Source organism: Aquarana catesbeiana, linkage group LG02 (genome assembly GCF_042186555.1).
Source record: "Aquarana catesbeiana isolate 2022-GZ linkage group LG02, ASM4218655v1, whole genome shotgun sequence".
Classification (NCBI taxonomy): domain Eukaryota; kingdom Metazoa; phylum Chordata; class Amphibia; order Anura; family Ranidae; genus Aquarana; species Aquarana catesbeiana.
The window spans coordinates 96662821-96806999 of NC_133325.1; the positions used below are offsets into that span (position 1 = coordinate 96662821).

Consider the following 144179-nt stretch of genomic DNA (forward strand, 5'->3'; position numbering starts at 1 on the left):
GGTAGGTGGTATTGATAGGCAACACTGGTGATGAGGCACTGTGGGCACTGATAGGTGACACTGTGGGCACTGATAGGTAAAACTGTGGGCACTGATGGTTGGTACTCTGGGCACAGATGGGTTGTACTGTGGGCACTAGTAGGTGGCGCTGGTGGGCACTGGTAGGTGGCACAGAAGTCTCTGCAGAGGTTCTCCAGGATCGGAACTGATGTCCCTCTCACAGTCGCCAGTGATCTGCTTTTAGCTGGTAGCGGGAGGAGAAAAAATAGCCGATTACCGGCTCTGTTTACATCACATGATCAGCTGTCATTGGCTGACAGCTGATCACGTGGTAAGGGGTCGGGATCAACCCCTTACTCCGATCATCTATGGACGCCGTCCCGGCAAATTATGTCCTCGCTGCAGCCATCTTTCGGCTATAGCGTGGACGGGAGGTGGTTAAGGAGATTCACCCTCTCTATTGGTCCTGTTTACCATTATCATTGAAAGTTAAAGAAATTACCCACATTTTGGGTTGTTCGCAGAAAAATAATAGAGATAAAATCTTCCAATGGGGACACTCCAAGAAATTCCTTTGATTTACAGAGATTTTCTCTCACTTCCTATTTGGCTATGAGACATGAAGTGAAGGGAAATCTCTGCAATGGAATACAGATGGCAAAAAAAAAAAAAAAAGATTTGACAGCGGTTATAACCCTCCCTTACTCTATCCAAAATGAAAAAAAAGTTTTGCCAATAGTTCTACTTTAAGCATTTACATGCTATGTTATCTCAGCGATCTATCATAGTAGATCAAGGAGAGTTTTCCAGCCTCAGGGGGCTATTGCCCCTGAGGCAGCCTGTAGACTGTGTGGCAGTTCTGTGAGGTCTCAACAGTGGCAGAGATGGGATTTCTAAGTGATCTGGGACTGACTACAGGATTTACACAAAAGATATCCGGTCTAATAAAGGACTGTTTCCCTCACTGGACCGTGTCTGGAGGAAGCTGGAAGGTTGTAATGAGGACTTGTAAGTAATGACCCTGAAATGGTTCCTGATGACTGTGTGCTTTGAGCATGTAAGTGCCAGAGGTTGCTTGGTCTGGGACTGCTCTCATAGGGTCTCAGATACTGGCCATTCCCTGTCCTCAGCAGTGTCCTGGACAATAGTTGTGCAGTGGTGCAGGGTAACCATATGCCAAAGAGACTTGCCTCGTGGTCACCGGCTGTGAGACCTTAGACAGTGCGATATTTGCAGGTACCTAAGGAGAACATTGTCCTCTCACAGCCAATTACTAACCATTTTGGAGTATCCCATGTCCTAATCCCCCCCCTGTTACAAGTTCTGCAGGCAATAAACGTTTAAAAGACATCCCCTAGACTGTTTATTGGAGCCGACTTGAGTTAATTGTTGCTTGTGTGGACAAGTGGCCTCTGTACTTATTGGGAAAAAATCAGCAGCCCTCTAGGGATTAGCAATACATACAGTATACAATCTTTATTTTACAAAATATATATTATAAATTGCACTAATGACATAGCTGTTCCAGACCTTAATGAGAGAGCACAGCAGAAACGGTTCTCTTTCAGACATTCTCTAATCTAATATTCAATCCTTTTGCTCACTGGAGTTGATTTACGTTATTATTGTGTTTCATATTTGAAAAAAATGTAAAAAAAAGCATTTTTGCCAGAACATAATAGGGTTGATTTACTAAAACTAGAGAGTGCAAAATATGGTGCAGCTGTGCCAATCAGCTTCTAACTTCAGCTTGTTCATTTAAGCCATGGGTGCTCCATCTGTGGCCCTCCAGCTGTTGCAGAACTACAACTCCCAGCATGTCTCTGCCTTTGGGAGTCATGCTTGTAACTGTCAGCAGCTTGCAATGCCTCGTGGAACTTGTAGTTGGAAGGCCATGATTTAAAGCGTAACTACACTTTTGTTGAGAAAAAACATTCCCCTCTGGGTGATCTATGTACATTGCAAGGATTTTTAACAAACTTTGTTGCAGATTCCTACCTTTTGTTATTCTGAAGAAATCACCACGCCTCTGTGCCCCTGTGCTGTGTGAGTCTAATGGGAGTGGTTGCATAATTATCAGCTAGCTGCTGCAGAATCAGGGCTCTAATGAGGAAAGTTGGAGGGTCTGCATCCCTTTAGACGTTATTTCCTATTGGGAGTATCTCACCAAAAAGGACATTTTTGTTGCAGGGGATGCCAAAATCTGACTTGTATCTTAGTGTAGACTTCTGGGAAAATAGAGTCGGTAACCGGGCTTCTGTTACAGGGACATCGGTCCCAATCTGTGCTGCTAATCAGTGCCCACAGTGCCATATATCAGTGCCCACCAGTGCCACATTTCAGTGCCATCAGTGCCACCTATCAGTGCTGCCAATCAGTGCCCATAAGTGCCTCATCATCAGTGACAACTACCATTGCTGTCTATTAATGCCATCTATCAGTGCCCATCAGTGCCGCCTATCAGTTCTAATCAGTGCCACCTATCAGTTTCACCTGTCAGTGCCCTTCAGTGCCGCCTATTAGTGACCATCAGTGCCACCTATCAGTGCCTCCTCATCAGTGTTACCTGTTTGCAAAATTTTATAAAAAAACTATGACATTTTTCATTTTTTATTTAAAATTTTCAGTCTTTTTTTGTTTCTTTAGCAAAAAATAAAAAACCCAGTGGTCATTAAATACCACCAAAAGAAAGCTCTATTTATGTAAAGAAAATTTAAAAAAAAAATTTGTTTGGGTACAGTGTTGCATGACTGCGTAATTGTCATTCAAAGTGCAACAGCACTGAAAGCTGAAAATTGGCCTGGGCAGGAAGGGGGTTTAAGTGCCCAGTAGGCAAATGGTTAAGTAAATCAACCCCAATATGTTGAATGACCTGAACAAAGCTTACTCTTTTTTGCTATGCTCATGGACTTTGCTAAGAAAACAATGCATACATTAACTTTGTAACAACATTATTTCAGCTCAAGCTATTAATCTCTGAATGCAATAAGCGTTTTTTTTTTTTTAAGCAAAGCAGCTAAGGTCAGCCTGGTAAACAGATGCATAGAGCCTCCCCTTTTGCCCAAAAATGTAAATATGACAAAAGCAGTCGCAGCCTCATAATGTACTGATATTTCCTAGCTGATGGGACAATAATCTAAGTGCCAGCAGACTCAGAGTGATTGTCACTGGGGACAGTTAACCCTTTACAAACAGTAGCTGCCACCACTTGTTTTACAGGAAACATGCACTGTTCACTGTATCTGCTATAGCAATTCTGACATTTAGAAAATATCTGCACCCACTGCCACACCCGAGAGGAACAGAGCTTTAAAATATGGTAGCTTTCTTCAAGAGACGAGGATTCTTTAGAAATGTAGAGCATTTAGAGATAAAACTTACTAATTTTTAAATATTGTTTTTAATTAAAGAAAAAAAAAAAAGGTAGCAAGAAAAATATTTACATAAAAGATATTACAAAACAGACAATAGCAACAGCAAAATAAACAGGATTAAATGTAAAAAAAGTATTTAACAAAGTTCGCCTGGTCTTGTTTCTGGCAGGGTCCAATCTGATGCATTAAAGTCATTGGCTCTCATGAAATACCCTTAGCAATATGGCATGGTTTTGATGTAAAATTGAGAGCTGTCGGCTGCCAATTTTGTGTCACTAAACCAATCCTCGCCCAATCAGGAGAGCTGAGGGTAGGCATGCTGAAGCATTTATGATATTTCAGTGGGTCCTCCCTCAGTTTCAGTTGTACAATTCAACAATGTATTATCAAATAGAATGAAATAACAACTTGATAGATATCAAACATGATATTAATTTTATGCCCATTCTGCTTAGGATATGTAATGTGCCCAATCAAACGACTGCAAATTATGGTATACACGTTTTGTATACATTTAGGTGGTTAATTGTTATGACTGTAATTTTATCATATCAGAATTTGTAGAACATAAATACATTTTAAATGCTGGGAGCCTTTGTATGATAAGGAAAATGTCAGGTCAGATAGAGCAAACTTATCAAAGTGTATACTGCTAGACTTATTTAGCAACTGCTGGTGTAAAAGATATCCTGCTAATGGATTTTACAACATCCTATTAGCCATTTACAAAGAACACCAAACCAAGGAATGTTTTAAGGACTAGTTTATGGTAGGACTTCATTATGTCTCTGCTTCTATGGTCAAGATACCTTAGAACCTGTGCAGTGCTCCACTAGAAGTCTTATGAGATGCCAGTTTAACAGACATAATGGGGTTGATTTACTAAAGGCAAAAAGACTGTGCGCTTTGCAAAGTGCAGTTGCACTCTGCAAGAGCAGTTGCTCCAAAGCTTAGTAAATAAGCAGAAGTTCTGCTGACTTTTATCAACCAATCATGTGCAAGCAAAATTGAATTTTTTAAAAATTTTCCTTGGACGTGATTGGATAGTTTTTGCAAAGTGAAGCTTTACCTAATTTACTAAGCTCTGGAGCAACTGCCCTTGCAGAGTGCAATTGCACTTTGCAAGGTGCACAGTCTATTGGCCTTTAGTAAATCAACTCCTATAAGTCTTTGAGGCTTACAAATCCTGTAAGTACTAAAGAAAAAGAAGATATCCCCCGTGGGGTTTTAAAGCAGCAAAAAATTATGAAAATAATAAGTTGTTACTTGAAAGGGTTTTTTAATTAGTTAGCTGTGCTACAGGAGATAACACAAATGAAGCTGGCACAAGTTTATACAATGATCAAGCGCTATAATAGGATGATAATCCTGACGCGTTTCGACCCCGTTGAGTCATCTTCAGAGGATTGCCAGCTTCATTTGTGTTATCTCCTGTAGCACAGCTCTTATTTTAACCATCACGGTTAAGTCCCACTAATTAAAAAACCCTTTCAAGTAACAACTTATTATTTTCATAATTTTTTGCTGCTTTAAAACCCCACGGGGGATATCTTCTTTTTCTTTTTGACATTAATCGGGGTGTGCAGCACTCTATATCTTCTCAGTATGTGTCTCTCCCCTTTTCTCTAATCCTGTAAGTACTATTTATTCAAGTTGACCTGTTTGAGCTGGTTAATTTAGTGCTGGGGCTTTTATGGAATGTGTCAGACTTTGGAAAATTTGGAAAAATTAGGGTGGAATTGAGTTCAGCATGACTCCCTCTTTATTTGTCTACCCTCTTTTAGAGCTGCACTCAAATTTCTTCCTGAGCAAAGAATTACTATACACAAAAGCTTTGTATTGCTTTGCATAGAGTGTGACAGTAAAGCCTAGTACACACAGGTCTGAATATCGGGCGACATCGGCTGGTTCAGAAAAACTGGCTGACATTCGGCCCCTGTGTATGGCAGCTGGTCCACCAGAAGCCTGCCCTTTGGCAATGGCTGAGTGCGCTGACCGGTGTGTTCTGGCAGGGGGGCTGTCCCACTGTCAGAACACAATAGCTCACTGGGGGGAGATCGCTGTACTAACATTGCATAGTTAGTACAGCGGCTCCTCCCACACTATTTTAGTTATTTTTTCGTTTAGCCCACTGGGCTGAAAGAAAAAAAAAACAAATAGTGTGCACCAGGCTCAAGAAAGTTGGGTTATGTGTAATACAAGAAAGTCAGAATATTATAGGGAGTTACTGCTACAAGGGAAACCAGAACATTGGTTAGCTGTAAAAGTTGGTATTGGTCAATTAGAATACTTTTTTTTTCGGGGCTGTTTCAGTTTTGCCTTGGAATAGGGCTTAGTCATTAGTATTCCAATAAGGTCTATTCCACCTCTCTGCAGGAATTTCTGTAGATTTGTGGGTTCCACATTTGTGGGGTCCACAGAGCACACAATATAAAAAACAAAAATATATACAGGTTTAGACACTGAGAGTTTTTAATGGTGTATACACCACTGTAACAATACCCATTCACTCCATGCTCCTCCCAGTGTTGTCATTCCAAATCATCAGTGCGATTACCATGTTACCATGTTACCATAACATGTTTCCAAACACAGCAGTGATAGAAGTAAATCAATTGGGGCACTTCACAGAGGTTGATTTTCACAGGTAAATGACCCTCAATATTAACCCTCTACCAAAATATAGTATGTTGTACATGAGTTATAAAAAATAGACATGTATAAAAATGCTACATAGTCAAAGAATAGCTTTGTATTGAACCAATTACTGCTGAAAAGAGGACAAGTAGGCTACATCTTTACAGCAGTGATACTATATACATATAAACACTAGTATAAAAGTAATATTGCAGTATAAAATATGGCACATTGTGTGTTTTCAGGCTTTTCAGTTCATGTCACAGTGAAGATCAGATATATGAAATGTGCCTGAGGATCAGACATCGCATCATGACTCAAAGTTCAATTCCACTGCAAAGTTTTCACTGTAGATTTTTCCAGACTTCTCTTTGTGAGGATTATCCAGCTCATTTTTTGATAAATAAAGTCTAAAACAAATGTTAATACATAAATCGTATTAGTATTATGGTTTACATTGGACAACAAAGTAGAAAACTGAATCTTAAAACGTTAAGGGTACACATATTTGTGCACACCCAAGGATCATATGCACCCCACTTCCTGCGCAAAGTCATTCCCTAACATAGGTGATAGCTGGTTTGTGCTGCCATGACTATAAACAGTTTTGAATTTCTGGGTGGTCATGGACTCTACTTAACTATGCTCAGTGTTCTAGTCATGAAGAGTAATGGAACACTTGTCTCTGTTCTTAGTGCAGCGCTGACTGCAAGTACAGGTGCAGTCATGCACAAATCACCAGAGAATCAAAACTACTCCTGGCCACTGAAGAACAAAACACTTATATCCTTTACCAGAAGTATAATCATGTGGGAGGGGTGATATTTGCTCAAATGGGTGATGGGGGGGGGGGGATATGGTCTTCTGTAGTGCAAAATTGCAGTTGTCTTTAAATGGTGGTGGCCAACATTTAAGCAGACCATAGATGGTGCGTATTTCTTTCCTGCAACCACGGGTTACAGGAAAGAAAATTGCTTAATTCTTACTGTGTTGATGGGGGAATTTCTTCCACATATCTATTGTGTTCCGGTGGGGGGCTCGGGGATCCGCCCTGGCTTAGAGAACACACAGTGATCATTGCTAGTGGCTATAGCCGCCTGCAATAATCACATGTAAAAACCGTCATGCTGGCTGTACCCAAGTTGATCGATCAATCAACTTGGGTACAATAAGCCTGCCCATACATGGTTCGAATCTCAGCCGGTCCCTGCTGAATTGGCCGAGGTTTGAACCATCTATGGTCGGCTTTAGTCACTTGTAGATATTTGTCTACTACATTTGCTATCTCATCCTGTGGCATTTCCACCTAGTTGCGGCTCTCAGTCTCTAGCAAAATATACATTGAAACAATACTAGAGGAAGGGCAATAGCTCTGAACTGTTCAGTGCAAGAGGGGTGTCTACAGCAAGGAAGCTGAAAATGTTCATAGGGACAGGAGGTCCTCCAGTCTCTTTTAGGCCTTTTGGCAGTTACAAGCCCAATTGCTTTACCACTGGATTCAACCTGAGACATTATATGAACAAAATTATGTATGTAAGTGGTGAGTATGGGTGTAGCAGAGGATAGAAAACTAGTTGGAAATGAAATTTTCTTTATTGCAACACTTGAGAAGTGAATTCAACAGTGTCTGCTCATAAATTTGACCTATCTAGCTAATTTATTTGTAGATCTCCAGACTATTCCATTTCTAAATCCCTTTCTTAGGTATTGGTAATCAAAACCATAAAACAATTTTAAAGAGACCATATCATGGGCAAACCCCCAAAACTGCTGCAGTTATAGAGTATCTAGGGGTGCATACATAAAGCCGTGGCAAGCTATTTAACCTTGCTGTTTTTGCCTAGTTCATGGGTTCTCCTGACAGGCAATGCTCCGATAGTATTGGGTAGTTTCAGACTTTGCTCCTACCTACTACGTTCCTTACATTCCTATTGGTCCATCACAGTGGCCATTCGGAATGTTCAGGAAGGGGTGGAACGAGTGAGGTTAAGCTTCAGCTCTACTGGAAAGTTGCTAAAGTTGAGTCACTGATCCAGAATCAGTATGTTAATCAGGAAAGTCAGAGAAAACAATCTTCAGAAAACTTGTTCTGGGTCAGTGAGTTACGGGGTATTGAACCAAAAGGATCAGCAGTGGCAGGCTCCTTTTTACTCACTTGACTCGCTTCTGTTACGCTCTTGTAAAATTACTGAAACGGGTATTAGTGGGAGCCAAGAGTATTTGCTCTTGGGGTCTTGTGTTCCCCAAATTATCAGATGATCTAAACACAGACCAAGTACAACAAACTTCACAATACCAACTTAAAGACTTACATATTATTTTCTACGAATGAAGTATTAAACCAGAAATAGAATGGACAGTCATCATAGCCCTTGGGTAGACCCTAAGTAAAAAAAGATGACAATGAATCTGTAGTATATTGTATTAAAGTATGTCTACCGAAATACAGAACTAAAAGAATTAAAGTTGCAGGCTAAGTGTATTCAGGTTATTATAGCATAAACATGTTCTAACAGAGTGACTTTAAATTGCTCAATCATTTGTTGTATAGCTAATTAAAGCAGTATGTGAGACAATAGCATTTATATATTTCCTTTAGTCCAAGTCATCAGTCTTCAAAATATTAAAATCAAGATGAAGCTAAAAACAAATATAATTCACTTACAGCGCTAGATTCAAATCTTATCTTTACATCTCCAGAGATAACCGGACAACCATCCAAGCTGATAACTGCAGAATTATTCCCAGGATCATAAAACAGCTGTAAGAAAATATCATTATAAAGAAATAGAATATAAGAATATAACATAACATAATATATATACTGTATAACATAATATCAGAATATAATATAAGAATATAACAGAATATAAGACAGCAAGGGTCTACCACAGACTTAAGATACTTCCATCCCATTTTTTTCTTTTTGGCACTAGATTATCCTATGGATTGGAGGGTCTACTAAGGCACTCCTTGATATGAATGGGTGAATGAATGTATTGTGTTTGTGCCTCAGCCTTGCATGTCCAGTGCTCCTCATCCTTTGGTTTCATCAGCGAGACTGCTCCCCTGTCTCCACAGCCCCCGGGCTAGATGCCTTCCTTGTGTGTTCCATCCGATATTGGGAAAAGCAGATCCCTTCTTTTTTGGATTTTGGATTATTATGACTAGTTACACCCTGTCAGCAACATTATCTCCTGATGAAGTGAACTATGTTTCATAAAACACATTGAGACTATTCACGTGGAGAAACTCTGTGACTATGTATTGAAATGTAAACAATTGTAATATCTTACGTTCTGGTCCACTTGCAATAAAGTGGATGGTTTTTATTATTTATGTATATTTTTTGTGTGACCTCCATTAAAAGGGGCAATTGTTTTTTTACGTTTTCTAGTAGAGTTTAGTTTGTTGTCACCCAGACAGCAAGGATAACAAATTTTTGCCACACAAATTTGTGACAGTATTGAATTGTAAGGGCTCCTTCACACGGATGTGTCCGTTGACGGAGCCCGCTCTGCTCAGTGGGGGATCGCTCTGTCGATCCCCGCTGAGCAGGAAGATGACAGGTCCGTCTCTGCACACTGTGCAGGGACGGACCTGTCAGAGTGCCACTCTCCCCTATGGGGGATCGGATGAGGACGGACCGTAGAGTCCGTTGTCACCCGATTCGATCCACAGACGTATGGAATAGTAGGTTTTTCCTCCGTCACACTTTTTTGGATCGGAGCGGGTCGGATTTCAGCAGACATGCCACCACTGACATCTGACGCTCCATAGAGGTCTATGGAGCATCCGTTCAGGTCCGCCTAAAAAACTGACAGGCGGACCTGAACGGACAGTCCGTGTGAAAGAGGCCTAAGTCTTGTTAACATGCTTCACATTTTCACTGGCAAGTTGTACACATGCAGAGCACTTGAAGCACAAGTTCTAGCTGATGCTTTCCCAACTTGTAGCAAGTTTGCGTGGCAATTCTCTAGCAAGACCGAAGTTGCAGTGGTGTGTCTACAGCAAGAGCCCTGCAAGTCTACAGAATGACAATTCAGCCACAGTGAGCCCTGTGGTGGGATGACTATTGCACAACATAACTGAACCAAAACTTGCAGCAGACTTGCAGAATGTTTGCAAAGAGAGTTTATCTGGAGTCATACAATGCGGACTTGCTGCAATTGTGCAACAAACTTGTGAAGCCTGGCAAGTCTAGCAATAGCTTAGGAAGTCATTTTCAAACTTGCAGCACAATTGCTTGCTATCTGGGCACCTATTGCTGCCACAGATGATACCTCACCGTGTAAGCCAAACAGACCTATACCTATGGTCTGAGATTACTAGAGATAGTAGCATCTATTGTCTACATAGAAGAGCTGTGTGTATTCTTATTTGGATCTTTAAGTCTTTTGTATATTTCTTTCAGATCTGTGGCGTATTCCAGCAAGAAGCAACTCCTGCACTTTGCCTCTGTACTGGAGCTTCCTGTAATAAGGACCAGTATGTCAGGGAATTTCTGTAAGCCGGACATGTGCATGTACATGGTATTTCACATATGCCTTGATCCACTGTCAGTGCTGACTGTGCCATAAAGAATCATGTGCCCTAAAATACTTACTGTCCAGTAATACCCACATCCAATCAGAAATTGATTGGGAAAAAAAACAGTTAATTTGGGTAAACAGTAAGGGCAGAGGAGTCCCTAGTACCTGCAGTCTTCCTGACGGTATACAACATTTAGTTTAAACATAACTGCCATACTATACCTTACAGTTTTCTTGAGTCTCACAGACACACTGGAATACCACTTGTTTCTTGATTATTATCTGTACCTTCAGGTCACTTCCATTGTTTCTTCCTACTCCTGTGTATTAATATATATTCAACAACAAATTATTATACTGTTGCAAATTCCTGATGATGGAACATCTATGCTTCTCTATGCAAGAAATCACAACCACTGGAGAGGGGGTCAGTAAATGTAAACCTCAACTGAATGACATTTAGCTTGCTAAAGTATTGTGTATCATAAACAACTGACATTTTTAAAAAAAATTCTCAAGGTGGGTTTCCTGATGGTAAAAACAAATGATTATGCCCGAGAGTCGTTATGTTCACTTGTAGTCTCCATTGAAATCACAACGCAGGAGCACAATTGGGAGATGGGAATGGGAGAGTTGTTTTCCTATAACAGGACATGCCTGGCTGGATCACCAGATATTCATTTGATGAAACTAGCAGATTTTAAAATATATAAAAAACTACTTTTGAAATTGCATTAAAATGTTTCTGTATAAGAGATTATATTTATTGGGTTCACATACAGTATCTCACAAAAGTGAGTTCACCCCTCACATATATCTTTTCATGTGACAACACTGAAGAAATGACACTTTGCTACAATGTAAAGTAGTGAGTGTACAGCTTGTATAACAGTGTAAATTTGCTGTCCCCTCAAAATAACTCAACACACAGCCATTAATGTCTAAACCGCTGGCAACAAAAGTGAGTACACCGCTAAGTGAAAATGTTCAAATTGGGCCCAAAGTGTCAATATTTTGTGTGGCCACCATTATTTTCCAGCACTGTCTTAACCCTCTTCAGCATGGAGCTCAACTGAGCTTCACAGGTTACCACTGGAGTCCACTTCCACTCCTCCATGACGACATCACGGAGCTGGTGGATATTAGAGACCTTGATCTTCTCCAGCTTCCGTTTGAGGATGCCCCACAGATGCTCAATAGGGTTTAGGTCTGGAGACATGCTTGGCCAGTCCATCACCTTTATCATCAGCTTCTTTAGCAAGGCAGTGGTCGTCTTGGAGGTGTGTTTGGGGTCGTTATCATGTTGGAATGCTGCCTACTGCCCTGCGGCCCAGTCTCCAAAGGGAGGGGATCATGCTCTGCTTCAGTATGTCACAGTACATGTTGGCATTCATGATTCCCTTAATGAACTGTAGCTCCCCAATGCCGGTGTTCTGTCGAGAAGTGCCCCCTATGGAATAGTGCCCGCACATGTGCAGGACGGAGCCGCACTTTAGCTGATTTGCTGATCAGCTGTAGTGATGTGACCAGGGCACAAGCGCACATTGTAGGAGGCATCTCTCGATGGAAGATACCATTTCACAGCCACAATTGAAACCTATACAAACAGCGAGGGGAGACCGTAGTTCTCACATTGTGTCTCGCTGTTGAGGGGCGGCTTTACAGTGTGCTGATGGACCGGTTTTGTCAGTGTTGCAGGGTGAGTTTGCTGTGTTGAACGGCCAGTTTTGCGTGTGTGAAAGGGCGGGTTGCAACACAGACAAAACCAGCTTATCAACACAGCCACTAACTGCCACCCGCCTCCTATGATGTGCGCATGCACCCTGGTTACGTCTGCCCAGCTGATCGGCAAATCAGCTGTTGTGCTGTTCTGTAGGGCGCATGCGCAGTACATACCGGGCACTATTTGATGGGGGGCACTTCTCGAAAGAACATCGGCAGCACTCTTGCAGCCCCAGACCATGACACTCCTACCATCATGCTTGACTGTAGGCAAGACACTCTTGTCTTTGTATCCAATATCTATATTCAAACTGGAGAAAGCGGTATATAACGGAAGCACTCAAAGCGGAGTGTGGGACATTTCTGTTACACTCTTCACCTGGCTGCCGCCACACACGCTTGACACCATTGAACCAAATAAGTTTATCTTGGTCTCATCAGACCACAGGACGTGGTTCCAGTAATCCATGTCCTTAGTATGCTTGTTTTTAGCAAACTGTTAGGGGGCTTTCTCGTGCATCATCTTTAGAAGAGGCTTCCTTCTGGGATGACAGCCATGCAGACCAATTTCATGCAGTGTGTGACATATGGTCTGAGCACTGACAGACTGACCCCCCACCCCTTCAACCTCTGCAGTAATGCTGGCAGCACTTATACGTGCACTCAACTTCTTTGGTTGCCCATGGCGAGGCCTGTTCTTAGTGGAACCTGTCCTGTTAAACGGCTGTATGGTCTTGGCCACCATGCTGTAGCTCAGTTTTAGGGTCTTGGCAATCTTCTTATAGTCTAGGCCATCTTTATGTAGAGCAACAATTTTTTTTTTCTTTGCCATGAGGTGCCAAGTTGAACTTCCAGTAACCAGTATGTGAGAGTGAGAGCGATAACACCAAATTTAACACACCTGCTCCCCATTGACACCTGAGACCTTGTAACAATAACAAATCACATGACACCGGGGAGAGAAAATGGCTAATTGGGCTCAATTTGGATATTTTCACTTAGGGGTGTACTCATTTTTGTTCCCAGCGGTTTAGACATTAATGGCTGTGTGTTGAGTTATTTTGAGGGGACAGCAAATTTAGACTGTTATACAAGCTGTACACTCGCTACTTTACATTGTAGCAAAGTGTCATTTCTTCAGTGTTGTCACATAAAAAGATGTAATAAAATATTTACAAAAATGTGAAGGGTGTACTCACTTTTGTGAGATACTGTATATTGTAAAGTGGCTGTACATAGTGTAAGGGAGACTTAACTGGGAGTGCCAGTGGTAAACCATGCATGAGCCAGGGACACCCAGAAACAGTTCAAGTTGGTGCTGCACTTTATTTTAGCATGGCCATACAAAAAATAAAATTTAATGAAGGAGAGCTTTGTACAGCAATCCATTGCATAATAACATAATAAACATCTGCTCATCTAAACATATGTCAGTTCCTGACTAATAATGCCACCCAATGAGCTCCCCAATGCAAAAAGGCAGCACATGTCCCTTTTTAGCAAACTGTCATCAGTCAGCCCTTTCACCTAGCAGCAGGCTCTCACAGCAGAGAAAGCAAAGATAGAGCCCCTAGCATAAGTCAGCTCAGATATAAAGGCCTGTGGACAGCTGACTTATTAGTGAGGTCTAGCTAACAGGTAAAATGTAAACCTAGAACTGGAAGCTTTTTCCCACTCAAAGTTCTACAAAGCATCTGGGCTCCAGGAGGTAGACCAGAACCATCTACTAAAGAAGAATTCCAGGTATTTATATTTTTGCATAGTTACATTGGTCCAAGTTGGACAAATGGAGCTATGTACACACCATAGCTGTGAAATCCCTCAAGAAGCTGGAAATCATTGTAGTAGACACCTTTAGTCCAGTGATCTCCACTGGCTTCCAGGTCCTGTGCCGATAGGCTTTACTGCTGCATTCTATACAGAGAAGTTTGGCTCAGCATGGGCCCATTCAGAGATCACCTCCTGACTGGGCAAGGTGGAGAGGCAAGGTGATGATGTCACACTCTCCACCTCGCTCAGAGAATGCTTTGCATTCATTGAGAAGATACGAAGCATTCTCTGAATGGTGCTAGTGCCCAGTGGCTGACCTCCTGTGCTAAAAATGCAGCAGGATAGCCAAATGGCAAAGAACCCAGAAGCTAGTGGAGACCACTGTAGTAGGGGTGCTTACTACAATGATTTCCAGTTTCTAGAGGGATTCCACAGGTATGGTATATGCATAGCTACATTTGGTCCAAGTGGATTAATGTAACTATGTAAAAATATCCATCACTTTAATTCCTCTTTAAAGATCTGAGAAAACAAATTTGTTTCCTCATAACAGACACAAACCCTGGAGCCCCTCACTATGTATAGGTGAGAACCCTAGGTAGCATGTATACTCCATCTGCAATTTTGCCAGCCAGTGTCTCGCAATAGGCAGATGCCTCACCAAGAGAGACATCTGCCCTTGATTAAGCAACATGCAATCGAGATTTTCCGTAATTTTCTTCCCAAGTTGGCCAGGTGTTAGACACCCTATATAATGAAATTGTTGTACCTAATTATCAATAGTCAGCTATGAGTCCCAAAGATATCTCCCGTTTTGGAAAGTCTGTGTGATAATGAACAAAAACACTGACGCAGTCCTTCACTGACTTGTGCATTGGCTGGGTTGGCTGCCCAAGTTATGTTGCATAATTCTAAGTACTGTATAAAGAAAATACAACCTCTACTACTGCCAGAGCATGTAGTATAGGGCTCCTTAGTATAGTTTAGGGCTCCTTACAAATTGAATATTGCAGATCCCAGTGGTTTCTGCGCCATTCTTTTCTCCTATATTGGTGATTTTTAAACCCCAACTTTTTTAATAAAGTAGGAAAGGATTCAAACTTATCTCTAGATTATATTGTCGTCTGTGTCTCCACTGGGGCCATATCCCTCGCTTTTTTTTCTTGGGACTCCAGGACAGCAAATGAGGGGATAGGGTCACTAAGACAGGAAGGCATAAACAGCAATAAAAACCTCACAGAAGATCTAAACTTTACTCACTCTACTAAAAATATTTTTTATTGCTACCTCTGTTCCCATTGAAAAGATATTCCATTACTTACTCTCCCTTTGACTTTCTATCACTGTGAATAGAATGTCTTCCCAGTGGGGGCACAGGCAGTTATAACAACCAGACAGAGGTTCTATTCCTTCCTCTCTTTAAAAGTTGGGTTATAACAACTGCCTGGTAGCAAAGTTCAGATGCAGATTTAAACTTTACAGGATAAGTTCACCTAAAAAATAAAAAAAAAAAATAAAAATAAATGCACATCTTTTTTTCAGGTAAAAAAGATATGCATTTATTTTTATTTTTTTTACTATATGCCTGCAAAGCATTGTACCTGTGATCAGCGGATTGTGGGTGCAATGGTGGGTTCTGTGTAAGCTGTCTGCTCGTACCTCGTACAGGCAGGTAGTTACACTCTAAAAGGAAGACTCAATGAACTACCTAGAGTGCTCAACAGTGCTACAAACTACTTGTAGTTTTCACATTCACAGATCACTGTGAGTAAATGGCGCAGCCAGGCAGGCGGAGCCGTGTTTTTTAAAATTGTGACAGTAAGCGTGGGGAGAAGATCTCTCACACTCGCTGTCAAAACGGGGAATGGGGGGGATGCATCTGTAACATGTTACATTCTAAATATAAGTGTAACATGTTACATATTAGAAAAGGTTAATTCAAGGCCAGGACAAGGGGTGGGCAGGAGGAGCGGCTGCCCTGGGCACTGTGGTGTTATGTGAGTTGGGGGGGGGGCACTGACAAGAGATTGGGGGGGAGAAGATTTGTGTTGGGAGGGGGAATTTGGGGGGTGTCAGGGGGTAAGAGTTGATCTAGGAGGGGAAATTTGTGCTAGAAGAGGTGATATGGTAGAGGGGGGAATGGACTTGTACTAAGAGGGGAATGTTTTTTGGGGGGGGGGGGTTATTTGTGCTGGGGGGGAGATTTGGAGGGGGGGGGGGAGATTTGTCCTAGGAGGGGGGATGGGGGGAATTAATGCTTGGAGGCGGACTTTGGAGTGGGGGGGAGAGGATGTGTACACGGAGGGTCAATTTGAGGGGTAGAGGATTTGTGCCAGGAAGGGAGATTTTTTTGGGAGGCAATTGTGCTAGGGGCATTTGGGGGATGGGGGGCAAAGATTTATGCAGGGAGGGGGATTTTTGCTGACACATAAGGCTCATACATCTTTGTGGGGGCACAGTTTGGCATGTTTGCCCTGGTCTCTAGATGACCTTATCCCGGCACTGGGTGAACTTATCCTTTAATTCCAAAATGTATTTAATCTATATTTATATTAAATACTGGGCTCCATTCACAAAACTGTATTTGTTTCTTTAGAATCTGAGGTAAAATAGCTCATAGCGTTTTTCAAAACATTTTTGCAATTCACAAAAAATGCTGCTAAAATAAGGCATGCATTATTCCATCGAAATGTGCGGTATTTATCTCATGCAATGTGTTATACCGTTGGATAGATTCAGTGGAGAGGGATTAGAACATCTGTCAGTTTTTATTGCTGTCCGATTTACCCTCTCTATTGTTACTGTTTCTCTTTATCACTGAAAGTGAAAGGAAAAGAAATTCCCACATTTTGGGTTGATATTGAGCACTAATAGTGGGGAAATTTTCTCAATGGGACACAGATGGCAAAAAAACTTACAGGGGTTATAACCCTCCATTACTCTATCCAAAATGAAAAATAAAGTTTTGTCTTTAGTTGCACGTTAAAGTCATTTTTGCTGTGATATTTAGTGAAGGCACTACTCTATCTGTGGATTTGTCTGTTTTGTCAATATTCTCTGACATTCTTCAAATTGATGTCACCGTCTCACTGCTTAAAGCATAGTTCCACCCAAAAATGGAACTTCCGCTTTAAGGGAAGGTGACCCACATTTGGCATGTCATTTTTTTGGGGGGGGGGACCCTCTTTTTAGAGGGTCCCAGCTCCCACTTCCTCCTGGCGCACCCGTGGCGCCGGTAGCAGGGGTGTAACTACCACCATAGCGACCCATGCGGGCGCTATGGGGCCCGCAGCCGAGTGGGGCCCAGTGAGGATAAGAGTACCGCCGGCACAGTCACCCAGCCAGGGGAAGAGAGAGGAAAGGAAGAGGCGAGCTGTCCGTATCAGCAGAGAGCTGAATTGCCTGATGTAATAGCTTTCATTAGAACTTCCAGTGTTCCCGGGGCTCACATCACATAGCTCCACCTTTTGGCCCGGTGCCTTTGATAGACAGAACGCCGATCCAATGCGGGACATGTGACGTCATCAAATGCGTCGGGCCAAGAGGTGGGGCTATGTGACGATGAGCCCGGGAAGACAGGAAATTTAAATGAAAGCTATTACAGCAGGCTATCCCGCTCTCTGCTGATCCGGGTGGCTTGCCTCTTCCTCTGCATAGGTGGGGCTGTATGGGGCACAGGCAGACCAGGCTGTATTGGGTACAAGTCATGCTGTATGGGGCACAGGTCACGCTGTATTGGGCACAGGTCACGCTGCATTGGCCACAGGTCACGCTGTATGTGGCACAGGTCACGCTGCATTGACACTAGGGCAGCTGTGGGGGGGGGCTGTTTGCAGGCGGGCCCCATACAACATTTTGCTATGGGGCCCTGCTATTTCTAGTTACGCCCCTGGCCGGAAGGAAGATCACCTCTCCCCCCTCCCTCTCGGCAATCATCTGGGACACGTCACAGGTCCCATATGATTACCCGGCCAAACACAGCATGCAGCGCGGCTTGCGCATGCGCAGTGCGTGCCCACAGTGACAATGCCGGCGCCGCAGAGAGGAGGGGGAGACGAGTGGGGCTTCCTTCCCCCACATCGCTGGACCCTGGGACAGGTAAGTGTCCAATTATTAAAAGTCAGCAGCTGCAGTATTTGTAGCTGCTGACTTTTTGTTTTTTAAGCGGAACTCCGCTTTAAGTTTAAGGCTGGTTTCACACTGAAGCACGGAGCGACTCACACCAGGGGGTCCAATGCGTCTCCATTCACCGTTTCAGGTCGATTTCAGCCTGAATTTTTGGCTGAATTCGGACCTGAAACGGAGCAGAAGACGCACAGGACTCCTGTGCAATTCGCTCCAGGGCCGCTCCGGTCCGCTCTCCATAGAGAGCCCGTCACAATCTCCTGACATGCCAATTGGATGCGAGGAAATCCACATCCAATTCGTACTAGTGTGAACCCAGCCTTACACCTTGTCTATTCCTAATGCGAGTCTTGTGAAAAATTTCGCCAAAGATATCTCCAAATATATTTGTGAAAAAGTGAAGTATTCACACTACATATGATGTATGTTAACAATGAATTAGACCATTGTGATATGAATGTACATTGTGATTGGGAGGCTTATGCTGTAAATGATGTATATGCTTGTACTGTATATATACAAAAATAATCTCTGAAAATCTGGGGAAATGACAGGAGAAAATAGATATATTTCACTACATGTACTGGAGTTGATTTACTAAACGCAAATAGACCTTGCAGTTGCTCCAGAGCTTAGTAAATGAGGGGAAGCTCTGCTGACTTCCATCATCCAATCATGTGCATGCAAAAATTAATTTTTTAAAGAAAAATTGCATGTGATTAGGTATTGTTTGTAAAGTAAAGCTTTACCTCAATTACTAAGCTCTGGAGTGACTGCACTTGCAGAGTGCACAGTCTATTTGCCTTTAGTAAATCATTACCGTTGCTTCTGTGTTTTTATCCATATTTTGGCTTCTATGCATTACTGTTAAGGAACTGATCCAGAAAGGTAGATACTACTCCAAATTGGCTATTATATTTTTACATCCCTTAAATACCACATGCATGGACCACTACTTATTTACCGCATACATTTATTTATTTTCTTTTGTGAATTGACTTTAAGCCATTTTATGAGGTATTTACAAAGTGTTTTTGTTTTTTGAAGTAAATGCCACATAAAAGGGATAGTGCATTGACATTTTCAGCATCGCATGCGATATTTGGGAAAAAAGTATCAGATCCCCTAAATACCACATGTGATCTGCTTTAGTGAATGGAGCCCAGTGTGTTCTAAACAGGTATAGATTGTCTTAAACACTGGGGTTGATTTACTAAAACTAGAGAGTGGAAATTCTGGTGCAGCTGTGCATGGTAGCCAATCAGCTTGTTCAATTTGACAAAAAAAAAAAATGGAAGCTGATAGGTTTCTATGCAGAGCTGCACCAGATTTTGTACTCTCTGGTTTTAGTAAGTTAACCCCACTTTTCTTAGGCAGTTTTATAACAAGATTAGGTTATGAAAATAGTACCTGAGTGCATAGTGCCCAGAAAGCAATCAAAACGTATTGCTCATTCATTTTTTTACTCTATCCCGCTAAACATGAATTTTGAGTTGTTGCTATTAATGTGCATCTGGTCCACCACTTGTTTTTAAAGGATAAGTTCACTTTTCAAAAAAAAAAAAAGTAAATGCACATTGTTTTGCAGGTACAAAAAGGGGCATTTACAGTGCCTTTAGAGTGTGTCCCCTTCTTTCCCCGAAAGCTTGTCCTGAAAAATTGTATGTTAGTGCAAATAAAAAAAGTATCACGGACAGTACTCAATTTTCTCTGTCACAATTGCACTAATACGGCTACAATCAATTCAAGTACAGTGCCTTTAAAAAGTATTCATACCCCTTGAAATTTTCCACATTTTGTCATGTTACAACCAAAAATGTAAATGTATTTTATTGGGATGTTATGTGATAGACCAACACAAAGTGGCACATAATTGTGAAGTAGAAGGAAAATGATAAATGTTTTTCAAAATTTTTATCTGAAAATAAATATGTGAAAAGTGTGGCGTGAATTTGTATTCAGCCCCTCTGAGTCAATACTTTGTAGAACCACCTTTCACTGCAATTACAGTTTCAAGTCTTTTTGGGGATGTCTCTACACATCTAGAGAGTGACATTTTTGGCCATTCTTCTTTTCAAAATGTGGAAAATTTCAAGGGGTATGAATATTTTTTCGAGGCATTGTACTATTTTATTTCGTAGGAGCCTAAAAAGCATTGTACCCGCAATCAGCAGATCGCGGGTGCCATTCAGGACTCCTAAAGACTGTCAGTGTAAGCTGTCTGCCTGTAAATCCTACATCGTACAGGCAGGAAGACTCTATGAACTACTTGAGCGCTCAACAGTGCCCTGGTAGTTCATTGAGAACTACAAGCCGACAGCTGCAAAGGCTCTTGGTACTTGTAGTTCATTGATTCACAAGGATCTGTGAGTCAATGACACAGCTGTGTGGGCTGAGCTCTTTTCAGATAGTGACAGCAGGTATGGGGAGAAGATCCCTGGCCTGCTGTCACGGGGAAGGGGGGGGGGCTGTAGGATCAGGAGCATGTTACATGTTCCACCCTAAAAACAGATGGAACATGTAACATATACCCAAAGGTGAACTTATCCTTTAAGTAGTCATGTTGAAGCCAATATTTTCTAACCATTTTGAAGGCTTCAGCCATATTCCTCAGGCTGCTCACCTATAGTTCACTCTAGATTAGATAAAACCCAACTCCAGACAAAACCTTTTTAATACATCTATCAACCTTTTACTGCTGTATTTGGGGGGGGGGGGGGGGGGCAGCAGTGAGGGGCCCAAATTGCCCAACTGATACTAGGCAGCACTAAAAACACACTTTCTTTTTTTTTTTCTTCACCCGGTGCCAAAAAAATGTGCACACACATAAAGAGTGAAACACAAAAAAGTGTAACAGGTACACGAGCCCTCTAAAATCAGAGGGCCTTGCCCTGCATCCCCCGGGGCGTTAGGCTCCTGACGGGGACAAGGGTACTTACACTTGGTCCATCTGGCCGAAACCAGACGGACCCCTTTCTCTGGAGGGACTGCCGAAACAGGCCCCCCCAAGTACTCGATGGGGCTCCCCCAAAGAGAGACCCCATGAGAGAGGGTGAACCAAGCCAGAAGGCCGTGTCCACTCCCTCTCAAGACTTTCAGGGCAGGCCCGAGGACCTGCAACCCTACCAGTCACACAGTGCAAAACTGTGTACAAACAAAAAAAAAATACAAAAACGTGACACACAAAGGAAATAGATAAAAAGAAAGTGGGGGAGAAGGAAGTAGAGGAGAGTGAAAAGGTGGCCATTGTGCAATACAATGGCCAGGCCCTCCGGCCAGGAATAAAAAATTCCTCTGGGCCCAGCCAAAAGGCCCAGCCAAAAGGCCCAGCCCAGGAGGCAGGTGCAAAAAAAGCGTGTAATAGTGCAGTGACTGTGGTGCTTTAAATCAAGTGACCCTCACTCACAGTGATCTTTAGGCACCCCTGGACTGCCACTTCAGGGGCACATACACCATAGGCTTTCGTGACCAACCCTGACCAACAAACCAGACCACAGCAGCCCCCACCCCAGGCAGGAAGGCCTGAAGTTCTGGAAGCTTGGGGAGAGCCAACAAACCTCAATAAGCTCAACCCTCGCTCCCATCACTCCTACCTAATTACATTCGGGAAGTACTAACTGCTCCGCCCCAGTGCTATAGGCGAGCAAGCATTCTCTCCCGAAAAACTGTCCGGAGCTAGAACTAGGCCAGGAGGCCAGGGACACGACCCTGTGGATCAGACCCAGATGCAGCACCCATCCTCACCAGGAGCACCCTTCTGGATGGTTCGGACTCGGCCCCGCTGACGCCAGCAAAGGATGTCCAAACACCGGCACTGCCGAACTGCCCTTCCAGGTCCAATGACACCATTGGATTTGCATGTGCCCTCCCCACTCTCAGGAGTTGCACACCGCCTCCTCTGGAGACTGATAAGAACAGATACTACATTTGATCTTAGCCAAAAGGTAAAAACACACTTTCTAGCAGAGTTGACGAAGGTTTAGAACCTCTGTCATGATTTTATTGCTGTGTCCCCATCAAGACGTTTTACATTTACTTTCTGTCCAAGTCATGGTGTCAGATGGAACAAGAAGATAAAATCTCCTTTATGGTTCTAACCCTTCTCTGCTTTATTCAAAATGACAAATACTGTTCCGACCAAAGTTTGGCTTTGGGCTCTTGTCTTTAATGTAGTATTAGAAAGTGTCCTAATAATTATTTCATTCTTAGCATACAGTAAGTGCTAAAATTACCTTCGATTGAATGGATTCGAATACTTCGAATTCTGAACTTTTTCTCTGGAGGGAGCTGTAAAGAGTACTTGTTCTTCAGAATTTCATAGTAAGCCACATATCTACTCTGCAAGTAAACACATACACACATAACATTAGTATACTATTCCAGAGGTAAGAAGCACAACTTTTCAGTGCTGGGAATCTGGGTCCAATATCCACCAGAAACCTGAGGGTCATTTCTAGATGCTCAGATCTTGAGACAAAAATATGCCAGTAGGCCATCAAGTGGGTATTCAGAAAGTGCGTTTGGCAAACAAATATTCAACTTTCAGCTTTTTTTGTAGGCAAGGAATAGTGTGATTGTTTTAGTGCCCTTTGTAACATAAATATATTTTTGTGGTAAAGGAGCGCTGAACCTAAGGGTCGGTTCACACATGGGCAACACGACTTTAGCGCGACTTTGCACGGCGGCTTCGACGCGACCTCGACGCGACTTCGACGCAACTCCGACGCGACTTCGGCAAATTACGAGGCGACTTGAAGTCGCCTCCATGACAGGCGACTTCGCCTGTGGCCAATCAGCTCTCTGGGAGGGAGGGGGGGAGGGAGGGGTTTTCCCTGCAAAGTCGCTTGACTTTACAGAGAGATCCGACTTGGAGGCGACTTCCATTGATTTCTATGGTACAGGTCGCCTACCAAGTCGGATCAAAGTAATACAGGGAGTACGCTCTGAAGTCGGAGCGACTTCAGTAGTGTCTATTAAGACACTAGCGTTAACTCCCATCAAAACTATTTCTGGGGCGACTTGGGGCGACTTGAGGGCGTACAAGTCGGATCCCAAGTCGCCCCAGTGTGAACCGAGCCTAATGGTGATATATTATAACATAATGGGTGTTGTGTAGTCCTAGAGGCTGCTCACCAGCAACTGTAGTGTTGGAAAATTTTACTAAAGTGTTGAAAGGAAGGAAGCACCACACTGGTTTGTACAGGCCTTTGAGAGATTTGATTGAGTTATGAGTTATTCATACTCTATACATTTGTATATAGTGTTTACCACGTTATAAAGATTTTTTGTATTTTCTCTATTGACTAGTTTTTAACCCTGATAAAGGAGGAGTGCTGAGGACCTGAAACGCATTGTCTGTTGCAAAATTCCAAAGGACTGCACAAACTAGTGTGGTACTCCCATCTTGTCAATAGTCTGTAAAATAATGACATTATTTAAAATAAACAATTTAGATAAATTATCTTGGTGTTGGCTAGACAAAACAGCATCTGATTTTTTTGTTTGTCCCACCATTTTTAAAGTGGAACTTCACTCTAGGGTTGCCTCCTCATCCCTTTAAAACAAAAAAATATTCATTACACCGGTTCTGGGGCTAATTGAATGCAGAAAGGCTAAGTGAGTTGCAACCTTGATCAGTCACAGAACCTGTGTAAATAATATGTGTTCGGTTTTAAAGGGATGAGGAGGCAACCCTACTTCACTCTCAGTTAACATTGACTATTTTTAATCCTAATGCTGCTAGCATTAGTAAATAGAGTGCAAAGCATATCATATTTACTTGTTTTAATGAATTTATGTATTAATTTACATGCCTAGGCAAATAATCTCATACATCCCAGGAATCTTCAGGAGGGGAGGAGTGGTTTTCTCAGCTAGACAAACTCTCCTGTCTGCATGCCTGGGCTAAGCACAGATAGATTCTGGGAAGTAAATTCTACATGAACCATTTTCCCCGTGTTTCAATGTAATTTCCCAACAAAATAAAGCATGGAGACATGGATGGATGGGTGAGTTTGCTTGTAGCCTCCCTGGCGGTTTTCCCGAGTGTGGCTCGGGGTTAAAATTCAGTACCATTAGCGGTAACCCCGAGCCACACTCGGGATCGCATTGCAGGATCCTGGGGCGGCGTTACTTACCTTGTCCCCAGGATCCTGCGATGTCACCCGCAGTGTCTGAGGGCTCCGTCCTCCTCCGAAGCCTCTCCGTGCCAGGCTCCGTTCCGTGCGAGCGGCGCGACGCACGGGGGCGGAGCCTGGCGGCAAATTCAAAAAAATGTCAAAAGCATAACACATACAGTACTGTAATCTTACAGATTACAGTACTGTATGAAATGATTTCACATCCCTTTTGTCCCCAGTGCTTTGTCCCATGCCCTGCATGCAATTTTACATGATATACACTGTTCTTTCTGCCTGGAAACTGGAGATTGTCCATAGCAACCAAAAAGTGTCCCTTTACGTCAAAAGTGGCTTTAGACCAGCTAGAAAACAGCGATAATAAATTAGAACACTTGCAGAATTGAGCGATAGTGAATTGTGGGGAAATTTATTTTATTACTATTTTTTTTTTTTTTTTTAATTATTTATTTTTATTTATTATATTATAATTTATGTTTTTGTGTTTCAAACTTTATCATACCCGGGATATCTACTAGACTCTGGTTTGGACAGATTTAAGTGTGTTATTGTTAAGATTTACAGACCTACAATATAAAACGCCAAATTTCCATGCAAAATAATGGTACCGCTTTCAGCACCTAAAATCCGAAATAATCATACCGCCAGGGAGGTTAATGTCAAAAACAAATAAAATAGAGTTTTCAGTTTGTGGTGCTCAGATGCTGAATAAGTCCGCTTTAAGTTACTGGAGTATGAAATCATAGAGTTTTGGCATCCTCTATGCCAGTGGCCTCCAAACTGAGGCTCTGGGGCCGGATGTGGCCCTTTGCATGCTTTTATCCAGCCCTTGAGGCATTATTCCCCCCACTGTCAGCAACAGTGGGCATAGCTCGTGCCACTGGCATTAGGACACTAGTCTTCCAACTAAGAAATGATGGTTCTGCGCTTAGGAAAAAGAGGAAAAAAAGAACTGCAGCCCCCCTGACACAGAATATCACCTAGGTGAAATTCAAATCAACAAAAGTTCTAAAATGAGGGAATTTGCGCTGTTCGACAATAAGTGCATTGGATATTGCTCGTGTATAAATACGTTTAAAAAGTATATATTAAGTGCAACAAATATATGTGTAAAAAATTATAGTGAAAATAGGGAGCTAAATATAAGTGAAATGCCCCATCATTGGTGTCAGTTGGAAGACTAGTTCTAAAATGAGGGAATTTGCTCCTACAACCATATACTATACAATAAAGTGCAACGTGCTAGGACAGATATACTCAAATGGAGACAGGGCGTGGCAACCCTGATCTTTGATCTCTTCCATGTTGTCTAGGTAGATCTCCACCTCTCAAAGGTTGCCTACCTCTGGCATAAATGATGTATCTAATTTCCTGACTACCTATCACATTTTTGGAGGCCCTGGAGCGCCAGGAAAGTGGAAAACCCCATAAAATGACCACATTTTGGAAAGCAAACACCCTAAAGTATATTCTAAGAGGAATGATGGAGGTTTAATGCTGGGGAAACCGTAACATCAGAGAAGGGAAGGACAACCACTGGGCTGAGGACCGTTACCAAGGTTCATCATCGCTGGATTTTGTCTACATGCCTTTTACCCCTGCAGGGGTTGGGCACTCTGGTGAGTGAGGGCACGAGTGGGGGTGCAGTGGAAGACGGGGAACACTTGCCAACACTGAGAGTATCGCCTTTCTATTGGAGGGACACATCAAAAGAATTTTTTCTGAATACGAATTTTTGGGACATTGTTTTTATTATATAATTTTTCAGCACATTTTTATCACTTTTATATATTTTTATCACTTGGTTTATGAATTGGATTTTTCACATATCAACGCTGGGGACTTTACTGTAATGGTTTAGATTGTTTTTAATAATTTTGTACAACAATTTTTTTCATCACAAATTTGGAATGTTTGCAGATTTTCATTTTTATTGACACATTTGAGTATATCTGTCCTAGCACGTTGAACTTTATTGTATAGTATATGGTTGTTGGAGCAAATTCCCTCATTTTAGAACTAGTCTTCCAACTGACACCAATGATGGGGCACTATTCCTCCCACTGACACCATCGATGGGACACTATTCCTCCCACTGACACCATCGATGGGACACTATTCCTCCCACTGACACCATCGATGGGACACTATTCTTCCCACTGACACCAATGATTGGGCACTATTCCTCCCCCTAATACCAATGATGGGGTATTGTTTACTCCCACTGACACCAGGACATTTACTTCCCTCACTGGTGACAGTCCAGCCCCCCTAGGGTTAGGAGGTCAGTAAACTGGCCCTTTTGTTAATAAAGTTTGGAGACCCCTGCTCTATGCAATAATCTCAGTAATCTTGTCCCCATTCAGCTCCAACAAAAAGGAGGAGCCTGGAGATGGAGCAGAAGAACTGCTGTTATTATTCAAGATAAGAGATCATCTCACATAGATTGAAAAGCCATCAAATGGGTGGTGTTATCGCTTTTTTTCAGAATTTTCAGTCTTTTTTCATTTATTTAGCAAAAAATAAAAATCCCAGTGGTGATTAAATATCATCAAAAGAAAGCTCTAGTTGTGTGAACAAAATTAGAAAAACTTAGTTTGGGTACAGTGTTGCATGACCGCACAATTGTCATTCAAAGTGTGACAGCGCTGATAGCTGAAAATTGTCCTGGGCAGGAAAGGGGTAAAAGTACCCACTATTGAAGTAGTTAAAAGACAACAAATATTTTTTTTACATAGTTATTAACAGAAATCTATTTAGTGACACATTACCTTTCCAAAAAGTCATGTGACTGTTCTTAACTTGAAGATGAATCAGTTACAAGACAGGACTAACCTGTGAGGGTGTTTCTACCCCTTGAAACTTGGTGCTGACAGATGTATCTGTCCTGCGTTCACCAAAATAATCCAGACTTTCCTAAACAAAAAAATAAAAGACAAGACTCATTACTCATTCATTTAACAAACTGTTCAGGTCCTGGGAATTGCACTGTCAGGTGCACCCAAGCTAAGTAGTATTCAGCTCTAAATATGTGTGAAAATACAACACAGTCATTAGCTAAGTAAGGCTACATTCAATTTCGTTTTTCACCGCATCCAATTTGTATGACATGCGAGTGTGACCGGCTCTATATGGAGCCAGTTCACACATGTCCGGGGCGGCGGCGGTGCAAATTCCAAAAGGGTCCTGTGCGTTTTTGGCTCCGGGTCAGGTGCAAATTCAGGCAATAATTCGTACCTGAATCGCATCCGACCCGGTGAACAGGAACGCAGCGGACCCCAGGCTGGAAACCGCAGCCACACATATGTGAACCCGGCCTTAGAACGACCCTGGAAGCAGACCATGTGCATGATCATCAGCTCTATCTAGTGGCCATAATGTGGTATTTTCTCTAAATACCACAATCGAATAGACTCTTGGACCTGCATCTTAGCAAAAACATCATAGGGGGATATGGGATATGATTTTTCTACACACACACACCTACACAGGTTGAACTGGATGGACCTTTGTCTTTATTCGACCTAACTATGAATAACACATTATAACCACTAGATGGAACTGATGATCATAGAAAATAAATATATTAGGCAAATTATGGGGATTAATCGTGATGGCTGTGCAAATGCTTGAATCATTTGCACAGTAAATTTATTTCATAAAATGACAGCCTAGTTTTGCAAATGTGCATGCACTATTTATAAGGTGAAATTTTAGTGTGTTTGAGTAAAAAAAAGGAAGGTACACTGTATTTCTAAGAAACATATTTTGTCTTTACATTGTAGAAAACAGATATTCTACACACATGAAATATATGGCTGGCAGGGGATGGGTCCTGATCTCTCTCTCTGCTGCATTTTCATTTTTACAGGTCTTCTCCCCACTCTGTGACTGGACAGTGAATGGAGATGCAGTACACTAATAAACTCATCTCTGTCTCTCTGCCCTTTCCTCTTTTTTACATTCTCCATTTTCTGTTTGTAGGCAGGTGCAGTCTGTTTTCTCCACCACAAGTGGTGCTTTACCGCAGCAGCAGTTGGAAAAGGGAAAGGATCCTCGTCTGTCAGGGACAGTACTAGAGGTAGGCAGAGGTTCCAGAGTAGGGACACTGCAGGGACCACATCTACCTCCCAGCCAGGCCGCATTCCACTACTCAAGTCAGACGCTGTTGGCATCTTCCATTGTGCATCTTGTGGATCCACGACTATCTCAGTTGTAAGTGGCTCCGGTCAGGTGTGTTTCCCCGCTAGGCCTGTTTTACTTGCTGAACTTTTCTACAATATACTGTCACTGCTAAATTCAGACACTGTGTGTTTTCTATCCACCGCACAATGCTACACCTACCCCACATGCTTCTCTATCCCCCTCTCTGAGCTTGAAACACTTTGGGCGATCTCTGTACTGTGAGACTGATAAATTAGGCTACTGAAGCTGTTGAGTTTCAGGATCTATTCTACTATTGTGACTGAGGAGCATTCTCTGATTGGTCGAGGTGGAGTACAACCAGAGAGCGATTTGTATGCTTTGAAAATATACAAGGCTTTCTCCGAATGGCAGCAGTGTCTATAGTAGTGGTGACTTCTACAGTGATCTGCTGCTTACACAGGCTTCAGTCAGGTATGAGATGAGATATGTGTAGTTACATCGGTCCAAGCCTGACCAGTGTAACTGTGCTATAATATTGTACCTGAACTTCACTTTAAGGGCTATCATCTTAAGTGGCACAATAGCTATTGATCTTGCATAGCTAGCACCATAACAGCAGGATGGGTAGGAAAAGACCAACAGGTGGCTATTTGCCAGTACTCACAGGGCCGATGAATCAAAGAATCAATTTTATATAGAAAACTTTCCTTGACAGTGACACCCTTACTAACTAATCAGGTTTCAACTATCAATTACTAAAAGAGGGGGCAGGGTGGGACTTTAATGGTACCAATGACCATCAATAAATAAGTAACAACCAAATGCAACAATGGTCATTTGAATCATATGTGTTCCATCCATCAAGATGTCTTTCAGATGGCAACTTGAGAACTTCAACGCATTTCCACTCAAAAAGAGTCTTCATCAGGAAGAAAGTGGTATATTCCAACGATGCATTGATAAAAACAAATAGATGGATTCAAGTCCCAAAAAAGAGGCACCAGAGGTAAAACCAGATAAGAAGCAAGGGAGAATAGTCCAACCACCTCCTCAAAAACTATGAGGGGAGGGGAGGTGACCTGGTACACATAAATAACAGAATCCAGGGCTCATGTGATCATCTCGATGTTACCAAACAGACCCACAGCAGGGATAGCACAGTGCCATCTGAAAGACATCTTGATGGATGGAACACATATGATGCAGATAACCATTGATGCATTTGGTTGTTATTTATTTCTTGATGTGTGATAGCTTTTAAACTTTGTCAATAAAGTTAAACATTTTTTAGAACATTCTTTCATGGTCATTGGTACCGTTTAAGTCCCACCCTGCGCCCTCTTTTAGTAATCTACATTTCAATAGGGATGAGGTACCATGTGTGACCTTGGTTGGGATTTGGCATCAAGTTTATCGGGTTTCAACTATCGTTTATGCAGTCCCAGTTTGAAAATAAAAAAGGTTTGGATTGGCCAAGACACGTGTCAAAGGACGTGTTTACATTTCTGCCAAAGTATTAGCAATCACTTTGCAAATCATTACTAAATAAGGCTGCAAGAGTCTTTTAGGTAGATGTTAGCTGCATGTAAGCAATGGAGTATATCTGCAATTGTTATATTTTAGCTAAGGGTTATACTTTTATTTGTTTTTCATAAGTTCAATCATTTACACATAAGACCATTACCTTTGCACTCTCAAACTGGTCACAGTCAACAAGATAGGTGCAAACCATAGTTCCAGTTCTGCCTAAAGCATAAAACATAAAAAATGTTAATTGTACAATATAATAAAGGTGGTAGTCAAACATATTTGCTGTTGTTCCTTCTTCCTTTTCCACATGTCCCATTGCAGCTAATTACAGAATCAAATATTCATACCTTTACCCCCTTTACAGTGAATTGCAATCACATTTTTGGGATCTTCTGCCATCCAGGTACGTACACTCGCTGTAAACTTTATCATGTCCCTAGGGAGTAAAAATAACATATTTATATGACATCACAATTTCATGAAATGCTTTAACTGAACGCAGCACTAAATGAATCAATCTCTCGGCCATATTAGCTTACATGTTACTGTTAATACTACAGTCATACAGACCCTAGAGTCAATTTGATCCAAAACCACCAGTATGCTTCTGGATTATGGAAGAATCTTAGCACTGTAAGGCCATTTTGCAGGTATTTGGAATAATACAAGGACTTTTTGAGAGGCTGTTATGAGCAATGGCAAAAGGAGATAAGAGCTTGTAGCTTATGAGCCACTGGATGAGGAGCACTGCTAGAGAATGGAAGGTACTTACGCCAGAGCTGGGACATTGTGATCATCTATGAACACTCGCTCCACTCTGTAATGGAAGTATTTGGGATCATATCCCTTTTCACCTGTAAGGATTTACATTATTTTAGTAAATATCCTCTTAACTACTAGCAATTGTCACACCCATAACATGCAAACTAACAGGTCCCCTTTACAGGAGGGAATATAATTTTGCATTTAGATAGTGTTACCCTATACTTTATCAGTAACAAGAAATATGCAGTATCTCACAAAAGTGAGTACACCCCTCACATTTTTGTAAATATTTTATTATATCTTTTCATGTGACAACACTGAAGAAATGACACTTTGCTACAATGTAAAGTAGTGAGTGTACAGCTTGTATAACAGTGTAAATTTGCTGTCGCCTCAAAATAACTCAACACACAGCCAATAATGTCTAAACCGCTGGCAACAAAAGTGAGTACACCCCTAAGTGAAAATGTGCAAATTGGACCCAAAGTGTCAATATGTTGTGTGGCCATTTTCCAGCACTGCCTTAACCCTCTTGGGCATGGAGTTCACCAGAGCTTCACAGGTTGCCATTGGAGTCCTCTTCCACTCCTCCATGATGACATCACGGAGCTGGTGGATTTTAGAGACCTTGTGCTCCTCCACCTTCTGTTTGAGGATGCCCCACAGATTCTCAATAGGGTTTAGGTCTGGAGACATGCTTGGACAGTCCATCACCTTTACCTTCAGCTTCTTTAGCAAGGCAGTGGTCTCCTTGGAGGTGTGTTTGGGGTCGTTATCATGTTGGAATACTGCCCTGCGGCCCAGTCTCTGAAGAGAGGGGATCATTCTCTGCTTCAGTATGTCACAGTACATGTTGACATTCATGGTTCCTTCAATGAACTGTAGCTCCCCAGTGCCGGCAGCACTCATGCAGCCCCAGACCATGACACTCCCACCACCATGCTTGACTGTAGCCAAGACACTCTTGTCTTTGAACTCATCACCTGGTTGGCACCAGACGCTTGACACCATCTGAACCAAATAAGTTTATCTTGGTCTCATCAGACACAGGACATGGTTCCAGTAATCCTTAGTCCTTAGTCTGTTTGTCTTCAGCAAATTGTTTGCGGGCTTTCTTGTGCATCATCTTTAGAAGAGGCTTCCTTCTAGTGCGACAGCCATGCAGACCAATTTCATGCAGTGTGCGGCGTATGGTCTGAGCACTGACAGGCTGACCCCCCCCACCCCTTTAACCTCTGCAGCAGTTCTGGCAGCACTCATACGTCTATTTCCCAAAGACAACCTCTGGATATGATGCTGAGCATGTGCACTCAACTTCTTTGGTCGACCATGGAAAGGCCTGTTCTGAGTGTAACCTGTCCTGTTAAACCGCTGTATGGTCTTGGCCACTTTGCTGCAGCTCAGTTTCAGGGTCTTGGCAATCTTCTTATATCCTAGGCCATCTTTATGAAGAGCAACAATTCCTTTTTTCAGATCCTCAGAGAGTTCTTTGCCATGAGGTGCCATGTTGAACTTCCAGCGACCAGTATGAGAGAGTGAGAGCGATAACACCATATTTAACACACCTGCTCCTCATTCACACTTGAGACCTTGTAACACTAACGAGTCACATGACACCGGGGAGGGAAAATGTTAAACAGGCCAAATTTGGACATTTTCACTTAGGGGTGTACTCACTTTTGTTGCCAGCGGTTTAGACATTAATGGCTGTGCGTTGAGTTATTTTGAGGGGACAGCAAATTTACACTGTTATACAAGCTGTACACTCACTACTTTACATTGTAGCAAAGTGTCATTTCTTCAGTGTTGTCACATGAAAAGATATAATAAAATATTTACAATAATGTGAGGGGTGTACTCACTTTTGTGAGATACTGTATGTGTTACAGTCACAGCTACCTATACAGCATCTGCATGCAGTTTAACACATGTCCAATACGAGACACTATCAAGTTGCCCATGTGACACAAAGTGGCAGTGCCTCTACAAAACAGTGTATGTGTCCCCCGTCACATTAAGAGACAGTAGCTCTAATATAAAAAGTCACAAAGCTTTATTTAAAATCATCATTAAAACAAATTGAAAAAGACACAACAGGCTGGTATTGAGTACATGCTTGATGCAAACGTTAGGTACACCCACAAACAGCCCCATCCCAGGAGGACATGACAGTATTATATCATGCATTAAAATTCTCAGATGGAGCAAACATAGACACCCCAACGTGTTTCAAGGACAGTCTTCTTCCCTCTTCCTCAGGGATGTATATATAATCTTGGGTAACCACTGCACCAAAACAAGCTTGACCAGCCAGAATTATGAATAAAAACATACATGGACCACAAGTCACCACTGAAATATTCCACCATACAGCGAGTAGCAAATGGAACCAACAATGTACCAAACATGAATCCATGGAGGCCACAAAAGAGGTCCAGACTGCCAGTTACATATATGTGATCCCTCACTAAGTGTTCATGGTGTGTGAAAAAAAACATCTTTTTCACATAAAATGAGCACGTGGTGAGGGATCTTATCTATATAACTGGCCGCCTAGGCCTCTTTTGTGGCCATTGTGGATTCATGTTTCGCCCATGGTTGGTTCCATATGCTACTCGCTGTATGGTGAGATATTTCAGCCCACTGGAATTTTGCATGCTTGAAGGTTTCTTCCTTTACTGATATTTAAAGCTGCAATCACCCAAAACAGCAAGGATCTTAACAGAGATTGTTGTTGCTTCTCTGACATTGGATTGGCATTTTAGGCAGTTCAACTATAAATGCAGCTTCCTGAAGTTCCTTTCTAATAAGCAGACACCAGTGCGCATGTGCAAGGTTTTTCTTATGTTCATATTAAAGTGGTTCTAAACCTTTCAAATGAAAAAAGAACAAAGCATATCCTTCTATAGTGTGTACTAGCCTCAGTCGAAAGCACCCAGTGTGGTTCCTATCCTCCCTCTACTATCTGCATGAGTCACTTTTGACCTTCTAAGTGGACACCAAGCAATCTTGGTAAATGGCCCAGCCCCTCCCCCCAGCATACAGCAGGTGATAGACAGCTTTAGCTGAGCATGTTTCCCTATAAGACTATATAGAGGGGTGTGTGTCCATTCCCTCCACTCAGGTCTCAGATTACTCTGAGCTCACCTCTCTATGCTGTGTAGTGTGTGATGACAGATCCCGGCCTTCTACAGCTGAGAAAATGCCCTTGATTTGTGTGTTTTAGGAGGCTGTAGAGAAGAGTCGGCTGCAGGTAAATCGGTACAATATATGTAGAAGTATTTGTTTTATCTCGGTGTATCATCTGAGGCTAGTCACTTCAGTGGATATATGTGAGGGTTTACAACCACTTTAAGGAAAATATACCGCTGCCAAAAACAATTGTCTGGCAAACATGCTAATATGAGAGATGTTTCTATATACACCTTTTCATTTGTCTATTGAAAAATACTTACTGCACAGATTGTAGACCTTGTAGTGGTCTTTATGCTTAGAATCCAAAAATCTTGCAACCTCCTTCAAATAAAGTAAAAAAAATAAAAAATAACTACAATCATAATATAAGGATAAAACAAACATATTCATATGAGCGTCAGAAAGAAAGTAACATGGCATGGCAAAATGCATGTATTTATCTATAAAATACAAAGTGATTGATTGCTGTAATTCAGGCGCCCGGCGCTCGAAAAGGTGCCGGGGTCGCCTGAATAGGGGGTGGCAGCGGCGGTCATAGATAGATTCATGCAATGCCACCGCTGCCAGCCCCTATTCAGGTGACCCCAGCACCTTTTCGAGCGCCGAGCACCTGAATTACAGCGGGGGGGGGGGCTGGGAGTGGTAGTTTTGAAGCACCTGATTAGAGCCATAGGCTCTAATAGGTGTCAAAAAAGGTGACCTGCGAGCGCCATACTGGGCTCTGTAGTGCTGATTAAACCTCAGGACTGGATGGACAGAAATATAAATACAAATGTTTTGACAGCCAAAACAGCTGTATTTTATCTGAGTATTTATCCTGGAGATCGGCTTCAAGTATTACTGTATAGAATTTGCTCTAATGCTGTGTCAACAACAATGTACAGGTAATGTAATACAATTCTAAACAGATTTATTTAATTTTGTCAATAAAAGGTACTTTTGCCGTTTATGTCATTGGAGGGATTCCACTCCCTTCCTATTTCAGTGGCCATATAGGAAGAGTATCTCTTCAACTGAAGAACGAACCAATAAAAGCATACAACATTTTAACCAAAGTTTTGACTGAAAAAAAAAAATATGAGCCATATCAGTAACAACTATTATCAACAATGTTCCATAGCAGTCAATCCAAATCTTACAGTGAATTTTTGACAAATACTCGAAGAATCTAATTGGGTGCTACAAAGAAACAGTGGCAGTTATTTCAGAACTTGTGGAAAACGTGACATTGGACTTCCCAAAGCACCTACCTCTATAGGATTCCTATAAAATGATTGCTTTCCAGAAGATGGGAATGACATTGCAATAATACGATCTGTTAAAAATAAAATAAGCATGAATTTATTCATCATTATGGCAATGACTATGCCCATAATACAAAGGATTGCCACATTATATTAATTATAATAATTATAATATATACAGTATCTCACAAAAGTGAGTACACCCCTCACATTTTTGTAAATATTTTATTATATCTTTTCATGTGACAACACTGAAGAAATGACACGTTGGTACAATGTAAAGTAGTGAGTGTACAGCTTGTATAACAGTGTAAATTTGCTGTCCCCTCAAAATAACTCAACACACAGCCATTAATGTCTAAACTGCTGGCAATAAAAGTGAGTACACCCCTAAGTGAAAATGCTCAAATTGGGCCCAATTAGCCATTTTCCTTCCCCAGTGTCATGTGACTCGTTAGTGTTACAAGGTCTCAGGTCTGAATGGGGAGCAGGTGTGTTAAATTTGGTGTTATCGCTCTCACTCTCTCATACTGGTCATTGGAAGTTGAACATGGCACCTCATGACAAAGAACTCTCTGAGGACCTTGAAAAAAAGAATTGTTGCTCTACATAAAGATGGTCCAGGCTAGAAGAAGATTGTCAGGACCCTAAAACTGAGATGCAGCATGGTGGCCAAGACCATACAGCGGTTTAACAGGATAGTACACCCCTAAGTGAAAATGTCCAAATTAGGACCATAGTGTCAATTTTTTGTGTGGTCACCATTATTTTCCAGCACTGCCTTAACCCTGTTGGGCTTGGAGTTCACCAGAGCTTCACAGGTTGCCACTGGAGTCCTCTTCCACTCCTCCATGACGACATCACAGAGCTGGTGGATGTTAGAGACCTTGTGCTCCTTCACCTTCCTTTTGAGGATGCCCCACAGATGCTCAATAGGGTTTAGGTCTGGAGACATGCTTGACCAGTCCATCACCTTTACCCTCAGCTTCCTTAGCAAGGCAGTGGTCGTCCTGGAGGTGTGTTTGGGGTCGTTATCATGTTGGAATACTGCCCTGCGGCCCAATTTTCGAAGGGAGGGGATCATGCTCTGCTTCAGTATGTCACAGTACACATTGGCATTCATGGTTCCCTCAATGAACTGTAGCTCCCCAGTGCCGGCAGCACTCATGCAGCCCTAGACCATGACACTCCCACCACCATGCATGACTGTAGGCAAGACACACATGTCTTTGCACTCCTCTGATTTATGCACAAGTCACTTTGGATTGTTTCACTTATAATTAGCACTACAGACTGGACTTATATACAAGTATTTTGCACATGAGACTTTATCTCCTTGATGAACTCGCATGATATTTTTATTTTTTTACCTATATACGTTATCAATTCCTCATGCATTTTTAATCTATTATGCACTTTTGCATACACGTGTGGAGATTTAGGTACCCTACATAAGGGTACTGCAATATGTGTTTTTTGGCTAGGAAAAATTCTGTTGTACATGCAGTTTTCTCTTTTTAGGTTGGAATATATATATATATATATATATATATATATATATATATATATATATATATATATATATTTTACACAGCCACTTCTTTGATGCACATAAAAGGGCCCACTAAAAACTTAACACAGGCGTAGCCTCTGTGGTTTACACCTGGTGTGATAGTTCAGTAGGGTGCCCTGAATAATTTATTTAGTGCACAACACCATTGGGTTTAATTAGCAACCTCACGTGGTTAGTGGTCTGTCACCACTGGAGGTTACTCTCCAGGTGATAGGCAGCGCCATTCCACTTTTGCACATATATTAGCAATTAATCTCAGTACACTACACACTGTGGTTCAATTAGCACTTTCACGTCGTTATTTTTTTTTTTTACCAAATTTAACACACCTGCTCCCCATTCACACCTGAGACTTTGTAACACTAACGAGTTACATGACACCAGGGAGGGAAAATGGCTAATTGTGCCCAATTTGGATATTTTCACTTAGGGGTGTACTCACTTTTGTTGCCAGCAGTTTAGACATTAATGGCTGTGTGTTGAGTTATTTTGAGGGGACAGCAAATTTACACTGTTATACAAGCTGTACACTCACTACTTTACATTGTAGCAAAGTGTAATTTCTTCAGTGTTGTCACATGAAAAGATATAATAAAATATTTACAAAAATGTGAGGGGTGTACTCACTTTTGTGAGATACTATACTGTATATATATATATATATATATATATATATATATATATATATATATATATACTATATTGGCAAAAGTATTGGGACACCTGCCTTTATATGCACATAATTTTAGTCTTAGTCCGTAGGGTTCAATATTGAGTTGGTATACCCTTTGCAGCTGCAACTCTTCTGGGAAGGCTGTCCACAAGGTTTAGGAGTGTGTCTATGGGATGTTGGACCATTCTTCCAGAAGCACATTTGTGAGGTCAGGCACTGATGTTGGACAAGAAGGCCTGGCTCGCAGTCTCCGCTCTAATTCCTCCTGAAGGTTTTCTATCGGGTTGAGGTCAGGACTCTGTGCAGGCCATTCAAGTTCCTCCACCCCAAACTCGCTCATCCATGCCTTTATGGACCTTGCTTTGTGCACTGGTGCATGGTCATGTTGGGACAGGAAGGGTCCATCCCCAAACTGTTCCCACAAAGTTGGGAGCATGAAATTGTCCAAAATGTCTTGGTATGCTGACGCCTTAAGAGTTCCTTTCACTGGAACTAAGGGGCCAACCCCAACCCCTGAAAAACAACTCCACACCATAATAATCCCCCCTCCACCAAATGATTTGGACCAGTGAAAAAAGCAAGACAGACACACTCCTAAACCTTGTGGACAGCCTTCCCAGAAGAGTTGAAGCTGTTATAGCTGCAAAGGGTGGGCCAACGCAATATTGAACCATACGGACTAAGACTGGGATGCCATTACATTTCATGTACGTGTAAATACAGGTGTCCCAATACTTTTGGTAATATAGTGTATATGTACATAAATGAAATACATTTTTCATACAAAAGGTGGCAACTTTAACCACTTCACCTGGGCATTTTTTGTGATACTGCACTGCGTTGCTTTAACTGACAATTGTGCGGTGGTAGTACAGCGCTTCAAAATAATACTAATAAAGAAAGTCCATAGTCTGATAGGAAAGACTTTATTAGACTATGGACTTTCTTTATTAGTATTAATTTTGAAGCGCTGTACTGCCTTTTTATAATTCTGTTGTATGGGATTTGATATTTTGACCCTCAGTATTTCAGCTGCTTTTGCTCTAGTGATTACTGTTGCGCTGGTTGATTTTTCTCTTTTGAATTGTGCAGTGGAATTTGATCACCTCTGCGGTTTTTGGGGGGGGTTTTGCGCTATAAACAAAAGAGACAGACAATTTAAAAAAAAAAAACAGTATTTTTTACTTTCTGTTATAAAACACATCCAATAAATAAATGTAAACAATCTAATTTCTTCATCAATTTAGGCCAATATGTATTCTGCTACATGTTTTTGGTAAAATAAAAATCCCAATAAGCGTATATTGATTGGTTTGCACAAAATTTATAGTGTCTACAAACTATGGGATAGATTTCTGGACTTTTAATTTTTTTAATTTTTTACTAGTAATGGCAGCGATCAGCGTTTTTTAGCGGGACAGCGACATTGCGGCGGACAAACTGACACTTTTTGGGGACCAATGACACCAACATCAGTAGCGATCAAAGGGTTAAATGTGTTCCCTGGGAGTGCTTTCTCACTATGTGGGGGATGGTTTAGCTGAAGAAAGATAGAGATCCGTGTTCCTGCTTATCAGAAACACAAGATCTCTGTCTTTCTTATTAGCAGAAAGGCAATCTGCCTTGTTTACATAGGCGTGGTTACGTGGTACGCATACGTCTCTTCTGTGTGTTTTTTCTCTGGACTTCCGGTTTCTGGTAGGCAGGCTGTGGAACGCACGCCGCTGCCAGGCTGTGGCTGCGGCTATTGGCTTTGAGCCAGCCGGTGGAGCATTGTCAGCTCCCGTTTTAAAACTGTTTTTTACAATAAATATTGTTTTTTTTTGGAGTTACACTATGAGGCTCCTTTTTTTCTATAACATATGGATACATATTGTTGGGGATTATTAAGAGGACATCATTGGTACATTGGAAAAGGAGAAAACGGCAACCTTGGTGAGGATCATCGATCGCCAAGGAACACCATTGCTGGATCCTAACCTACATGCCTATTACCCCTGCAGGGGTTAGGCGCTCTGGTGAGTGAGGGCACGATTGGGGGTGCAACGGAAGACGGGGAGCACTTGCTACATTATTACATTAAGATTTTTCTTATTGGATTGATACATTACAGCTTTTTTCAGACTTTATTGATTTTTTAGGACACTGAATTTTTATTACTAATTTTTATGATCAATTTTTCATTATCACTTTTTACACTCAGTATTACTATTTTGGTATTTTTGTTACCTCTTCACAGTGGTTTACAGTGGTTTTAGACGATTTTTTTACATGTCATTAGATGTTTTATATCACTGTTAGTATATTTTTTGTGTATTATATTTCATTGATATATTCCAGAATACACATTTTCCAGCACTTTGCACTTTACAGTATAGTATAACATTTTGGTATATTTTCACCTATATATATTCTTCTTAATTTATTCATCTATTTTTATTCATTTTTTCCTTTCATTTTTATTTTTCATTCATTTATTTATATTCATTATTTAATATCCATTGTACACTTGTTTGAACAGCCCCAATTCCCCCATTAGAGGATCTCATAGGCAGACTGCCGTTCTACCTCTCTCAGAACGATCGCTGGACCCGCTGATTGGCTCCCGCTGTGTTGAGTTACAGCGGGAACGAGGCTCCGGCGGCGTACGTGTGTGCCCCAGAACCGAAGAAAGAAATCACGTACAGGTACGTGATTTTGCGCTTAAGGGCCGTCCTGCCGCAGTATATGTACGTGGGGTGGTCCTTGAGCAGTTAAAGCTAACTCTAACTTTTTATATTGTTTTGGATACAGTGGAGAAGGGTTAGAGCCTCTGTAAAGTTTTTATTGCCATCAGTGTCTCTTTGGGTAGACTTGTACTCACTTCATGTCAAGAAGACACATGGGCACAGAAAAAACATGCAAGATTGTAACAGTTGCTCACTCAACATATCTTGTAATAACAGATTAAAACACATTAGATTATTTCTTAGTTTAGATAAGTTTTCAATAAAATACATTCTGTAGGCACATTTTCAGATTTTACTCCATATAAGCAATACCCTTGTTTGAGGGTACAAGAGATCTACAGTATATGTGGTATAAAATCGGGCAAATATAACAAGACCATAGCAGCATCTATTATCATATATATATATATATATATATATATATATATACAATCCAATAAGCTTTTGGCCACTGATTTCAGATCAGGTTATATAAGTAAAAGTTGGGCTCTTTATCATTATTATATTATTATATATGGTTTGAACTATTCCAAGTATAGTCTACCCTGGAGGAAGATCAGAAATGTTCCTCTGTAACACAAACCTGTAACGTAGGTGAGATCCAAGTCAAATCCATCTTTCTGATACCGCCGCTTGTTTTCAGAAACCTAGAAAAAGAGATTGTTTTCTTAGTTTACATAGATTGAACCTTATAAAAGTCAACTCGATTCTGATTATTGAAAGGCAGAAGACAGAAAGTGCAGCGGTAAAAGAAGAGAAGTTAAGTTGGTGAAAGATCAGAGTTCCTTATCTCTTTACTTGTTTTGGGGTTAGTAACTCAAAGTAGACATGTGCCGAAAAATTTGTTCGTTTTGGTTTCATTCATTTTTTGTTTTTTGGGTCATTCGTTATAATCGCAATTCATAAATTCGTAAATTAGAAAATTCGTAAATTAGAAAATTAGAAAATCAAAAATGAATAACTAACTAACTAATAATAACTAACTATTAAATTATAGGTTTTTGAATTTCCTTTCAAATTTGGCTGTTAGTGAACGTAACGAATACCAATTTATCCGAAGTTATGAATTATCCGAAATAACGAATGCTGCATGTAAACAAATGGAACGGAACGATTTAATAATAAATAATATTAATAAAAAAGGTTTTTAGAATTATTGTTATTTATTATTATTAATTAGTCACACTCTATTCGTTTAGATACGGCATTCGTTATTTTGGATAATTCGTAACTTCGGATAAATTTGTATTCGTTACGTTCACTAACAGCCAAATTTGAAAGGAAATTCCAATACCTATAATTTAATAGTTAGTAATAGTTAAGTTATTATTAGCTAGTTATTATTTCTGATTTTTGCATTTTTGAGTTTTCAGATTTTCGAATGTCGAATATATAAATTTACAAATTTACAAATTTTTTAATATTCTAATTTATGAATATTCAGAAACATTCGTTAAACGGGTTTTCGTTAATTCGGATATTTCCGAATTAACAAATTTGTCTAAATTTGTTAAAAAACGAATTCGGAACGAAATGAATTGCACATGTCTAACTCAAAGTACTGAAATCAATGTATTAGCATGATAGCAAGGCAACTAGCGATTTCAGGAGACATATTTCTTTTATAAAATTATTTTTTAGTGTGCATAAAAGTATAACTTTCTTGGCTATGGGTACGTGTTGTCACCCTGTTGAAAAAATAATTGGATCTGGCAGGATCAACAGGTAATAAAACTATGTTACACTATGTTATGGACTTTTGACAGACCTCATCATTACCTGTCATTCATAAGGAAAGCAGCTATAAAGGTGGGCTGTATGGAAAATAATGCAAAAGTGGGCAAAACCTTTTTATTAACTATTAACTGGGTTGCTAAAAAAATTCACATGTTGGTAGAGTAACTTTTCCTCAGTCTATAGTAACTCTTCTTTTTCATTGCAGGTAAATAATGGATTCCAAGCAGAAACAATGTGCTGTCAAGCGACTCCCCTGGGCAGGATCACGTACCTGTACATGATCCTACACTTCAGGGTCTGGGGCGCCACCGGCAACCCTCTCCCGCTGTGATTGGACACAGAAGAGGCCAATCAGCGGGTCCTGCGGATGCAATGTCTGTCGGGACCCACCAATCGTTCGGGACACAAGCAGAACGGTGGTCTGATTATGTAAGCAAGGCAGATTGCCGTTCTGTGAGAATGGAAGGCTGTGATCCTGTGTTCCTGCGGATCTCTGCCTTCCCTCAGTAAAAACACCTCCCCCACACAGTAAGCAAGCACTCCCTAGGCACGCATTTAACCCTTTGATCGCCCCTGAAGGGTTAGAGCTTCTGTAACCCCTTCCCAGCCAGTGTCATTAATACAGTGACAGTGCATATTTTTAGCCACTGATCCCCAAAAAGTGTCACTTAGTGTTCGTCTTGTACGCCGCAATGTCGCAGTCCTGCTATAAGTCACTGATCGCCGCCATAACTAGTAAAAAAAAATTAAAAATTCCATAAATCTATCCCATAGTTTGTAGACGCTATAACTTTTGCGCAAACCAATCAATATACTGTACGCTTATTGGGATTTTGTTTACCAAAAACATGTAGCAAAATACATATTGGCCTAAACTGAGGAAGAAATGTGATTTTTTACATTTTTTGATTGGATGTGTTTTATAGCAGAAAGTAAGAAATATTGATTTTTTTTCAAAATTGTCGCTCTTTTTTTTGTTTATAGTACAAAAAATAAAAACCGCAGAGGTGATCAAATACCACCAAAAGAAAGCTCTATTTGTGGGAAGAAAAGGACATCAATTTTATTTGGGTACGTCATCGCACGACCGCGCAATTGTCAGTTAAAGCAACGCAGTGCCTTATTGCAAAAAATGGCCTGGTCATGAAGGGGGGGGTAAACCTTCCGGAGGGCCAGTGGTTAAGGAAGGGGCAAACCAGCATTAAAGGCAAAAGACACAGTGGGAGACCATCAATTGTGAACACTGACTTGAATCGTCAATGAAGGGAACTCGCCATGCTGTTTCTGCTTGGGATCTATTATTTCCCTACAGTGAAAAAGAAGAATAGTTACTATAGAGAAAGAGTTACTACTCCACCAACAGGTGAAAAGTGAACGACCTATGTAAGCTATGTCTGCTTTCGCACTATTTTCGGTACTGCCCTTGTACAAGGTACAGTATGCATTAACTCATCAGATTTCAGCCCTCTCTGATTGAACAGCATTTGCACATTATCATGTTTTGCACTGAATTATTTAACAAGGTCAACAGTGTCTGGGTGATGTCTGCTCAAAGGCACACTGCTTTTCTCAACAGTCAGTCAGCAGTAGAGAGCCGACTGCAGTGATAGCAAGTGTGTATTAGAGAATCATAATCAAGACATATCTGATCTGTTTGTTACCCCAACATTTCATATTCCTGATATGTGGATGCTGTACCATGTACTTGTATGAGAAAGCATCCTGTTCTCTTTGTATATCTTCCTTTATGTTAGGCATGCCCAAAGTCCGGCCCGTGCTGACTTGGAGGGAGCGGGACGAGCAAGTGCCACCAAAGTACATACAGTAGAATCTCCTGTTTACTCGGCAGCCTCTATAATAGGAAGAACCCCCGTCTCCTGAGCTGCCATTGGGACTTTGTATTAAATAGGCCGCCGAGTAAACAGGTGTATGTAATCTGTTGGCGCTCCTCCTGCCCCCTCCCTGCCCTCTCCGAGGCTGCAGATGGGCATCGATCAGGCTGCACTGATGGCAATGATAAGGCTGCATTGATTACAATGATAAGGCTGCATTCATGCCAATGGTGAGGCTGCAGATGGGCACTGATTAGGCTGCATTGATGGGCACTGATCTTTATTTTGCTTCACAGTTCTTTATCTAAAATTTAATTTTTTTCCTGAAACTTCCCTCTTAACGGGAAGGTGCGTGCTACACGCCGACAAATAACACGCCCAAGCTCATCCTTAGTCCTGAGTGGCGCTCAGGGACTTGTTGGGGGCCACAAAAGATATATATATATATATATATATATATATATATATATATATATATATATATATATATATAAATAACACGCCTGAGCTCATCTCTTCACCACACACAACCACAAAGGCAAGAGAATTCTTGTTGGGCAGTGTATTAGTGCTCGGACGAATACACTTAGACCGAATTTTAATAGTTCAAAGAATGTCAGGCAAAATGATCGGCCCTCACGCATGTTCACTTCATCAAATCTGGCCCTCTTTGAAAAAAGTTTGGACATCCCTGCTTTATGTGAAATCCCTGGCGCTCCTGCCAGTCCCTCTGCTTTCCTATTAAAAGCTGACCACACTAAGCAGGAGAACACATGGTGGTCAGTTCTCTCGCTGTGCTGGGAACTCAGCCTGCTCTCCTCCATTGATCAGACTTGTCCTGACACACCTCCCCTACACAGTCATTCACCAGGAAGCTCAGTGTACTGCTGTTTCTCTTCCCCCCAGCTCTTATGCAGCTGAAAACAGAGGGAATGTGATCACTTATAAAAAATGTTTTTTTTTATATCTATACACAAATGTTTTGCCTTTCAGTTCTGTTTTAAACTGAAAGGGTTGTTTTACAAGGTGATCGTTTACAATCACTTTAAGATGTGGTTATTGAGAGTTTTGTTTACATTATGGGTCTGTTCACACCATAGGGGTTTAGCTGTGCTGGATACTTACCCAATACAGTCTAAAGGCATAGATAGAAAAGGAAATTTACCTTGGTCCCATGAGTTTATTTCACAGCCCTGTGCTGCATTGGTGTGCACAAAATGAAGTAGGACATATTTTTGCAGCATGCAGCATAGTTGCCAACAGTCCCGATTTTCTGATTTCCCTGATTTTGGGACCCTCGTCCCGATCGGAGGCTGTCCCGAATCGGGATTTGCCCAGGGAAAATCGGGAATGTTTGCAATTTGCATTTTTGGGAAGCTGGTTTCAGTAAAATGGCGATCCCGCCGCTTGATCGCTCCCCCTTGTGTTCAGTAGAGAGGGGAAGGGGGCTCGATCCATGCAGCCAATGAATCGGCTTCTCCTCTCGCACGGATCTGCCCCTCTCCTCTCCACTGAACACACGGCGCCGGCAGCCGCTCTATGTGCTCACTGCTGGGGCCTGGGGGGGGCGTTATGGGAGGGGAGGGTCTGCTGAGGGCGTCTGCACTGATGGAGGGGGGTCTGCTGACGGGGTCTGCACTGATGGGGTTCTGCTCTGAGGGCGTCTGCACTGATGGAGGGGGGTCTGCTGAGGGTGTCTGCACTGATGGAGGGGGGTCTGCTGAGGGCGTCTGCACTGAGGGGGTCTGCACTGATGGAGGTGGGTCTGCTGAGGGCGTCTGCACTGAGGGGGTCTGCACTGATGGAGGGGGGTCTGCTGAGGGGGTCTGCACTGAGGGGGTTCTGCTCTGAGGGGGTCTTCACTGATGGAGGGGGTCTGCACTGAGGGGGCTCTGCTCTGAGGGGGTCTGCACTGATGGAGGGGGTCTGCTGAGGGGGTCTGCACTGAGGGGGTCTGCACTGATGGAGGGGGGTCTGCACTGAGGGGGTTCTGCTCTGAGGGGGTCTGCACTGAGGGGGTCTGCACTGATGGAGGGGGGTCTGCTCTGAGGGGGTTTGCACTGATGGAGGGGGTCTGCTCTGAGGGGGTCTGCACTGATGGAGGGGGGTCTGCTCTGAGGGGGTCTGCACTGATGGAGGGGGGTCTGCACTGATGGAGGGGGGTCTGCTCTGAGGGGGTCTGCACTGATAGAGGGGGTCTGCTCTGAGGGGGTCTGCACTGATGGAGGGGGTCTGCACTGATGGAGGGGGGTCTGCTGAGGGGGTCTGCACTGATGGAGGGGGGGGTCTGCTCTGAGGGGGTCTGCACTGATGGAGGGGGGTCTGCTCTGAGGTGCTCTGAGGGGGTTTGCACTGATGGAGGGGGGTCTGCACTGATGAGGGGGGTGTGCACTGATGGAGGGGGGTCTGCACTGAGGGGGGGTCTGCACTGAGGGGGTCTATACTGACTCTGCTGGGGGCACCTGATGCAAGGATGGACTCTGCTGGGGGCACCTGATGCAAGGAGGGACTCTGCCGGGGGCACCTGATACGTGGACAGACTCTGCTGGGGACACCTGATGCAAGGACAGACTCTGCTGGGGACACCTGATGCAAGGACAGACTCTGCTGGGGGCACCTGATGCAAGGACAGACTCTGCTGGGGGCACCTGATGCAAGGACGGACTCTGCTGGGGGCACCTGATGCAAGGATGGACTCTGCTGGTGGCAGGCGACGTGGCAGGTGACACGCACAGTGATCCCACTGATTCTGCATTATGATGATTTGAATGATTTATTTTTATATTACAATGTAATATTAAAAATAATGCGCTTCAATCATCCTGAGACCATAACAATCATGGTGCCGGGATGATTGAAGCACTAACACCAGGTGTTTGGAGTATCTTTATCTGCTGATTGTTAAACTTTCTAGAATACACATATTTCTATTGTTGTGTAGGATCTGGGGCTGCTGTCCCTTCATTCCTCTCTCCCCTTTTCCCTCTCCATCCCTTATTTATCTCAGACTCTAACCACACCCCCTTTGAGCCACGCCCATTTAAGCCACGCCCACTATTTTACGTGAACCACAACCATTTTTCGGCGCGCGAAGTTTTGTTTTTTATTGCTAAGCCATGCCTACAAACGCATGCCCCACCCCCTAATTATTATACGGCTCTGCCTACAGCCAAAAAAGTGTCCCACATTTTTTTTTTTGGGCAACTATGTATGCAGTACACCACACCACAAACCACTGGGGTGAAAAAATTTGAATCAGATGTTACTTTGTGTTATAATGCTGCCAGTGGTGTGAAGAGCCCTAAAACTGTAATGCAAACAGCATAAAAAAATAGCAAAGGCTTTAGGCACTGTCAAGAGAAAACTTTGTAATAAAATATTGTTGATGGGGAAGGTTACTCTTTTTTGAGATGTAATAACATTAGTGGTGCATATTAGTTACAGCTTTTGTACTGATAGTTTCAGTGTTTATCAGGAGTGGATGAGGCGGTGACATCATTTAATACTTAAATATGATGTCAGTGTATCTGAGTCAATTCAGGCTTTCATCCCACTGGTCATTCTTACCATTCGACGAGTAACCTTCTCCAGCTGTTTCTTCTGAGACGCCAGGCGAAATATTCTCACCAAAATGAGAATTCTCAAAGCTCGGAAAAAGTTGACCAGTCTAGGAAGAGAATTATTCATTTAGTTAGCATATGTGTATCATGCGCACATTTAAAGTCCCCAAAATGCTGATGATTTAAATGTGGTTGCTTTATTATGTATCTATTTCCATGCAGACAATAAGATTACAGAATAAGGTCAAATGTTGTTTCTTTCATTCACTGCAATGGTCTCATCCTATCTTTCATTGAACAGCAGATATTGCCAATGACCAATTGACTTCCTGTTTTATCTTGGGACATGAAGCAAAGGAAAATCTCAGCAGTGGGGCTAGAAGAACCGCCAATAAAAAACTGGCAGAACTTCATGACACTTCACCACTTTATCCAAAACTAAAAATACAAAAGTTAAAGTCTGCGTTAAACTTAAGTGGTCAGCTCTTTTTGAAGGCTTGGCCATCCAAGTGTGAAGTCTATTCGGAGCATTCCAAAGAATCAGTAACTTGGCTGAACTTGAAACTCTCAAAAGGCATAATAGAACACTTACCACACTTAGGGGTGTATTTGTAAAAAAAAATCATAGCTATTCAACCAGTGAAACTGCTGGTACATTTGCCTTACGTGAATGGGGCAAAATCCAATGCCCCCCTTTTATTTTTCTACACTAGGGATGAGCTGGAAACACAGCTGAGTTTGGTTCTCCAAGATTTCAGCCAAACATATCAAAATTTTGGATGCAAATTGTTTAATTCATACCCTTCCACAGTGATCTCTGCCAGGGATAAGCTTGTTCAAATGCGCTATTTACATATTATACCCCACAACATTTATTTTATATGCGTAAGAGGGACTCGCCTCTTTGCCATAAATTTGCTAAAGAGAATGGTGACTTTCTACATATAGTGTGGTACTGCGATAGAGTTAGACCTTTTTGGTCGAATAATTACAGCCCTTATAGCTAACACCAAATATCTGCAATCCTAAATGGTGTTTATTAGGTATTTATGAGGACCAAGACATCTCTGCCACGTCCAAAAAGTTCTTGAGGCTCATCTTATATTACCCTAGGAAATGAATAGCCCTCCACTGGCTTTCCTCTGAACCTCTACATATAAGCTTGTGGAAAAAATGAACTAACCAAACCTTGGCTCTGTACAAGCTGACATTTGAGGCTAGAGGCCCCCCGGGGAAATTTTATAAAATTTGGGGATCCTGGCTAGATACACAGGATACTGTGGACTCTCTCCTTTTCTTAATAGCGGATTCTACACCATAGCTACCTTATTTGTGTATTGCCATGATGGCCAAATCTAATATTTGGCCACCACATAGTTTAAAAAGTGCAGACAGGACCTGGTTGATGGTTTTTTTTCTTGTACAGGTCCTCCAGTTTAATATATTTAACATGGGTGAGCACAACAATGACATTTCTTTTCTAGAGGTATGTAAAGCACTGCGTAAAATTGACGGCGATATATAAGTACCTTAAATAAATAAAAAAATAGATAAATAGAGGTTGAGCTACTGTATTATTTACAGTTTGGTTATGTGTTAACTGGCATTATGCTATCCGCTCCTTGCCAAGTTTCTGAATGTATTCACTGTAGATGCATTTGATCCATTTGTTTTGTGTACTTTATTATACTTCTGTTTTTTGCCGATGTGACATTTCGAATGTGTACTCCTGTGTTCAGAATTTTCCTACGAGAATGTTCATTTATTTGCATATACTCAAAAAAAAAAAAAAAAAAAAAAGTTTGGATGCAGAATCTCTACAAATGCACCTAGGAAACTGTCTATTTTGAGCCTCCCCTGCTTCACATAAAGTGTAAAATTTACATTCTAAAGAAGTACATCAACATGAATGGCTGAACAGCACAGAATGTGCACAGCATGTATGGGCCCTAAAAACACTGCATGTAGTGCCTACATATACATATAAAGAACATTCTTATTTTCGTGATACAAGGATTTGAAGAACTGTTCCATAGAGACAATTATAACAAATATAGTATAAGCATTATGAACAAACACACAAAAGTACGCCCTAGACTGAAAAGGTAAAGGACCAGCCACCATATTAAAACATGATACCTTAAAAAAGTCCTGCCCACCAACCATTATTATTAACTATCTGGAATGACTATGTCATACCTTGGAATATTGGTGGCTCCACTGAAATCTGTGAATGCGTAGACCGCGGTAACAATCAACGTGATAACAACAATAGTAGCATCACATATATACAACTTCGAACTAAAGTATTTCTGAAATCTGAAAGAGAAACATTGGAAACAGCAAAATGTTATGTTCAATACATTTACAGGAATAAGATTCCCAAGTGAGATGAACAAAAGAGGAGTGGACAACAGACGTGCTGACATTCCACACAATACAAGACACGACCTGATATATGAGCATGAAGGAAATATGAGAAATGGAAAAGTCACTGTATCTGGGGTTCATCCTTTAAATAATTCAACAACCTTCTGTCCTCTTCCTGATAATAAAATTAGGTTATCTCTAATTTCTATCTTTAAATACGTGACTTATACTGGGAAAAAGTAGTATTATACGCAGAGTGAAACATAGTTTATATATGTGTTTGTACAAAAGTATATATATAGATCTATATATATATATATATATATATATATATATATATACATATATATATATATATATATAGATCTATATATATATAGATCTATATAGATAGATAGATAGATAGATAGATAGATAGATAGATAGATAGATAGATAGATAGATAGATAGATAGATAGATAGATAGATAGATAGATAGATAGATAGATTTTTTATGCACACATAGATATGTACATACTGTTCATTTATTAACATGCATGTGTTTTGGTATTATTGGCATCAGCTAGATGCTAGTACACTAGAGTTTTCACCTGCTCCCTATTAGCAGGACCATCTCCAGTGGTCATTAAAGTGAATCTATGCTAAAGAAAAATGTTATGAATGAAATGTAGAATAAAGTAGATAACACAACTGGTCAGCACATCGCTCTAGTTGTGTGATGTGAGAGCAGCATCCCCTCCTGATTTTGGCATTGTCACTATTTACAGAAACATACCCCCTCTCCAAATGCCCATCCGCAATTTTTGGCAGATTTCTGAGACATGACACTGCACTGTGGAAATGGGGTTGTTTCTATTTTCTATAACTCTAAGGCAGGGACAGGCAACCTCGACCCTCCTGCTGTGGTGAAACTACAAGTCCCATGAGAAGTTGCAAGACCCTGACAATCACAGGTATGACTCCTAGAGGCAGAGGCATAATGGGATTTGTAGTTTCACCACAGCTGGAGTGCCGAGGTTGCCTATCCCTGCTCTAATGCCGCGTACACACGGTCGGACTTTCCAGCAGGAAAAGTCCGGCGGAATCTTTTCATCAGACATTCTGATCGTGTGTGGGCTTCATCTGACTTTTTTTTTCCCGAAAATTCTGACGGACCTAGAAATAGAACATGTTTAAATCTTTCTGACAGAATCAATTCCTATCGGGAAAACCGCTCGTCTGTATGCTGTTCCGATGGACCAAAAACGACGCATGCTCTGAAGCAAGTACGAGAGGGCAGCTATTGGCTACTCGCTATTGAACTTCCTTTTTCTAGTCCCGTCGTACGTGTTGTATATCACCACGTTCTAGACGGTCGGACTTTGGTGTGATCGTGTGTAGGCAAGACAGTTTCAGCGGAACTCTGACGGAACTCCGTCGGAAAAACCTTCAGAATTTATTCCGATGTAGTGTACTCTGCCTTGCAATAGTGTTTGCTCTGCTTTAGTGAGATTAGACAAGCAATGCCTTAATGCCAGGTCTGTCACCTACCCTTCCACAAAGATGTGCAGCAGAACATCTATGAGAAAGAAGATGGAAATGCTTAAGGAAATTCCTGATATGATTTTTGACGTCTGATCACTTTTATCCATCACTGCCAGATCCACGATGACGAACACAAAATCCACCACGATGAGCAGAACTCCAAACACTCTGAAATACAAATATTAAAAATACAGTCATAATCCCTCTTTTATTTTCAAACCTACACAGGACAAATAACAGTTGGAATGTTTCTGGTTGAATGGTTTCTCAGTTTACCAGGGTTGCTTTTATAAAAGAGTAAAGACTGCTCACTACACAAAGTGAAAGCGCATGGAGCTTAGTAAATAGGGGACGTTTTGTTTTCCTCGACCATCCAATCAAGTGCAAGCAAAAATATATATATATTTTTTTTTTATAATTTCCTTACTTACTAAGTTAAGAAAACATTCACTCTACTACTTTAGTAAATCAACCCCAGAGAATAATCCTCTAATGCCGCATACACACGAGCGGACTTGCCAACGGGCTAAACTCCGTCGGCATTTCCGACGGAAAGATTTAGAACATGTTTTATATCTGAGTCCGTCGGAAATGCCGACAGAAAAAGTCCGATAGGGCATACACATGGTCGGAATGTCCAACAAAAAGCTCCCATCGGACTTTTTGTGTCGGGAAGTCCAGCCGTGTGTACGCGGCATAAGGCTTGCCTTAGACAAACAGATGTCTCCCAGGAATTTGGAAGACATCTTCTCAACACCAAAAAGTGCAGTGTGGTTCCCTTACCATGAATGGCAGTGGCAGCACCCGAGAGCTCATGGAAACATTGGCTGGGATGCTGACATCGCTGGATTCCAGGACAGGTAAGTGTCCTAATATTAAAAGTCAGCAGCTAAGGTATGTGTGGCTGCTGACTTTACGTTTTTTGCTGGGGGGGTGGGGGGGGGGGGGTGGAACTCCGCTTTTGGGTTATGAACTGTATGGCCTGTAATAATGGGGTTTACATACTTGGTCTGTTCCTAAATTGATATGTTCACCTTTTTTGTATATCAGTGCTTCTGATCTCCTCTAACTTCTTTCACTCACTTATGGTGTACATGCAGTCGTTCCAATTTTGTCTGCACATCATTGATTGACTTTTTATTACTGACAACAATTCACCATGCTTGCTCAATTTGGTTTTGCATGACTGCTTGTACTCTCCACCAGAGGCGCATATGAGAGAATGATAATGCAGGATTAAAGGATAGTTGTCACCTCATACCAATACATTCTTTAAAGCTGAGCTCCACCTAAAGGGTATTGCTTTATGGTGCTTTGTGATGCATTGAGATGCATATGTATCATTACTGCATTACCTAAATGCATTAGGGTGTCATTCAGAATGAACCACAAAGCAAAAGTGTGATTCACCCCTAAATCTGAGACTAGCAGAAGAGGGTATTGGCCCAGGAGAGTCTAGACAAGTGATGGGGAACCTTGGCACCCCAGATGTTGGGAACTACATGGGAACTACATTTCCCATGATGCTCAACTACACTGCAGAGTGCATGAGCATCATGGGAAATGTAGTTCAAAAAACATCTGGGGTGCCAAGGTTCACCATCACTGGTCTAGGCACTATCGCATACTAGGACATGCTATGCTATTTTTCAAGAGGAATTCCAGACAATGGGTGCATTTTCAGGGTACTGCGTAGATACTACATCTATAGGTTCTCTATAACATACCAAATTTTCACATTTTGATATTAGATCCACTTTAAGCAGGTTGAAAACAACTTTTGAAATTACATTACGTTAAAATAATTGTTCAAACTTATATGAGATTTTTTGTATAATCTGTTTTTATTGATTTTGTATAACAAAAAGAGAAATAAAATGACTTTTATACAGCAAAATGCTGCGTCAATCAATTCCAAGCTTATATAAAATGGTTGTACATCAGAAATGAACACAGTGAGTAATAAGAATCACATTCGCTTGGGTATGGGCAGGCATATTTTAAAGAAGATAGCAATGTCTGAGACCCCATACACATTATTAGATTTTCTGCAGATTTTTGTCTTCAGATTTAGCAAAACCATATAATATGAGGTCAAACCTTAAGAGTTTCAATTTGTATGCAATCAGGGCTGGACTGGGACAGAAATTTGTCCCATCATGACCGGCCCACTTTAATTTTGAGTGTCCCCAACATCATCCCCCTTACATCAGAGTCCCCATCAGAAGCTCCCTTCACATCAGAGAGTCCACATCAGAATCCCCCTTCACATCAGAGAGTCCCCATCAGAATCCCCCTTCACATCAGAGTCCCCATCAGAAGCCCCTTCACATCAGAGAGTCCCCATCAGAAGCCCCTTTACATCAGAGAGTCCCCATCAGAAGCCCCCTTCACATCAGAGAGTCCCCATCAGAAGCCCCCTTCACATCAGAGCGTCCCCATCAGAAGCCCCCTTCACATCAAAGAGTCCCCATCAGAAGCCCCCTTCACATCAAAGAGTCCCCATCAGAAGCCCCCTTCACATCAATGAGTCCCCATCAAAAGCCCCCTTCACATCAAATAGTCCCCATCAGAAGCCCCCTTCACATCAGAGAGTCCCCATCAGAAGCCCCCTTCACATCAGTGAGCCCATGAGCAGCCCCCTTCACATCAGAGAGTCCCCATCAGAAGCCCCCTTCACATCAAAGAGTCCCCATCAGAAGCCCCCTTCACATCAGCTTCTCGTTCCTCTCTCCAGTCATGTGATAACAAGTGATAAGGGGAGAGAGGAAGGAAAGTGTGCCGGCTGTCTATCTCCCTCTGCAGGCTGAAGGGAGCAGAAAGCCTAATGCTCTCTCCAGCAAGTGACAGAAGCTGCCCCCCATGACAGGAATGAAATCGCGATCACTCACTGTCAGAGAGGAGCCGCTCCAGGACTGCACATGACTGGCCCACTGAGCCATCGGCCCACCGGGAAACTCCCGGTAGTCCCGATGGCCAGTACATGCCTGTATGCAATCAGGCAGACCCCTGCACTATATGATTTTGGTAAATCTGAAGATAAAAATCTGTAGAAAATCTAATAGTGTGTATGGGGCTTTAATGCTCCCATCCAGGTTGTAGCTCCTTGAATGTACTTAGAAGCATCCTTGAGCCCAGGTTCACACTGAGCTGCAGGAATGAAACCGCGCTGAACTCGCACGATTTCACTCCCGCATGTCAGTCCTGATTTCAGCTGTGATTTCAGAAACATCTGTACAGGTTTCTGCACAGATGTCAATGTAAATCGCAGCCCAAAATCGCAGTAGTACAGAAACGACTTTTTGAAATCGGTGCAGAGCGATTAGGATTAGGATTAGGACGGTGCCATTGACGGCAATTGCCGCCGATTTGACATGTCAAATCGCATGTCAAAACGCTCCAGTGTGAACCAGGGCTAACACACGAAAAGGGAAAACGTAACTTGTATCAAAATTTAGTGATTTAGTATATATCTGCTATTATCATAGAGTACTTTTTAAAATATTTGTTATATTGTATGGTAGTACCATACTATGCACAAATGCTTTTCACTGGCTGGTCATCAGTATGTAGATTGATAGTGGCTGTGGTGCTGTTTTTATTCTCTTTTTACTTATAGAAGTTGATATATAAAAATTTGCATAGCCATTTGCCCAGTAAAAATGCATGTACATTCGTACTGTGCGAATGGGGCAAAAAAAAAAAAAAAACAAAACAAAAAAACAATGTACTGCGCTGGATGAATGTTTTTCATTGATTTTAAATAGAAAATATTGCATAGATGTTACTAAGTATTATAGCAAATTCTTGTAATACTTAGCTCCATCTAGTGGCCAATTCAACATTCAATGCTTTACGTTCAAACAGCACTAGATATAGCCTATGTACATTCACACCGAACAAATGTACAATACATGCACTTTCACTGGATGAATTGCTATGCAAATTCTTTTTATATCAACTCCCTTGTGTTTTATAAAACGTGCTGAAGCCATTTATGAGAAACAGATTTCACAGCCAGCTTCTGCGTACGCAAGCTGCCTGTAGAAGAACAAGTTTAGAATGCTTGTAAAACAATCTTGATGTAGCTAATGGACCAGGACAGTTCAGCAATACATTTTCTAGAACACATGGGGGTGCGGTATTCACTTGTCTTTTTTTCTCTTGGAGTTAAAGAATGTTTTTTTATGTTAGACGTGTTATATGTAAAATCAAGTGAAAGCTCTCTGGGCAACAACAATGAGAAATCACTTTCTTTGAAATGTTGTTCTCAAGTACTGCAGCTTCAAGTCTACATTTCGTCTGTTTTGTCAACAGAAATATTTCCCACACTGGGACAGTGTTGTCTGGTGCAGCTTAAACAGGACGGATGAGCAAAATGAACTTCTTGGAATCTGGCTGATCTGAACTCACTGTCCTCAAAGTCTGTTGTAATTATTTAACATGTAAGCAGTCATTTTTATTCATTTTCCATCAGCCAGACATAAATGTGTACATTTCTATTTTGGTGCAGTTATAGTGTTATCTTTAGCCATTTTTTTTCCTGTTCAATAAACTTGTAATATAATTTCATCAAGGTTACATTCTTATAATAAAGAAACGGTAAATGTAGGATTAAAACTGAAAATCTTTAGCTTTTTTTTTTAAATTTAATGTGAAATGGGCAAATAAACATACTGTATATGATGTATTTTTTGTTGTTGTTTTTTTTTTTTAGTCCTCCCTGTAGATTTGTTATTTTTCCACTTGCTTTAACTGGGTGACAATCACATTAGCTGTGTCGTGACACCACGCAGTTGTGTTGTGACCCAGTGGATAGTCCATTTTGATCCAATGGATTGTGTTGTGACCCATGAAGTCTTAAGTTGGCCTTTGAAAGATCAAAATGAATTTGGCTCAGCAGGGGCTGGAAGAATTTCGATCCGTGTATGGCCATCCCTGTTTGACAGTCAATTGTGAGATCGATGTTTGTTGATTAGCAGTGGTGGCTGGTGCTGCAGGATTTTGGGGGGGGTGCAGGCGGGCCCCTCCAGGTCCGCACTCATCCTATGGGCAAAGCCCTCCAGCAGTCACGGCTCCCCTGGTGCCTGGTGCCGTGGCTTCTGTGTTGACCCAGTCTTCAGCCTCCTGTCCTGATTGGTCAGGGTGGGAAGTCGATTCGCTGGTATCTCAGGGTGGGAGGACAACATAAAACAGGCCAATTGGGGCCTTAAGCTGTGGTCACGTGCTTGTGAGGGGGTGGCAGACCTGGTAGAGACCTGTTGGTCCGGTGCCTCGCACAGTGCACGGCCACATAGATAGTGCGGGCTGGGGGTGGCGGCGCCCCTTGTAGACCAGCCGCCATTGTTGAACTTGAACAGACAAGCTGGAAAACTTGTGTCAATCAGCGGCTTCAGTTCCGCTGTCAGAATACAATGTTCCAGTGGAGGGGGGGGGGGGATTTCTCCATGTGTGGATGGAGAAATCTGTTCATTTTATTTTTATTATTAAAAAATAAAGCAAATTTGTGCCACGCTTCACACTGTTACCACATTTTCTTTCTGTGCAATAAATGATATATCAGTACAAAGTATACATACTGTGGATCAACAAAATCATTACTGTGCAGTAATACAATCAAGTGAATAGTGCATATTAAATAATAAAGTCCTGATGTGCTTGTGACGTAAATGCTTAATCATTCAGGTGTGTCTTGTATTTAATCCATCAATACAAAGTCCTTTCAAAATTTGCAGTAGAATCAAATTCTTGTGACGGTGCTCCAAACTTTTCAACGTGACACCAAACTTGAGCTCCCCCCCTGTGAATCTGCTCACCTTAGGGCACAATTGGGTTTGGTCTAATCACGTAGTTGAACCACTCATGGGCTCTATGTTAAATGGACTCTGTGGGATCCTGGCTGTTCAATGGCAATATCCTCCAAATATATATATAAGGCTAGATGGTTTTGTATAGTTTAAAAACAATATTTATTAAAAAGATTTCTTCCAAGGCACTCACATGGTTTGGGTGCTCACAGCACACCACTCTATGCCAGAAAAAAACAATGAGATCGTATGCCTATATGTTCCTCTGCAGCAACTCGGGTTAGCTGCTTCCTACACAGTCCTGTCCCCCCCCCATATAGTCCCCCTGAGGAAGACACGTCATTCCCTGTGTCGACATGCGTTAGGAAGGGGACAGGACAGTGTAGGAAGCAGCTAACCCGAGTTGCTGCGGAGGAACTTTCAGACATACGATCTCATTGTTTTTGTTTTTGTCTGGCATAGAGTGGTGCCCTGTGAGCACCCAAACCATGTGAGTACCTCATCTTTTTAATAAATATTGTTTTTAACCGATAAAACACCATCTAGCCTTATCTTTTATATATTTATATGGAAGATATCGCCATTGAACAGCCCAGGATCCCATAGAGTCCATTTAACATAGAGCCCAGGGGTGGTTCAACTGCGTGATTAGACCAAACCCAATTGTGCGGTCACACGCCCTAAGGTGAGCAGATTCACATAGGGGGGGAGCACAAGTTTGGTGTCACATTGAAAAGTTTGGAGCACCGTCACAAGAATTTGATTCTACTGCAAATTTTGAAAAGACTTTTTATTGATGGATTATATACAAGATACACCTGAATGATTAAGCATTTACGTCACAAGCACATCCACACTTTGTTATTTAGTATGCACTATTCACTTGATTGTATTATTGCACAGTAATAATTTTGTTGATCCATAGTATGTATACTTTGTACTGATATATAATTTATTGCACAGAAAGAAAATGTGGTAACAGTGTGAAGCGTGGCACAGATTTGATTTTTAATTTTTTTTATGTTCAGCCAGTTTGCTAAACGAAATAAAAATAAAATTCCAAAGTGTTGAATTCTAAAGACACCGGTGGAGGCTGCGGCATTGGAGTGTAAGTAAAGCAGGAGTCACTGGAGATTAGAGGGGCAAACATGAGTTCCCTCACTGCAGGAGATTTTGGATGCAGGATTTTAAAAGATGACCACACTGACCCAGTGTATAATGCCTAAAATGGATCCATTTAAAATACCATGACATCTGATAATGTGCCACAAAATATCATCAACAAGAATGGCAGGCACCATATTCAAGCCATCATAATGAGCAATGAATTGGCATTCTCAAAAATTAAAAATAAATAAAAAAAACTTCCAAACACTACCAAGGACATATTAAGGACAGAATAAAATGTGATTTGTCATATTTTTCTGTGTTTTGGTAAAACGGTAAGCTGACTCAAAATAAACACATCATGTGACAGTGATTTTTCAAATGCTTATCACAAGTGCTTATCTCCAACAATATATTATTTTAAACATTTTTTTTTATTATGTGTTTTTATGTCTTGGATGTTGTTGTATAGCTGGAGCCATTGGCAGGAGCCAATTTATGTTATGGAGCCTGCAGGCATACAACATTTGGCTACCCAAGCCAATTTCTTCTAGCCTACTAGTCAGAATCAGGAAACATGTCTGTATAAGCACTACTGGTTCACCCTCCTGCTGCAAGTGACTCTGCAGCTACCAAGGAGGAGTCTTAAAGAGCTTAAGAGCACAATGTTATAAACTGATACTTCACAATATTATTTTACTGGATGGTAGGTATGGTTGGTGTCCAAAAAATGAGACACAGATACTTGGGGTCTATTTATAAAGACTTTGTTGAGCGAATATCACAGACATTCACACAGTTTACTTTCTATGATCATCAGCTCCATCTAGTGTCTACAATGCAATATTTTACCCTAATCAAGAACATATCACTAGGTGGAGCTGATGATCATAGGAAGTAAACAGGATACACAAATTATGGGTATTATTTGTGATGGCTGTGGGGATACTTGAGACATTAGCACAGTGATTTTTTTTTATTTGTATAAATAGACCCCTTGGTTTTCCCATGGTAACAAAAATCTGAACAGCTGCTGCAAACAGCTGCCGTTAGTGATTGAGGATAATTTCTCTGCTTTAAATGGAGTAGGAAAAGGGAGTCTCCACTACTGTCTAGGACCCTGGAATGGAGGTGTCACACACGCCTGGTAGGGCTATGACAGGTTGCGATCTATTGTTGTTACCAGCTGACCATTTGCACACGAACACATGGACCTCGGGTTTTCTCCATAGGAGTATATGGATAACAAACAGGCAGGGTCAATGGTAACCCCTGTCATAGCCTTGCCAGAAATATGCAGGAGACCTTTCCACCAAGTTCAATGAAAACTCTATGGTTGATCAAGCCCCACGCCAAAAAAAAAATCCAACAACAAATATGTATTGCCTGGAGTTACTCTTTATCTAGTTACAATCACATCTTTCTTACCTGAATCCAAATGACATTACAAATGGAGCAATCATTTTCCTCAGTTTGCTGGAAAAAAAAAGAAAGGTCATTATTAATATAATTCTTATTTTTTTTTGCTGTTTTTTTTTACACAATGATTTTTTTGTGGGTAGTGCAGCACTGATCAGAGGCACTTCAGTAAACCGAGACACAAAGGCAAAATGTATTTTCAGCTGTATAACATAATCACATCATGTTTTTTTACCTAATCTCAAGGGACGGGACACTGCCTGGGTAACATGTAGCAAAGCAAAAATAGATCTTTAAAAAATTCCGTTTGGCAGGGAGCAGCAATTTTTCATAATACTTAAAGAACAACATAAAAATTCAAATCCCTTATGTTAGCATGTCTGGGGGGTGACAATAATCTGTCTGTGAAGTGGTGCATCTCTGTGATGCATACAACCTACTACAGCAAAATTGCCATTTACAAAACATTGCCATTTAAATGGAAAGTAATTGACAGCTCCCAGCCGTTTACCTCTGGTGTAGATGTTAATGGGTGACCCCACAAGAAAAATGGCATGGGGTTCCCCTAAAAATGCATACCGACCCCTTATCCTTGATTAGGGTCTGGTATGGATTTTAAAGGCGAACCCTACAAAAAAAAAAATACAAAAATGTGAGGTCCAAATTAGGCTCGTTTATGAAAATGCAGGCTGGCAGGCCAGGAAAAGGGGGAGACTAGCATGCCCCCCCTTCCCACCTCCTAAACCATACAAGGCCACTGGCAAAGCACATTGTCCCCATGTTGATTATAAAGGTCTTTGGACCAGGGATTATCGGAATTTGTGCCACAAAGCCATATTTGGTCAGTGATTCCCTTCGCTATAACTGCTCCTTTGTTTACATGGCCAGGGATTTCTGTGCAGCAAATGTATGGGATCGGATGATGCCATTTGACGCTAAGGACATGGGCAGTGCCAGCATTTGCTGTTTCCTTAACAACCATTGACCGGAAGATGTATATAGCAGTGCTAGAAAATTGCTACTATACTGTATATGACTTTATATTTATGAAATGCTGACTATAAGTCTGATGAGTTCTTGGACCAGAAATGATTGTATCCATTGTGTTAGACACTGGAAGACTTATGTAAAAATATCCCACTGCCCATCAGTGGCCACCTTCCAAAGTCTTATAACTAGTTACTTGGTAGATGATTCCATGTAAACCAAAAGTCCCAGAATGGGTTCAGCTGAAATATTAAAAAGAGAATTCTCTAGCAGTTTTAATTATTAGTTCTAAGTTGTGCAGTAGGAAAGTTTTTGAATTCTTTTTGCAGTTTATGTCTTTTTACTGTTTCAGTGTCTGTTATGCATCTGTTCTCTGAATAAAGCTAGTGTCTCCCAAAGGTTGACATGTTTCTATTCCTTTCCGGTTGGGTATCCACCAGTTTATGCCCCCACTCAGTGCTGCCATCTGCTGAAAGGCCTCTTTCACAACACTTACTTGGTCCATGTTGCTGGCTCCTCTGCATCATTCTTCCCATCATCTATTTGAACCTTTACTTCAGACTGAGCAAACCTGTTTAATAAAGAACAAAAATAGTTATCAGCCCCTACTGGACTCAGAAACCTGTTCCATTCCAACCCACATTTGTTACTAATCTACCTAGTGAACAAACCTGTTCTCCCACCACGGACCTCACCACCATCATCGAGAGGACAAATTCAGGAAAACCCGGGACTACTGGATAGACTTCCAAACCAGTGCAGAATACAGTTCTTTCCTAGTATTTAATACTGCCTAAAATCTACAAAGTCTCCTATTCAGTGGCAATATGTCTTCTCTTCTTGTACCAAAAGCTGTTTTCTCCCTCCCTCCCCTCCTCTAATCTAATCTCCCTTCTTTCCATACATTCACCCCCCCCCATTCCTTCCACAACCCCAGTGCTTTTCCCTCTCCAACTTCCCTCTTTCTACTTCCCTTGCCTTCCCTTTCTCTTGTGGTTTAAAATGAACATTCTTTGAGGCTGTAGCTGCTAACGCTACTCTTTTAGGGGGCCTGAAATCCTGACTCCCATAATCTAAAGCTGGCTATACATAACTCCATTTTTTAGTTCAGCCAGCGGGCCGAATCCTCCCCGCTGTGTTATTGTATTCTGACAATGGGGGGGGGGCTCTTCTTCACTGTCAGAATGCATAGGTCAGTCTGCAGCCATGGATCAAGCGGCTTTTTTCCAACATGTCCGTTCAACAAAAGTCAATCGATTGATTTACTTCCGTTGGTTCTTGATGCTGTCTCAGCCAATGAGGAGGGAGAGTCCCTGGAGAGCCGAGTCTCTTGTTAACATCGCTCAATCGAGATGGGGCTCACGTAAGTATTGGGGGGGGGGGGGGGGCTACTGCACAGAGAAGCTTTTTTACCTTTATGTATGCTTGAGCCTTTAAAATCACTTTAACCTTCAATAAAAACGTTGAAACAGAAATTCAAGTGAGCATTCAGAGAAGCTTAAATAGGCTATGAGTTGATTTACTAAAGGCAAATAGACAGTGCACTTTGCAAGTGCAGTTGAACTCATTTTCTACAGAGCTTAGGGAATGTGGTGAAGCTTCACTTCCTAAAGAATACCCAATCAGGTGCAAGGACAATAGAAAAACAGCATTTTTCCTGCACATGATTGGCTGATGGAAATCGGCAGAGCTTCACCACATTCACTAAGCTCTGGAGAAAATGAGTGCAACTGCACTTGCAAAGTGCACAGTCTATTTACATTTAGTAAATCAACCCCCCGAGTGACACATTGCTAAGGAGCGTAAGAAAAATCCCAAATTATAATAACAAGGTGCGATCAGAATAAATTGGCACCATAAAAAGTGATCGGTGCAAATTGGTCACAAGTGACAAGGAGAAGGCAACTGTGTTAACCACTCAGGCCCTGGACCATTTGGCTGGCCAAAGACCAAAGCACTTTTTGCGATTCGGCACTACGTCGTTATAACTGACAATTGCGCGGTCGTGCGACATTGTTTTCCAAACAAAACTGACATAATTTTTTCCCCACAAATAGAGCTTTCTTTTGGTGGTATTTGATCACCTCTGCGGTTTTTATTTTTTGTGCTACAAACAAAAAAAGACAATTTATATTTTTTACTTTTTGCTATAAAAAAAATCCCCAAAAAATATATAAAAAACATTTTTTTCCCTCAGTTTAGGCTGATACGTAATCTTCTACATGTTTTTGGTAAAAAAAAATCGCAATAAGCGTTTATTGATTGGTTTGCACAAAAGTTATAGCGTCTACAAAATAGGGGATAGTTTTATGGCATTTTTATTAATATTTTTTTTTTTTTTTTACTAGTAATGGCGACGATCAGCGATTTTTATCGTGACTGCAACGTTATGGCGGACAGATCGGACATTTTTGGCGCTATTTTGGGACCATTCACATTTATACAGCGATCAGTGATATTAAAAATGCATTGATTACTGTGTAAATGTGACTGGCAGTGAAGGGGTTACTCAGGAGGGGGCTCTGCAGGGGTTAAATGGGTCCAAGGGATGTGTTCTAACTGTGGGGTGAGGGGCTATGTGTGACATGACACTGATCACCTCTCCCGGTTACAGGGAGCGGTGATCAGTGTCCTGTCACCAGGCAGAACGGGGAAATGCTTGTTTACATTTTACATTAGCATTTCCCCATTCTTCAGCTCCGTGAGACGATCGCGGACATCGAGTCCGCGGGACCCACGATCACATTCACGGAGCTCGCGGCAGGGTCACGGCGGCAAATTCAAAGGGACGTACAGGTACGCCTATTTGTGCAGCAGTGCCGTTCTGCCGACGTATATGTACATGCGGCGGTCAGCAAGCGGTTAAATACCTTCTTCTTAGTTTATGCGAATAAAAAAGATTGGTATAATAAACAAGGCAGTAATATTAATAACAATATATTGAATGTACGCCTGTGGCTGTCAAGTACCAGTATTCACAAAAAGACTAGAAAAACTTCATATGAATAAATCACCAGGGTTTGTTGGTCTACCCCTGAGAGTTCTCAAAGAACTTATCCATGTATTAAGCAGATCATTATTCCTAATTTTAAAAGGACAGCTTGCTGACTGGAAAGGTACCAGCTGATCGGTGAATAGCAAACGTGATATTCAAAAAGGGCTGAGAATACATGAAGGTAAAAAAACATCATCTTAGAACCACTTAAGGCCTGATATGCTGACATATATTATTTGAAACATTTGACAATGATAAGCAAAACACCTTCAAATAAAATGCAAAGTAAGTGGAAAAAAATGTGAACACAAACCAATATTTATAGTCAATATTGAACATTTCATCAGTATTGGTAAGGGATCAGCGTCTTATCTGTTTACATACTAAACTTAAGGACTTCCCTATATAAAGATTCAGACTGGTTAACTGCTGTGCCAGCTAAGCATTTTGTTTTGGAAATGCTTTATTTATCAGGTTAAAGTCCTATTCCCCACAAACTCTGCTTTAGGTTTGGAGAGAATGTGGAAATGTTAGATCCTCGGCTTTTATTGCTCTCTTAGGGCTCGTTCACACGTGTGTTAATTATGAAACCAACCTATGGCCATGATTAACCGCTTTCCGATCAGCCGCCATCATTATACTGCGGCAGGTTGGCACGGCTGCGCGAATCACCATAGGTGTACATCAGCCGCTGTAAGACCTCTAGGGGGCGCGACGCCGGAGCCGATGCGTGTGGCTGCCGGCTGCAATGTCCACCGGCGACCAGCGATCGCCCCTCAGGAAGCCAGAACGGGGATCTGTCAATGTAAACAGACAGCCCCCCGTTCTGTCAGGGAAGTAAAGAGAGATCTGCTGTTCCTAGTGATCAGGAACAGCGATCTCTCGCTACTCCACAGTTAGAAAACACCTCCCTAGGGATCACTTAACCCCTTGATCACCCCCTAGTGTTAACCCCTTCCCTTCCAGTGACATTTATACAGTAATCATTGGCTATTTTTAGCTCTGATCGCTGTATAAATGTCCATGGTCCCAAAAAAGTGTTAAAAGTGTCCACCACAATGTCGCAGTCCCGGTAAAAATTGCTGATCACTGACATTACTAGTAAAAAAAAAAATAATAATAAAAATGCCATAAATATATCCCCTATTTTGTAGACGCTATAATTTTTGCGAAAACCAATCAATATACGCTTATTGCGTATATGTATGTAGAAGAATAAATATTGGCCTAATACCTAAATTTTGGTATTTTTGTACCAAAAATGTGTAGAAGAATACATATTGGTGTAAAACTGATGAAGAAATTTTTTGTTTTTTTGGATATTTATTATAGCAAAAAGTAAAAAATATTGTTTTTTTTCAAAATTGTCACTCTTTTTTTGTTTATATCGCAAAAAATAAAAACTGCAGAGGTGATCAAATACCACCAAAAGAAAGCTCCATTTGTGGAAAAAAAAGACATACATTTTTTGTGTACAACGTGGCATGACCACGCAATTGTCAGTTAAAGCGACGCAGTGCCGTATTGCAAAAAATGGCCTGGTCATTAACCTCCCTGGCGGTTTTCCCGAGTGTGGGTCTGGGTTAAATTTCAGCACCATTAGTGGGTGAGCACACTCTGGATTGCATTGCAGGATCCTGGTGCAGTGTACTTACCTTGTCCCCAGGATCCTGCGATGTTCCCTCCCGCTGTTTCTGCGGGCTCTGTCCTCTGCCCGATGTCCTGTGTACCAGGCTCCGTTCCCTGCGAGCGTCGCGACGCACAGGGGCGGAGACCGGCGGCAAATTAAAAAAATTGAAAATTCATAACACATACAGTACACTGTAATCTTACAGATTACATTACTGTATGAAATCATTTCACATCCCTTTTGTCCCTAGTGGTTTGTCTAATGCCATGCATGCAGTTTTATATGATATATACTATTCTTTCTGCCTGGAAACTTGAGATTGTCTATAGCAACCAAAAAGTGTCCCTTTACATCAAAGGTGGTTTTAGACCAGCTAGAAAACAGCGATAGAAAATTAGAACACTTGCAGAATTGAGCGATAGTGAATCGTGGGGAAATTCATTTTATTATTATTATATTATTATTTTTTATAATTATTAGTTATTTATTATATTATAATTTATGATTTTGTGTTTCAAACTTTATCATACCCGGGATGTCTACTAGACTCTTGTTTGGACAGATATAAGTGTGTTATTGCTAAGAATTACAGGCCTACAATATAAAACGCCAAATTTCTATGCAAAACAATTGTACCGCTTTGAGACGCAAAAATCTGACATAATCATACCGCCAGGGTGGTTAAGGGGGTAAATCCTTCCGGTCCATAAGTGGTTCAAGTAAGCTACGTAATGTGGAGGAAATGATCTAATTTGATATGTTAATTTAGGATAATGTATATTACAATAGTTTTAAAAAATGAAAAACATCAGCCATGTAATCTTACTCACTATTGCTCTCCTGCTCCCTGGAGGATGGGTTTTCCCAGTCTAAGGATAATACCCGCTGGGTGACTTTTTGCCAGATCTGTTTTTTTTTTTGTATGCATCACAATAACTTGGGAGACTTGGGTCATTAATAGTCTATTAAAAAAAGCTTGTAATATAAATACTCACACTAATATAGCACTTTAAGAATGCACAGAGAGTATATTGATTGGTTTGCGCAAAAGTTATAGCATCTAGAAACTATGGGATATTTTTATGGAATTTTTATTTACTTATTTTTTTTACTAGTAATGGCGGCGATCAGCGACTTATAGCGGGACTGCGATATTGCGACTGACAAATTGGACACTAAGTGACACTTTTTTGGGGACCAGTGACACTAATACAGTGATCAGTGCTAAAAATATGCATTGTTACTGTACTAGTGACACTGGCTGGGAAGGGGGTAACATCAGGGGCAATTAAAGTGTTAAATGTGTGCCTAGCTGGTGTTTTACTGTAGTGTATGAGTTGCTTTGGCTAGAGAAAGGCAAACAACTGTGTCTCTGCTTTGCAGGAACACAGAATCCAGGCCTTCCTTACTGACAGAACGGCGATCTGCCTTGGTTACATAGCTGGCCTGCCTGCATAGTTCTGCCTGTGTACATAATGATCAACCCGTGCTAATGGACATCGGGTCCGCGGGACACCCTGATCAGCTCCCACTGTGTGAAATCACAGCGGGAGCAAGCCGGCGGTGGCAGCACACACTCACATCCCATACCCGAAAGTGCAGTATTGATCACTTTGAAGATATCTTGCTTATAATGTTTTTTTTTTTTTTTTTCCTGTGTTCATAAAATTCCTGTATATTTGTGTTAAAACTGATGTTGATTGTTTAAAATCTTTAACAAAATTAATATTGTATGTAGAGTATATACCATACCTGGCCGATGCCCCTGGAATCTGGAAATGGCTAAAGTAGACATCACTACTTCAGTGATCTCTACTTGCTTCTGAGTTTATGGCATCACTCCCCTACTTCTCCACCTTGTCCAATCAGAGAAAGCTTTGCATTCATTCAGAGAATGCAAAGCCTTCTCAGAATGGTGCCCATGTTGAGCGGCCAACCTCCTGTGATTACAATTCATCAGGCCAGCCTCCCATCATGGGACCCTGAGGTAATTGGAGACTACTGGAGTAGTGGTGTCTACTTCAGTGATTTCCAACATCCAGGGGTATCAGCCAGATATGGTATATATAGTTGTATTGATCCAAGCTGGAACAATGTAACTAGGTAAAACTATGCCATGTCTGGAATTATTTAAGCAGCTATGAAATGCAGAAAAATTATAAGTAAAAATACATTAAGAATTACAACAAAGTATTATCCAGATACTTGAATAAAGTACAATGCCTACCAAGAACAGAGTCCTCGGGATAAGAATACTTGACATAATTATCGAGTACATGGCTGTGCCCAAAAATCTGCACGTGTGGGTATAGTGCAACTCATGAACCAGTGCATATCAAGATTGTGCATTTGCAAATGTTTGCTAATGTGCATGCACATTAGTGAATTAGGGCATAAGTCCAGGACTAGCTTTTGGAGCCTTGAGGCCTAATTATAAAGCACAGCCGAATTAAGGAGATTTGCTTAGGGGACGTCAGCTTCTGTGGCTCGTGATCAGACCTGCATCCTGTTTCACTCGAATCACCTACTGACTCTGCCTTATCCTGATCTTTTGTTGCTGACTTTATCCTCTGCTAGCTGTTTTTGTACTTCTCCAGCCCATCTAATATTGACCCCGACCTGGCTTCTAACCCTGCCCCTGCCTTCCAAATTGTTACCAAATTGCTGCCCCGTTGTTGCTGACTCTGGCTTGTCTTGACTACAGCCCTGATTCCTGCATCTGTGGGTTCCTGTGCTTCATCCGGGTGCTAAAATTCTGCACAAGTTCCAGTATGAGCCTCTTTACTGTCATCTGACTGGCCACTGCATTAGGGCCTACCCGTGTATAACAACCCTGAATACCAGTATACTCAGACAAGCTGCAGGCACCTGAGATTGAAGGTTTTGATCCAAAACTTCAGAATCCAGAGAAAACCAAAAACACAGCTATCACCGCTCAGAAACGATAGTCCGGAACCTCGCACATATAGTATATATATGTGTCCCAGTTATAGTCATGTGGTAAACATTGGTTAACAAAATTGGTCTATGTGGGTGGAAATAATGCTCCAGTCAAGAATGATACAAGGTATATTGGAGGCAGGAAAATAAACACGTGTACTTATATATGTCCATGTGATTTTTTAAAATTTTTTTTCTTAATTTTTCCACCTTTCATCCTGCCTCTGTGCTGCCTGGGCCCCGCTTCCTGTGCCACCATTTTGAAAAGTTTACTGCATACTATGTATGCGTTTGATGAAACGCATGATGTCATGTGCCTTATCTCATGCATGTACTATATAACATTGCATGCATCTGCATTAAATAAAAACACTTCCCCCAAAATCTGGGGCAAATTAAATTAATTTTGTACGCATGAAATATGAGGATCACGACCTCATGAGCTTCATTTTGCTCATGCACAGTATTACAATACTGTGAGATCTCATAGTTAAGGTATGAGATTTCCCCGAGGGCAATGGTGATATTACTGTATATAGGGGGCTACATCACCACTGCTTTCAGGGAAACCAGGAAGTGGAAAATAAAAAATGTAATGCAAAAAAACAAAAAAATAATATTTTTTTTTGTTACAAAGCAGTGTTAGTGAATTTTAGGGAAATTTTAGGGAAAGGGGGGGAAAGGTCCACTTTAAGAGAAACATTTCTTCAATGTGTTAGTCACATTTAAAGTATTTTTTTCAGGATGAAAAGACATAGAATAAAGGTTAACAATGTTGTCATACATAAATTATAATTCAGAAATTAAAATATAATTGGAAAGATGACACATGTTTTGTATCAACATGATTATGCACAAATGCTGAAACTTCAAATTACAAGTAAGTATAACAATGCAACAGATAAAAATGTATATTCATTATCTTGACTCAACAAGCACACATCTGGTCAGAGTATAAACCATAAAGTATCCTCCCCTAATCTATCAGCGGACCAAAATTTGTGTACAGATTATAAAAGGAGATCAAGGTTGACAATTTGATAACGATCATGAAAGATACTTGCACCAGTCTTTTAATGTTCTTCTATAAAGTCTAAAAACAGAACTGAAACGCCATGATACGTCAACGTGAGAATCATAAGACTAGAAATGTCTACTTTTGGGTAGAAATTAAGAAATGTCTACTTTGTCTAAAAGTCTTCTTATTTAGTAAAGGAACTAGTAGACATCAAAATGTGATATCATGTGCCTTGAGGCACTAAACAAAGGAGAATGGTACATATACGCACATAGGCCTCTGTCTCGTATACATCTCTCCAACAAAAGAATTACTAATGGAGCAATAACAATGTGCACACAATTTGTGATGATGACCATTCATTATCCGGAGCAACCTTCAATCTCTGATGGGATTCTGAACTGTTGTAGGTTACAGCAGATGTACTTCAACTCTCCCAGATTTTCTGCTGTTTAAATGGACACTATTTTAAGAATTAATTTCTTTTTAATTAAGATACAATCAGTTGTAAGAGGGACATTTTGATTAAGATATTAATAAACGTGAAGACTTTTTAAGTGGAAGATCTGAGGCAAGAACCTGAGAGTGACCTTCTTGTTTCACTCACACCTTTCAGTATCTCCAGTTATCTCCACATGCTTGTTTTCTCTACAAATTACTTTATTCCCTTTTTGCTTATTTGATATCACTGCAGCTTCCTAAAGGATGCATTATCAGATTTCTTTTCATTCTACTCGAGAAGTAAAATACAGCTGGCAACAATGACAGCTCTCATTTATTGCGCTCCCTCCCAGAACAACATTTCCTCCGGGACTTAAAGTAATTGTAAACGATCACCCTGTAAAACAACTCATCCAGTTTAAAATAGAAATGAGGCGAGACATTTTTGTATAGCTATCAAAAAACATTATAAATAATATTTTCTGCGATCACATTCCCTCTGTTCTCAGCTGCATAAGGAGGAGGAGAAGCAGCAGCACACTGAGCTTCCAGTGAATGTGCTGCGGGTGGTGTCAGGACAAGTCTGATCATTGGACCAGAGCAGGCTGAGTTCCTAGCATATACTAACAGTAACAAAATAATGGCCACCGCCCACACCCATAACTGGCCTTCACAGTAAGGAGCACATGGAGGGCATATACATACAAGAAAAAGACAATTCCATAGCTCAACTCACCAACCAGTCTGCTGACCAACCAAATTTACCTGTCTAACCGTATGTTAAAAGCAGGGGTTTAGTTAGCACACATTTGCAAACGCATGTGAAAGCTGCAAGGCCTCGTCAAGGCACCCTGTTGGTGAGTTGAGCTATGGAATTGTCTTTTTCTTGTGAGTTCCTAGCATAGCTTAAGAACTGACCACGATGTGCTCTCCTGCTTAGTGTGGTCAGTTTTTAATAGGAAAGCAGAGGGACTGGCAGTAACACCAGGGATTCTACATAAATGAAGCAAAACAAAGAGAACGGGATACTTTCTCATACAAGTACATGGTACAGCAGGCACATATCTGGAATCTGAAGTGTTGGGGGTAACAAACGCTTTAATGCATTTTGAAAGGACATGTATGGCTGGAGGCCCCATACGGCGGGCGTTATCCCTCTCCCGCAATGAGCTGCTGAACCTTCATTCTCGAGGAGACCTGAGATTTCTTCAGCAATGGGAGACAAACTTAAGGACTATGTTTTCAGAGAAACAAAAAGATTACATCTTGTTTTTTGTCCACAAGGCATCATTTTGTAACAAATATCAAGACATTTCTTATAAGATCATTAGAAGATGGTACAGAACACCAGATAAACCGGTCAAGCTCTTTCCTTGCCAATCTTCGACCTGTGGTAAGAGTATAGGTATTTTCTTGCATGACTTCTGGGAATGCCCGGTTCTACTTACATTCTGGCAAAGGGTCTTGGAGATTATACACCACATCACGGGTTTCATCCATAGTGGATATCCGGTTTTCATCTTACTCCTCTGTTGAGCAAACGCTACAAGAAATCTTTGCTCTTGCAGCTGCTGATTGCGGCCAAGGCCTGCATTCCCAGTGCATGGAAGAGTAGCTCACTTCCAACTGCGGGTCACTGGTATGCCAGGGTTAATTAAATACAGGAAATGGAGGACCTCACAGCGGCCCTTAGAGACAGGACCTCTGAACTGAATAAGAAATGGTTTTACTGGAATTATTTGAAATACTCTACTGTACCACAATTAATCGTTAGGAAGAACTGCTTTTCTTGTGAATAGTCAGCAATACTCATATCTTTTTGTGTTGGAGATGAGGCGGAGGGGGGGGGGGGGGGGCAGTGGGATGGCACTTTATGCTGTTTCACCACTTACAGGTAGAGGGCACTAGACCAGGACCCTTTCACAACCCCCACCCAACCCCCCCTCCCTACTTTGTTTTTTTCTCTCCTCCTCCCTCCTCCTTCCCCGCGACCCCATCACTATGCTGAATGTCCCTGAACTGCAAACTGCACTAACATCACACCCTTCCCCTCTGTCCAATAAATTACTTCCCCTATCACCCTGGGGAATCCCCTCTGTTCTATTCCTTTCTGTTTCTTTACAAAAGAAAGATAGAAAACCTTGGTAGGCATCGCAGTACCTAGACCATAACTATAATTACTTGGTGGAAAGATGGCGCTTCCATAGAAGTTAACTGTACTTAAAGTGGTTGTAAACCGCTGGACAATTTTTTATTTTTTTTTGTACTTGCAAGGTAAAGGCATAATGTGCATTGCATACTAGCACATTATGTTAAACTTACCTTAAAACAAAGCTCTTCCAGCCCCGAGATGTCAGCGCTGCAGGCGGTCTCATCTTCACCTGTCTTGTGGATTCTGGTTCTGTGACTGGCCAGAGCTGCAATGACATCACTCCCGTGCATGTGTGCGGGAACGACCATTTACGGCACGGGGCTCTGAAGAAAAGGCACGGGTGGCCGTTCCTTCAGAGCGCATGCGCCACTGAAGTAACTGGTTGCATGTACACTCAATATCTCCTAAACGGTGCAAGGTTAGGAGATATTTACATTACCTATAGGTAAGCCTTAGTATAGGCTTATCTTTAGGTAAAAGCAAATAATGGAAGTTGTGATTGATTTTAGTACATATCAAACCTGTATTCTATAGAAGAAATGCAACTCATATTTAAAGATGTATTCTAAATATGTAGTAGCACAGTTTGTTCTTGGTGCAAGAACTGCAAAATATATACCTATGATTCAATCATCATAACCAAACCTATCATTATATACATCAGACCTATTCATTTTATCATTATAGATGCATACTGGAAGAATACTCAAATTCCGAGTCTTTACATGACTTAAACTGATGTCAATGCAAAAATAAAGTAGAGGATAAGGGTCAAATTTACAAAAAAGCAAATACCGGTATTTGAAAGTTTCAGGCATTCGTAGCCTCCCTGGCGGTTTTCCCGAGTGTGGCTCGGGGTTAAAATTCAGTACCATTAGCGGTAACCCCGAGCCACACTCGGGATCGCATTGCAGGATCCTGGGGCGGCGTTACTTACCTTGTCCCCGGGATCCTGCGATGTCCCCCGCAGTGTCCGAGGGCTCCGTCCTCCTCTGAAGCCTCTCCGTGCCAGGCTCCGTTCCCTGCGAGCTGCGCGACGCACGGGGGCGGAGCCTGGCGGGAAATTCAAAAAACTGTCAAAATCATAACACATACAGTACTGTAATCTTACAGATTACAGTACTGTATGAAATGATTTCACATCCCTTTTGTCCCCAGTGCTCTGGCCCATGCCCTGCATGCAGTTTTACATGATATACACTGTTCTTTCTGCCTGGAAACTGGAGATTGTCCATAGCAACCAAAAAGTGTCCCTTTACGTCAAAAGTGGCTTTAGACCAGCTAGAAAACAGCGATAGTAAATTAGAACACTTGCAGAATTGAGCGATAGTGAATTGTGGGGAAATTTATTTTATTACTATTTTTTAAAAATTTTTTTAATTATTTATTTTTAGTTAGTATATTATAATTTATGTTTTTGTGTTTCAAACTTTATCATACCCGGGATATCTACTAGACTCTGGTTTGGACAGATTTAAGTGTGTTATTGTTAAGATTTACAGACCTACAATATAAAACGCCAAATTTCCATGCAAAATAATGGTACCGCTTTCAGCACCTAAAATCCGAAATAATCATACCGCCAGGGAGGTTAACATTGACTATTTGGAGACAAAACAGCTTGAAAGGTTCAAATCAGGTTTTAAGGCCTGGGAAAAGATGTGCATTGGTGTAAACCTAGAAAAATTAACTATTCATGGCTCTACCTTCTGAGATGACATCACTGCATCTGTAATATGATGATGTCATCTTTCTGACCAACAATGCAGTCTTTGAGTATTCACACTGCAGTATTCATAAGTATTTCTATACATGGGAGGATTCTCTGATTCTGTATGCAGCGGGCCTTATAGCCATAGCTTCCAACTGTCCCGGATTTTGAGGGACTGTCCCTGACTTGGAGCAAAGGGGGTTATTTACGAAAGGCAAATCCACTTTGCACTACAAGTGCACTTGGAAGTAAAGTCGCTGTAGATCTGAGGGGGCATGCAAGGAAAATAAAAAAACAGCATTTTTGCTTGTACATGATTGGATGATAAAATCAGCAGAGCTTCCCCTGATTTCAGATCTTCCTTTCAGATCTAAAGCGACTGTACTTCCAGGTGCACTTGTAGTGCAAAGTGGATTTGCCTTTAGTAAATCAACCCCAAAGTCCCACTGTCCCTCTTTCCTCCACATTTGTCCCTCATTTTGGTCTGATCTATATAGTTGTATATCAAATGCCCTTTTTATATTTCAAAAAGTGTTTCCCAGTGCTAAACCTTTCATCCAATTTCTAAATGGCTGCATTTGTAATTTTCAAAAGTCAGTATAAAGGAATAGTAGTGGTTAAAAAGCACTTGTGGGTTTAACTAATATTTTTTTTGAATAATTCTCCTTTAAGGGGGTGTAGGAGAGGGTGTGTCCTATGCCTATATACTTTTGCTAATAGGTGTCCCTCGTTGGAAGGTATGCTTATAGTCGTTGCAAACCCCATGCAATGCATGGTTACACAATTGCATAAGTTAGAATCTATAAGTCTGGTACCAGTATATTTGGCTTTGCTTGATGTTATATTGATGTTACAGAATGCTATAAAAAACATATTTTGTAAAAGATCATTCACTGTTTTATAAGAGTCATAATACAAAAATATAAAGATAAGAGCCTTTTCATATTAGTATACTTATACTGGATAGAGGATGTTTTTTTAATGCTAAATATGTGCTCTAATTTGTGTGCCGCTATGTTTAAATAGTGCATATTAGCAAGTACTCAAAAAAAAAAAAAGGCAATTCTGTCTGTAGCATGGATGGATTTGCCATATGTGTTAATGTGTAGCTCACTCCTACCTAAAAATTGGCTAACTGTATATATTATAGTTACAGTCAGGGCTTTTTTTCAGGGGGAACTTGGTGGAACTCGGTTCCACCAACTTTGGCTCAGACCCTTTGGTGCCTGCTCACCACAATCACTTGTAAACACAGAAGTCTGGTTTCTGTGTTTACAAGTGACAGCTCTGCACTCTGTATGTAATGCAATTCTGGTATTTAATGCCCCTGTAAGACCCTCCTACTGTTTTTGTGAAATTTGACTGAACACACCCACTATTTGATGTGATTTGGAGGGTGTGTGTAGGGGGAGGGGTTTTGTGGGGCCTTGGTTAAGTTCCAGCACCTATTGTTCGAGAAAAAAACCCTGGTTACAGTTAAAGTGGTTGTATGCCCCCCAAAAAAACCTGTAAGACAAAGGCATAATGAGCTAGTATGCATGGCATACTAGCTCATTATGAAATACTTACCTTAGAATGAAGCCCCCCGCAGTGTCGCCCGGTCACCGCTGAGGAGGCTGACATGTTCGTGAGCTCCGGCACTGTGAGTGGGCGGAGCCGCGATGACATCACTCCCGCGCATGTGCGCGGGAGCCTACGGTTCCGGCAAGAGGCTCTGAAGTTCCAGCACGATACGCCAGACCTCCAGAGCGCATGAGCCGCTGACGTCAGGGGTTGCATGCAGGGTGAATATCTCCTAAACTGTGAAAGTTTAGGAGATATTTATTTTACTTTAGCTAAAAATCACAAAGCGAGGTATATAACCGCTTTAAGCCATTGTAATAGGCTAATTTTTGAAAAAAATCCTTGATTTTATTGTGTATATTTTGTACTTTTTTCATACATGTAATAAAGACTTTTTCATCTTATGTGATTGTAATGCTTTTGATGGTACCAGGAAAATCCTTCTCGCACCTCTCTCCCCCCTCTTTTTGGATTTATGGTTTAAAAATTACCCTAGATTATCACTCACCCGTTGACACCATTGCCCTCTGCCTTGGGATCAAATCTCACACTTGACATGTTGTCAATGATTTCAGGAGCTGAAACAAAATACAGACAAACTTTAACTAACTGAAACCACTTAAAAAATAAATTCAGTCTACAAAGTATACAGCACTTTACCAATCAATGATAAACTTTTAAAACACTCAAATTTTACACTAGCATTAACAAATGCATGCTTGGGATTGTTTTCATATAGGGGAAGGCCACCTGGGTCTTCCACAAAGTGGGCCCACATAAAGTGATTATGGTACAAATTTCAAGATGTTTTTCGCTTTTTCAAATAGATTTTGTAACTAATATGTACAGTTTTTTGCATATATTTCTCTGGTAAGGCATAATGCCTAGTTAACTATATTATTGACCACATATATTTAATTCCACCTATGTTATGTTTGTCTTGTGCCTTTTTTTTTGCCATTGTTCAAAACGGTGAATTCAATGGTAATCGAATTGACTTTTATTGATATAAGACACTTGCGCAAAGATTGGACAATTTAGGGATACGCTAGGTGTGGCAATGACTGTGCCCACTAGAACAGCTCATTAAGAGCCACAGAGATCTCTCAACTTGGTAGAAAACTTCAGTTTGATGGGGCTGTTCCTTGTTTTTTCTGATGGCGTTGAGTCCCTTCTGTCATTCTGGCAGAAACAATGGTGGGTTCCATGGCTAGATTGGAAGAACAAATATCTTTATGCCTACCGTTCTTATGGAGGCCTCTGATCATCTATGGCTAGTCTAACACATAAAGAGGGGAAATTTCACTAAACATTCTGTATGAGTGTTTGCTGAAGATGCTAGTATTCTTGGAAGGCTACCCGTGGTTTTGTTGTTATTTCAACTTCCTGACCATAACTATTCGGCCATTCCTCCATAACATATGCAAAAAAGGTCACCACAATGTTTGAGTTGCTTTGTTACAGTTATATGGCTAGTTTTAAAAATGACAAGCAAAAGTAAATCTAAGATAAAATCAATAAAATAAATCATACAAATACTACTATACTAGAATGCAGCCTATGACATTGTTTTTAAAAAGGAATTCTGCTCTGATAACAATTGAGTGATTTATAATATCTGATTACATTAACTGGAGTATTTTTGGAAACATTGAGAACTGAGAATTGGGAAAATTTGTGGCATTTGTATCCAATCGCATTGCTTACATCACTCTTAATAGAGTGAACCTGAGCTTTGTTAATGCAGGGCATTTGAAAACTACAGCTTCTAGACTATTACGCAGACTCAGTGGCTTAGTCACTGACCGTTTGCCAATGATATTGTTATCCCAAGGTTCCTCCATAGTTGGCCTAAACATCCTGACCTCCCTACTTCCTGACAATTCCTCAGTTTACACTTAGTAATATCATCTTCGTTCTTCGTTATTCCTTCAGCTTGGTTTGGGCTTCGAAATTGACTTTGACATACAAACCTATGAAACTATGTCTACTCATATTTATTACACAGAGACACATAATCACTATATCTAATGAACCCTGACACACAGAGAAAGTACGGTATGTTGAAGGATGTTCATTAAATAGTTTATTAAAACTTTTTGATGAATCCCCACCATTGATCACACCCATTAGCAGACTACATGATGATTAAGGAATTTACATAATCTTGTGTTTTGTTCCCAGTGCTAAAAGTACTGATGTCATAATTGACATGCACCACATACTGTACCTAAGGCAACCAAAACTGTCTGTGTACTAAATCAGAATGTTCTTGGATCAGCATCCAGTTGACAGGAAACTAGGTCATGTAAACACCCTGTATAAAGATGGTTCCTAATACAAGCTAAAAGCTCCCGCCTGGCAATAGAAAAGTGCAGTAGCCCAAACATGCTAAAAACAGAACAGGCCTGAGGCACTAATCATCACTGTGTTGATATTCAGGTTTGGTTCAAACTCAAATTGACCCAAATTATGTTAACTCCCTTCTCCTCAGGAAAAAACTGGCATACCGGAATAGGAATGCTACGTCAAAATTTGACCTCATCTGGCAGTCTTGGTTGGATAACCCTAGTCTCGCCCCACTGCAGTTAGTGATGGATAGGCTGTTACGACTGGATACTGAACAAAGTTATAGTTATGTTCATTGTTTGTCTAGCATAAATTGTACTTCATATGATGTGACTTGCTGAAGTTTAATCCATCTGTATGAATGATGTACCTCACCATTTTATATGTATTTACACTGTATGGCTGTATAGTCACTTTGTGCAATAACAATAAAAAAAGGTTTTGATTAAAAAAAAATTGACTTCAACTTTTATCAGAGTTTTTGAATTCAAGTCAAAAGAGGACTCTTTTTGAAGGTACTTTGGAGCTATTTTCTCGCACGTGGAATGGGAACCCCCTAAAGCCCCAAGTCTGTGTTTTTTTGTTTATTTTAAGTGAAGTGATTTGCGCCAAAAAAGTAAAAAGCAAAAAAAAAAAGTGTTAGTAAAATACATACAATGCAAAAGACAAACAGTAAAAAAACAACCCCAAAAACTGTCTCTTTATATTTTTCAATATCCCTTTTCAAACCTTTTACCTAAAACACCTCAAGTAATAACAAACTAGACCCCAAAAAAAAAAGGACTGTGGATGGCTTTAGGGCTTCCCATACTTTTTGGATTACAGTAGCTTGCCGGGTAACCCTCCAAAGGACCACAAGTGATCATAAAATGTTATCCGTATTTTTCTTGGATTCAAAATATTTGGGTCACACTGAATTCTGCTTATCACTACAACATCAAATATAACATGGAAGCAAAAGCTGTAAATCTAGTTGTGGAAGTTAAAGGGCAGTCAGCCATGCAGGTATGATCCAGCTACCCTGAGGCATTATGTGTCTTCTATGGTCCCTAAACAGAAACATTTTCAGTTCCAGATGATCAAGGAGCCAATTATAGCAATCAGAGTCTGTTCTCTAACTTGTCTGGTAACTATTCCTTCACAAGAAACATTAGCTGACTGTGCCTGTGGGCTGGCAACAGATTGCCTCTGGATAGGCAGACTATTATGTCACCTAGGGGTTGATTTACTAAAACTGGAGAGTGCAAAATCTAGTGCAGCTCTGCATAGAAACCAATCAGCTTCCAGGTTTTCTTGTCAACGCTTAATTGAACAAGCTGAAGTCAATTTTGGTCTCACCTGACCAGAGCACCTTCTTCCACATGTTTGCTGTGTCACCCGGATGGCTTCTTGCAAACTGCAAACAGAACTTCTTATGGCTTTCTTTCAACAATGTCTTTCTTCTTGCCACTCTTCCATAAAGGCCAGATTTGTGGAGTGCCTGACTAATAGTTGTCCTGTGGACAGATTCTCTCACCTGAGCTGTGGATCTCTTCCGCTCCTCCAGATTTACCATGGGCCTCTTGGCTGCATCTCTGATTAATGCTTTCCTTGCCCGGCCTGTCAGTTTAGGTGGACGGCCATGTCTTGGTAGGTTTGCAGTTGTGCCATACTCTTTCCATTTTCAGTTGATGGATTGAACTGTGCTCTGTGAGATGTTCAAAGCTTGGGATTTGTTTTATAACCTAACCCTGCTTTAAACTTCTCCACAACTGTATCCCTGGCCTGTCTGGTGTGTTCCTTGGCCTTCATGATGCTGTTTGTTTACTAAGGTTCTCTAACAAACCTCTGTGGGCTTCAAAGAACAGCTGTATTTATACTGAGATTTACACACACACACAGACTCTATTTACTAATTAGGTGACTTCTGAAGGCAATTGGTTCCACTAAATTTTAGTTACTGTATCAGAGTAAAGGGGGCTTAATACAAATGCACGCCACACTTTTCAGATATTTATTTGTAAACATTTTTGAAAACCATTTATCATTTTCCTTCCACATCATAATTATGGGCCACTTTGTGTTGGTCTATTACATAAAAATCCCAATAAAATACATTTACGTTTTTGGTTGTAATTGGACAATTTGTGGAACATTTCAAGGGGTAGGAATACTTTTTCAAGGCACTGTAAACATAATTTCTTGGTCCAGTTTTTCATTATCCATTGGACAACTGTGCTACAACTTCATAAACACTGACGTTAGTACTAAGGAAATTTATACTATTTTGTTTAGAAAGTGAACTTGCTATGTTGGTTTAAGTGTACCTTATCACACAATCTATGTTGCATTAAGCAACAAACATCTACCTTTTGTTCTAGGTCACAAGTTACATGTGCAGTCATTTCTAGTACTGATGTGTGTACAATGGACAGGGAGTTTTGATATAACAATGGCCCTTGTAACCATTTCTGTGCCAAGTATATGTTAATAATAAAATTAGAACTCTAGCTTTTCACAAGCCTAATGGAAAGATTTGCATTTCGCAGGAATGTTTAATCCTATTGTGTCAAGGTAAGTAAACACTTGTATGGCATGGTGAATACATAATATGAAGACAGAAGCATTGCATGGCCTACACACAATCATGTGTCCCTCAACAAAGGATGAACAAAGATCAGCTTGGACATGCCACTGGCGCCCCTATGATCAGAACTATATGTATATGTACATGTCATGTGCAGTCGCAATATAAAGAATACAGGTAGGATGTATTCACACTGTAAAACTATATCAACAAGATGTCATAAAGACCACAAAAATAGTCTACCATTCTGGAAAATGTTTTCTATTTGAGTTTCAAGTTACTGAGAGACACAATGTAGAGCATATAAAGTATTCATAGCATAGAGTACACTCCTCAGCACAAAGCATCAAGTGTAAACTGTGCTCAGGGTGCCTCAATTCCTCAATCGGGGATTTACCACATTATGGCCACTAGATGGAGCTGACAATCATAGGAAATAAACGTATTAGGTAAATTATGGGGTTTATTCGTGGCGGCCAAGCAGATGCTTGAGAAATTCACACAGCAAAATTCATACAAAGAATAGCATACACACAAAGTGCATAGGACAATGTTGCATATGGTGTACACAGCACAGAACTAACCCAAGTTCCATATCACAATAAGTACACAGAATACCCATCATTTAGTGTGCAAAACATACACAGCACAGAACACACGCAAAATAAAATTCATACAAGAAATACACAAAGTATACAAACTAGAGAGCATATAAAGCACAGAAATATGTATAGCGATACCCCGAAGGAGCTGCTTTTGTTTGTGCAGTCCGTTACTCTGTCTCTCAAACCCAAAGAACTGTCCCAGCCCCTCTGGCACACCTAGCAATGTGATTAATGGTATAACCCAGTAATAACACACAAACTCAGTTCTGCTCTCTCAAGTTTACTTGGACCAGAGAAAAGTTTAAAGTAATATTAGTCAGCCAAGTCCTGTATAAGTAGCCAGGACTTGGTTGAAACGGTTCTCAAAACAGTCAATAACACTATGCAACAATAAAAGAATAATAACAACATACACAGAATAAATGGACTCCCCAAACAAGCTATTGATTGATGTAGATTACTATGGCTAAAGGGGAACCCCAGGCTGGCCTATAGTACCTCCAATACACACACAATGAAGTAATACAAACACCAGTGGCCTGTCCCCTTTAACAGCAACAACAATAATGTTCTAGGATCAAAGCTTTGGTTTGTTCTCTTCACTGGCATGTAGGAGCTCTGTGAATAGAGGTCCCTCAATGTAACAGGGTAAAAAGAAGGAATGCAAAGTAGCTGGTGCTGTGATATAGCACTCCTCTTACAATGCAAATAACAGGTGTCTGTGCACAGTATTCAGGTGTGGCGTTTTTTTGGAAGGCAATAAGATTCCTGGGCAAAGCCCCCTCACCAATCCTGTACGCATTCAGCGGTCCTCCAAAGAGCGATCAATCGATTCTCCTGGCTGCAGATGTGTCGTGATGGCTTTCAGTCTCTGACTCGTTGAATCGGCCGATTCTGTGACATTCCACGCTGATGTGGAGCGTCCTTCTGGAAGCATGCGGGTTCTGTTCCTCTGGGCTGGAGCTGCAGACTGTGTGCCCCTTGGTAAGTTACAATCCCCATACACAGCAACAGAGGGATGCTCTCCCGATGGGATCCAGGAAACAAGGCCTCTTGGCCTGGTCCGCCCTATGCTTTTTATAGTCTCTCCCACAATCCTCTGGACTCTCTGCAGTGCAGCCTGGGATTTGCAGTCCTGCCCCCTCACACAGTCAGTCGGGCTGCCTTGTTCTGGGACTTCATATTCCATAGTTCTTTGCTGCTGTTCCCTGTTGATTGGCTCTCAGTCTCTTCCAATAGGGAGGCTACAAAATAAACAGTTCTGTGTGTCTGTGTGTGTGAGAGGAGAGGAAAGGGGGGGGGGGAGCCAACGCAGCTGCTAGCAGGCAGCTCTCTCCCTAGGGTTGCCACCTGTCCGGGATTCACCCGGACAGTTCGGGTTTTGAATCATATATCCGGGTTTCAGACCGCCTGAAACCCGGACACATTATTCAGACCGGACTCTGGCTTCCCAGCAGGGTTGCTGTCTTCAGTTGTCTAAGCCAAGAGTTTAATGTGTTCTCAGTGTTCCCCCATAAATCAGGGTTCCCAGAGCATCCCTTAGGTCAGAGTCCCCAGAGTTCTCCTTTACATCAGTCTGCAGAGTACCCCTTACAGTGTAAGGAAACTCTGCAAGTTCAGATGTAAAAGGGGAACACTGCGGATTCAGGTTTAAAAGTGGAACTCTGTGGACTCTGATGTAAGAAGAGACTCTTGTGATTAACTTCATATGATTATAAATGTTATTTAATCACAAAATATATGTACTGCATAGTATATGCTGTAAAAAAATAAAAAATAAATTGCTGTGCGCTGCTTAAGTATGCAGGTTTAACTTGAAGAAAAGGTGGCAACCCTATCTCTCCTTCATGGATTCAATCAGCCTGGAGAGGAACCTGCTAGATATGCATAACACAGAACACACACAGTATACATAGTACAGAGTGTACAAACTAGAGAACATATAAAACAGAAAATATGAATAGCACATAACATACAAAATATGCATAGCACAAGACACACTCATTTGTTGTGTGAATGTCTCAAGCATTCACACAGCCATCACAATTAATTCCTGCAAATTGCCTAATATTTTATTTCCTATGATCATTAGCTCCATCTAGTGGCCATAATGCTATATTTTCCTGAAATACCTCAAACAAGAAAACACAGCATTATGGACACTAGATGAAGCTGACAATCATAGTAAATTACTGTATTAAGCAAAATATGGTCAGAATTTGACAGCTGAGCAAATCCTTGTGACATTTGGCCTTTTTATAAATAGAACCAAAAAAGTGTACAAAGCACAGAGTGCACAAAAAAGTAGCAAACACACATTGTATATAGACCAGAACTAACCCAAGAACTAACCCAAGCTAACCACAGAACTAACCCAAGGTACACAGCACAGAAAGTATACAGAATGTACATCATATAGTGTGCACAGCATACACAGCAGAGAATGAACACAGAATACACAGCACAGAGCATATGCAAAATAACATTTTATACATGATACACTACACAGAGTGTACAAACTAGAAAACATAAAAAGCACAAAACATGTATAGCACAGAAAATGAACACTATACACGGTACAGGGCAGGATCCCGCACAGAACACACAAAAACACACTGCAGAGTGTACATAACATAGAAAACACACAACGAACACTGCACAGAGGTAAACACAGTGTGCTTTAATGACACATAACACAGAAAGTATGCGGAATAAAGGAAGTTTACAGAATACACATCATGCCCTGTCCACAGCATACACATACATAATGTACACAGCGCACAACACAGTAGGGGAGATATACTAAAACTGGTGCACACAGAATCTAGTGCAGCTCTGCATAGTAGCCAATCAGCTCACCGCTTTTAGTAAATCTCCTCCCAGTGTGTACATGGCAAAGAGCGCAAACTGTACAGAGAATGCATAGCACATGGGGCCAGGACAAGGTCCTTTGGCACCCAAGGCAATATGTACAGAGGATACATAGCACGAGGAGGAGCATGCGTGAGGCGGACCTGAATGGCTGCTGCTTGAGTCCGCTCAGCACACCTCGAGCGCATTAACAGGCCTCCCGCTAGTTGCTAATGGCAGATTCCCCTCTAATTGGGCACCGGAGAAAGCCGACACCCAGCTGACCATAAAGTCACTATGGGTCCGTCGGAAAAACACAAGCCTAAGACGGTACATGACCCGAAGCCGCAACACCACCAGCAGCTCAAGATGGTGCTGAGCCCACAGAAGGTAAACCCTGCACGCAGCTCTCCCGCAGCTTCAGAGGGATCCCCTGATAGTATCCGACAGTTCCCTAAAGCCTTCCAGTCTCAAAAGGAAGATAGAGAGGTATCTCGGCTGGACAAAATAAGAGAAATAGTGAGGGAGGAGCTCCCTACAGTGTCCAAACGGCTCACTTCAGATATCAAGAAGGAGCTGAAGGAACTAGAACAGCGCTCATCCCTCTCTGAAGCTAGGCTGGACACTGCTACTACTGTCCTAGATGCCCATGAGACAGACCTGGAGGAGATGCAGGGTGAGATTGCCTCTTTGCGCACTCAGCTTGAAGACGCAGAGAATAGGTCTCGCAGGAGTAATATCAGAGTTCGGGGGCTCCCAGAAGCTATCACTGATTTGCAAGGCTCCATTCTGGCCCTATTGCAGGAACTGGTTCACTCTATCCCTGCAGACAGATTAGAAATGGACAGAGTGCATAGAGCTTTGACTCGCACAAATCCGGATGGCCCACCACGGAATGTTATCCTGAAATTTCACTGTTACTGCACTAAGGAAGTGGTGATGCGGGCTTCCAGAGATTCCTATTCCCTTACTCTCCAAGGCCATCCCTACCAAGTTTTCTCTGATCTATCCCAATTGACTATTCTGAAACGTCGAATTCTAAAACCCCACCTACAGCTCCTGCAAGCTCAAGATATACAATATCGGTGGGGTTTCCTCTTTAAAGTCTCCTTTGACTATCGGGACTCCCATTATGAGGCCATGACATTCAGGGAACTCCACACTCATCTACAGTCGATTGGATTGGATGTACCTGCTGAGCTCCATTCTCAACCAGCTGTGCCCTCGCGGAAGCAAAATCTACTTCAGTGGGACCGGCACATCAAAATAACAGACCGGGCTCTCAAAAGTCACAAGCCTGGCAAGTCCTTCACTCCCAGGCGTTCCAAACAGTGGGCCACGGCTGTTCCTCCCTGATGTTCACTTTGGCTCTTATACTTTTCCCACCAACAGAGGTGGTTTGCGGTTGGGTAATGTACAATCTTGAATTCCAGAGCCCATTGGATTTTCGGAACAGGTTCCCCTTGAGACAGTTGCAATAGTGGTTTGCTCCTGTGTTTACTGTTTTTATTTTCTGTCTTTTTTTTCCCCTCTGTTTTATGACTGTCACAAGCTATTCTGGACTTCTCCGGATGGGGGGGGGAGTTATCTAGTTTAATTTGCATACAGGTACGTTACAAACAGAGTTGTTACTACAACCTACTGCAGGATTATTATCTTTGGGCTGTTGGCGTTTCCCCCATTGCAGTGAGGCCTAGGCCCAAATTTGAGAGTTCCCCTGGGGGGGCTTTGTGCCCCCTACTGTTCGCTTGCACATCTTGGAGGCCTATACACTGCACCACGGGGGACCCATTGATGCAGAGATTGTATTTTTAAGTTGTCTTACTACAAATTGTTCTGGTATAAAGTTACTTGATGTATGACCTTTATCAGTGTCATGTCCTGCTTTAGTAGATTTTATATGTCTCCCCTTCCTTCGTCCTCTCCCTTTTCTCTTCTCCTTCCTCTGTGTTCCTTTCCCTCCCCTCCTCCTCTCCCCCCCCCCATCTGCTACTGGGCATATTTATATATATACCAGATGCCTCAGGAGTGGCCATGGGTGGGGGCATGGCTTGGTTCCTGTTACAGACCTAGGAGAGGGAGTGGGTTTTGACTCGTGAGTGGAGGGTTTTCCCGTCTCCCCCCCCCCCTTTTTTTTTCCTTTTTTTTTATTATGCTACTCCACATTTTCAATTTTGGGTGTCTTGCCATTATCATGGATAATTTTTTTTTTTTTTTTTTGATTAGGAGGCTTCGCACCCGAGGTGATTCATGCTCCCTCATTCCATTGGTTGAGATGGCTCCCTTACGTTGTGGAGACTAAAACCTAAAACCTAAAACTGAGTCTAAAACCACTGACTGGCCCCACACTTCCGAGTGTGGATTTTTGCCCCCACTGGGCTGGTTCCTTGTCGAGGCCTTTCCTTTTTTGGTTTCTTAGGTTCTCATTTTTTTGTTTTTCACTACCTCTCTTTCTCTCCTCTTCTCTCCTTTCTTGCCCTGGGGATCCTATGGCTGCTTTGGTGGGTATGCTGCCTATAGTTTTTTTTTAGAAATGTCTCTTAATTGGCTTTCCTTGAATGTTCAAGAACTAAACTCGCCCCAAAAATGCAAGCAAGACTTTTTGTTACCTTCACTGGTATAGAATTGACATATGTGATCCGACTTCAAACCCCAATAGGTGTGAGAATGAATAGTGGCGCTAACATGAAGAATACCTGCTAAAAATATATATCTAAATGACATACGTGACTCAATAGAATGATAGTGAAACCTAAATGCATCAAAAAAATGAAAAAATAAAATAAAAATCCAAAAATGAGAATAACGTGACTAAACCAATATATATCACCCTGTGACAAGTGTATCAATGTATGTGTCATATCTCAAAAATAAAAACCATGTATGAAAGCATAAAAAATCCATATGATGACGTGAATAGACACACATGAGCTGAAACCTAGTGGGATGAATGTGTCACTTCTCAAAAAGAAATGATGAGTGACTAATGAGGATGCATAAACCAGTCCGTATGCAAAGTGAACAAAACAAAATGAATTAAAAATACAAAATTGATACACCTCGTGACAGATGTGAGATGAGAGTACCACTTATTCAAAAACTGTTGAACTGATGAATGAAACCAGTCCATGTGCAATGTGATCAGAAGTTCAAAAAGTGATGAAATCTCCGGTAGGAAGACTGTGATTCTTGTACTCATCCACCACACCTCCTTGACATGATTCCACTCCCTTCTAAAATTCAAACTCATCAGCTGCTATAGCCTCACACTGTCGTGTTTGGCCAGAATCGCCTTAACCCACTCACATGGGGGTTTACAGTACGATCTCCAGTATCCAATGATGTATATGTCAAGCACTCTCCCTGAAGTAGTGGCTCCACATGTGAATGAGAAAAACGCTCCGATAGTGTGATACCATCCAAAAATGTATTAAAACTCTCAATGAACCATCACCATTGTACTCACATGTAAATAAATCACATATAAATAAATCACAGCAGGCAAAAGGCAAATGCCATCAAAGACATCCATGCAGTGGTGAAAAATCAACTACGAACGGCCACGGCGGACCCAGGGTGTATGGATGCTAGCGAACGTCTCACCCACTCCTAGAATTGTTTCTCCACCTTCTGCCGCTCCGTAACCCGTCACTCCATCCTCCGTCACACCTGTTAGGTTGCCATATAGCCACACCCCAACATGTTTCGTCACTGGGACTTAATCATGGGATTGGCTATCCGGCACAGCAATCATCTCTTTATACGTTCAAGGCCACAGTATGACACTGTCGTTCTTGTTTCATAAACCTTATTAAATGGTTCTAAAGGCAGAAGGTTTTTTTTCTTACCTTAATGCATTCTATGTATTAAGGTAAAAAAACCTTCTGGGTGCAGCTGCCCCCTCCAGTTCTCTCTTTTACTTACCTGAGCCCTTTCTAGATTTAGGGATATGGATGAAAGCAGCGGCTTTCCCTGGTCATTCTCTCCTCGTTGGCTCACATAGCACTCGGAGCCATTGGCTCCTCCTGCTGTCAATCACAGCCAGTGAGCCAATTGAGGAGAGAACGGGGCAGAGCAGAGTCACATTCTGTGTGTGAATGGACAATGTCTATTCACATGAGCAAGGTTCAGGAGCGAGTCTGCAGGAGTGCCTCCATAGCAAGGGGCTTGCTGTTGGGGGCACTCGACAGAGGAGAGGAGCCAGGACCGCTGGCAGAGGACAGAAAAAGAAGAGAATTGGGGCTGCTCTGTGCAAAACCATTACACAGAGCAGGTAAGCATAACACGTTTGCTATTTTAAAAAATGAATCTCTTAAAATTGTTTACACTAGGTATAATAAAACTCTACATTAGCTGTATGACTAATGAATCTCTAGGCAAAACATCCTCTGATATTTTTTATTGCTGTCTGTGTCCCCATTGGTTGGATTTTGCCCTCTGTTTGTTCTGGTGACCATTGTCATGTAGTGAGGGGAAGATAGCTGGGCATAGAGGAGTTGTTAGAGTTGTCACCAGAAGAAGAGGTGAGGGAAAATCTTCCAAAGGGCACATTTGTTCTAGGGTCTCTGGGACAGGAGGCGAAGGAAAATTTCCCCAGTGGTACACAGATAGCGAAAAACAGATCGTTGCTCACAGGTGATGCAATCCGTAACACTCCAATGTTGCTTCTGTGAGGTGCACGCCCTGCCACTGCAGCAGAAAACATGGAACAGAGAATCTTCAGATCGGCAGAACACCCACACAGAAAGTAAAGTATAAAGTCTTTATTGAAGCATACATATTAAAAGCACTGGATGGGTACAGGCAGGGGAAATGCAGGTAGGTTGACGCGTTTCACACTATGGACGTGCTTTGTCAAAACCACAGAAGTTGCAAAAACTACAAGCACATTTATAACACATAAATTACATGACAGCACAAGTGCATCTCATTAAAATCAGACTCAGCTGTTGCAACTTTAGACCAATAAAATCTCCTGTTCAGGAAATTGTTTAAAAACAAAAAACACAAAAAAAGAAAGAGATTCTATTCCATATAGCAACCTTAAAGTGGTTGTAAACCCTTTACAACCACTTTTTGCTACAGGTAAGCCTATAATTAGGCTTACCTGTAGCTACACTGGTTATCTCCTAAACCTGCACGGTTTAGGAGATATTCCCTGGATTTGCATGTGCCGACGTCATCGGCACATGCGCACTGAAGTAATGGCAGTACGTGCCATTGCTTCAGTTAGACTGTGCCACTACCGGCGGCTCCCATGTGCATGCGCGGGAGTGACGTCATCGTGGCTCCGGGCAATCAGAGCACCGGAGCTGCGATACCCGGAAGTAACTCCGGGGAGAAATGTCACCAGCCGGTGCTGTGTTCGGGCACCGCAGCGGGGCCTTTGATCTCAGGTAAGTAATTCATAATGAGCTGGTATGGCTAGTATGCCAGATACACAGAAAAACTAGAAACATAGCCAGCAGAGAAAAAATGACCAGCAGAGAAAAAATGGCCAGCAAAGGAAAAAATAATGATAAATTACCAAAAGAATATATATACAATGACATACATCAATCATAAAAATGGGTTAAATCCAACTCAAAATTTAAACCCGGGGGAATTCTGGTACTAAGAGAAAATATCCAGAATACTTCCCGCTTACACATGATCCTGAACTTATCTCCTCCCCTACTTGGTGTGGTATTCTTCTCTATGCCTTGTATTTGTAGCAGGCTAGTGTCCCCACCATGGAAATTATTGAAGTGTGGGGCTACATTAGTAGCTTGTTTCCTATCAATATTTCCAATGTGGTCATTTAAACGATCTCTCAGTCTTCTTGTAGTGCAACCCACATATTGAACCCTGCAAGCCTAATGCCGTGTACACACGGGCGGACTTTTCGGCAGCAAAGGTCCGACGGTCTTTCCGACGGACTTTCGACTGACTTCCGACGGACTTTCTAACGAACGGACTTGCCCACACACGATCACACCACAGTCCAACAGATTTGTACGTGATGACGTACGACCGGACTAAAATAAGGAAGTTGATAGCCAGTAGCCAATAGCTGCCCTAGCGTTGGTTTTCGTCAGTCGGACTAGCATACAGACGAGTGGATTTTTCGATCAGACTCGAGTCCGTCGGAAAGATTTAAAACATGTTCCAAATCTAAAGTCAGTCAGATTTTCGACAGAAAAAGTCCGCTAAAGGTCTGATGAAGCCCACACACGGTCGGATTGACTGGCGGACTTGGTCCGTCGGACCAGTCCGGTCGAAAAGTCCGCTCGTGTGTACACGACATTACATGTGATCAAAACTTTTTATATCATAAATTCTATTTTTAGATGTGGATTGAAATGTTTCTCCTTTTACAACACGAGGACAGCACGGGCAATTATTAGAGCCACATTTGAAGACCCCTTTAAAATAGATAGTGAAAAAAAACTGGCATGGGTTTTGAACCTTCCCTACTATATCAAAAACTAAAAAAAATTTGGGCTATACATACACTCCTAATAAACAGTATTTTGAATAAACTGTTCAAGCGACAGGCATATTTTACTAGTTTAAATATGTTGCAAAACAGACTCAGTAGTAAAAGGAATGAGGAATATGTATTGTACTATTATACTGTATTAGCGTTATATACATACTTGTAAACTATAAGGATTGCTTTCAGTTTGCTTTATCAGTATCAGCAATAGAAGATTGTTCTCCTATGGTTTATTGCACTTAGCATGTTGCTGAAACAAGCCAACTAGTGGCTCCAGACTCGTTCAAACTCCCTACCACCAATAAACTAATGTAAATAAAGTCTGGTTTTAATAGTAGGCCATTAGTTATGTTTTCTTTCCTACAGGATGTAGGTGCTTTTATTCAGAAAGGCAAGTGTAATAAAAACACTTCTACAGCAAAATCAGTTTCCTCCACAAAAGGTAGAGCTGACACAGAGCAACTTCGGCTCCAACTACGAGGCCTCTTCCACATGGTCGTAAAAGGTATGTGTTTATACACATTTCCTCCACATAGGTAGAGCTAATTTCTTAGAAACAGGAGTTCCAACTGGAGGATTTACTTTCATTTCTGGCCCTGGGGACATCTTAATATTTTTTGATTTCCAATAACTTTTTATCTCAGAGACAATGGTCACCAGGACAAATAGAGGGGTCAATTTTCCCAATGGGGACAGCAGTAAAAACCCAAGAAAAGATCTAACCCTTACTTGCTCTATCCAAAAATTAAAAAAAAGCCTTAAAGAATAAGTTCACCTTTAGAAAAAAAAATGAATGCAAATTTTTTTTTCAGGTCAGCAGATCGCAGGGTCAATGTCTGGTTCCTGCAGACTCTCGGGATATCTGTCTGCCCATACCTCCCATACCTGCAGGCAGCTACTTGAGAGCAATTAGATCAATGAACTACGAGAGCGCTCACCGGTGCCCTCACCGTTCATTGAGAACTCCAAGTCGTCAGCCGCTATGGGTGACGGTACTTGTAGTGTATTTGATCACAGGAAACTGTAAATGAATGACACGCCCATGTGGGCGGAGCTCCGCACCGTCGTGCTCTACCTGAATTGTGACAGTGGGTGCGGGGAGAAGATTATTATTATTATTATTATACGAGATTTATATAGCGCCAACAGTTTACGCAGCGCTTTACAATGTATAAGGGGGACAACACAATTACAGTACAGTTCAATACAAAAGGTACAGGAGGGCCCTGCTCGTAGAGCTTACATTCTAAAGGGAGGGGGTGAAGATCCCCCGCTTACTGTCACAGGAAAGGGGGAGATCGGGGGGGGGGGGTGCAGATGCTGAAACATGTTACATATTCAACCCAAAAAACAGGAGTAACATGTTCCAAAGGTGTCCGGATCCTTCAATACAGTGGTTCTCAACCCTGTCCTCGGGAGCTGACACAGTCATGTGATCTTAAGCTCCGCCTCCCAGCACCCTAACCTTTTAAAGGGCCTGGAGGCGCCGGCGTGAAGGGGTCAAATAATGTAAAATAAAACCTGACCCTAAACTGTTATAATTTCCCTGTAAGTTAACTAGAAGATTGTATACTTTTATCAAATGTATCATAATATTTGGCATGGTTGCATGCATGTGTTTTAGGTGTGTAAAGTTTTTCACCAGAGAATATCATTACTGCCAATGCAATGATCTTGCGTACAAAGTATCATTCACTAATCAGGAGAACAGAGTCATATCTGTTGTCATAGAGGTTATAGACGTTCCATAATTACACATGATGCTCCCAGTTTCCCAGTCATTATGTACATTCCCAACATGCTTTTTCTATACATAGAAGAATGAAGGATTCAAGCTATTGCGTGTACACCGCTGTTTGAGTTGGGTGAGGATTGCAGGTAATATGGAAGTATAATAACAAAACACAAAGAGGGTGCTTCCTTGGATGCTCTTAAATAATATAAAATGCAGGAGTTGATAAAACCAGCTGCCCCCTTAAAGTGTACAAACACTAATTTTCCAGAATAGCAAAAAAGTAGGTGCTTAGTTATTCACTGCACATATATAATACAACAATCTATCACTATCTACAACCAGTAAATACAATTTAGATATGCTATATTGCAACAGGATCGGTATGATGAGTCCATATATAGGGAATCACTAAAATGAAATATAAAATATGGCAAATTGCTAGGAAAAAGTCCCAATTCACCACTTAACCCACCATGTGAGGCTGCTTGTGATAGCGATCTCTTCTAAGTAGAGTGAATAAGCGCTCTCCACACCCCAGGTGAAGTTTGCACTCACCAGAAGTAAGTGGCTGACAAAGCAGCCTATGCGCTGGATACTAATCCTCTGTATTAATCCACTGCTCTCTAGCAAGGTCCTATAGTATCCCAGACCGGAAATCCTTGTGATATAAGCTCTCATTCCATCATATGTAAAGTGAAAGAATCCAAGGAGTAGATCATTGTGTAGGGTGTCTGTAGGTGTCTGTGGATGTCTGTGGGTGTCTGTGGCTGGGTTTCTCTACAGACACCCACAGAATGTGAGTACTGATTTTACCATTACTTTGCACTTTATTTTAATAAACATGCTACACATGAAAATGAATAAGTGAACCTGTACTTTTCTAATGCGGTCTTAGACCTCTTGCATTGCATTGGGGCCATTTCAAATGAATGGGCCATCGAGACACACTCACAATAATGTTCCACATAACACGTGCTAACACACTGTACAAGTGTGAATGGCCCTTCAACTGGATTGACACCTTTCCATGCATGTTTTCACACGAGTTACTGACAATTATGCCTTTTTATGTGTTGCAATTGTCTTTTATAGGCATGTGGATGCACAAAACAAAAAAAAGATAACCCATGTCTATGCAACATACATATGTAATCTAAAACCATTTAGAACATTGGCTAACTAACCTGTGTACTTGCATTAACATGCATTATAAACCATAAGAGCCCCTACACACTGAGGCACTTGAAAACTGCCCATAAAACCCCAAGCGCTTTTGAGGTGCTAGCGGTGCGCTTTTTTGAAAGTCACGTGACTCAAAAACTGCTTAAAGAACCATTTTGAGGCACTTTTGAAGCACTTTTCAGGTGCTTCCCATTTATTTTAATGGAGAGGGGCGCTTTTGAGGAGCTTTTTTTACCGCTCCAAAGATGCTAATTGCATTCGTTTTTTCACCTCCCCGTCAGCGCACAGCCCCAGTGTGAAAGCATTCATTGATTTTAATGGAAATGGGTTTCCGTGAGCTTTTCAGGTGCTTTTTTTTAGCGCCAAAGTGCTTGAAAAGTGCCTCAGTGTGAAAGGACTCTAAGGGTGCTTTTTACACCGAGGCGTCGGCAGCGTTGGCGGTAGAGCGCCGCTATTTTTAGCAGCGCTTTACCCTCATTTTAGCGGCGCTATTCGGATGCTAGCGAGGCGCTTTTAACTCCGAAAAAGCAGTGGTGCTTTGCCAGCAGTTCGGCGGTGCTGCCCCATTGATTTCAATGGGCAGTGGCGCTTTAGGAGCGGTGTATACACCGCTCCTACAGCATTGCAAAGATGCTGCTTGCAAGACTTTTTTTACTGTCCTGCAAGCGCACCACTCCAGTGGGAAAGCACTCGAGCTTTCCCACTGGAGAGACTGGAGAGACAGGAGAGGCGCTTTACAGGCGCTATTTTTAGTGCTGTAGCGCATGTAAAGCACCTCAGTGTGAAAGCAGTCTAATGCCACGTACAGACGGTCGGACATTCCAACAACAAAACAATTTTTTCCGACAATTTTTTTCCGATGGATGTTGGCTCAAACTTGTCTTGCATACACACGGTCACACAAATGTTGTCGGAAATTCCGATCGGCAAGAACATGGTGACGTACAATACATACGACGAGCCGAGAAAAATGAAGTTCAATAGCCAGTGCGGCTCTTCTGCTTGATTCCGAGCATGCGTGGACTTTTGTGCGTCAGAATTGTGTACACACGATCGGAATTTCCGACAACAAATATTGTTGTTGGAAAATTTGAGAACCAGCTCTCAAACATTTGCTGTCGGACATTCCGACAGCAAAAGTCCGATGGAGCCTACACACGGTCCGAATTTCCAACAACAAGCTCCCATCAAACATTTGTTGTCGGAAACTCCGATCGTGTGTACGTGGCATAAGTGTGAATGGCCTGTGAATGTTTCGTTGTCTGTACTGGTTTACTGAATAAGCCTGGAAATATCTCAGACTAGGGTTGTGACAAAGTACATTACATAATAACTTCTATACGTAGTCATCTACGCATTTTGCTGGCGATTGGAGCATAGCAAACAAAGTTTTCGCTGAGTGCTGAAACAAACGAGCAACTGTTTACATAGCTCCCAACTGTCCCTGATTTTGAGGGACTGTCCCTGATTTGGAGCAATGTCCCTCTGTCCCTCTTCCCCCCTCATTTGTCCCTCATTTTGGTCTGATCCATAGAATTGTATATAAAATGCACTTTTTATCTTTCAAAAAGTGTTTCACAGTGCTAAACCTTTCATCCAATTCCTAAATTGCTGCATTTTATACATTTTAAAAACCTATATAAAGGAATAGTAGTGATAAAAAAAAGTCCTTGTGGATTTTATTAACCTTTTTTTTGGTTAATTCTCCTTTAAGGGGGTGTGACAGGGGGCGTGTCCTATGCCTACATACATTTGTTAGTAGGTGTCCCTCATTCCCATCTCAAAATATTGGGAGGTATGTGTTTATCACACTATGAGTCACACAGCCTATATCATTAGTGCAATAAACTGACTTAGGGGTCTCATGACTGTTGCTTGACTTATCCCACAATGACATCCTGAACATGTTGTCTGACACTTGCTGAGTAAGCAGAAAAGTAAGGCGTACGTGCAATATAAAACCTACAATTGTGGACGATACAAAGCAGATGAGACCCCGCAATGCCACATTGCCATCTTCAGCAAATAACAAATGTAATCATTCTTTACATTCATGCTGTTGTATATGCATATTCACTGTATACACTAAAAACAATACATGACAGATCCAGAGGTGGTATATAAATATGCATTTTGTGAGATATCAACTGGGACTTGCAGTTCCACAAAAGTATCATGAACAACTTCTACAGGCGTTTCATTTACCCATAGGTATGAATGGTAATAGCAAGCAAATTCTGGTCTCCTGGCTTTTGTTAATCTACAAGAACCAGTGTGTCCTTCTAGTATCCACTGCCTGCTGGGATTTGTAGCTCCACAAAAGTATCATGAACTACTTGTACATGGGTTTCATCTACCCATATGTATAAATGGTAATTAACTGCAAATTCTGGTCTTCTATCTATTGTTGACCTACAAGAACCAGTGTGTCCTTCTCATGAACTAGCTATATAGGGGTTTCATCTACCAATATGTAGGAATGGTAATAGCTGCCAAATTCTGGTCTCCTGTCTTATGTTAACCTACAAGAACCAGTGTGTCCTTCTAGTGTCCACTGCCCTCCGGGGTTTGTAGTTCCACAAAAGTATTATTATCTATCTATAAAGGTGTTTTATTTCCCCATATTTATGAAACGTAATAGCTGACAAATTCTGGTCTTCTACCTTTTGTTGACCTACAAGAACCAGTGTGTCCTTCTAATGTCCATTGCCTGCTGGGATTTGTATTTCCACAATTGCAGAAAAGCACATTAAAACGGAACACAACACTCCAAACGATACTTTACTCTCTCTTCATACTTCAAAAAGACCAAGTTTTTAAAAATTTGGTTTCAGTGCAAAGATACAAAGATTTCGGAAGATGCCTGTCACTGCACTCCATATAAAGTGAACCTACTCCTCTGCATGCAGGAGGTCATAGTTGTAGTTCTACAAAAGCATCATGAAATATCTATATATGGGTTTCAGCTTTATACAGTATATATGAATGGTAATAGCCAGCAAATTCTGGTCTTCTGCCTTTTGTTGACCTACAAGAACCAGTGTCCATTGCCTGCTGGGACTTGCAGTTCCACAATTGCGGAACAGCACATAAAAGCTCACAACACTCCAGAAGGCACTTTACTTCATAGCTCAAAAAGACCAACTGTTGTTTTTATTTTTATTTGGTTTCTGTACAAAGATACAAGGATCTTGGAGGATGTACGCCATCGCACTCCATATAAAGTATCACATAACACAGCACGTAACCAAAAAGATCTGTAAATTGAACCTGTGCCTCTGCATGTAGGCAGTCATAGTCATCTAGCACAGCACGTAACCGCTGGGATTTGTAGTTCCACAATTGCCGAACAGCACATTAAAACACAACACAACACTCCAGAAGATGCTTTACTTTCTCGTCATACCACAAAAAGACCACGTTTTAAAAAAAATTGGTTTCAGTGCAAAGATACGAAGATTTTGAAGGATGCCTGCCATCGAACTGCATATAAAGTATCACATAACACAGCATGTAACCAAAAAGATCTGATCTGGGCCATTGAATAAAATAATCCAGATATCATGCTGCCTGGCACTTCGCTTTACTATGTGTACAAGCCCTTAAAATGCATGTTTTTTAAACACATAGGGGGTTATTTACTAAAGGCAAATCCACTTTGCACTACAAGTGCAAACTACAAGTGCAAAGTGCACTTGAAATTGCACTGTAAATGCACTTGGAAGTGCAGTCGCTGTAGATCATGCAAGGAAAATAAAAAACAGCATTTTAGCTTGCACATGATTGGATAATAAAATCAGCAGGGCTTCCCCTCATTTCAGATCTACCCCTCAGATTTACAGCGACTGCACTTCCAAGTGCAATTTCAAGTGCAAAGTGGATTTGCCTTTTGTAAATAACCCCCAAAGTGTAAGGGCCAGTTCACACCACATGCAGTCCAGTGCATTTTTTTTTCTATATTAAAAATGCATGGATAGTAGGTTATATGGTTTTCAATGGCATAGTTCACACCAGTGTGGTCATTTCCAGTGCATTCCAGTTCCAGAAAAAAAGTAGAACATGCTGCATTTTTTCTGTACTGAAATGTACTGGAACGTGGTAAAACGCATCAAAAACGCACAGGAACGCACCTAAAGGCACCAAAAACGCACTGAAACACACATACCCTTATTTAAGGTGACAAAGAAAGAGGGGGGGAAATGCACCGGAATGCACCAAAAACGCATCAGAAAATGCACCGTACTGCATCAAAAACGCGCATGCAGAAAAACATCCAGAACCCATCATCCAGACTGCGTTTCTATGGTGTAATCGGCCCTAAAATCGTAAACCAAATCTAAAATACAAAGCGATCTTTTCTTGCTATTGATTTTGTACACATCTGATGGTATTTGATCCATAATTGATGTGTGTCACTTCCACAAACAGGTTTAAATGGCTCCCATGTAAATTGTCCAAGGTATGTGTGTGTACATGTATCTGAGATAAGGACTTTATCATGTGAGATTAGGACCTTAGATTGTAAGCTCCTTGAGCGCAGGGATTGATGTGAATGCATAATATGTAAAGCACTGCGTAAATTGTCGGAGCTATATAAATAGTTGTAATAAATAAAAATAAAAAAATGATTCCTACTAGTATTTATTTTCAACAAATCTAAGGTTTACCATTCAGAAAAATGTTAATTTGTGGCTATAAAAGTGTATATATGGAGGTTTTCTATTCATTGTTTTTTTTGTATTACTATTAGTTGAACTAGATGGACTTGTGTCTTTTTTCAACCTGACTAACTATGTGACTATGTCATTTTTGGACTTTAATGACCAGCTTTGCCCCCAGAACCCATTTGAAGTTTTTTTTTTTTTTTAGGGGTACAGCTCCCCCCCAGTTTCAATAAAACACAAAGGTTGCGGGTGAAGTGTAATCTTACCTGTGGGATCCTCCTTACCACTAGCCATGGGCTCCTGTGTGCTGGCTGTCTCCAGGTCATCTATGAAGTGTAGTACGGGAAAGCTGCACCCAGTCCTTTCCAGCTCTTTGTCACCTCCTTCGATTTCTTGAATGAACTCGATCAGGGAGGAAAGGCGAAGGACCAGAGAGGCGAGGAAGGGAGGGCGGCTGTGGGTATAAACAATACATTAGTACAACTTGTAGCTCACCTCTTTTTATGAAGCTTGTTTCTTCCCAGCCGTCTCCTTCATCTACTCTTTTCCATGGCAGGGGCTCTTCCTGTGTCCTCTTTTCCTTGTTTTACTGATAAATCAGTTTTTTTTTTCCTGAAATCTTCTCCACCGGCCTCCCCTTCCTCTAAGTTATCCCCCTCTGCTCAGCCAGCACTTTCCACTTCCTCTGCTCCTGACTTATGCTGTGTAATGTTTTTCTGCTCATACTTGTCCCCGGTTCTCCTCTCGTCATCATGGAACAGGGCTGTACTTACTATGTAGATGGAGATCACTATCATTGTCCAAGGACTTTAACCCCTTTAAAGTTGACACTAAACAATATCCTTATATCCAATATCCTAAAATATTCTTGTACAATTTTCCTTTAAATTTACCAAAACCATATCACCAAAAATGAGGTCAGACCTAAACACTTTCCATTTGTATGCAATCAGGCAGACCCTTGCACTACATAATTGAAGGTAAATCTAAAGGAGGTTCAAAAAGAAAATTGTATAATGTATGGCCGGCTTTATTTTCCAAAAAGAATCTATCCACTGCTTAATGACTGTAATCTATACAGTCCCTGATTTCGAGGGACTGTCCCTGATTTGAAGCAATGTCCCTCTGTCCCTCATTTTGGTCTGATCTATATAGATGTATATAAAATGCACGTTTTATCTATCAAAAAAGTATTTTCCAGCACTAAACCTTTCATCTGATTTATAAATTGCTGCATTTGTAAATTCTAAAAGCCGATATAAAGGAATAGTAGTGGTAGAAAAAAGCATTTGTGGGTTTTTGTGGTTTTTTTTGTACAATTCCCCTTTAAGGGGGTGTGGCAAGGGGTGTGTCCTATGCCTGCATACTTTTGCTGATAGGTGTCCCTCATTCCCATCTCAAAAAGTTGGGAGGTATGCCCTCCGACACTACCCTTGGCTTCTGTTCAATGTTTGGTGAGTTTCACTGTATTCAATAACATATTGTGTAAAAGAAAATAAGAAACATACCTAGAAGTGATGATTGGCTATGCTCCCACCTGGACACAGTCTGTTCCCATTGGGGTGTCCCGTTGTGTGGGAGGCATATCCATTATCAATATTCTGTTGCAGACCTATGGTTACACACGGTTCAACTGACCTGGTTATACCTCTGTTGACTTTATATGCATTAAATACGATAAGTTATGCTACTATGCTGTTATTTTAATTTTTTGCATTTATATTGTATATATTATTGACGGAAACTTGAAAATTTTTTATTCAATTCCTGGTTAAAAGAAAAATTTCCTTTTTTTTTCAAAGTCCTTCTGTCCCTCTTTCATCATTATTTGTCCCTCATTTCGGTCTGATCTATATAGTTATATAAAAAAACTCACTTTTTATCTTTAAAAATGCGTTTCCCAGTGCTAAACCTTTTATCCAGTTTCTAAATGGCTGCATTTTTACATTTCAAAAGCCAGTATAAAGGAATAGTAATGATTAAAAAAAAAAAAAAATCTAATCATTCTTTTTATATAATTCTCCTTTAAGGGGGTGTGGCAGGGGGTTTGTCCTATACCTGTATACGTTTGCTAATAGGTATCCCTTGTTCCCATCTCAAAATGTTGGGAGGTATGTCTATGTTTCATGAAATTGTTTCTTCCTTTGTTTTTCTGCCTCCTTGTAACATCCTCCATGAGCTCCCAGACCTTTATTTTGTCCCCTCACTTCTGTTTGTTTGGAAGAAGCAGTAGACATTAGTTGTGGTCATGTGCACTGCCCTATGCACACTACAAATCCCATAGTCCCTAGTCCATCTCAGGAGCGAGCAGGAGAGGGTGGCTACATTCCTACATAGAGTGGGACCATGGAGAACGAACATAGCCACCCTTTACCAGGAAGTTGGATGACATCAGAAAAAAAAAAACAAAGGAATTTGGGGGAGGCTGAAAGCAATAGACATTACTTTTTTGAGTTAAAGAGTAACTCCACTTTTGTTGAGAAAAAAACATTCCCCTCTGGGTGATCTACAGGTGCATCTCATAAAATTAGAATATCATCAAGAAGTTAGTTTATTTTAGTCATTTCATTTAAAAAGTAAAACTCATATATTATATAGATTCATTACACACAGTGATATATTTCAAGCATTTCTTTCTTTTAATTTTGATGATTATGGCTAAGAGCCCTTTCACACGGGGCCGCCCATAGCGTCGGCGGTAAAACGCCGCTATTTTTAGTGGCTTTTTACCGTCGGATTAGCGGCGCATTTCGGCTAGCTAGCGGCCGAGAAAGGGTTAAAACCGCCCGCAATGCGCCGCAATAGCTGCGTTTTGACGGCGGTATCCCAGCGCTGCCCCATTGATTTCAATGGGGAGCAGCGGTGGAGGAGCGGTAAACACACCGCTCCTTCACCGCTCCTTCACCACTCCAAAGAAGCTGCTGGCAGGACTTTTTTTTCCATCCTGCCAGCGCAGCGCTCCTGTGTGAAAGCCCTCGGGCTTTCACACTGGAGACAATGCTGCAGCTGTTTGAGGGCAGATTGCAGGTGCTATTTTTAACGCTATAGCGCCTGCAAAACGCCCTCGGTGTGAAAGGGGTCTTACAGCTAGTGAAAACCCAAAATTCAGTATCTCAGAAAATTAGAATATTACATAAGACCAATAAAAAAAAGGAATTTTTAATACAGAAATGTTGGCTTACTGAAAAGTCTGTCCATGTACAGTATAGTATGCACTCGATACTTGGTCGGGGCTCTTTTTGCATGAATTACTGCACCAATGCGGCGTGGCATGGAGGTGATCAGCCTGGGGCACTGCTGAGGTGTTATGGAAGCCCAGGTTTCTTTGATAGCGGCTTTCAGCTTGTCTGCATTGTTGGGTTTGGTGTCTCTCATCTTCCCCTTGACAATACCCCACAGATTCTCTATGGCACAGGTGTCAAACACAAGGCCCGCAGGCCGAATCCGGCCCTCCAGGCCATTTCATGTGGCCCTCGCACCTCTCCTGCAGCTGCAGGAGAGCTCCAGCCCTCTTCTGGTCCTCCTCCAGACCCCTACATTCTGCTTTCAAGCAATGCATCCAGCCTCTTCCAAGCAGCAGCATAAGGAAAGGGGGTGCACTGATGTTGGGGAGAGTGGGGGGACTCAACCTCTGATGGTGGGGTGGCTCTTGACATCTAATGTAAGGGGAGAGCATGCGCTGGACATCTAATCTTACAGATTCAACCGGCCCTTTTGAGGACAATCATAATGCTGATGCGGCCCATGATGAAATTGAGTTTGACACTCCTGCTCTATGGGGTTTAGGTCAGGCAAGTATGCTGGCCAATCAAGCACAGTGATACCATGATCATTATACCAGGTATTGGTACTTTTGGCAGTGAGGGTAGGTGCCAAGTCCTGCTGGAAAATGAAATCAGTATCTCCATAAAGCTGGTCAGCAGAGAGGAGCATGAAGTGCTCTAGAAGTTCCTGGTAGAGGGCTGAGCTGACTCTGGACTTGATAAACACCAGCAGATGACTTGGCTCCCCAAATCATCACGGACTGTGGAACATTTTGCATTTCATTTGAAAATCAAGGTCCCAGAGCAGTGGCAGCTGGTGCTCTATTTTTTTTTGGGGGGGGCGGCAAACAAACTTGGCTGCCCCCTCCTCTCGTGTAGGTTGTAGATGGTGGGGAAGTCAGCAAGTGTTTGCTGTGGCTCCAGAGGAAAGCCTGCCTCTGAGTCCCCAGCGTCAGACATTTGTTTTTGTTTTTTTACTCACCGGCCCCTCTGTGGAGAGGGAGCGTGCTCCATGTCCCGTTCGGCTGCCATGCTTCCAGCTCCTGGGAGCCGTTTGGGCTGTGCAGAGTTCACTGAGCGGTGGGAAGCGGAGTTTTCTATCACCTCGGGGCTTCTGGCACACAATGGGGGCTATCTCGTCTCTATGTTGCTGGTCGCTGATCCCCGCTGCAGCTCCCCGGTCAAGTGGCCATACTGACTCGTGGCCAAGATCCACCCCGACTCCTGGCCAATCGGATCCCAGGACTCGCTTCCTGATTGGCCGGGAGGAGAAGCAGGAAGAAAATTGTCAATATTAATTCGCTATTGTCACACAACTGGGTGGGCTCAGGGCGCTGCCCCTTTTTGGGAGCCTCAAGCTCTAATCACGTACATGGAGATTAGGGGCCGGGCGCATGGATTAGGGGGACGGCGCCCCTAATGAGCGGGCTGCCACTGTCCCAGAGTCTGGAGGAAGAGTGGAGAGGCACAGAATCCAAGTTGCACAAGGTCCAGTGTTTCCACAGTCAGTGATGATTTGAAAAAAAAATTTAAATATATGATTTTCACTTTTTGAATAGAAATAAATGAACTTTTTGATGATATTCTAATTTTATGAGATGCACCTGTATGTACAGTGCGAGGATTTTAACAAACTTTTCTGCAGACTCCTACCTTTTTGTTATTCTGAAGAAATCCCTGTGTCTATGTGGGAAAATGAGACTAGTGGGAGAGGTTTCATAATCATCAATCAGCTGCTGCACCCGCAGGGCTCTAATGAAGAAAACTGCAGGGCCTGTATCCCTATAGGCGTGATTTCCTATTGGGAGTATCTCACCAAAAATGAAATTTTTGTTGCAGGGGATGCCTGATATCTGACTTGTATCTTAATGCAGACTTCTGGGAAAATCAGTGAGCCAATCACATAAGCAGGAAATTATGTTTCTGGTGGGTGGTCAGTACACATTCTGTGTACAGAATACCTCCAGGTAGCCACAGTGCATTGCATTTTCAGAAAATTACAGAGCTGCAGATTGAAAAGGAAATATAAATATTAATAACATTCAATTACAATATGGCTTGTGTCGCAATTGTATATGCTATATTATTTTTTCTTTATTTGCTATTTTTTTCCCCACGAAAGTGGAATTACCCTTTAAAAAAAAGGCTGGCTAGACATTATACAATTTTCCTTTAGATTTATCAAAACATTATAATATGAGGTCAAACCTAAACACTTTCAATTTGTATGCAATCAGGCAGGCCCCTGCACTACATACACTATATTACCAAAAATATTGGGACGCCTGCCTTTACACACACATGAACTTTAATGGCATCCCAGTCTTAGTCCATAGGGTTCAATATTGAGTTGGCCCACCCTTTGCAGCTATAACAGCTTCGACTCTTCTGGGAAGGCTGTCCACAAGGTTTAGGAGTGTGTCTATGGGAATATTTGACTATTCTTTCAGAAGCGCATTTGTGAGGTCAGGCACTGATGTGGACAAGAAGGCCTTGCTCACAGTCTCCACTCTAATTCATCCCAAAGGTGTTCTCTCGGGTTGAGGTCAGGACTCTGTGCAGGCCAGTCAAGTTTCTCCCCCCAAAACTCTCTCATCCATGTCTTTATGGTAGGGCTGCGGAAATTAACAATTAATTCCTCGATTAATCGTTAATTTTTTTGATTGATCAAAATTCTTTTGATCGGTACTCACCTCTCCGCCAGCTTCCAGGTCTTCAGGGAGTTCCGTCGGAGATCCGGTGACATCACAGACATCGACGTCACCGGACTCCACCCCCTTCCCCAGTCATTGACGGGGCCCACGCTGGACAATGGTAAAGTAATGGACCGATCGCCTGACCGATCCAATCATGGCCTGAAAGGGTTCGACCGAGTGGGCGTGTCCGTGAATTACATAGGTGTGGCTGCGAGCCAGTTTTGTGATTGGCCGGACACACCCCATGCTGATGATTCGTGATCCTTGCTGGGAATAAACAAGCATTGGAAGGCATTATGAAGGTGAGTGTGTTGTCTGTACAGGACAGGTCAATTGTGGAGGAGAAATCGTGGTGATTTAAAGTATATATATATAGCTTGAATCTGTATTTTAGTTTTAGATTAGACCCTGGAGAGAGAAAACACCTCTCGGTTTAGGCTTTTCCTTGTGCATCCCAGTGTGGAGTTTTCATTTCACTTCCTGTCCCAGAGACACAACGGGAAGTGAAATGGCATCCCCATTTTAGATGGTTGTCAACAGGACTGGTATACCCATTGGACGCATTACCCAGATAGCAAGCAATTGAGCTGCAAGTTTGAAAATGTCTTGTTAGTCGCAACTTCCTTTATCCTGGATAGGGAAGATTAATGCAATCAAAATTACTATTCTACCCAAATTGCTTTATCTATTCAGAGTCCTCCCTATTCCAATTCCTTCCTATTTTTTGAGAATAGTACAAAAAAGAGCAACTTCGTTTATATGGGGCTCTTCTAAACCACGTATACCTATACACACACTACATCTTCCCAAAAATAAAGGAGGCCTGGGATACCCTAATTTTACTAACTACTACAGAGCAGCACATTTGGCCAGTCTGTCCAAATACCATGCAAAACAGGAAATCCCATTATGGGTATTTATAGAGGCTTCAGAAAATGACCCTCTATTAATATCAAATTTATTATGGCTTGATCCTAAAGACCGCTTTAAAATTCATAATCCCATAACTAAACACTTCTTATCTCTCTGGGATAAATTAAAAACCAAATATCAGTTACAATCTCCACACAATCCTCTCCTTTCTTTTATCAGAAATCCGGCCTTTTATCCGGCATGGATCTACCCAAATTCTTTTAAAGCTTGGACAACATCAGGCATTCAGACACTAAATGACTTCATAGCATCTAAATCATTCCTTTCATTCCCATCGCTTAGAGAAAAATATGATCTACCAAACTCTGAGATATTTAGATATCTCCAAATCAAAAATTTCTATACACCATTCCTAAAGGGGGATACACCATTATCCCAATTATCCATTTTTGAATCAATCTGTACAAAAGATCCATTTGCTAAAGGTACAATTTCATCACTTTATAATCAATTATATGGAGTAGCAAATCTTAATAGACCCTCTTACGTTCAGAGGTGGGAGGAGGACCTGGGACGAACTTTAGAAGACACGGACTGGTCTAATATATGGCTCACATCTAAGTCATCTTCACCCAACATCTTAGCACTGGAGACAAATTATAAAGTCCTAACTCGCTGGTACCTTGTACCCGCTAGAGTGGCAAAATATTCACCTAATACCTCAGCTCTTTGTTTTCGAGGATGCCCAGAAATAGGCACATATTTACACATATGGTGGACATGCCCAGTAATCCAAACCTTCTGGAAGGAAGTCTTCGTGATTGCATCTAAAATATTTAAAAAAATAATACAACCAGATCCATATTTAACTTTACTTAATCTAAAACCGGAATGGTTAACACTCTCTCAATTCAAACTTATGATCCAACTAATAACGGCTGCAAAACAAACAGTGGCCAAGGCATGGAAATCTCCTACATTGGTACTAGCAGAAACAATTCACAGAATGAATAATACAATGTCCCATGCTAAGATGGTAGCCATCGATCAAAATCAAATTCCAAAATTTGAAAAACTTTGGCATCCTTGGATAAAACAACAATTCCTGTCAAACTTCAATGACTCTGTCCTGTTGCCATGGTAACAGATTAAATGACTTACAGAGACACCCATTCTAAGGCTTCAAAGAGAACTAAAAAGAATAATAAACTGACGAGCGGGACAACCTTGTGGACCATACCTCTACCTTTCAACCCTTTTTCTTCTTTCTCTTTCCTTTTCTCCACCTTACGATTAAAGCTCATTATCAGAATTTATTTGACCTATATACACTCTACTTGTAAACAATATGTAGGTATAAATCATTTAAATACCTACAAAAGTAACTAAGGAAATGATATATATCTTTAATTTAGGTTTACGTGAACCCAATGTTTAATATTTGAAATTTCATGATATTTACCTATATAAACCCTACTGTAAAACAATGAGCTTACTTTATAGATCCTTGTAAACTTACTTTATGTATCTTTATAACATTGTATACTCAATAAACTTCTTTTGACAAGGAAAATGTCTCGTTAAAGTGGAGGTCCACCCTAAAAACAAATTTAACATTAAAAGACTCCTTAAAATTTTTTTTAAGTTTTTTTTTTTTTAAAGTGTTAAGTCATGGATTGTGGAAACTAACTAGTGTCGGGTGATTGTATATAGTGTATACCACATTTACCACTGACTAATGCAGAGTTGCAATGCAAGGAGATCAGCTAAAAGTAGTTGGATCTGTATGTGCGTTAAAATTAATCGAAATTAGTCGATTGATCGATTAAAAAAAAAATTGATTAATCGAACACAAAAATTTTAATCATTAACAGCCCTACTTTATGAACCTTGCTTTGTGCACTGGTCCAAATCATATTGTGGAGGGGCGTTTATGGTGTGGGGTTGTTTTTCAGGGGTTGGGCTTTGCTCCTTAATTCCAGTGAAGGGAACATTTATGCTGCGTACACAGGACCGGACTTTACGGCATACTTGGTTCGGCGGACCGGAGTCCGTTGGACAATTCGATCGTGTGTGGGCTCCAGCGGACTTTTTTTCCCCAAAAGTTCGACGGACCTAGAAATGAAACATGTTTCAAATCTTTCAGACGGACTCGAGTCCGGTTGAAAAGTCCGCTCGTCTGTATGCTAGTCCGACGGACAAAAAACGACGCTAGGGCAGCTATTGGCTACTGGCTATCAACTTCCTTATTTTAGTCCGGTGTACGTCATCACGTACGAATCCGTTGGACTTTGGTTGATCATGTGTAGGCAAGTCCGTTCATTCAGAAAGTCCGTCGTAAAGTCCGTAGAAAAGTCCGCAGGACAAAGTCTGCCGTAAAGTCCGCTCGTGTGTACGCGGCATTAGGGCGTCAGCATACCAAGACATTTTGGACACTTTCATGCTCCCAACTTTGTGGGAATAGTTTGGGGACGGCCCCTTCCTGTTCCAACATGACTGCACACCAGTGCACAAATCAAGGTTCATAAAGACATGGATGAGCGAGTTTGAGGTGGAGGAACTTGACTGGCCTGCACAGAGTCCTGACCTCAACCAGATAGAACACCTTTGGGATGAATTAGAGCGGAGACTGCGAGCCTGGCCTTTTCATCCACATCGGTGCCTGACCTCACATGTAATTCTAGAGGAATGGTGTGGACAGCCCAGAAGAGCTGAAGCTGTTATAGCTGTAAAGGGTGGGCCAACTCAATATTGAACCCTATGGACTAAGACTGGGATGACATTAAAGTTCACGTGAGTGTAAAGGCAGGCGTCCCAATACTTTTGGTAATTTAGTATAGTTGAATGTAAATCCAAAGGAAATTGAATAAGAAAATTGTATAATGTATGGCCACCTTTAGTCTAACTATTCTTTTATGTTTACAAATGTTTTATTTGGAAGGTCAGATTACAACAGAAGTACAAACAGATATAAGCCAGAGTATATCATATACATGAAACATATGCAAAGTATGTTAACCACTTCAGCCCTGGAAAGGATTTACCCACTTCCTGACCAGGCCATTTTTTGCGATTCGGCACTGCGTCGCTTTAACTGACAATTACGCGGTCGTGCGACGTTGTACACAATCAAAATTGACGTCCTTTTTTCCCTACAAATAGAGATTTGATCACCTCTGTGGTTTTTATTTTTTGTGCTATAAACAAAAAAAGCAACAACAAGCTAGATAAAAAAAGAAATTTCTTCCTCAGTTTAGACCAATATGTATTCTTATACATATTTTTGGTAAAAAAAAATGTTAAAAATTGCAAAAAGCATATATTGGTTTGCGCAAAAGTTATAGTGTCTACAAAATAGGGGATAGATTTATGGCATTTTTATTACAAATTTCTTTTTTACTAGTAATGGCTGCGATCTGCGATTTTTATCAGGACTGCGACATTGCGGTAGGCACATCTGACACTTTTGCCACTATTTTGAGACCATTGACATTTATACAGCTAAAAATAGCCACTGATTACTGTATAAATGTCAATGGCAGGGAAGGGGTTAACACTAGGGGGCAATCAAGGGGTTAAATGCGTTCCCTCAGTGTGTTACTAACTGTGGGGGGATGAGACTGCCTGGGGGAGGAGACCGATCACTGCTCCTAAGTACTAGGAGTAGACGACCTGTCTCTACTCCCCTGACAGAACGGAGATCTGTCTGTTTACATTGACAGATCTCCATTCTGTCCTTCTCAGGAGCAATTGTGGCTGCGATGCGTGCATTGGCTTCTACGTTACGCGACGGGCCTTACAGCTAAGGCTCTTCACGCAGGAGCGCCATACTGCACGTGGTCGGCAAGTGGTTAATACTTATGAAGCCTGGTTAAAATGAACGTATTTGCAGCTGGTATGAAAAAATAAAATAAAAACGAAGGAGAACCAGCCATGGTATAGAACCCAGAAGGCTATCATTAAAGTGTAGCAACACCAAGCAGAACAATAATCAATAAAGATATGCTAAAGAGAACCTTATATGCATTATAAGAAGGGAATATCCAAGTAATCACATTTCCATAGGCGTGCGCACAGGGTGTGCCGGGCGTGCCCAGGCACACCCTAATAACCCCATGCGCATTAGTGTTATCACTCTGTGTATCAGCAGGAACTTGGTAAAGATCTCCCTCTTACCTGTTCTGCCATAAGAAAAGTGTTTATGCTCTTCTCTTTCACTGAGAGATCAATGTGCCGGGGTCATATATATGTAGGCACATACACATGCATGTGTGTTTGAGCTTAAGGGTGCAAACCCTAATGCAATAGGCTGCGCACGCCTATGGACATTTCTTATTATAGATATGCATGGTATCATACAAAGTGTGGTGAATACGTTCAGAAAGTTTGATCATTTCCATTCTGGCTAATACCTGTGACAAGAAGGCAGAGGAAGAATGCCAGTTGTATGGTATTACCTATTGAATGGAGACAAAAAGAGTGTGTAACAGTCTTACACAAGGGGTGGGGATGTCAGGTATTGGGGTGAAAAAGAGGCACATTTGCTTAGTCAGAGAAACAGGGCATCCCGCTTTTTGAGTGGGTTTTGTGGTCGCCTGTTGCCATAGTGGTTAAAGGTGTTTGCAGCTCCAAAAGATATGAATAAAGCAACCAGGGTCAGGGCAGTCATGAAAGCAACCTGGAGACACCAAGGGATAAATAGAATGGCTCTTTACTGGCATCATTTACCATCTAGCTGTTTTTTGGATTGAGATTGAACAGGTACTCTTTAGCAGGTTACTGAGCATATCTTCTCATCCAGGAGGAGTAAAGGTGAGACCTGACTCTGCTTCCCATTGGGTCATCAGTTTAGTTTTAGTCTAACTATTCTTAAAGTGATTGCCAAACCCTCACCTTGTACAACAACAATTCAATTTAAAATAGAAATGAAAGGCAAAACATTTGTGTATACATATAAAAAAAAACATTATAAATACCTTATTTTTAATTTTTTTTATAAGTGATCACATGCCCTCTGTTCTCAGCTGCATAAGAACTGGGGGGAGGAGATGCAGTAGTACTGATCTTCCCAGTGAAGGGCTGTGTAAGGGGACGCATGCCAGGAAAAGTCTGATCATTGGAGGAGAGCACACTGAGTTCCCAGCACAGCTAGAGAACTGACCACGGTGTGTTCTCCTGCTTTGTGTGGTCAGCTTTTAATAGGAAAGCAGAGAGACTGGCAGGAACACCAGGGATTTCACACAAAGGAAGCAATACAAAGAGAACAGGATACTTTTTCTTACAAGTACACGGTACGGCAGGAACATATTAGGAATATCAAATGTTGGGTTTACATATTTATTCCCTCCCCCCTATCCTGCCTAACCTATATGAAAAAAAAAATCTGCTCTGGTCCGGTCATGTGATTCTGCAACAATGGTTTAGAGCATATTCAACAACAGCTGGAAATTCTGGGAGCCATGACGTCATCAATAGGTTTCCATAGCCCAGCTGTTGTCAGTACCCCATTCTTTCCCCCGCAGCAGCAGCTCGCTGACACAGGGAAGCCAGAGCTGGCTGATTACTTGACTGTGTAGGCAGATGGTAGGGACTTTTTTAGTGATACCACTCCATTGGTGATGTAATAGGTGGAGTTATGTCCCTTTTATATTCAGCTGTGGGTGTCAGAAGGGAGCATGGGAATAGATAATCCAGGGATCCTCAAACTACGGCCCTTCCGCTGTTACGGAACTACACATCCCATGAGGCATTGTAAAACACTGACATTCACAGACATGACTAGGCATGATGGGAATTGTAGTTCCTGAACAACTGGAGGACCGTAGTTTGAAGACCCTTGAGATAATCCCTGACTAACATTATATAGGTCTGTGATCTGTGTCAGAGAGGGAGATCCTATGGGGTAGACTGTCTGGAGACCTAAAGAGAAGGATCCATGTAGAGGAGAAGGAGCAGATAACAGCTACCCACGACCTTCGTCCTACAGTTGTGTACCTTGGAGTTGAGAGGCCTTCTGGGCCTGACCTGGAGGGACACCTTGTTTAAGAACCCACCATTGGGGGACTCATGAGAGTTTACTGGGGAAGATGGCTGGACTCTGTTCTGTGTTTATGGCACTGAAGTGTTCCATACTGTGACTATTGTGGAGGAGGATGTAAATTGTTGTGCCAAGAATGTTCTACATTAAAGCGTTGAGAAGCACTCTGTGTGTGGACATTCTTTATTCCAGAGGAGGGACTTAGGCTGAGAGAAGAGAGTACTATGGTAAAGGTGGGCCTCTGACCAGGAGTATTGGTGACACAATATGGTGGAGTCTCTCCAACAAGACAGATATTTAGTGTCCATCTGGAGAAGAAGCGAGGGGGGACATGGGCCAGCTTGGCAGGAACTGCTATCCAATCCAGGTCCCTTACACCCGGACCAGTGTGGATTCAAAATAGTTAAGCACACACATCTTTTTGAACCCCTTCCCACCACCACTGCCTCCTAGCCTTTAAGTATGCATTGGGAGCTTTCTGCGACACGTTAGTTAATGTGCTGGGAGTGTGCGGTGAGTGCTCTCTCAGCACAGTAAACAGTTTACTTTTAGACGCGTATATGCGGCTGCTTGGCATGAAGAGGTTAAATAGATTAGGCAGGATAGATTTAGTGTCACTTTCAATTCAAAAGTCTAAAAAAGGATAACTTGGGTTTTTTTCACCAAAGCAATTATTGCCGTGATGTTTCAGTTCAAGTCTGAACTCCAACCAAAAATAAATTCCCTATTTGTTAGCGTCCACCACACTCACCTCTTCCATTGCTCAGTCTGCGAGCTGAATGAAAATAATGCAATTAACCCCCTCATCCACACTATACAACGTAGATGGATTAATCTCTCGCTGCAGCTGTTTTATTCTGATGGCTGGCACAAGCAGCTGTCAGCTGTCAGAACACCCAAACAAGGGCCGCATCTCATTGGATACAGCTACTGCTTGGCTGACAATCTTCCACAAATTATTTTTCAATAGGATGTTGGGTGGGAGGGGGCTGACAGAACGGCTCACTAAGCAAATTTTGGCCCCTTCATCAGGAACTAGCCAAAATCTAAACAGCTTAAAGGATAAGTTCACCTTAAGTGCCTCTATCAACGCTGAGGACCGTAGACGCAATGGTCGGCCAAGGAAACTTTATGCAGCAGATGAAATACACATCATGCTGTACTTACCTTATATTACTTACCAATATTGGAAGATGTCTAGAAGTGCCATGAGCACAGAACTGGCAGAAACCAGTGGGATCCAGGTACACCCATCTACTGTCTGGAGACGTCTGGCTTAGTGGCCAGAAGTGGCCTTCATGGAAGAACTGTAGCCAAAAAACCATAGCTCCGACAAGAAAACAAGGCTAAGTGACTCAACTATGCGCAAGGAACTGGGATGCAGGAAAATGGCAGCAGGTGTTGTGGACTGACAAGTCAAAATGTGAAATATTTGGCTGTAGCAGAGGGCAGTTTCTTCTCCGAAGAGCTGGATAGCGGTACAATAATGAGTGTCTGCAGTCTGCTGGCAAAAGTGAAGCATGGTGGAGGTTCCTTGCAAGTTTGGGGCAATTGGAGTTGGAGATTTGGTCAGGATCAATGGTGTCCTTAATGCTAAGAAGTACAGGCAGATACTTATCCATCATGCCTTACTATCAGGGAGGCGTGTGATTAGCCCCAAATTTATTCAGCAGCAGGACAATGACCCCAAACATACAGTCAATGTCATTATGAACTATCTACAGTTTAAAGAACAAGGAGTCCTGGAAGTGGTGGTTTGAACCCCACATAGCCCTCATCTCACCATCATGGAGTCTGTCTGGGATGACATGAAAAGACAGAAGGATGTGAGGCAGCCTACATCCACAGAAGATCTGTGTTTAGTTCTCCAAGATGTTTGGAACAACCTACCAACTGCGTTCCTTCAAAAACTGTGTACAAGTGTACCTAGAAGAATTGATGTCGATTTGAAGGCAAAGGGTGGTCTCACCAAATATTGATTTCATTTGAATTTCTCTTCTGTTCATTTACGTTCCATATTGTTAATTGTTTTAAAAAAATAAACTATTAACACTTTTTTGTGAAACCATTCTTAATGTACAGCATTCTTTCATGCTTGCCTAAAACGTTTGCATAGTGTATATACATTGCCTTGAAAAAGTATTCATTCCCCTTGAAATTTTCCACATTTTGTTAAAGCCAAAAAATGTAAATGTATTTTATTGGGATTTTTTATGATAGAACAACACAAAATGGCACATAATTGTAAAGTGGAAGGAAAATGATAGGTGGTTTTTCAAATTTTTTACAAATAAATATCTGAAAAGTGTGGTGTGCATTTGTATTCAGTCCCCTTTACTTTGAAACCCCTAACGAAAATCTAGTGGAACCAATTGCCTTCAGAAGTCACCTGATCAGACATCCCAAGTCTTCCGCGAGGTGCGGGAGTCTCCCGCATTTCTGCTCTGGCCACCAGCAAGCGCCTCCTGCTATCCTGGCTGCAAGGCCTATCCTGGATGGTCCCCTGGTTTACAGCAGGGAATGATCGGTGTGGCAGGAGGGACAGCTGTGAACACCGATCTCCCTGTATAACTTTTATCTGACAAGCGCTTCTCCTTCTCTCCCTCCCGTGGCTGTCAGGTAAAGAGCTATACAGGGAGATTGGTGTTCACAGCTGTCCCTCCTGCCGTACTGATTATTCCCGGTTGTTCCCTGTGTCCTCCTCCTCCGGCCATTCCTCTGGCCCCCTGTCCTCCTCAAGCTCCCTGTCCTCCTCCTCCTCCACCCCCCTCGTCCCCTGCAGCTGGCTTCACTCCTCTCCTCTCCCGCCGGCTGCGGGGGATGTATCAGGAAGGAGGGCAGAGGAAGGGACCGGTAAATCTGTCATTTACCGGCCCCTTCCTTTTCTGAATTGGACACAGTGAGCAGCGCTCGCTCCTGTGTCCTGTGTCCTGTGAAAACTGAGCAGAGTAAACTATGTGTTTACTCTGCTTCAGTTTATGAATGGAGAGGAGCCCGTCTCCTGTTCATTCATCTTCAGTGCTGAGAAAAGGACTGGGGAATCTGTGTCCTCAGTCCCTTTCTCTGTCTCAAAGGGGAGATGTCAGGGGTTTAGACCCCTGATATCTCATCAAAGCCCACCAACAAGGCTGAAAAAAAATATTAAAAAATTAAACTGTAAAAAAAAATAAAATAAAATAAAAAACTACTGACACCACCCATCAATCAGAGAAGCAACCAAGAGGCCCATGGAAACTCTGGAGGAGCTACAGAGATCCACAGCTCAGGTGGGAGAATCTGTCCACAGGACAACTATTAGTTGTGCACTCCACAAATCTGGCCTTTATGGAAGAGTGGCAAGAAGAAAGTCATTGTTGAAAGAAAGCCATAAGAAGTCTTGTTTGCAGATTACGGATAAAACTTTTACGGATAAATAACATGGATATATTAAATATACAAAGAAATCTTCCTATAAGATTATATGTATTTCTGTTGAAATGAATGGTTTGGTGACAGTTTCTGGACAAAACTACTTAACACATGCCCGTCCCTTTGTACATATATATTTACAAAATATACACAGAACACCCATAAATAGGGTTTATAACACAGCAGTTGTTCCTTCAGGCAGAAGGGAATGTCTTCCATAATGTCAGGCTTACATAACTGTTGTGTAATGTGAGGAGTATCTTCTACTCATTATTGTACAATGAACTTTTTTCTGAAGGTGCCATGTCCTGATAAGGTTAAGGGCTCCCCCTAGTGTATTTTAGTATGAAGTACATCAGCTCTAACTGCAATTAGTTTAAAGTGCTATTAAACCCAAAAGCAAACATTTTGTATATTGTAGCTTACCAAATCTTAAATGTGACGGCTGCATTCATTTTCTTTTTTAGGCTTTCTTTCTTTTTCACCTGGTGATCCTACCATTATGTCTGTTGTTTTTTCAAGTGAAAAAGTTGTCCTACAGATGTAGCAGTCGGAGGATTGAGAAACGACTATAGCACTGACAGGGGTGCTTACAATGATCAGATTTAATTTACGTAAAACCTTTATATATACATATATGTGTATATATATATATATATATATATATATATATATATATATATATACGTGATCCTGCGCAGCACAACCACCCTGTTGCAGTAGAACTGCTACAGGGTTTCAGGAAGTGATTAAAGTGACACAAAACAATATCCTTATTCTATAAACATAGTCCAAACACACTACTTAGAGACCCTGTAATCTTTTTAATGTAAATTATGTAAATCATTTCCTATTGTGTTTTTTCTGCTTCCTTGTAATGTCCTCTGTGAGCTCCAGAACCTCTCCTTTTCCTATCACTTCCATTTGTTAGTTGCGGTCATGTGCACTGCCCTATCCACACTACAAATCCCACAGTACATAGTCCATCTTGGGAGCGAGCAAGAGAGGGTGGCTACAGGACCATAGAGACTGAATTTATCCACCCTTCAAAAGAATTTTAGATCACATAATAAAAAAAAGGAGGGGGGGCAGGAGGCGGAGCCTAGCGGAGCAGACATGCATTGTTAGAGCTCCACACCGCTGAGGAGAGAAGAGAAGGACAAAGCGGAGCCTGCAGGCTCAAACGGTATCCATTTGAACCTTTTTGCCCCTGGGAACAAACTGTGAAAGTTTGGGCAGGAAATATGGTACTGGGAGGAAACCGTGGCAGAAATAAAAATCACCTCACAAAGAGCTCACAGGCACTCACTGCAGCTGAAGCAGCTCCAGTCACCTCACAAGATACAGCATCAGGGCGCTCTCACAGACAGAAAATGTCACAGCAAGACTCTCCATTTGAGTCAGATACAGAACAAATCCTCTCACAAACTTCTCCACAAGCCTCCTCAGTATCCCCAGTAATATTATTACAATTTGAAAAGATGCTTCATAAGGCTTTAAAACAAACCTCAGACCAAATAACAAAAAGCCTAACCAAAGAAATAAGAGAGCTGGGAAACCGCACCGCAGCCTTAGAAATAAAAATGGATGAAATTGAAATTACAACCCAAGAAAATATAACAGAATTGGAACAATTAAAAAAAGAGAATTTAATACTTCAAACTAAGCTCGAAGATTACGAAAATAGAGCCAGACGTTCAAACTTGCGCATAAGGGGAATACCTGAAACTGTGACAGACCTGCAATCTACTATTACTGCTCTATTACAAGAACTAAAGCCAGATATCCCTATTGAACGTTTAGAACTGGACAGAGTACAAAGAGCCCTCACAGCCAAAAAGAAAGATGGACCCCCACGTGATATAATCACAAAATTTCATTATTACAGAACGAAAGAACAAATACTAATTGCTGCAAGAGAAAAAAAGGAACTTAATTTTCAAGGACACAATTATCAAATTTTTGCTGACCTATCCCAACTTACTATTACTAAAAGACGATCCATGAAACCCCAACTAATGGAACTGCAACGCCACAACATTATGTATCAATGGGGCTTCCCCTTTTCAGTCAGATTTAACTACCAAGGTACAATTTACAGAAGCAGATCAGCAGATGAACTACAACAAACCCTTTTAAAATTAAATCTGACAGAACCCACAAGCAGCAACACTCCCACACGCAGAAGAATGGCGTCATCTTCACCTTCAGGCAGCACCCAGAAAATTTCAGAACAAAATGGGAATCATCATTCTCACAAAAGAGGCCGTTATGCCACATCATCCATGGACCAAGAAGATTCAATGGACTGACATCCTAATTCCTGATATCTCTTCATTTATTATACTAAGAGATGGTTCTCTATAAAAAACCTATATTTTTAACTGAATGTAACTGCATTCTGATAGTCACACACTGTGTGGGATCATGTTACATTCCAGTTATATTTCTTATTACTTCTGATTCATATAGCCTTAGAATATATAAGTGAAATAAGGAAATTCTTGTTCAGTTATATATTATCAGGTAATAACAATAGATGTATTACTTTTTAGGACAAATATGTTCAATAATCCAGAAGTAATGGAAGCTTTTTCTTTCTTTTCTTAAAACAAATATATTATTACCTAACTAGTTCCTAGAATTATGTTTTTGTTTATTCTAATTTGAAGCAATACAACCTCAATTTTATGAGTTAACATATCTAAACAGTTGCATATGAATAAAATATGTAATTGTTTACTCTAAAAGGGTTAAAATCCCAAAATAATTCAAACTATCTTCATCAATACCAAAGTTATTAACAGTACCTTTCTAACTGAATTATTTAGCCTAGGGCAAGACTAACCATATACAACCACCCTGGAATAAATAATTTCAACAAAACTATATTCTGCACTCCAATTAATGAAACATCATTTTGATGTCTTTTGACATAGCACTTCTCTCCTGTAAGCGGAAGATCCGTGTACCCCCATTAGCCCTCCTCATTCTCCCAACCATATTACGTGGGAGTGTGACGAAGGCACTTATTCCCCTGAGAGAGATATTTATTCTCTTTCACGGGTAAATTGTGATTACTTGTAAAAAATAATTTATACAATGTATCATCTAATCTCATATGTTTTTTGTTTACTCTTTACTCCAGAATTCACTGGTTTCTTTTCTATCTATTCATCTCTTCAGTCCACACAGGTTGATCTGCGCAGTCAGCTCTGCATAACAAAAAGTAAGTCAAAACTATTTGATCTATTGCCATGGCACCACTGAATATACTTTCCCTGAATGTTCAGGGAATAAATGTCCCTCAAAAAAGGACCAAAGCCTTCCGTACTTTCCATAACAAGAAGGCTCACATAGTATGCCTCCAAGAAACACACTTCACCAAAGATTCTACTCCAAAATCTATTTCTCCTTTTTATCAACAAATTTACACGGCTTCTGCCTGTACCAAGCAAAGGGGAACTCTAATTGCATTTCACCGATCCACACCATTCACCTTATCATCAGAAATTAAAGACCCAGAAGGTAGATACCTGATACTCATGGGTTATATAATGGATACAGCAATCACGGTGATTTCCTACTACGCTCCTAACAAACAACCTACACCATTCCTCTCACATATATTACAAGTGATTAATACACACAAAATAGGAACAGTGATAATGTGTGGGGATTCGAACCAGGTCCCCCTCCCATTTCTAGATAAATCACCTTTTACACCATCCAAAATAACCTCTAGATTACCTTTTTCTCAACTTCTTTCCAAATACAATCTGGTAGATTCGTGGAGAGAAAGTAACCCAATGAAAAAGAAATTCACTTATTTCTCGCACCCTCATCAAACCTTCACCAGAATAGATCATATTTTTCTAACAATTGGAATGATACCAGAAATTATTGCATCAGATATAATTCCGATTCCGTGGTCTGACCATAATGCAGTATACACTACTATAGCCTCAGCCATACCAAAAGCGCATGACCCAACGTGGTACTTACCAGACATAATGCTCAAACACCCACTACATAAGATGGCCATTGAACAAGCTTTAAAGGAATACATATCAATTAATAATACAACAGACATCTCCCCAATAACACTGTGGGAAGCTCATAAGCCTGTCTTGCGTGGTACAATACAAAGACAAATGGCAATATTTAAACGGGAACGCAAAAATCTAGCAAAAAAAATAGAACTCAATTTTAATGCAGCCTACATATCATTTCAAGATAATCCATCTCAGAGTACAAAATCTCATCTGGAAAAATCTAGATTGGAATACGATCCATTTCTCATTGAGTCAGTTGATAAATCCCTCAAACGTTCCAAACACAATTTCTACATGAATACAAACAAACCAGGTACATATTTGGCTCGGGCATTAAATTCAACTAACAAATCTTTCAAACCAATACGTTTGAAATTATCAAAAAACGTTTACACTTGTAATCCAGTTAAAATAGTCCATAAATTTCACTCACATCTCGCAACTTTATATAAGACAAACAATGAATTTAATCCTACAGAGGCTGAATCCTTCTTCTCAAAAATAACCTTACCTGAGTTATCTCAGAATCAAAAAAGCAGTTTGGATGAGCCTATAACTATAGATGAAGTTGCTAACGCCATAAAAGACCTAAAACTTAACAAAAGACCAGGCCCAGACGGCTACTCGGCTTTATACTATAAAACATTCTCAGAAATACTCTCTCCCATTCTCACTGAAACGTTTAACAAACTTCTAGATGGACATTCTTTTCGGCAAGAAACACTAATGGCAATTGTTTGTATGATCCCAAAACCCCTTTCTGATGATACTTCCTGTGTGAATTATCGGCCTATCTCTCTGTTAAACCTCGATATTAAATTATTAGCAAAAATAATAGCAAAACGCCTTAATAGCATTATAGGAAAATTAATACATAGAGATCAAGTAGGCTTCATGCCAAATAGACAGGCAGGCGATAATATACGCAGGGCAGTGTTATTGGCACATATTGCTAAAAAACGGAAAATCCCTTTATGTTTTCTATCTCTCGATATTAAGAGGGCATTTGACACAGTATCCTGGCAATATATGCAATATTCATTACAAAAATGGGGTTTTGGACCCCACTTTTTAACATGGATCAAAGTATTATATAATAAACCCAAAGCCTATATAAAATATGCTGGATACAAATCTGAAGCCTTTAATATCGAAAGAGGTACCCGACAGGGTTGCCCATTATCTCCCTTATTATTTGCCCTTATACTCAAACCCATGGCCCAATACATCAGAACAAACCAAACTATAACTGACATTGAAGTAGGAGGTATTACACACAAATTATGTATATTTGCAGACGATATATTACTTTTTCTATCATCACCACAGGTCTCTGGTCCTAACTTAATACCAGCTCTTGATGGATTTGCAGCCCTATCCGGCCTTATGATTAATCCTAAGAAATGCCTAATGCTTAATATTTCACTCACAAACATGGAATTGATCCCGGCTAGGGCTGCACTCCCATTCACATGGGCAGAAAAATCAATCCCATATCTTGGAATTCATTTAACAGCATCTCATTCTGACTTATTCTCAACCAATTATCCTCCTGTATTAAGACAGATCACAAATCTAATAAAACAATGGTCGCAACTTCCTTTATCCTGGATAGGGAAGATTAATGCAATCAAAATGACTATTCTACCCAAATTGCTTTATCTATTCAGAGTCCTCCCTATTCCAATTCCTTCCTATTTTTTGAGAATAGTACAAAAAAGAGCAACTTCGTTTATATGGGGCTCTTCTAAACCACGTATACCTATACACACTCTACATCTTCCCAAAAATAAAGGAGGCCTGGGATACCCTAATTTTACTAACTACTACAGAGCAGCACATTTGGCCAGTCTGTCCAAATACCATGCAAAACAGGAAATCCCATTATGGGTATTTATAGAGGCTTCAGAAAATGACCCACTATTAATATCAAATTTATTATGGCTTGATCCTAAAGACCGCTTTAAAATTCATAATCCCATAACTAAACACTTCTTATCTCTCTGGGATAAACTAAAAACCAAATATCAGTTACAATCTCCACACAATCCTCTCCTTTCTTTTATCAGAAATCCGGCCTTTTATCCGGCATGGATCTACCCAAATTCTTTTAAAGCTTGGACAACATCAGGCATTCAGACACTAAATGACTTCATAGCATCTAAATCATTCCTTTCATTCCCATCGCTTAGAGAAAAATATGATCTACCAAACTCTGAGATATTTAGATATCTCCAAATCAAAAATTTCTATACACCATTCCTAAAGGGGGATACACCATTATCCCAATTATCCATTTTTGAATCAATCTGTACAAAAGATCCATTTGCTAAAGGTACAATTTCATCACTTTATAATCAATTATATGGAGTAGCAAATCTTAATAGACCCTCTTACGTTCAGAGGTGGGAGGAGGACCTGGGACGAACTTAGAAGACACAGACTGGTCTAACATATGGCTCACATCTAAGTCATCTTCACCCAACATCTTAGCACTGGAGACAAATTATAAAGTCCTAACTCGCTGGTACCTTGTACCCGCTAGAGTGGCAAAATATTCACCTAATACCTCAGCTCTTTGTTTTCGAGGATGCCCAGAAATAGGCACATATTTACACATATGGTGGACGTGCCCAGTAATCCAAACCTTCTGGAAGGAAGTCTTCGTGATTGCATCTAAAATATTTTAAAAAATAATACAACCAGATCCATATTTAACTTTACTTAATCTAAAACCGGAATGGTTAACACTCTCTCAATTCAAACTTATGATCCAACTAATAACGGCTGCAAAACAAACAGTGGCCAAGGCATGGAAATCTCCTACATTGGTACTAGCAGAAACAACTCACAGAATGAATAATACAATGTCCCATGCTAAGATGGTAGCCATCGATCAAAATCAAATTCCAAAATTTGAAAAACTTTGGCATCCTTGGATAAAACAACAGTTCCTGTCAAACTTCAATGACTCTGTCCTGTTGCCATGGTAACAGATTAAATGACTTACAGAGACACCCATTCTAAGGCTTCAAAGAGAACTAAAAAGAATAATAAACTGACGAGCGGGACAACCTTGTGGACCATACCTCTACCTTTCAACCCTTTTTCTTCTTTTTCTTTCCTTTTCTCCACCTTACGATTAAAGCTCATTATCAGAATTTATTTGACCTATATACACTCTACTTGTAAACAATATGTATAGTAGGTATAAATCATTTAAATACCTACAAAAGTAACTAAGGAAATGATCTTTAATTTAGGTTTACGTAAACCCAATGTTTAATATTTGAAATTTCATTATATTTACCTATAGAAACCCTACTGTAAAACAATGAGCTTACTTACTTTTGACAAGGAAAAAAAAGGAGGAATTTGGAGATTTGTAAGAGGCTCAGAGAAACAGCATGTACTTTTTGAGTTAAGAATTCTTAGTTGAATAGAAGTTTTTTTTTTTTTTTTTGTAAACCAGAGTTTAAGGCGTATCTAAACCCAAGAACAAAAAAAACAAGAAAAAAAAGGCCAATGGCTGAGATCGCTGACCGGTGTTTTCTGGCGAGGGGGCTGTCACCCAGTCAGAACACAATAGCTCAGTGGGGAGATCGCTGTACTAACATCAGGTTGTTAGTACAGGATCTCCTCCCGAGCTCTTCAGTTTTCTTTCGTTCAGCCCTCTGGGTTTAATGAAAAAAACTGATAGTGTGCACCAGGCTTCATGGTCTGCTAAATAATGGAAAATTGTATCAAATACTTACTGTAATTTTCCTTTCCTGACGCCAAGACATGGCAGCATACATATGATATAGCTCCGCCCCTATATCAACCCACAGGACCTGTTTAGTCTATAAAAGTCTGACTGAGAGCTACCTCCCCCATTCTCTGTATAAAGCACAAAGATCAGAGGGAGGGTTCGTATGCTGCCATCTATTGGCGTCAGGAAAGGAAAATTACAGTAAGTATTTGATACAATTTTCCATTTTCCTGACGTCAGACATGGCAGCATACATATGATACATAATGAGCTTTTGAGAGGGAGGGTTTAATGCTACAAACTCAGTCTTTATTTGACAATAGACATAAAAGCTTGGATGGTTTTCCTCCCAAACTCTACAGAAGTAAGAGCTGCTGGATCCACCCTGTAGTGTTTTAAGAACGTATGATGTGATGACCAGCTAGCCGCTTTGCAGACCGTCTCCAGAGACACTCCTGCCCGTGCTGCCCAAGTAGAAGACGTTGTCCTGGTTGAGTGAGCTCTAACCACCTCTGGAGGATCCTTCCTGGCTGCTCTATATGCCCGGTAAATAGTTTTTACTATCCAGGCCGAGATGGTTCTGGCCGAGGCCTCTTTCCCTTTAATTTTTTCAGTAGGCATGATGAAAAAGTCTGTCAGAACATCTGAATGTAGAAGTAGCCTGGAAATAGGCTTTGAGGACTTTTGGAATGTCCAACTCGTGCAGACCAGCATCTGATTCCGTTGGGAAGGCTGGAAGCACCCATTTACTGGAGAGTTGAAATATCGATGCCACTTTTGGGACAAAGTGATCCAATGGTCTCAGCACAACCCCATCTGGGAAGAACATGGGAATAAGGTTTGGCTGCCCCCAATTCTTGGAGTCCCGAACCCTTCCCCCTGAAGTTATGGCTATTAGGAAAGCCATTTTTAAGGTGATATCCCATAATGAACAGTCTTCTGTCGAAGCACAAGGAGGATTTGCTAGAAAATTGAGGACTACTGCCAGGTCCCATTGAGGGAACCTTTTCTCTTGGGAGGGCGTAGCCTAAGTACCGCTCTCATGAAGTGCCCCACCAGCAGGTTTGCTGCCCATTTCTTTTGGGTAAAAGCAGAGATGGCTGAAATTTGCACTATGAGCGAACTTAGGATGAGCCCCAAATCCAATCCGGATTGCAGGAAAGACAGGATTTGAGATACATTTGGGTCACTAGGGTCAAACTGACATCCAGCTGCAAAGCTCGTCAACCTATTCCATATTCTGGAGTAGATGGCATTGGTTGACCCCTTTCTGGAACTCTGTAAAGTTCTAATAACCTCTGGAGTCCATCCTAACTCTTGTAACCCCTGCCTTTCAATCCCCAGGCAGCTAAGGCCAGTCATGATGGTTGCGGATGTAGGATATCTCCTTGCGACAGGAGATGAGGAATCACCGGCAGAGTGATCGGTGGGCAGACGCTGAGATCCATTGCCAGAGAGAACCATGGTCTGCGAGGCCAGTAAGGTAATACTTGCCATGTTGGTATCAGGAAAATTGTATCAAATACTTACCGTAATTTTCCTTTCCTGACGCCAATACATGGCAGCATACAAACCCTCCCTTTGATCTTTGTGCTTTATACGGAGAATGGGGGAGGTAGCTCTCAGTCAGACTTTTATAGAGCTAAACAGGTCCTGTGGGTGGATATAGGGGTGGAGCTAATTCATATGTATGCTGCCATGTTGGCGTCAGCAAATACTATTGGAAGAGTTTTGTTTAATGTGTTTGATAAGTGCAAAAATACCAGAAATTGGATAACATCCTTTGTTCTCTGTGTACAAGGAGGGTTTGTGGAATTGAGGAGGGACAAGATAAGGAGAGGTCTGTGTTCTTTGTAATCCATCAGAAATGAAGTAGGCAGGGCTGACACCACATGTTTAGGAAGTCAGAGCTGTGTTGTCATATCAAAGAGGAAGGTAGGTTCACTTATGGCCAATCCATAGTTACGGTATATTTTTGTAATTGCAGCATGTTTAGGGCCTCGTGTACATGGGCGGTCTGGACTATTAACATTAAACCAATGGTGTTTTTGGGCACCCAGGAGGCACAGGTGCAGCATCCAGATCCACTGCCAGCAGCCTGTGAAAATCTATGACCGGCTGAAAAAGGTGCTGGCTCGACTCAAGTGGTACTGGGATTGGATTTATTCCTGCATTCTAGGTATATGACTCCAAACACAGCCCTGTCATGTATTTTAGGTCATCGTAGATTTTGACATAATTGTGCATTTATTAGAGGTCTACTGTATACGGTACTTCTTTTTTTTCTTGTTATTTTGCCTTGACATAAGCTTTAACTTCCAGATAAATAAGTGACAATTCAATAAAATGTAGAATAAAACATTCTTTTTTGGAGACCAATTTTATTGAAACATGTTTTTGAAACAGCAATATCAGATCTCTGCTGATAAAGTGCATAGTAAATAATACAAAAATACATTCCGTTGAACTCTTCAACATACAGTCAATTTGTAGACATTTTCCTTGGAGTGTTTCTAAAACTTTCAGTCAACTTTCACAAACATTCTATAAAATACAGTTATCTGGAGCATATATATATTTTTAAAATCTACGTTGTACATACAAAATAACAGTACGCCATTTTAACAGTACAATTTTGGTAAAATGCAATGACCTCCTGTGCCTGTAGCTCAAGCAGATCAGCGCCAGAGATTCTACCTACAAACAAACAAACTGATGTTTACAGAGTGATACTTTAGCTTACCAGTGTTTTTATGTTTCCATATTTCATGGGGTGGAAATATATAGCAAACGTACCAATCATTAAACCCATAAAGGAAAATAAAATTATTATATATATATATATATGAGGGAATGGTTTTCTGACTCTATAGAGCCATGGGTGTCCAACCTGCGGCGCTCCAGCTGTTGCGGAACTACAAGTCCCATCATGCTTCCCTTTGGGAGTCAAGTTCCATCATGCCTCTGCCTTTGGCCCCTTTCACACGGGCTGTCCGATCAGATCCCCCTGTCAGTTTTTCAAGCAGACCTGATGGGACTTTGCAGTCTCCTTTGTGGAGCAGCGAATGTCAGCGGACACTGAAATTCGCCGCTATCCTGCCTGCAGAATCCAGACGGATGGTGGTCCTATTTTTCATCCGTCTGGTGGACCGTATTGGTTAAAAACGGACAGGCGGTCCATTTCTATCGGATTTCCTCATAGAGGAGAGCAGGACTGGGTCCGTGTCCATTCTGCACAGCGGAGCGGACAGGACCTGTCATCTGCCTGCTCAGCAGGGACCAGTTGAGCGATCCCCCACTGAGCAAGCGGATTCCCTTGCATGGAGACCCCCATGTGAAAAGGGCCAGTGGGAATCATGGTTGTATCTGTCAGTCTTGCAATGACTCGTGGGACTTGTAGTTCTGCAACAGCTGTAGAGCCGTAGGGCTTGTTCAGTAAGGCAAAGAGAAATGTGCACAGTGAGGAAGCCCATAGCAAATCATTCATTTTTGGTGTGACTACAATAAACTGAAATCTGATTGGTTTGCAGGTTACTGCAATTTACTCACCATCACTGCTCTTTACATTGCCATGAGCATGATGAGCTCCCTTTATAAGGAGTGCTGTAATTATTTAGGTGACAGAATGTTTCTTCTCTTTCTGAAAAGGAAACTCCTCCATAAATTCTTTAATGTAAAAATGAAAGGCAAAACTTTTTTTCCCCTTTTTTTTCCCCATCAGTCTTTTTTGCCACCTGCTTCCTATTGGGGAGATTTGCTCTCACTTCCTGTCCAATAGCCAAGACAGGAAATGAGAAGAAATCCCTCTAAGGTGAGGGTATCCCTAGATGTCACCGGAACTATTATCCACATTTGAAGATTTCCCTTCTATTCCTGTTTTGGTGGCATTGGGATTTTCCTTAGCTTTCACTTTTTGATGATTGTGGTAAACAGAACAAATGTAGAGGATGAATCCCCCTAATAGGATCATAGATAGCAGTAAAAACATGATAGGTGTTTTGATCCCCCTCCAATCTTTGCAAATTAAAAAAAAAAAGTTTTGTCTTTAGTTATACTTTAGTTTTGGCTATAAGGAACAATTTCACAAAAAAGTTAAATATTCATTTAAAAAAAATTGGTAACAGGCAGGTTATTACAAGCTTGCCAATAAAGAAGGTAGAAGACACCCAATATATAGAAGGACTGAGAGAGAATGTCAGCGGTGGTGACAATGGGGAGTGTAGATGGCTCATCACCTTGGGAGGCAAGTCTGCTATAAAGTCCATATATGCTTTGCATGCTTGCACATTATGGCAAGAGCTCATGGGGGCCCCAAATAGTAAAATTATAACCCCTGTGTGCAGCATGCCTGGTAAAATTATTAACTAGCCCCCCTACTTTCTTCACTGTCCGGCCCTGCTGCCTTGAATGAGTGCTGCAGCCCCATTCATCTCAATAGGAGAACCATACTCATGGAGGCCTCCAACCATTGAGCAAAATATGGCTCATCCATAGGAAAAAACAGGGTGGCAGTGCGCAGTTTGAAGACAGCGGAAGTGGGGAGGAAAGTATGTATTTTACCAGATAAGCTGCTTGTAGGGTTGGGGTTTTACTTTACAAAAAATAATAAAAATGATACTGTCGTTTAAAAGGCTATTAAAACTTAAAAAACAAAAAAAAACTAATAATAACACAGTATAGGATCCTTTTAAGTTCATGTTGTATATATACCTTACATTGTTATATGTTTTCTTACAATACACTTTAGACCCCTTTCACACTCAGCCATGGCCATATTAGCGGTAAAGCGCCGCTAGCTTTAGCAGCGCTTTACCATTGTTTTAGCCGTGCTTTTCAGCCACTAGCGGGGCGCTTTTAGCCCCTGCTAGTGGACGAATAAAGTGTTAAAAGCGCCCGTGTTGCGGCGCTGCTCATTCATTTTAATGGGCAGGGCATTTTGAGAGCAATGTATACACCGCTCCTGCACCGCCCCAAAGATGCTGCTTGCAGGACTTTTTCTAACGTCCCGCAAGCGCACCGCCCAGGTGTGAAAGCACTCGGGCTTTCACACTGGGGAGAAATGGGAGGCAGCGTTTTTCAGGCGCTTTACAGGTGCTATTTTTAGCAATAAAACGCCTAAAAACACCTTAAGACCCCTTTCACACTGGGGCGTTTTTCAGGCGCTTTAGCGTTAAAAAAAGCGCCTGTAAAGCGCCTGAAAGAAGCCTCATCTGCAATCCCAATGTGAAAGCCTGAGTGCTTTCACACTGGGGCGCTGCGCTGGCAGGGCGTCAAAAAAAGTCCTGCAAGCAGCTTCTTTGCAGCGCTTTCATATTTTTGCCACCAGGCTGGGTGCGCCGATGGCCCGAGCCCCTTCAAACTGACAGCGCCCGAAAAACGCCCCAGTGTGAAAAGGGTCTTAAGCGGCGCTTTACCAGCGTTTATCGGCGCTGGCAGTGTGAAATGGCTCGGGCTTTCACATTGGGATTGCAGATGAGGCATCTTTCAGGCGCTTTACAGGCGCTTTTTTTAACGCTAAAGTGCCTGAAAAAGGCCCCAGTGTGAAAGTGGTCTAAGTGTAAAAGGGGGCGGTAGACAGTTAAGCAGCGGTTATATTGACTGCCCAGGCAAGTCAAAATGGCCACCCCTTTATTTGCCGCAGTGTCACAGGAATTGAAAGTGAGGAAAACAGTCAAAATTCTGAATTGTCACCAGAACAGGAACAGAAGGTAAATCTTCCAATGGGGTGCCTGTTCTGGTGACAATTGTCTAAGAGAGGATTTGGAAAGATTTTCTCTGACTTCTTATTGTGTCTACAGAGCAGGAAGTATAGATACATTCCTCCAAAGGCACACTGATGGCAAAAAAAAAACTGGCGAGGTTATAACCAAACCTTACTCTATCCTTCATGAAAAAAAAATTGGGCTGTAAAATACACATTTAAAGTTTTTTTGTTAAAGGAGAAGTACAGCCAAAGCTCATTTGCCTGTACTTCTCCTGTGGATCACAGGCGTGCAATTCGTTCTGCACTCCTGTGGCCTACTTTCAGCAGACAGCAAGCTGAAGCCCGCTGTCGGCTGACATCACAGGGCCAATCCAGGCTCAGGCAAGATCGCGACAATGAAGGCGGGATCCGCCCACATGCCTGGACCGGCACCTGGCTCAGCCGCTAAGAGCCTAATGCTGCATACACACGATCGTGATTTCGGCCAGCAAAAGACCGATGAGAGCTTTTCGTTGGAAAATGCGACCATGTGTATGCTCCATCTGACTTTTGCTGGCGGCATTGTACTTAATGTTTTGGTCGGAAAAAGTTCCTATCTGAAAATGCGATCGTCTGTGGCAATTCCGACGCGCAAAATTCCTACTCATGCTCAGAAACAATTCGACGCATGCTTGTAAGCATTGAACTTAATTTTCTTGGCTCGTCGTAGTGTTGTATGTCACGCGTTCTTGACGGTCAAAAGTTCAGCAAACTTTTGTGTGACCGTGTGTATGCAAGGCAAGCTTGAGCGGAATCCCATTGGAAAAGCCCTCATACCTTTTTTCGAGAGAAGTCCGATCGTGTGTACGCGGCATAAGCTGGCCGCTCCCGCCCCCCTCCACAGCCCAGTATCCAAGGAGCGAGGAGGGGGCAGAGCAGAGAGCGGTGACTGACAGTCGCCAGCTCTCTGCTCACAGAGCTCTGAGAACAGAGGGATGAAGTGTTTGATCGCTCGGTTCTCAGTGTTAGAGCCAGCGGGGGACAGATGCAGCATCGCACCAATGCTTCATCAACCTAGTCAAGTATGATTCTTAAAAAAAAACAAAACTCCATACTTCTCTTTTAATAAGGGTTGGCTTCCAAATGTATTTCTAACATAACCAGCCCTTTGCATTGAAAGCATATGCTAACTAGTGGTCATTTAAATGATAGGATAAAGATGAAAGCATTGCCGCTGAGAATAGTTTGGGTTTTTATAAGCTTAAAAAAATCAGCTGGCCATCAGTGAGCCAACTTTTTGACCAACATGCTAAAAGCTGAGTTTAATTTTAAAGGATTAGTTCACCTTTAAAAAAAAAAAAAAAAAAAAAAAAAAAAAAAAAAAATACTCTATGCAGTCCATGAACACTAGGCAGGTCCAGGAGTGAGATCCATCCTTCTGAGCCCCGCATTTGCGCAGTGCTATCTCTTGTCGCTGCAGATGACCTCATCGGCTGTGACACCCCCTCTCCTCCAGCAGCCGCTTAGCCCAGTGGAGAGCAGAGTACGCATTCACAGTTCTCAGAACAAGTACAGCGCTCCCTCCTGTACTGCTAGGGGGCGCTTGTCCTAACAGCTGGTCTGCCCTAAAGAAAAAGACAGAATGGAGTGTTTGGGGCAGGCTTCGCTGTGTTCACAAACAACCTACAGGAGCATAAATATATTTTTTTAAATCAAATCCATTTAAAATGATGGTAATAGTGTTCATGGACTGCTTAGTAATTTTTTTTAAAGGTGAACTAACCCTTTAATCCTTACAAACAGCCATTCCTGAGATAAGGGCAGGAGGAAAATATTAGACATGTGCACTGACAAAAAATTTTCGAATTCCGAATTTCCGGAATTAGAAAGTTTGAAATAATAACTAACTAATAATAACTAACTATTAAATTATAGGTATTGGAATTTCCTTTGAAATTTGGCAGTTTGTGACTGTAACGAATACAAATTTATCTGAAGTTACGAATTATCCGAAATAACAAATGCGCATCTAAACAAATAGAATGGAACGAATTAATAATAAATAGGTTTTATTATTATTATTATTTATTATTATTAGATTGTTACATTCCATTCTTTTAGATATGGCATTCGTTATTTCAGATAATTCATAACTTCGGATAAATTCGTACTCTAACAGGTTCACTAACAGTCAAATTTGAAAGGAAATTCCAATACCTATAATTTAATAGTTATTATTAGTTAGTTATTTCAGATTTTCGAGTTTTCAAATTTTCGGATTTTCATTCTTTTGAATTATCAGATTTTCATTCTTATTTTCGGATTTTCAAATTTCCCAATTTCCAAATTTTCAAATTTCCGAATTTCAAATTTTCGAATTTCCAAATTTCCAATCTTCCGAATTTCCAATTTCCGAATTTCCTCATTTCAAATTTTTGAATTTCCGAATTTCCTTTTTTTGAATTTCCGAAATTTCGAATTTCCGAACTTCTGAATTTCCGAAATTTTGAATTTCCGAAATTTCGAATTTACAAATTAGAGTTTTCCAATTTCCGAAATTTTCCAATTTCCGAATTTTCAAATTTTTTGGAAATTCAGAAATTTCGGAAACTGAAAAATTCGGAAATTTCTGAATTAACGAATTTGTCAAAATTCGGTAAAAAACGAATTTGGAACTAAGCGAATTGCACGTGTCTAGAAAATATGCCTGAGGGCGCCCTCTAGGGGAGGAACAGGAAAAGCTTCTCACTTTAATGCCTGTTATCCTTCAGACACACAAGTGCCCAGACTCTGGACTTGCCACAAGGTGCGGGGCTTAGCCAGGTAGAGTGGTAGCATCTAAAGCTTGGAATATCACATTAAACATAAAAAAAAAAAAAAAACTTCCAATACACTGGAAACTATAAGTTTTTTTCAAAACCTAACACAACTGAAACCATTTACAAACAGGTCGTTAGGACAAGGTACTGGTGTAAATTCTTCTGTTGATATAACAGAATAAAATGTAGATGTCTGTCTTGTTGCAAAGAACTGATTGATAATTAGGTAAATACTGAAAATTTGCAACATAGCCTGGTACAGCCAACATAGACAGTAATATCTCTCTGATATCTGAGACATTGTAATAAGTCTAATGAACAGCTCACACACGTGACATTCCAATTGTAGTGTGCAGTATTGCCTCCTAACCCTTAGATAATACATATCCTGGCAGACAATGTGAGCTGCAGATCAATAGGACTCAGCCTGCTGCATCATCAGTTTCCTGCTGTACTCAAAGGCCAGGAAGAGGATGGCATTGGCTGGGAAAGCGCGGATCAGTGTAGGCTTCAGTCCCGAGTATAACGCCAGGAATCCTACAAGTAAAAACAGAACAGCAAATCATCAACAACCAAAGAGCTAAATACAAACACAACACAGTATACAGGACCTGTTTTATACACACACAAATAAAATTGTAAATGCACCAACTTGAGATCCACCCTGGTTTGTGATATTGCTGAGTAGCTTATATACACTCACCAGCCACTTTATTAGCTACACCTGTTCAATTGCTTTGTAACACAAATTGCTAATCAGCCAATCACATGGCAGCAACTCAATGCATTTAGGAATCTAGACATGGTGAAGACGACTTGCTGAAGTTCAAACCGAGCATCTGAATGGGGAAGAAAGGGGATTTAACCACTTCAATACCAGGCACTTATACACCTTCCTGCCCAGACCAATTTTCAGCTTTTGGTGCTGTCGCACTTTGAATGACAATTGCGCGGTCATGTTACACTGTACCCAAACTAAATTTTTATCATTTTTTTCCCACAAATAGAGCTTTCTTTTGGTGGTATTTGATCACCTCTGCGGTTTTTATTTTTTGCTAAACGAATAAAAAAAAGGACCGAAAATGTTTTTTGTTTCTGTTACAAAACTTTGTAAATAAGTATGTTTTCTCCTTCACTGATGGGCACTGATGAGGTGGCACCAACGAGGTGGCACTGATGGGCACTAATATTGGGCACTGATATGCAGCACTGATGGGTACACATAGGTGGCACTGATAGGCGGCACGGATGGACACCAATAGGCGGCACGGATGGGCACTGATAGCTGGCACTGATGTACATTAATGGATGGTACTGATGGATGCCAATCAGTGCCAAACAATAATGCCTGCCAATCAGTGATGCTTATTGTGGGCACTGATTGGCATCCATTGTGGGCAATGTTTGGCATCGATTGTGGGCACTAATTGGCATACCTGGTGGTGACTAGTGGGTGGGCATCCCTGGTGGTGACTAGTGGTGGGCAACCCTGGTGGTCCAGTGTGGCCATCCTCGGGGGGGCTGCGCTGATAAACAATCAGCACAGACCCCCCCATCAGAAGAGCAGCCGATCGGCTCTACTCTACTCGCGTCTCAGTGAGGAAAAGCCGATCAACGGCTCTTCCTGTTTACATCGTGATCAGCCGTGATTGGACACGACTGATCACGTGGCAAAGTCTCTCTTTACTGAGATCGGCGTAGCGCTGTGTCAGACTGCGATGCGTGTCCCCAGGGGCGCACAGCGGCTTGATATCCTAAAAGACGTCATATGACGATATCAGGATGTCGCAACCACTTTGCCGACGTCATATTGCTATATGGCGGGCGGCAAGTGGTTAAGTGACTTTGAACATGACATGGTTGTTGGTGCCAGACGGGCTGGTCTGAGTATTTCAAAAACTGCTGATCTGGGATTTTCACACACAACCATCTCTCGGGTTTACAGAGAATGGTGCAAAAAAGAGAAAATATGCCTTGTTGATGTCAGAGGTCAGAGGAGAATGGGCAGACTGGTTTGAGATGATAGAAAAGCAACAATAAGACCCCTTTCACACTGGGGGGGGTTCAGGCGCTTTAGCATTAAAAAAAGCACCTGTAAAGCGCTTGAAAGAAGCCTCATCTGCAATCCCAGTGTGAAAGCCCGAGTGCTGTCACACTGAGGCGCTGCACTGTCATGACGTAAAAAAAAGTCCTGCAAAGTCCTTCTTTGCAGCGCTTTAGGAGCGGTGTATTCACTTTTTTAAATTAAAATCAATGGGAAGCGCCTGCAAAGCGCCTTCGCAGCTGCGCTTTGTGGGCGCTTTTAACCCTTTGTTCGGCCACTAGTGATAGAAAAACGCTGGTAAAGCGCCGCTAGTTTAAGTGGCGCTTTTCCAGTGTTTTTTGGGCACTGGCAGTGTGAAAGGGCTCTAACTCAAAAAACCACTTGTTACATCCAAGGTATGCAGAATACCATATCTGAGCTAAAAACAGGAAACGAAGGCTACAATTCGCCAGGGTGGATTTGATTTAAATCAAGTCAATTTAAATCACGATTTAATTCATGGGTTAAATCACTAGTAAAAAGGCTCGAATTAAATCATCATTTTTAAAGAGCATCTGTCATCTCTGTCCCACAGCAGCTCCTCCTCTGACCCGCTGTTGACTCGCCGACAGTCCTATTCACTTTAATGGAACGTCTGTTGATGTGGCAGTGACACAACAAGGTGAGGGACATGGCAGTAGCAGATGACTGGATGCCAGCTAACAGGCAATGCCGTGATGGATCTGAAATGACAGGTCCTCTTTAAATGTAAGGACTTGTTCTTGCTGGTAGTAAGAATCGTTCATATTTGCAAACAAAATGAAGATTTCCTATTTAGAATAATAAGCAGTCAGGTTAGTAAAACAGCGATATCAGAACCGATTCAATCATACAGTTTGTAGTGTACATAGATTTGCAAAACAATGGGATAAAGGAATATTACTGAACTTTATTTTATCTCATGGTTACTGTGAAATTGTGTGAATGCATCAATGCAGTGCATGTCATCTCAGCTTGCAGAGCTTGGATTCGTTGAATGAGTTTACCAAAAAAGTAAATATTGCAGAATATACAGCCTCATGCTACATAACTAAGCTCCATTTCATGCTGAATAAACTAAATTATTAATGTATCTTAACCACTTGCCGTCCAGCGCATGACGACATACGTTGGCACAATGGCACGGCTGCGCAAATGGGCGTACCTGTACGTCTCAATAAATCGTGGGCTAGTGGGCGTGCGCAGTGATCAGGAGCAGTGATCTTTGTCATGTTCTAGTGAGCCCATCCCCCCTTCAGTTAGAACACACTGAGCGGACACAGTTAACCCCTTGATCACCCCTAGTGTTTAACGCCTTCCTTGCCAGTGTCATTTACACAGTAATCAGTGCATTTTTATAGCACTGATTACTGTATAAATGTCACTGGTCCCAAAATAGCGCCAAAAGTGTCCGATGTGTCCGCCGCAATGTCGCAGTCACAATAGAAATCGCAGATCGCCGCCATTACTAGTAAAAAAAAAAATGTTATAATAAAAATGCCATAAATCTATCCCCTATTTTGTAGACGCTATAACTTTTGTGCAAACCAATCAATATACGATTACTGCGATTTTTTTAACCAAAAATATGTAGAAGAATACATATCGGCCTAAACTGAGGAAGAAATGAATTTTTTATATATTTTTTTGGGATATTTATTATAGCAAAAAGTGAAAAATATTGCTTTTATTTTCAAAATTGTCACTCTTTTTTTGTTTATAGCGCAAAAAAATAAAAAGTGCAGAGGTGATCAAATACCATCAAAAGAAAGCTCTATTTGTGGGAAAAAAAGGATGTCAATTGTGTTTGGGTGCAACGTCGCACGACCGCGCAATTGTCAGTTAAAGCGACGCAGTGCCAAATCGCAAAAAGTGCTCTGGTCAGGAAGGGGGTAAATCCTTCCGGGGCTGAAGTGGTTAAATAGAAAACTATCTTTAGATAGATTTTTACTCCAAAAGCATTTTATTTAAAAAAATTGATAAAAATCAAAAAAATTGATAAAAATCAGAAAAATTTGATTCAAATCAAAAAAATCTTATTTTTTTGATTTTTTTAAAAAAATCATTGATTTTTATCCACCCTGCAATTTGCACAGGCTCACCAAAATTGGACAATAGAAGATTTAAAAAAAATGTTGCCTGGTCTGACGAGTCTCAATTTCAGCTACGACATTCAGATAGTAGGGTCAGAATTTGGCATAAACAATATAAAGCCATGGATCCATCCTGCCTTGTATCAACAGTTCAGGCTGGTGGTGTAATGGTGTGGGGGATATTTTATTGGCACACTTTGGGTCCTTAGTACCAATTGAGCATTGTTTAACCACCACTTCCTACCTGAGTATTGTTGCTGACCATGTCCATCCCTGCTAATAAATGAAGATAATAATCTGGACCCCTTTACATTACACAGCCCCGCACCTCTGGACCCCTTTACATTACACAGCCCCGCACCTCTGGACCCCTTTACATTACACAGCCCCGCAGCTCTGAACCCCTTTACATTACACAGCCCCGTAGCTCTGGACCCCTTTACATTACACAGCCCCGCACCTCTGGACCCCTTTACATTACACAGCTCCGCACCTCTGGACCCCTTTACATTACACAGCCCCGTAGCTCTGGACCCCTTTACATTACACAGCCCCGCACCTCTGGACCCCTTTACATTACACAGCCCCGTAGCTCTGGACCCCTTTACATTACACAGCCCCGCACCTCTGGACCCCTTTACATTACACAGCCCCGTAGCTCTGGACCCCTTTACATTACACAGCCCCGCACCTCTGGACCCCTTTACATTACACAGCCCCGCAGCTCTGAACCCCTTTACATTACACAGCCCCGCACCTCTGGACCCCTTTACATTACACAGCCCCGTAGCTCTGGACCCCTTTACATTACACAGCCCCGCACCTCTGGACCCCTTTACATTACACAGCCCCGCAGCTCTGGACCCTTTTACATTACACAGCTCCGCACCTCTGGACCCCTTTACATTACACAGCCCCGCACCTCTGGACCCCTTTACATTACACAGCCCCGCACCTCTGGACCCCTTTACATTACACAGCCCCGCACCTCTGGACCCCTTTACATTACACAGCCCCGCACCTCTGGACCCCTTTACATTACACAGCCCCGCATCTCTGGACCCCTTTACATTACACAGCCCCGCACCTCTGGACTCCTTTACATTACACAGCCCCCGCACCTCTGGACCCCTTTACATTACACAGCCCCGCACCTCTGGACCCCTTTACATTACACAGCCCCGCATCTCTGGACCCCTTTATATTACACAGCCCTGCACCTCTGGACCCCTTTACATTACACAGCCCCACATCTCTGGACCCCTTTACATTACACAATGTGATTTTCTCTCAAAAGCAGGCACATCATTCACATTAAACTTAAAATGAAATATATATGTAAAAATAAATAAGTTCTTCACCACAAAAATTGTTAAATCTTTTGAGGTGTGCCGTGAAAATTTTTAGATCTTTTTGGTGCGCCGCAAGACAAAAAAGTTTAAGAAACACTGCTCCCAAAATGTAAAAAAAAAAAAGGTTGCGGCGAAATGGAATGTCCCACTGCAGGGGAGAGTTTTTTTTTTTTGCGCTTTTTATTGCCATTTGTGCTCCCATCGATTGGTAAGATGGCAGACAGAACAGGAAGTGAGAGGGAATCTTCCCTCCTGGGACTCATTGAAGACATTTCCCTTCACTTCCTGACCAGATGACAAGTGTCACACAGAACAGGAAGTGATGAGAAAGCTCCCCAAAAAGAAACAGACAACAATTCATGTCAAACCTTTCCTCGCTATATCTGAAAGTAAAATAAAAAAAGTTAGAGTTGATGTGTTTAGCCATGTATTTATATTATACAGTATGTACGAAGATGCATATAGACTGTGGTTATATCACAGCATGTTCACTGCATGGTGCTCAAAAAGTGATGAAATCTTCCAGTTTTCAGAACAACATTCTACTAACTTCAGTACACATTCATGGAATCACTGCATTTATGTTTTATATAAGCAGACATACCTTCATTCTTCACAATACTTGAAAATGTCCTGAGGAAGCCGGCTTGTTTCTCTGTGATGGAGAGGACCTGGATCCTGGACTTGATACAGTCTAAAGGATATATAACAAGCCATAGACAGCATCCTCCACATCCACCGCTTATCATCAATGATACTGGACCTAGAATGGAAAGTCACAGGGTAAAAAAATAGATTTCTGGGCAGGTACACATATTAGGAATGTGTCAGGATGGTTTGTTTCAAGTGGCTGTACTGCGAGTTAACCTTCAAAGTGTACTTGCCTGACACCAACAAATAGATGGGGCATTTGTCATAGACAGGGGCAATAATCCTGAGAATGGAGCCTTTCAATGCAGTTGGTGCCATCTTTATGGCATGAGATCAGAATGCCACTGATATATTCTATATATATTCTATATTCTAAAGAAATTCCAAATAAATCAGAGCTCATCAGTGTCTCCCACTTATATCAGAGTCTCCATCAGAGTCCCCCTTACGTCAGGGTCCCCATCAGTGCCCCCCCCCTTACATTAGAGTCCTCCTCAAAGTCTGCACTTACATCAAAATCCCTCCTTACATTAGGGTCTCCATCACAGTCCCTCCTTACATTAGGGTCCTCATCAAAGTCTGCACTTACATCAGAGTCCCTCCTTACATCAGGGTCTCCATCAGAGTCAAAATAAACCATAAACAATACCGCGCTAATATAAAGGTTGTTCTACTAATGATTAGCAGAATAGAATATATAATAAGCTGCAGTCTTAAAGTGAGGCGTGCACACAAACAAATAGAGAAAAATCAAAAAAAAAGACTGCGCTAAAAATACATATTGAACACCAAATATGATTAGGTGAATAATAAAAAGCAACATTCGATTGAATATTGGAAAAATAAAAAAACCATACAATAAGAATAAGTGAATAATAAGGTGAAATAAAAACCAAATGACAACAATTGCAATGAATTTCAAAAAATATCAGAAATAAGTGAAAATGTTCAGAGAAATGAGTCCCTGGAAACAGAGCTGATAGAAGGTGATCAAACGGTTAACCAGTTAGACACTCAGCACCCAGTGAGAAATCCTCCACCTCATAAGATGTACGCTTACCATAAGCAAGCTAGATATTAGCCTATCTTTAGATATCCACACGGGGGGCACAGCTCTATGGACCTCCTCACAAGAAAGGGGTAGGCAGGAACTCTCCTGGACCGGACCTCAAACAGCATACCAGGGGAACCCTCTGGGGCCATGTAACCGTGTGTCCCCGCATGTCCTTCGATCCTAACGTTCTTAGTGACTCCGGCTACTGAGATACCAAAATCACCGATCCTGATGTGACCGTTGTCGTGCAGTAGAATGTTCATGGGCTTGAGATCTCAGGGATGTCGTCTCACACAGGGCAGACAGCTTTTCAGACACGGGTTTGTCTTGATACAGCAGCAGCAAGCTGCACACACTTGTGCAGCTTGCTGCTGCTGTATCAAGACAAACCCGTGTCTGAAAAGCTGTCTGCCCTGTGTGAGACGACATCCCTGAGATCTCAAGCCCATGAACATTCTACTGCACGACAACGGTCACATCAGGATCGGTGATTTTGGTATCTCAGTAGCCGGAGTCACTAAGAACGTTAGGATCGAAGGACATGCGGGGACACACGGTTACATGGCCCCAGAGGGTTCCCCTGGTATGCTGTTTGAGGTCCGGTCCAGGAGAGTTCCTGCCTACCCCTTTCTTGTGAGGAGGTCCATAGAGCTGTGCCCCCCGTGTGGATATCTAAAGATAGGCTAATATCTAGCTTGCTTATGGTAAGCGTACATCTTATGAGGTGGAGGATTTCTCACTGGGTGCTGAGTGTCTAACTGGTTAACCGTTTGATCACCTTCTATCAGCTCTGTTTCCAGGGACTCATTTCTCTGAACATTTTCACTTATTTCTGATATTTTTTGAAATTCATTGCAATTGTTGTCATTTGGTTTTTATTTCACCTTATTATTCACTTATTCTTATTGTATGGTTTTTTATTTTTCCAATATTCAATCGAATGTTGCTTTTTATTATTCACCTAATCATATATGGTGTTCAATATGTATTTTTAGCGCAGTCTTTTTTTTTGATTTTTCTCCATCAGAGTCCCCCCTTACATCAGAGCCCCCCATCAGATTCCCCTTACATTAGGGTCCCCCTCAAAGTCTGCACTTACATAAAAATCCCTCCTTACATTAGGGTCTCCATCACAGTCCCTCCTTACATTAGGGTCCTCATCAAAGTCTGCACTTACATCAGAGTCCCTCCTTACATCAGGGTCTCCATCAGATTCCCCCCTTACATCAGGGCCCCCCATCAGATTCCCCCTTACATTAGGGTCCTCATCAAAGTCTGCACTTACATCAGAGTCCCTCCTTACATCAGGGTCTCCATCAGAGTCCCTCCTTACAATAGGGTCCCCATCAAAGTCTTCCCTTACATCAGAGTCCCCCTTTCACACCAGGGTCCCCATCAGCAACCCCCCCCCCTTACATCAGGGTCCCCAGAAGAGTCCTCCTCACATCAGAGTCCTCAGCAGAGTCCCCCTCACATCAGGGTGCCCATCAGAGTCCCCCTCAAATCAGGGTCCCCATCAGATTCTCCATCAGAGTCCCCTCTTACATCAGAGGGCCAGATATTGCAGCAGATTGGATTTGGCCAATGGGCTTTAGTTTGAAGACCCCTGTTCTAAACCAATAGACTTCAAGAAACTGTCCTGCTATAAATGTTGGCTCATTAGAGGAGTACATTTTTACTGATTTTATTTAAGGTATTCATAATATTATTATTATAATATAGGATTTATATAGCGCCAACAGTTTACGCAGTGCTTTACAATAAAAAGGGGGACAGTACAATTACAATACAGTCCAATACAAAAGGAATAGATGGGCCCTGCTCATGAAGCTTTCAATCTAAAGGGAGGCAGAGGTGGTGCAAAAGGTATTAGCTGCGGGGGGATGATCTGATGGAGGGGACTCAAGTACAGTACTTAGGTGGAGGTGGGGGAGGCTTCCCTGAATAAGTGAGTTTTCAATAATCGCCCAAAAGCGGACAGGGTTGGAGCTGACCGGACATACTGGGGCAGGGAGTTCCAGTGGATGGAAGAGGTTCTGGATAAGTCCTGGAGGAGAACATTGGAGGAGGTAACAAGGGAGCTAGAGAGCAGGAGGTCCTGGGAGGAGGGGAGAGGACGATTTGGGCGATATCTGCAGATGAGATTGGTGATGCAGCGATGTTGTGGATGGCCTTGCATGTTGTGGTTAGTATTTTGTACTGTATTATATGGTGGGGTAGAGGAAGGCAGTGCAGAGATTGGCAGCAGTCACGGATTTGTTAGTAAGGTGTATTAGTCTGGCAGCAGCATTCATATTATGGTGAAGGGTGGATAGCCTGTGTGAGGGAGTTGCAGTAGTCAAGGCAGGAAATAACCAAGGAGTGAATAAGTTGTTTTGTGGTGTCTTTAGTTAGGAAGGGGCAAATTCTGGAGATGTTGCGGAGGTTAAGGCGGCAAGATTTAGCCAGTGATTGGATGTGGGGGATGAAGGAAAGGTCAGAGTCTAGGATTACACCCAGCACCCTGGCATGTGTGGAGGGACCAATGGTTGTGCCGTTGATCTTAATAGTAAAGTCATGGAGAGGGGGATCGGGGAGGAGGAAATATTACAAGCTCAGTTTTAGAATGATTGAGTTTGAGGAAGTAGTGTGACATCCATACTGATATAGTCTTATCAATATTCCTATCTTACACTTTCCCGGAAACAACATTTTTTATTACATTTTCAGACCTTTTTCTGGAACAGTAATAAAAAACTGTACAAAATAAGGTGCGTTGGCATGGACCATAGGGTGAAAACTGGCTACAAGGGTAAGTTCAGAGGGTGGTGATAAATGGGGAGTACTCGGAATGGTCAGGGGTGGGTAGTGGGGCCCCCCAGGGTTCTGTGCTGGGACCAATCCTATTTAATTTATCCCTTTCATGACTAAGCCTATTTTTGAAATTTGGTGTTTACAAGTTAAAATCCGTATTTTTTGCTAGAAAATTACTTAGAGTTCCCAAACATTATATATATTTTTTTAGCAGAGAATCTAGAGAATAAAATGGCGATTGTTGCAATATTTTTTATAACACGGTATTTGTGCAGCGGTGTTTTAAACGCAAATTTTTGGAAAAGGGACACTTTCATGAATTTTAAAAAATCCAAACAGTAAAGTTACCCCAATTTTTTTGTATAATGTGAAAGATGATGTTACGCCGAATAAATAGATACCAAACATGTCACCCTTTATAATTGCACGCACTCGTGGAATGGCGACAAACTACGGTACCTATGAATTTCCATAGGCGACGCTTTAAAATTTTTTTACGGTTACCAGGTTTGAGTTACAGAGGAGGTCTAGGGCTAGAATTATTGCTCTCGCTCTGACGATCGCGGCGATACCTCACATGTGTGGTTTGAACACCGTTTACATATGCGGGCGCGACTTCCATATGCGTTTAAAATTAGAAGAAAAGAGGTTTAACCTTAAACTGTTTAGAGGCTTCTTTACTGTAATGCCCCGTACACACGGTCGGACATTGATCGGACATTCCGACAACAAAATCCATGGATTTTTTCCGACGGATGTTGGCTCAAACTTGTCTTGCATACACACGGTCACACAAAGTTGTCAGAAAATCCGATCGTTCTGAACGCGGTGACGTAAAACACGTACGTCGGGACTATAAACGGGGCAGTAGCCAATAGCTTTCATCTCTTAATTTATTCTGAGCATGCATGGCACTTTGTGCGTCGGATTTGTGTACACACGATCGGAATTTCCGACAACGGATTTTGTTGCTGGAAAATTTTATAGCAAGCTCTCAAACTCTGTGTGTCGGAAATTCCGATGGAAAATGTGTGATGGAGCCTACACACGGTCGGAATTTCCAACAACAAGGTCCTATCACACATTTTAAGTCGGAAAATCAGACCGTGTGTACGGGCCATAAGAGCGTCAAGGATGTGGAATTCCCTTCCACAGGCGGTGGTCTCAGCGGGGAGCATCGATAGTTTAAAAAAACTATTAGATAAGCACCTGAACGACCGCAACATACAGGGATATACAATGTAATACTGACATATAATCACACACATAGGTTGGACTTGATGAACTTGTCTATTTTTCAACCTGAAACTATGAAACTGATCAGCACAGCACAGCTAAAGTCTGCACCATGCAGTGGCCAGCAGGGAGCAACATGCTTGTCTAAGGGGACACTGATGATGGGTTATCAGTTGTTATCACACTCTCAGAGCATCTCAGTGGAGGCTACAAAGCAAGATATTGTGAGAACATAATTAATTGTAAACACAGGCCTAAGGTCATTTAATGCAGATGAGGATCTCTAGGATATTTTTAAGGACTGAATGTACATAATTTTAAAGAAACAGAATGGAACAATTCAGAACTGAAACTTAAAGCCTATATGTAATTTGTGGAATTTGGTTATGCTTGAAGCTGTTGTTTAAGGCTCTAATAAAAAGTTTTAAGTGAAATCCAGACCAGCAAGATCGACTTTTGAATTCATTACTTACCAAGCTCATCCTTTGATTTTCCATTTGAAGCTAAAAGTGATCTGCTAAACTCGTATCCGCCAAAGAAGACGAAGTATCCTGGCATTTCTCTGCATATTGTGCTGACCAGACCCCGGTACAAGCCAAAGGGACCTTCCCGCTGCATAATGCCTTTCAGCACTGCCCACACTGTACTGACACAAGCACAGACATCACATGAGATATCCTGTACACAACATTACAGATACAATACTGGGTTTCATTTACCAATATGCCTGAAGAAGTTAGGGTAAAAAAAAAAAAAGATTCCTTAAATTCTCTCAGATCTATACTAGTGAATAAGGAAGAGTCTAACCAATTTCTAAGGACACTAAAGCTGGCCATAGACGTTAGATGCTTCTAGGAGGCATGGTCCCACCAATCACATGTATCAATGATGGCCAAAACTTCCATAGGCCTGAGGAAAGAGTTGAGAGAGAAGAGCTGTAAACCCATGTGGTGGTGGCGTGCAAAAGGAAAAACATATGTGGGAATGTTAAGCAATTGTTCACTTAGATACCTGCATATGCAAGTACCTCACAGATATCAAACCATCGTATTGTAAGGCTATCACTCAAACTCCAAATACTGTATTCTGCATTGATAGTTCGCCACAGTACGATACTCTACTACTGCAATGGGCAACTCCATAAATAGACAGCTGTGTATAAATAAGATCCATTGTTGAATTTGAAGTCTAGCCTTACCCCTGAACTGTAGGCACCACGTGGTGATCAAGGGTACCTACGGCTCAATAAAATTTGCTGCATGGCACCCAGCACCCACACTATACACATGTAAATGTTTGGGTGGTGCTGCAGCAGACTGAGGTGGTGCAGGAGTGTGGGAAAAGTAAGTACAAATTTCTTATGGAACCTTCTATCAAGCTAACCCAGCCATTTCCAACCAGAGTTCTGGGGAAACCTAAGATTCCTCTCGAGGTTGCTAGCGGTTCCTTGAGGTATGGCTGATTGACCTCCCATCTGATGGTGCATGCATGGTTCCAGGTCCAACACCACTAGGCAGAGCCAAACAGAGCCAGCAGAATGACACCGATGATCTTTTTAGCTGTCTGCAAGGATGGCATTCTGACCACCACTGTGCAAGATTCCCACTGACCACCAATGTGAGCAGCATTCTTCATACCATTTGAGCAGAGATTCAGTGAGACCTGAAATTTATTTCAAGGGTTCCTTTGTGGTAAAAAGGTTGAGAAAGGCTTGTCTAACCTATTATTTTGCTTGGCCCATGCAAAGTACTGGTTTGCATTAAGGAAAATGATATTTAGTTATTCAATGAATCTATAAATATACAAGTGGCATAAAAACATATTTATATTTTTACATTATATATATATATATATATATATATATATATATATATATATATATGTATATATATATATACACACACACATACACACACACTACTGTGTAAACGTCTTAGTAAGGTGTGAAGAAATGCTGTAAGGGAAAAATGCTTTTGTTAATATATATTTTAATTGTTTATTTTTATCAATTTACAAAATGCAAAGTGAGCGAACACAAGAAAAAAATCGAAATCAAATCAATATTTGGTGTAACTACCCTTTGGCTTCAAACCAGCATCGATTCTTGCACTTGCACACTTTGTACACTTGCACACAGTCAGGGATTTTGTAGGATTAGAGTGAGAAGTATGATTAACCAATTAAACCAAGCAGGTGCTAATGATCAACAATTTCATATGTACAGTAGGTTGAAACTTCATTAACTGAAACAGAAACAACTGTGTAGGAGGCTTAAAAGTGGCTGAGGAACAGCCAAACTCTGCTGCTAAGGTGAGGTTGTGAAAGACAGTTTCATGTCACCGGTCATACACCATGCAAAGACACAGCACAGCACAAGACACAAGATAGTTATACTACTTTAGAAATGTCTCTCCCGGGCAAAAATTTCAAAGCAGACTGGGGTTTAAAAATGTGCTGTTCAAGCACAAAGATATTGGCAATGTTGAGGAATGTAGATGCAGTGTTCGTCTAAGGAAACTTAAAGCAGTAGATGAAAAACTACTTCTTTTCAACATTGAACGATGTCCAGCAGTGCCATCAGCACAGAACTGGTGGAAACCAGTGGGACCCAGGTACACCCATCTACTGTCCAGAGAAGTCTGGCCAGAAGTGGTCTCCATGGAAGAATTGCAGCCAAATAAGGCTAGGCAACTCAACCATGCACAAAAACATAGGAACTGGGGTTCAGATAAATGTTAGAAGGTGCTCTGGACTGAGGAGTCAAAGTTTGTTCACCAAAGGGCTGGAGAGCGGTACAATAATGAGTGTCTGCAGGCAACAGTGAAGCATGGTGGAGGTTCCTTGCAAGTTTGGGGCTGCATTTCTGCATATTTAGTTGGAGATTTGGTCAGGATCAATTATGTCCTCAATGCTGAGAAATACAGGCAGATACTTATCCATCATGCAATACTATCAGGGAGACAAGTGATTGGCCCCCAA

General features: G+C 41.5%; 2 protein-coding genes across 5 annotated transcripts in view; both read right to left on the bottom strand.

Moving 5' to 3' along the window:
• Positions 1 to 3381: 3381 nt before the first annotated feature.
• Positions 3382 to 98220, bottom strand: LOC141127083 (phosphatidylinositol 3,4,5-trisphosphate 3-phosphatase TPTE2-like). 3 transcript variants are annotated; one of them, XM_073613259.1, is made up of 20 exons: positions 97870 to 98220; positions 75454 to 75523; positions 60992 to 61066; positions 59518 to 59565; positions 51182 to 51343; positions 49481 to 49600; positions 47289 to 47388; positions 40736 to 40799; positions 35184 to 35248; positions 34194 to 34254; positions 30746 to 30827; positions 30321 to 30409; positions 30128 to 30189; positions 27133 to 27213; positions 22393 to 22498; positions 15140 to 15235; positions 10766 to 10866; positions 8677 to 8772; positions 8324 to 8394; positions 3382 to 6421 (listed from the first exon to the last, which is right to left on the bottom strand). In XM_073613259.1, exons 2-20 carry the CDS (start codon positions 75501 to 75503, stop codon positions 6322 to 6324), a joined length of 1629 nt encoding a protein of 542 aa, XP_073469360.1. In that variant the 5' UTR covers positions 75504 to 75523; positions 97870 to 98220; the 3' UTR covers positions 3382 to 6321. The 3 variants fall into 3 exon arrangements, with proteins under 3 accessions (XP_073469360.1, XP_073469362.1, XP_073469361.1); XM_073613261.1 differs by lacking the exon at positions 97870 to 98220 and adding an exon at positions 97641 to 97842; XM_073613260.1 differs by lacking the exons at positions 15140 to 15235; positions 97870 to 98220 and adding an exon at positions 97641 to 97800 and having other exon boundaries at positions 10766 to 10863.
• A 25598-nt stretch (positions 98221 to 123818) lies between these two features.
• Positions 123819 to 144179, bottom strand: part of LOC141127084 (mitochondrial ornithine transporter 1-like) — a 56029-nt gene continuing 35668 nt past the window's right edge. For both annotated transcript variants that reach the window (XM_073613263.1, XM_073613262.1), the window contains exons 5-7: positions 141674 to 141846; positions 136071 to 136229; positions 123819 to 130496 (exon numbers count right to left, since the gene is read on the bottom strand). In XM_073613263.1, the coding sequence (XP_073469364.1) occupies positions 130372 to 130496; positions 136071 to 136229; positions 141674 to 141846 (457 nt within the window). In that variant the 3' untranslated portion in view covers positions 123819 to 130371. The remainder of the gene's footprint in view (positions 130497 to 136070; positions 136230 to 141673; positions 141847 to 144179) is intronic.

Bases quoted from the DNA above. Each gene is read 5' to 3' on its own strand.
- LOC141127083 (XM_073613261.1), bottom strand. From the start codon at position 97,668: ATGGCTAGTGGTAAGGAGGATCCCACAG. The intron at 30,828-34,193 runs GTAAGTATTTTT...AAATCCTTACAG, and splicing joins CAAGGTCTACAATCTGTGCA to GTGAAAAGGGATATGATCCC. The intron at 8,395-8,676 runs GTAAGTGAATTA...TTTTTTACTTAG, and splicing joins TAAGATTTGAATCTAGCGCT to GGTCTACCCAAGGGCTATGA.